Here is a 144,179-nt window from a genome sequence, read left to right as displayed (position 1 = left end):
GTAAACCAGGTTCATCTGTTTTACATGGTTCGTATTTAACTGATTTAATATCACTTGAAGTTTTCTCATCTGTTGCTGGTTTAACGTTCATTGTACTTGGTTCAATGTTTCCGGTTCTGGTTCGATAATACCAGATGATTAAGAAAAGAGCAATTAAACTAACTAAGATTACTGTTAATGAACCAACGATCATGAATGCTAATGATGAGCTAATCTTATTATCTTCGGGTACCTTGAATTCATCATCTTCCTCCGCAGCGATGTACCTGTTTGCACCCCAAGTATTGACTCCAGATGATGAGGATGAGGATGGAGATGAAGATGGAGATGAGGATGAGGATGGAGATGGGGATGAAGACAATGGTGGTGCTAAACCAGCAATTAAGATATTCTCGTCTTTATTAGGCGGCATTGTGGTTGGAGGAATTGAAACGATAAATTTGGAAGGGATTTTAACTGGAGTTTCTTTAGACAAATCGAAGGATAAAATCTCATCCATTATGGAGGCGATGAACTAAATTAAAAGTTAATTTGATTAGAAATTAATTGTTCTTTCCAATTAGATTTTACTTTACATTTACCTTGTATTGTTCATTTTGTGATTTTGGAAAATCGTTTTCGGTTAATTTTGAAATGAACGATTTTTCCAATATCTTTTTGGCGACTTCTCCGAGTGATACCGCTCCCTGATAATGAGAGAGAGAGAGAGAGAGAGAGAGAGAGAGAGAGAGAGAAAACCAGATCAATTAATTTAGCTTAGTAATTAGTGAAATCATTCATATAATAGATGTGAACATAAATCAAACGAGTTATCTGGACATTGGTCATTTTTCATCTTCTCCACCTACATGGTAAATCAGCTTGGAATCAGATTTGGTACATCTACATTTTAATTAGCTAATTGGACAATTAATTTAATTTAATCTTCTCATAAATGATTTAGCTTTGAGATCCAAACTCAAGTAATCCAATTTACTGGAACAATTTAATCAGTTTCAGTTGAGTTTGATTAGCTAATCAATTTACAATGGAATTAATTTTTTCCAAACTACTTTATCTTCAGGTAAATGATAAAATATTTTCTGGAAGAAAATTATTATTTATTAATAATAATTTCTTATTATTATTATATCTTAATTGTTGTTAGATTTTAATTCCAATTGTTATTGGTACAATTTCGGTCTCTTATGTTCATCAAATTAATGAATTTATTGGTTCATATGAACGAGGTAATTTACTTAATTGTGCAAGTGAATGTGCTCAAATACCCGATTGTACTTGTATCAGGTGAGTATAATTAATTTGATTATTTGATCATGATAAGTTTAACAACTAATTGTTCAACAATTAAAAGATTATCATCAAATGGTAGTCAAGTTTGTCAACCTTTATCAACGGAAACGGATGCTAATGGACTTAATCACACTAAATGGGTTTATTTTTCAATGGTAAGTTAAATCATCTTAATTAATTGCTAGACTAATCATTTTAATATTAGATGGTAAGGATTAAAGGGATTTATGATTGATTAATCTTACCGATACAATTTATTGATTCACTGAATTTATAATACACAATTTGTCTAAGGGAAGTAAATTATTGATTAGATTTTAATTACTGGAGATGTAAAGAAGTAATTAAATCATAAATAGATTAGATTTGTTTATTGATTGATTTTCTTGTGATTTATTTTCTCGAGACAGATTTTACCCAATTTAACTCAAGGTAAGATGATTTAATTGTTGGATGATTAGAATGTAATTTCTTTGATTAAATTTTCACTAATTTGCTTAATTGTTTCAACAACAACAATCTAAACGGATAGAAAATGTTGCCCTACGAAAACCGTCAACACAAAGTTCAGTGTTGGAACTGAACGGAGTCTCTTATTCAGCTGATCGAGCGGTCGACGGAAATTACAACATGGACCCAACTAAAGTACCTTATCTGTCACAGACCAAAGAAGAGGCCGAAGCCGATACTTTCCCGTGGTGGCAAGTTGACCTTAAACGTGACCACATTGTATCAATGGTTAAAGTTTTAAATCGCAAAAATCCAGGTAAATGATATCACCTGATTGTAGCTAAACGACTCAACAAACTACTAATTATCTTTCTCATCATCATTCAATCATCAGCTGATCGTCTTCATGATTTTGAAGTTCGAGTTGGACATAAATCAATTACCTCTGATCACAATAATGCTCATTTCAATTTGAATGGACTATGCGGAAGTTATAAAGGATCATCACTCGAACCTGGACAATTTGTGACAATTAACTGTGAGGTAAATCGATTTGATATTATTATCAATATCCTCTTTTAATTGTTCTATCATCAATCTAATCATCTAATTTCAGCCTTGTCCAATTCTTGGTCGTTTTGTAACAATTCAAATTGTTAAATTGTGTGATGATTGTAAGGAGAAGGATAAAAATATATTAAATCTTCCGGAGGTTGAAGTCTATGGTTCAGCAATTAACGATAAAGATGAGAAAAAAATTAAAGGTAAATCACCTAAGAAACAATCATCAGACGAAATTGATTCAATCGATGATAACAATTAAAACTTTAACCAATCAATTAACCAATAGTTAGACAGGTAATTGAGAATCGATATAATTAACTTTTGATTGGAAATATTTTCTTTCAATCTAATATTAATCAATTAGTTTACTTATATATATTTGGAAACTTAAATGTTATATTATCTTAGTGATTATCTTCAAAATAAATGATATATTTCATTGAGAAATTAATTCAAATTGTCTAATCATTTAGTTTACATTAATTGTTATTAAATTGTTACTGAAAATTTTCACAATAACAATGATAATTGTTTATATGGTTCTGGCTAATTGATTAACTAAATTAACTTTTTGTTTTTCTTACCATGAAAACAAAAGTGTTAATATTAATGTACAAGGTGAAAACAACAATTAAAAGTTAAACTTAAAAGTATTAATCAAATTAAAACAGGTAAACATTAATTAACTAAAATAATCAAAGTTTTTTTCCTGAGTTTTTGTTGTTGGAGAAAAAAAATTTCAATCCAATTTGCTAATTAATTGTTAAAAGCAACTAATTCAAAAGGTTTTATGTAAACAATTAAAGATCAGGAACTAAACAAAATTAAAGTTGAAAGTAATTAACAATCAAAGTAACAATTAATTGTGAAAAATTGAAACAACCAAAGTAATAAAAAATTTGAATGTCAAAATCAATGAATGTTAACCATTTACAAAGACAAACAATTAAGGGAGGGAAAAATTTACAAACAGTTATGTTAATTGTTGTTGGACAATTAAACTTTCATCTCAATCAATTGATTGTTGACCATGAAAATGACCAATATACTTACACCCAATGGTGAGATGACCACAACAATATCATTGCCACAACCTCCAGGGTTATACTTTTTCCTGAGGGAATCAGTAAATTGTTGCCATGTTAATTTCCTACCACCTCTGTAACTAGAAGACAATTAAACATTAATCATCACATTTAATGATAACAATCAACAAAGGAAAAAGGTGAAAGGAAAAACTTATCATTGTGAATACAATTAAATCGGTGTTATTATTATTTGTTGATTTGTTGTTTTCGTAATGATCATTATCTTAATCCGGTTTTCATCTTTACAAATTGTTATTAATTTAGTTTCTACATCCCAACAATATAATAATAACTCTTGACCTTCCCATGGATTAGTTTAAATTTCAAAGATAATCTGATGTTTGTTGATGGCCCTCGATGGCCTCAAGTGGCCCTTAGGTCACATACAGAGCATATTGATTTTAATCAACATCAGTCAATTGTTTGATTACTAGTTGATTGTTTCGCATGTATTGTTGTCTAATTGTCAGGATTAAACTTCACAGTTGGTTATTCAAAGTAAATAAAGATTTTTTTTTATCCACAATTCTCACTATTAATAATCTTAATCACTGTAATTTCATTTGATTGTATTTCATTTACATTGATTATCATTGATCAGGTTTCAAATTTCAACTGATCGGAATCAAACTTATCGTTAATCTGTTGATTAACAATATCAGCAATCAAATTTGTTTCAACACAAAATAATAATTTTTGCCTTTTCATTTGAAAACTTATTGTTCAATCAGTTGATTAGCTTTAATTGTTGATTGATTCTATGATTAATTTAGCTAATTGTTGTTAGTAAATTTCCGAGAATTGTTTGTTTATGTTTCCGGACTATGTTGATTGATTGATTTTCATTAACTGTTTCTATCTATCTAATGTTAATTGTAAGAATTAAATTTCTTTGTAGTAAATTGTTTTTGTCAATTTGATCGTTTCTTCAATTCTATCAGATTGATTAACTTCAGTATCTTTAATCATACAAACTATCATTGATATTTTCAATCGAAAGTGTAAACTGATTGTTAATTGATTGTCATCTTAAGTAATCAAACCCAATCAGACAAATATAAGTATAATATAAATCAATCAAAGTGATTAAGTTAAGATCTATCAAAGAGAAACATATTAATAAATTGTTTAGAGTTCTAATCATTGAAAGTAATTCTTTTAATTGTGAACAATCAAAACAAACTATCATCTCGATGAATCTGATAATCGAGTCGTAAGAAAGAGTCACAATCAATAAGATTCCAAGCAATTCCTTCATTAGATTGGTGAACAATTAACTAATTAAGAAGGAACCAGATCGACTTACCCTCTTTCGGACATTTCGTCTTGTCTTAAAACCCCATCGGCGTCTCCCATGAGCGCGAACAACGTTTTGAGGCCACGTCCAGCGATCCCACAGGAATCACAAAGGCAAGTGGCCTCTCGACCGTACTCCCAAAGGACTCTATCGATCTTCGCAACTATTTAATTGTAACAATTTAAAGTACAATTAGATTGAAAAGGTATCCAAACAATTATCGAGTAAAAATGTAAATCTATTGATTTTTTTTTCTTCCAACGCCGATTCGTTTTCATGGTTAATTGTTTACGCTTTATCAGAATTAATTTGATTGTCATGGTTAAATTGAGTCTTTTCCTAATGTTAACTAAAACAATTAAACTAAATTGTCAACTCACTGGTACTAATTATTATTGTATTCATATATTAATTGTATTTGGTTGCTTTTTTTAATGTCTCATCGTAACTGAATCTTTGCTTAATTGATACTCTTAATTGTGTCATCATTTTTTTTTCTACAATTAATCAACTTCCTTGATTACTCTTCATCTCTCTCTCTCTTTATTGATTAATCTCTTTTCTAAATCATCTTAATCTCAATATACATAAATTAATCATCATCAACATCATCATCATCTTATGTCAATAGATAAACATCAACGTTAGATTTTTATTGCTCTTCAAATCAAATCACTGTAATTGAGGTTCCGATTTGAAATGATCCTAATTGTGTACACTATCATTGATTACTATTGTGGTTACAATCTTAATTATCTTCAACAATTACGCTTCATCAAAGTAATTAAGAAAAAGGAATCAACAATAAACTCTCAATCTTCTTTGGAGGATTAGATTTTTTTTTCTCTCTTTTTCCATTGAAACTTTGATTTACCTTCGAGATTTGATCTTTTATCTGTTACTCATTCTTCCGATTTGATGACTAATTTATTAATTTCTCTCTCCCTCTATTTACAATTAATAAGAAACGGTGCCAACAATTAACGTGTAACAATCTAAAAATAACAGTAAATTGTTAATAATCAATTTAATGCCTCAATTGATTGAAACAAATCAAAGGTATTGTATCAAAACAAAACAATGAGTTGTAACCCAATTGTTTAGTGTCAACTTGTTAAATTATGACAATTGAATTAATTACTAATTAATACCATGTCTTAACAATTAGCACTTCCATTGAGTAGATTATTAATCATTGTAGCTTGATGATTTTTCAATTAATTTACAGGTTATCACAACTAATTGATAGAGAAACAAAAAAAACAAGGAACTGATTATTAACAACTAAATTTAATTGGGCCTTAACTAACAATTAACTAATTCCCTTTGTTTTAAAAAGCACAAGAAAATTAATGCGCTCTCATGATCAACTAATTAACTAAGTTGAGGTTTACTAATAACTTTTATTAAGAATGAAAAAAAAAACTTCAAAGAGATCAAAGTAATTCTAGACTTCGGTCACTAATTAATGGTCTAAATTAATTTCTGTAAATTGGACAATTAACTCACCTTGTTCTGTAGTTAATAATTTATCGATATCACAAATGTTTGACGGGAAAGTCCGTCCACATTTCCGTGGTTCTATCCATGGATTAGGATAATTACTAACGGTCCAGGGTATCGAGCGATGGGCCAAATCAGATCGTTGACAATCAGCTAATTGTAAGAAAATAACTGAAAACACAAAAAACCACGAAAAGTAAGTTAATAAAAATTCACAATTAGGTAACATTTGTAAATCCTTTTGGTATTATTATTGATTATTTGTATTCAATTAGATGACGAAAAACAATTAAAACAATTTAAACTTTTGTTTCCTCTTCAATAATCAACAGGTTACACAGATGATTATTAAATTGATGATGTTCAATATTTATCGTTGTTGTTGTTGTGACTTTCTGGTTAACATGTGATTATCAAAGTAATTAAGTTACAAATGATTTTATCGTAATAATAATTAACTAATCATTGTGTGTGTGTATTCATTTAATCAAGAGTAGCATTAAAATGATGATAATAAATAAAAAGCTCGTAGAAAGTTAACCGACTGAGAGAGATGAAGAAACTGAGAGAAAACAATGGAAGAGAGAGAGAGAGAGAATTATCTTTATCTTCATTTGACTCCCTCATCCTCCTTCCTCTCTTACCTGTATCCCCATAAATATCATCATCATCATCATTTCTCATCCACTCGAATACTTAAATCTTGATATGGATCAAGATAAAACTACAGTTGATTGTAATAAATTTCAGCGACATTTCAACAGGTTTACTTAACTTTCATGATTAAAGAGACGAGACATTAAATTAAATCATGATTATCTTGATTAAATTCCTGATTAAATACTTAATTAAGAGTAGATCTTAATCATCTTGTAATCATGATTAAGAAAATGAACAATTTTCTTGTATAAATCTAATAAAAAAAAAACTTTTTCCTCAAAAAAAAAGTTTCGTCTCTATTTAGTCAAGTTTTCTGGTGACACACAAAATTTTAACCAATCAACTATTTGATTGTCCGTAATTACATTTAATTGAATTAAAATAACTTGCTGCTCATAATCAACAGCAACAATTAACTAATTGTATTTGATTAAGTTAATAGAATTGGATAGTGAAAATAATTTAATAATCTATTTATTGTGATTTATCATCAAAGGAAATTATCATTATCAAAATGGGAAAAACAAGTGATTATATTTACATTGGAGGCTTTTTTTATTACCAATGTAAACAATTAAGGATACCTGATGATAGTTACCTGGATTTTTTCATTTCCCTTTCTTTTTCTCTGTCTTTCTTTACCTATTCCACTTAATTGTCACCATCATTACCAACAATTAAGGAGCAATAAAGTGTTATATTGGTTAATCTAATGTGAATGACTTGTTACTCTCAATCTAATGTATTAACTTTCATCATCATGGTCAAATTATATTGTAAACAATTAAGCAAATTATAATAACACCTTTACAATTAACTGACCTCTCTCTCTCTCTTTGAATACAATTTACTAATTATTACAATTAATAACGATAATATTGCTGGTAAATTATGAAGGATAATTAATTATTTAAGGTGTATTATTATCAATACAATTTGACAGATGAAACATATTAATTTAGGACAATTTAGCTATTAATTTGACTAATTTAATGAGACCAGTACACAGATAATGATACAATTAAGTTTCTAATATTATGATTAAACTAATTGTCTGTTTACTTTAATGAGAAAACCTTGTTTATTATCAATTTTAACCATATGGTTAGATTATTGATTTAATGATTGTAATTAGATTTAAATTTATGAGCAGGACAAATGGTGGAAACAAATTACAATTTAGTTAATCAGTAAATTGATTAACTATTGGAAAATTTGAAACAACAAAAATAAATAATTAATAATTTATGGTAATTGAATTAGTTGATTAAATAATTGATTACTAATGAATCTTTTTAATGGCTAATTAATGTTCATTCATTGAAAATTATAGCATAGTAGTAGTTTGATTTATTGTTACACTTAAACAAATTAAATTGTATCAATGATTTAAAATCAATAATCAGGATTAATAATATTTCATATATAAACTGATAAAAATAGTAGTTAATTGAAAATCATTATTATTAATTAATTAACAATGTTTCAAATTGGGGGAAAAAAGTAGTAGTAGCAATATAAGTATTATTGTTGTTGGATAACAATTAGATGCACTTGAGATTTGATTAAATATATTAATTGTAATCAATATTGATAATAATTTTCCAATCAATTGAAATGATTTTCCAAAATCTTCTCGGTAACTTCCCAAGTTTTAACAGCTAAATCAAAATCGGAGGCAAGGCGACTTGTATTCATTGGTTTACAGTCCATGAAATGTTTCCCTGTAACTGAATCAAGAGATTTATCTGTAGCCAAGTAGATTAAAGTTTGAGCTCCTTGATCGGGTGTCCGAGAAATAATTGATTGGAAAGGTTTCATTAAGAAGGATAAAGTTGGTCCAGTTAGATCTCCGGCTAAATGAGTGTTAACTGGCCCAGGGCAGAAAGAGTTAACTGTGATGCCAAAATCTTTCAACATGGAACTTAAGTAATTAGTTGTAAGAATATTGGCCAATTTACTTTTAGCATAAACAGTACGAAAAGAGTAATTTTTTTCAGAATTTAAATTATCCAAATTTAAAGAGTAAATGAATCGATGAGCTGATGAGGCAGTGAAAATTATTCTACCAGGAGAACTTGATTTAACCAAAGGTAATAATAATCGAGTAAAAAGCCATGGACCAAAGTGATTTACTTGCATAACTTGTTCGAAACCATCGATGGTGACCTTTCTTTTAGGGTTACCGGCCATTCCAGCGTTGTTGATTAAAATGTCCAATCTATCAACCGATGAAAGTATTGTGGATGCACATTGACGGACAGATTGAAGTGAAGTTAAATCAAGATGAACGGTTAACACTTTGTTACTTGTAAATGATTCAATTTCTCGGGCTAATTGATTTGCCTGATCAAGATTACGACAGGCGAGTATTAGTTTAGCTCCACGTTTAGCTAATTCGATGGCAGTTGATTTACCAATTCCTTGGGTTGCACCAGTGATTAAAACAGTTTTACCTTCAACTTTATCATCGGTTGGACACTTAATCTTCTTGAAGGGATAAATAAAATAGAAACCATAACCAAGCATATCCCAAAAGTTGACCAGTAATGACCAAAAGCAGCCTTTTCTTTGTCTGGGTTCCATAATTACAGTTAGTTGATTAACAGCTTATACAAATAGACTCAAGTTTGGACGATGAAAAGGCAGAAAAAATTGATTAGTTGATTGTTACCAAGTTAACAGAGGGAAAAACAGAAAATGACTTCTAATACTTTGAATCAACAGTCACACTAACTCACAGGATGAATTATCTATTCTTCCAGATTATTCCAAAATGAATTGATTACAATCGAATAGAATTTTTTTTGCTTAACTGATTAAAGTAAAAAAGAAACAAATATTAACATTGAGAATTAAGGGTAATTTAGAATTGAAGAAGAAGAAAAAAAAAATGATTAGTTACAAACTGTTCTGAAAACATAAACAATTGACGTTGGAAATTCAAGTGACTTGTCAAACGAGTTTGAGATGATTATTAACACGAAAACTTGTTAACCTGTTGATGATTGAGAAAATAGAATTTGAAATTTGATAAAGAAAATATTATCAATATAATTAAGTTTAACCAGAGAAATTATTAAATTACAATTACAATTACTTTTCCAAGTTGAAGAAAATTGGATTCAACATTAACATGTGATTGGAACAAAGAGAAAAAGAAAGAGAATAGAAAGAAAAAAAGAAGAGCGCGTTTTTCAATTTGACCGAATTTCTTTTAATTTAATTCTTACAATTAACTTGATTAATTACAATCTATTCAAATCTCAAATTACTTATACAATTTGATTATCAATTCTCTCAATCAAGTGCAAGGTGAACGGAAAGTACAACAGTAAGAAAAGAACGAGAAAATTAAAGCAAATCATTAATTCTAAAAGTTGATTAACATGTTTAATCATCGATTTTTTTTCTAACAATTAGAACTTTTTTTTTGTACAATTTAAATGTTAATTAAGAATTCAAACATAATCTGGTTAATATTAAATTGATTCTGATGGGAATAGTGATTTAACTTATCTCTTTTTTGTGAATTTTTTTTTTCATGGATAATTGTTACAACTAATTTTTGTTTTCTTTACTTGTATCAATAGCTTTTGAATTAACGTACAATTAGTTAATTGTTGGTTGATTATGATAACAATTATTGAGCGGATTTACTTTAAAATGATGAAGACAATCATTTTTGGGTTAAAACTAAAATTGTAAAATACAAATTGTTAGAAAGTTACAATAACTACATAATAATACGATTTTCTTTGATTACATTTACTAATTCATTGATTAATTGAAGTTAATTTAACTGTTGTGAAGAATTAACATAATTGAAGTGTTTTTTTCTATCGATTTGGTTTGTTTATTGTTAATTATTATTAAACGAAATGATTAATAACATTTCGTAATTTATAACGGGAAGGACTTCATTTATAAATTGAAACGTTCAAGTTCATTTCTTTGCTCGTTTTTTTTTTGGTTTCTTGATGGTCAGTTGTGGTCATTGCTGCTTAAATCTGTCTTCTTATCTCGTATATCTAACTAACTACAATTTGTTACAATCGTTTGTCACTTTATACAGTTATTTGTGTATCTCATTTATACTCTTATCATGTTTCTCCTCTTTCTTAGCTTGGGCTGTTAATTGTAAATGACTTTTAATTAATCGTTCGTCTAAAGGTCCAACAACATAATTCGAGGATCCTCAACGGTGGCCTTAATTTTCCGTAAAAATGTAACAGCTTCCCTTCCGTCAATGATTCGATGATCATAGGTTAAGGCTACATACATCATGGGTCTAATCTCAACCTGAAAAGGAAAGAAAATGGAGAAATAAAAAAAAATTCAAATGAGAAAATTTGATTATCTTTTGATTAGAGGAATTAAATTACCTTTCCTTTGATTGCCATAGGTCTTTCCACGATAGCATGCATTCCTAATATAGCTGATTGGGGAGGGTTAATAATGGGTGTACCATAAAGAGATCCGAAAACTCCGCCATTACTGATTGTAAAAGTGCCACCATCCATGTCTTCAATAGCTAAAGCATTGTTTCGAGCCTGAATTTGATTGAAAATTTTAGATAATTTAAAATATATTTTCATACTGTTATTATTATTGGAAACTAACCTTATCTCCCATATCGGAAATTGCCTTTTCTATTTGGGTATAATTCATATTTTCAACGTTTCGGAGGACAGGTACGACTAAACCTTTTGGTGTTGCAACGGCAACAGAAATATCAATGTAGTCACGGTAAACGATATCTTGATCATCAATTACAGCATTTACAATTGGTTGATCTTGTAAAGCATAAGCTGTTGCTTTCACAAAGGCTGACATAAAACCTAACTTTAGATTGTGTTTCTTTAGGAAAGCATCTTTGTATGAGTTTCGCAGTTCAATAGCATTGCTGTAATAAGAGTTAAAATTGAAACATTAGATTGGGATGGAAAATGATTGTGAGCGAGAGAAAAAAATGAAATTTCGTTTTTCACCTCATGTCAATTTCATTGAAAGTTGTCAACATAGCATAAGTGTTTTGTGCATCTTTAAGACGCTGGGCGATTCTTTGTCGCATTCTATTCATTTTGACTCGATGTTCTGTTCGGTTGGGTCCTAATATTCCAGGCACTTCTGTAGCAGAGGTTGGTGGGGTGTAAGAGAAAACTGGTGTTGAAGTTAAAGGAGTTGACGGCTTTGGTGGAACTGGAGGTGGTGTTGAAGGTGCAGAGAAAGATGGTTGAGATTGTGGTGGTGGTGGTGGCGGTGGTGGAGAAGGTGATGATTCAGCTTGAGCAGCTGATTGGGTTGACTCTTTCTTAGCACCACCAGTTGCTCCAGCTTTGATCTTGAAAATAGGTTGACCAGATTTGATGGCAGTTCCATCCTCGACAAGAAATTCCTCAATAACACCAGCATAAGGTGAATTTATTGGAACTGTTGTCTGAAAAGGTAATAACGATAATAAATACATATGAGATTCATAATATTTACAAAAAAATCAAAGTATATAACCATCAAGTAGCTTATATTTTTGAAGAATATACCTTGTCTGTTTCAACCTCGGCAACAAGTTCATCCTCAGCAACCGTATCACCAACAGCTAAGAAAAGATAAAAGTTAAAAAAAATTATTAAAACGCCAGTTAAATAAAGAAAAAGAAGAAGAGAAAATCAAGATATATATCATATGAAATGATTGAATTAATCTTACCTTTTTCCCAACGAATGTCACCTTCACTAATAGATTCAGCAAATTGAGGAGCTGTGACAGTTTTTACCTCATCATCTGATTATTTTTAAAAAGAAGTTAATAAGAAGAAGGAAATAATCATTAATACAAATTAACAAGCCAATTACTAAATAGTAACAAAATTGCACAACCAAGGGACTGAGAGAAAGAAAAAAAACATACACAATGGCGAACCGGTATGGAAAGGTCTTCTCAATGACAAATTAGAATGTATTTCCTCGCAAGTGAATTTTTGCTGGAAACTGGAGATGAAACGTTGTTTACACTGTAAAGATAAAGATGAAGTTGATAATCGAGCAGAATTAGAATAACCAGAGACAATTTTTCCACTATAATGTCGAGTTCGTTGAAGGTATGTCACCAAACGACCACATTTAGTCAACATTTTGAAAGAGTTTTGTTCAATTTCTTCACCAGGTCAGTAAGAATATAAGAATCAATAGAACACAAAATAGAATTGAAAAAGAACAAAAACAAAAGGAAGAAAATGTTAAATTCTACTCCAACTAAAAACTAACGAACATTCAAAGATACAAAATTACAAATTTTGTAGAGCCGAACAATTAATAAATTCCAACAAATAAGATAATATAAATTAATAACAATTAAAAGAGAGAAAAAGATAAAATTTAAACAGCTGAGAAAAAGAAATGAAATCAATGAGCCGACGTGGAGAAAATGAGCTCCATCTGTTGGAGAAGAGAAAAACTACCAGATGGAAATTCTATTCTCTTTTTTTCTGAGATCAGAATGAGTAATGAGTTTGTTGGTGTTTTTCTTTGGTTCCAATCGCCACGTTTTTTTTATGCTCTGTAATTAATTAATTAATATTACATTTTAATTTTGTGTCTCTACTTAACCATTTGGGTAGAAAATTGTATCTTATTTACTGTTCTGTGTTTTTATTTTGAAACATTGTTGATGAGACTTTTGAATTTGGTTTGAAAGAAGAAAAGTGAGTGAAAGAAATAGAGAGAGAGAAAGAGAGAAAGAAACATTGATTGTGTGATCTTCTCTCTTCTTGTTTGTTTTTTTTTCTTCTTCTTTTGAATAAGTTACATAGGAGATGGATAATAACACCATTGATATGTCTCAAGGAAATAGTAACATTGACTCAAATATGGAGGTACATAATAGACAATCAAGTATTGACAATGAAGCTTGTGGTATTCGTGATGTTTGGGCGAAAAATTTATATGATGAATTTAAAGTGATACGACAATTGATACAAAAGTATCCTTTTGTTGCAATGGATACAGAATTTCCCGGTGTTGTGGCTAGGCCGATTGGTGAATTTCGATCCTCATCTGATTATCAATTTCAATTATTACGATGTAATGTTGACCTATTGAAAATTATTCAATTAGGTTTAACCTTTCTAGATGAAAATGGTAAAACTCCACCTGGTTATAGTACATGGCAGTTTAATTTTAAATTTAGCTTATCGGAGGATATGTTCGCCCAGGATTCCATTGAGCTGTTACAAAATTCAGGAATTCAGTTTAAAAAACATGAAGAAGACGGAATTGACCCGCTTGATTTTGCTGAGCTTCTCATCACCTCGGGAATTATTTTAAGTGATGAAGTTAAATGGCTTTCGTTTCACAGTGGCTACGATTTTGGTTATCTACTCAAAATTTCAACCGATTCCAATTTACCAACTGATGAAACTGAATTTTTTGATCTTCTCCGTGTATACTTTCCAGCCATTTATGATATAAAGTATTTAATGAAAAGTTGTAAAAATCTCAAAGGCGGTCTCCAAGAGGTAATAATCTTATGACCTTAACTATTTGTTAATCTCTCCTCTTTAATCCTTTTCTCTTACTCTTTATCTCTTTCTTTCTCTCTCTCTCTCTCCCTTTTTGTTTAACTGTTTTGTTCCTGATGAATCTACTCTTATCTAATCTTTAATTTTTTCAAATTACTTCTAGATTGCTGACCAATTAGAATTACAAAGAGTCGGCCCTCAACATCAAGCCGGCAGTGATAGCCTATTAACCGGAGCAGCCTTTTTCAAAATGCGAGAAATGTTTTTTGAGGATAATATCGATGATGCTAAATATTGTGGACATCTTTATGGTCTTGGAGCATCTTACGTTATGAACGGTAACTGTTTCCCCGAAAATAGTACGGGTAAAGTGGATCATCATAATTTTAACAATTGCTCAAAAGACGATGATATAACAAATGCATGAGATTAAGCAACAACAATGAATACAAATGTCAACCAGATGATTTTACAAACAAACAAACAAACAACAACAAAAAACCACAAAAAACACAAAACCAAACCAACCCGAAGAAAACAAACCTTACCCTTTACTTATATATTTGCTTTTACATGAATGATGAATTTACATTTAAAACGATTATCAATTAAAAAAAAAAGTTTTTTTCTCTAAAAAAAATAGAAAAATACAATGAAAAATCAAACTTAAATCACAAACTGTCTCTTCTTAATTCTTAAATCCTATGATTAAATTAAGAATAACATAAAAATTAATTGAATTCCCTTCAATTTTTATCGGAAATTTTTCCAATTTTCATTCATCGAATCCACTAGATGGCGACTTGAGTTATTGACGAATTTTCGTGGAAAATGTGCTGCCATCTGTTGGAGAGAAAAGTAAATTTTTCGGATTATCAAACTTTTCACATTTTCGTTAATCTTCAACTTAATCCCAACGTACGAATTTAAGAAGAAAAGATTCACATGAGAAGGGGAAAAGTCAATCTGATTTTCTAATTTTTCCTTACTTCCCTTGGATCGTCTTATAATTGTTTCGAAAAATAAGCTCAACGATCTAAACGATAAAAAGGTTTCCTTCTAATTTGTTTCTTCCTTAATCGTCTTCCTGATTACGATAATTTTAGATGAGAATCTTGTAAGAGAGAAAGAGAGAGAGAGAGGGAATGATTTTCTTCTTGACAAATGACCATTTACCTTTTTCTTTATCTTCTTTGTGATATGAAAGAAAAGAAAGAGAAGATAATTGTGAGAGAACATGAATTTCTTGATAAAGAGATGAAAGAAACAAGATTAAGATTAGAGACTCGATTGTATATCAATTGATGATCATGAGTTTTTGGCTTCAATTGATATTATTTGAATGAGTAGGTTGTCGAAATGACAAAACGTCAAAAATTATTTTCGATAACATGAGAAAGAAAAAAAAAATAAATAGAGAAACAACTTAACCAATAATCATTAGTTTCATTTTTAATCAATAACTTTAATCTTGTTTTTACTCGTTTAAAACATTGATCACAATTTGATTGCACTTTCATATAACTGATGTTGTTGTTTTAACTGTAATAACAATCTGTTTTGATGTATTGACAAGTAGATAGCAAATATTAGATTGATTTAATTAGTGGAAACGATTGTGATCAGATAAATGACAAAGAATACAAAACTTTTCATCTGAAGTTCTGTAAGTTTTTGCTCACAAATAAAAACTCAAGATTCGGATTAAATTATCAACAGGATGAATATAAGCTTGAGGGATAATCTAAAACGCTTCAGTCAAAGTGGAGATTATCACCAAATCCAAATCTCTCTCTCTCTCTCTCTCTCTTCGACGAGGGTTTTGTTTTCATTCATATTATTCGAGTATTGGCAATGGACCAATGATGCCATTTTCGAATAGATCTCATAGCTATAGGTGGATTAAGGTTCTCTGATTTAGCAACAATAATATCTTCTTATGGATGATTGTAAGTTGTATGAAGGCGGAAACTTGAAGGTGATTATTGAATCTGTGGTAATGATTTATGTATCGAACTCAATGAAACATGTATCCTGACAATTAATTGGTTGATAATTAATTAATTCTCTTAATCCACCATCATTCTTAAAAAAGATATTTGAAGACTGAGGAGATTCTCGACTACTCGATTGGTGTCTTATTAGATCATGGAGGAAGTTTATCCTTATGAATTTACCATAAATTCAATCCTCAGAATCTAAATATTTACATGTTACAGTTTTTTAGATTAACAAATTGATGTAACAACTTTTGTTGATTGTTGATTATTTTCATGATCAATTAAGTCTAATGTTTATTATAATAATCAATATAAACATGATTACTTGTTGATAGTAAGAATGTGGATGATGATCAAGATGCTGAAAATGATGATGCTGATGATGATGATGATGATAAACAGTGACCATTGAAATAGTAACTTGAGTTAATCTGTCATCATGTTAATGTTTTTAGTTGCTGCATGTAAATAAAATGAAAACATTTAATTGAATGTTTATTGATGTTGATTATGGTTCTGATTCTAATTGTGATTGTGATTCAGATTGTGATTATTGATTAAAAGTCAAGGATCAATACATTCTGACTTATGTCCATTGTTTATCAAGTTTGTATGAGGATGATACTGATACTGATGTTGATGATTGAATGAGTTGACATTGAACATATAATTAATTATAATTCAATGTTGTCCAACTTTTCATGATAAATATCATAAATATCATCCATTCATTGATTTGATATGAAAAACAATTATCACTGTTTCAACAATAGTAGTAATGAATTAATAAAATTACAGGTTATCAGTGGGAGGATCTGATGACCAGATTACATTTTACTCGAGATGGACAATAAATAGAATCCATTTATTTATAGATCAAATCAAAAAGGTCATAATTACAATTAAGGACTCGATCTTCACTCTTCTACTGTCATAACCTCAACCAACAATCAACAAGGAAAAGTGAAGAAAAAGGAAAAAATCATCAATCAAATGAATCAAGTAAATCACAATTAAAATTAAATCTGTAACTAAATTGTCATTTAGTTAAACAAAAATGAGACAAAATGATTATAATGAGTAGACAGTAATTGTAACGATTATGATGATTAGTTAAATGATGAATTAAATCTCATGAGATTGAGAAAAAGAGAAAAAGAAACAAAAACAAAGGTAAACATTTTTCTCTCTCTCTCTCTTCCTCTTTCTCATCTTCATCTTCATCTTCATCTTCATCTTCATCTTTCTCACCTTTACACTAACTACTTCTTACTACTACAAACTCACTCCTTGTCTTTCATCCTCATCCTCTCTCTCTCTCTCTCTCTCTTAATCCTTTTCATCATCAATCATTCATGAAGAAAAGTGACTATTTCAAGATTAAATTTAATTACCTTGGAATCGAATTCACCAAGGAAGTTTAATCGAACTATAGAACCGAATTTACTTTCATCACAAGTTCGAGACTATTTTTCGAAAAATTTGAACTTGTTTAAGTTTTTTGTTCTTCAGGGTAAATTACTTTTGTACGAATTTATGTGCTCTGATGCAGCTAAGTTTTTTCGTTCGATGTTTAATTTCTTGTAACAATCATAATTATCGTTGTTTGATTGTTGTTATTGGATCAAGATGATGCTCGTTTGTGTCAAAATCAATGGAAACATAAATAACTCAATTTAATTGTTAAATTATCATTAGTTAGTCTTTATGATTTGCACATTCAGTTGATTTCTCATGTTGATCTTTTTGCGGTTTTTTCTCTTCTTCTTGTTGTTATTATTTGGCTTGTATTTTGTTAACTTTAATTTGAAAACATAAACAAAATGCTGATAATAAAAAAAGAGATCAAGTTAAACTTGTCACTTTTAATCTGATTGTATTCAAGTTAAATCCAAAGATTATCAATGAGCATCAATGACAACATGCAGACAAAGACAATGATTTACTCTCTCTCTCTCTCTCTCTCTCTCTCTCTCTCTCTCACTGTGAAACAATAATAATAAAGTTAAACTGAAACTCAGGTAAAGTAACATGTTAATACTCAAGGATTATCCACTTGTAGAGACTCAGTGGGATGTGATCATCACTTTCAATACAATCAAATGGGATAATAAACATCATCTTCATCATCTTCATCTTCATCTTCATTATCTTTCGTATGATTATCAGTGATGACCAATGATAATCTTCATGTGTGTCTTTGTAACAAATTAATTAAGACATTACCTTACATTGATTCATCGTATCTATCGGAATGCGTATAAAATTAAATCACTAATCAAAAAACAACGACCAATGGACAACAACAGACAAACATCATCATCATCATCGTCGTCGTCATTGTAACAACAACGATCAACGATCAACAATCAACATGGAAATATTTAAACATAAAACTGTCCATAATGTTGACCACCATTAGTGTCAAACAAAGATGAAACTTGTAACCTTAAGCAAGAGGCCAGAAAATAAAGTTATTAATATGTGTGAGTGACCGATCAGGTTGAATGTTATTCTTGTTGTTAATAGTTGGACTTATAAAGGTAGAAAGAAAGAGAAAGAGAGAGAGAGACAATTGAATATATTGAGACATAATATCATCACGATAATAATCATAATACAAGCAATTAGATATGGTGTTAGGTTTTCTATAACATTTACTGGTCAACCTTTTGGTCAACAACATTATATAAGAAGCCAACACAACAACTACACCAAGAAACTGACAATTGAAGGGCAAAAATATCAAGGTAACAACTTTTTTCGCTTCTTCTTCTTGACTGACCATAATTGTTTGTACATAACATTTGGTCAAGCTTAATAGGGAAGAAAAAGAAGAAGATAAAAATGAGAGAGAGAGAATAAAAAAAAAGAAAGTTGTAAACATCACTTTCTTTATCTTCCTAATCATCATTAGTAGCATGTTTAAAATGTTTTATCCAAAGAGATTAAGATTTGTCTCTCCGATTACTACATTGAAACTAATCCTCATCAAGTTGAGTTTATTTTTCCCTTCACATTCAATTTGAAGGTTAATTAATTTAAGTCATGCAATTGAATCGGTCATCTCTTGATTAGCCAACACTCAGTATAAAACAAAACTAACCATCGTCCAGTCATTGAAAATTAACGTTCAATTGATTATATTGAACGAAAAAATTTCAATGATTTACTTGTGAGAAACAAAATAACTAAATTAATCCATTGAAACAATAACATGATAATTGCAACGCTAAATTTAAATCTCAGCATTTGATTAAGATTAACATGATAATATTATATAAATTCAACTCTCATGATCAGTATTATAATAATAATACAAATGATAATATACAAAGTTTGATCAGTTATATTAAATTTTTAGCTTACTATTTAGTTAATCCAATTACTCATGGTGGTGGTTGCTAATAAATTATCAGTAAAACTATAATTAATCAATGACATGATAATAATCATGGTAATCATGATAAACATGATAATTACTGTGTTGATAAAGTTTTAAAATGTTAAAACTTTAAATATATCGTCATGATACTTGGGACTGTGAATGTGTATGAGTAACATTTAAATACGTTATTGATGTTGCTACTAATACGTTGAAACGTCACATAACAAATGTCACCATGATATGTAAATATTATAAATGTAATTTCACGCCTTGGGTATGAAAACACCGGGAATGATTCGGATGCTGAATGGGATAACCATGGTAAAGAGTGAAAGGTTCAGGGTGTGTAACAGAATTGAAGTTGAATGGGAATGAATTCTCAATGTATATTTATCATGTAAGGAACAACTTATTATATTGGAAATTGTTCTTCCTCCTCAATGAATTGGCCCAAATGATTACGATGATTATGATGATGATCAAATTGGAGTTGGAGTTTGTAAAGGGAAAAAAATGACTACTCAGTGGGAGACTTGTAATCGGAGCCTCAATTGAAATCGCATAAATTTCATGTCAGCTTGTCAGAGAGATTAGATTAGTGAAAAATGTCAAGATTAGTTTAAATTTTAATTTAATTGACTCTTAACATGCACCTAAACAGATTTTTACCTGAGATTTTGTTTCATTTAATTTGTCACTTTTAACCAACATCCAATTAGTTTTCGACTCTTTTTCTGTTCATTGTTATTCTTGTTCATCATGATACTCATACGGATGCTGAGAGAGAGAGAGAGAGAGATGGAGGATAAGATGACCTCTTTTCTATTAGAAGAGACTTAATGTTTATCTTAATCACGTAAAGAATGTGATACTCATTGAAGTTCTGAATCTTTTTCTTCTTCTTCTTTACAAATTCTGACTTTTTAATGGGTTGAACATAAAATGAATCACAAATTATGTTTATTATCTTGTGTAATAAAGTTAATGAAATAGAGAGAGAGAGAGAGAGAGAGAGAGAGAGAGAGAGAGAGATTCACTTGGTAAGAGATAAAGTGTTTATCTTACCTGGAGATTAGACAAAATCAAGATGATCGGATAACGATTGCCGCAATCAGGGATCAATGACTAATTGAAAAGGTTAATTTTTCAATCTTATCTAAACCGTTAATCGATTATCGATTAAGTTTAACATTGAAATGAATTCGAATGATTTTCGTTCGAAGCATTTGATCGTATTAATTTCGTTTTTCGGAACATCGGTGAAACAGCAACGAACATCAAAGTAGTAATTTGCAAGTTCGAACTTGGTGAAAGCTGTCATGTTGTTGTCATCTCGAATTTGGGCCTAGTCAAACCAATAATTTCGTTAATGACAAGTTACCTGTCCACACGAACTTCGAGTCCACCATCGAAGAGGATTAATATTTATAGACGAATAGTTCGGTTGATCATTTTGGTAGCGATTCTCTCCCTCGATGAAAAATTCTTTCCATGTTGTCATTGATGCTCATTGATAATCTTTGGATTTAACTTGAATACAATCAGATTAAAAGTGACAAGTTTAACTTGATCTCTTTTTTTATTATCAGCATTTTGTTTATGTTTTCAAATTAAAGTTAACAAAATACAAGCCAAATAATAACAACAAGAAGAAGAGAAAAAACCGCAAAAAGATCAACATGAGAAATCAACTGAATGTGCAAATCATAAAGACTAACTAATGATAATTTAACAATTAAATTGAGTTATTTATGTTTCCATTGAAACATAAAAATCAACGATAATTATGTCATCATAATTACTAAATTACTTACATATTATTTACAAGGGCTTCAAGTCTTTTAAAAGCCTAATCTTCAATTGCTATTACGGTTCACCTTCTTGGCAATTTTATTCCAATTTAATTAAGTTTTTTCTTCAGAAAAATACAACAACTCGTTTCTAATTGTAATTATCATCATATTATCATGTTTGTTAATCTGAATGATGGTCACATGTTTATGAATGATTGATGATGAAAAGGATTAAGAGTGAGAGAGAGAGAGAGAGGATGAGGATGAAAGACAAGGAGTGAGTTTGTAGTAGTAAGAAGTAGTTAGTGTAAAGGTGAGAAAGATGAAAATGAAGATGAAGATGAAGATGAAGATGAGAAAGAGGAAGAGAGAGAGAGAGAAAATGTTTACCTTTGTTTTTGTTTCTTTTTCTCTTTTTCTCAATCTCATGAGATTTAATTCATCATTTAACTAATCATCATAATCGTTACAATTACTGTCTACTCATTATAATCATTTTGTCTCATTTTTGTTTAACTAAATTGTCATTTAGTTACAGATTTAATTTTAATTGTGATTTACTTGATTCATTTGATTGATGATTTTTTCCTTTTTCTTCACTTTTCCTTGTTGATTGTTGGTTATGACAAAAGTGATGATTCTGTTTATTAGAGTGAAATTTGTGTTACTCAAATTGTCACGAATCTAAATCAATTCTAATTTATTATGCATTTACTTTTGATCATTTGATTTTAATGATGATATTATAATGATTGTGATAACAATTGAATGCCACAAATTAACACAATTTACACAACATCACGAACTTTAACCAAAATATTAATACGATTGTTCATGTAAATCGCTTCAAGCTATTGATTCATTATTGGGAGTTGGATTATTAATCTGAACAGTTTCATGAAAGAATCAATGTTTTTCATACAAATGAACAATAAATTGCACCTATGGATGGAAATTGTAACGGAAAAAGGTTAATTCGAGTCCAATTTAAGTTGGAAATTTATAGTCGAGTAAAAGATGAACAAACCATAAGGGTATTGATCGGTTATAGAATTAGTATTAGAACAAGTTTATAGACATCAAGCTATTCGACCATAATCTTGACTCAAATCGACGACAATTGTTTTCGTATTAGTCGATTGCTCGAGGCTATCAAAGAGTAACCAAAATAATCTCAAGATAATGAGGGTTAGATGAATATAAGAAAAATAATTGTTCTCCATGAAAGAAAATAATAAATTGAATCAACATTTTCTTCATTTGTATCAATAAAATAATAACGAAAATATTTACACATAAATTGGTTATTAAAATGTCTGATTATGATTATGATTATGGTGAAGATGCTGATGATAAGATGATGAGATGATGAGATGATGAGATGATGAGATAACAATGATCAACAATTATCTTTGATTGTTTTCAATTAAGATTGAGTCAAATATTAATTGTGAAGATTATAAATATTAACATTAAACAGGAAATTATATAAATAAATAAATGGAATCATTTAAATGTAGAGATTTAATTGTGAGATAATTGAGATGTTTGGTGAGTGAATTTGGATTTGGATTCATGACGATGAATAAATTGATTGATTGTAATTAGAAAGAAATTTAAAGTGGTTATTGTATTTTCTCATCTCTTTTCCAATGTAGTAAAAGTGAGTTTCGGTTAACAATAAAAGTCGAATGTGTATCAATAGGGTGACACGTTGTGGACATTTTTGTGTCGACTGTTGATGTTTACACTCGAATAGATAAATGAATATGATTAGAGAGAATCGAATCTTTTATTTTCTCTTGTTTTCTTTTTTCTCTTATTCTCTCTCACTCTCTATTTCTTTTATTCTTTTTCTGTTTATCATCTTCATCTCCATTGGCCTTAGTCCACATTCATGTCTTGTGTCTTATTGAATCATGAAGGAGATTGAGACTGTTTATCCTTATGAATTTACCATAAATTCAATCCTCAGAATCTAAATATTTACATGTTACAGTTTTTTTAGATTAACAAATTGATGTAACAACTTTTGTTGATTGTTGATTATTTTCATGATCAATTAAGTCTAATGTTTATTAATAATCAATATAAACATGATTACTTGTTGATAGTAAGAATGTGGATAAGGATGAAGATGAGGATGAAGGAGAAATCAAGAAGTATGATGATCAAGATGCTGAAAATGATGATGATAAACAGTGACCATAGAAATAGTAACTTGAGTTAATCTGTCATCATGTTAATGTTTTTAGTTGCTCCATGTAAATAAAATGAAAACATTTAATTGAATGTTTATTGATGTTGATTATGGTTCTGATTCTAATTGTGATTGTGATTATTGATTAAAAGTCAAGGATCAATACATTTGACTTGTGCCATTGTTTATCAGGTCTGTATGAGGATGATACTGATGTTGATGATTGAATGAGTTGACATTGAACATATAATTAATTATAATTCAATGTTGTCCAACTTTTCATGATAAATATCATAAATATCATCCATTCATTGATTTGATATGAAAAACAATTATCACTGTTTTAACAATAGTATTAATAGTAATGAATTAATAAAATTACAGGTTATCAGTGGGAGGATCTGATGACCAGATTACATTTTACTCGAGATGGACAGTAAATAGAATCCATTTATTTATAGATCAAATCAAAAAGGTCATAATTAAGGGATATGAGTGAGCTTGTTCAGGGCGAATTACTATTCGATTATAAATGATTGAAGATGAATGACCTTTGACCAAAGCGCAACGATATCAATATTCATCCGAAAGCTGAAAAAGTTAAATTGTTTGACTGAGAAATAATCTCATGCAAAGGTGTTAATTTGATTTTCTCATTTACAATGAACTGTTTTAGTGAAAGAAAACGGAAGTAAATCAATATTTTGCTGGTTTTGTTTCGAAACAACCAATCACTCGAACTTATCACATTCGATTCATTTTGACTCCTCCTTCTCCTTTTGTTCTTTCTTTTGGTATCATTACAATTCTTTTATTTACTTACCTCCTATTTCTTCCTATTCATCATCATCCTCATCTTCCTATCTCTCTCTCTTTCTTTCTCTCTTCTATCTTGTAACTATTCTCTGTCTTATCTCTTCTCATGATAATATTTTCATTCAGATTATTTATCTTCTTTTTATTTCGATCAAGTTTAATTTTTTCCTTATCGATTTCGAAATTATTGCAATCTCATCATTTTTCGAATCATGATAATCACTATTATTACGAGATCGATAATCTACCAACATGATTTTCTCTCATTTTCCTTCCATTTTCTACCATATTTATTTTTTCTGCTGCTCTTCAGTCTTTTGGCTTCATCTTCTTTATCAATCATCACTTACACCCTCATCTTCATCTTGCTCTTCATCCTCATCCCAATCATCTTCATCTTCATCTTTTTTTATCCTCAAAACGGTCAATTTTAAAACGAAACCTGATAACAGTCTATGGTTTGGACTAAATCATCTCTTGATCATCATAAAGGTTGACATTGAATTGAAAGTTTTCTAGTAAAAAATAGGAACCACAATTTTGTTGTGGTTTTAAAATTTTGACCTAAAACTTTTTTTTAAACTTCAATTGAATAGACTCTCAATTTCCTCTATTAGGAGATAATCCAGTCTATTATATCAACCATCATCATCATTATTACCACAGATTAACAAGGAAAGACAAACAATCAACACTCGTGGTGACACAAAAATATGTAGATGGTCATTTGTATCATAAACAAAATTAACGACAAAGATAATTAGAGAGAGTGAGAGATAGAGAGAGGGAGAGGAAGGGAAAGAGAAAAAAGGATTCTATCAATTAACTACTAATAACAAACAATTAATTCTAACCTGTGATTCAATTTAAATCAAATTATAATCTAATGATTATTAATATAATAAAATTCGTGACATTAAATTTGCTCATTATCCTAATAAATCAAACCGATCATTATATTAGTTGTAAGAGTGACGAGAGTTTATGACAATTAGAGTAACAAAATTTACACTTGATTTAATTTCATTCTTAACAAACTAACTAAAGTGTCTCATCAACAATCATCACCATCATCTTACTCATACTTATACTCCAGTAATAGTAATACAATTAAAAGAGTTTCAGTTAACCAGAAAAAAGCAACAAAATGATTCTAATAACAATGATGATCGATTATCCTCTTGGGATTATAGAAAAACAAAAACAAAAAGTAAACATTTTTGTAACTTTTTCACTTTTTCACCTTATCAACTTTAACTTTCTCTTTCTCTCTTTCTCTCTGTCTATGTCTCTGGCTTTCTTAATCTCTTGTAGTTAATCCTTTTCAATCATTCATTAAAAACAATCAATTCCGTGTGTCGGTAAGATGACAATCATAATTGTTGATAAAATAAAACACTCAAGCAAAATATGATTGATATTAAACTCGACTAAAAGTATCTCATTGGAAAATAATCCCAATGAAAAAGGGTAAAGATTATCAATGAAATAGATTAACCAAATAAAATATTGTAATAAAATTAAATATAAAATTATGATGATTATAATTTTGATTTGACTTGTGTCATGATTATGATTATTTTGAACCAACAATCATGTAACTAGAATAACAATCAATCAAAACTTAAGAAGAAGAAAAATAGAAAGAAAGAGAGAGAGAGAGAAAGAGAGAGAGAGAGAGAGAGAGAGAGAGAGAGAGATGATAAAAATGATAGAGTAACATGATAACAGGGAAATGAATTGAGATTATCCCTTACAAATTGAACTGAAATAAAAGAAGCAAAAAAATAAAAGGGTTATGATTATGATCATAATGATAGTTCATGAAGATAATGATAGAGATGTTTATAATCATCACCTATCACGATTAAAGATGATCTCAACTTCCTTATGATTATTGATACAAATCTGATTATCTTTTATAAATAAAACTGAAACAAAGTTTTATCAATTCTCATGAAATCTCAGACAAACATACAAACCATTCATGGGAAAGTCAACAATAAATGCAGGTATTCATTTCCATGTTCATTTTGTATTATATATAATATAAATAAATTCAATGATTGTTCATAATTGATATTTATTTGTAATAATATCGACACACTTTCAACAAGATTATATTACAATTATGAATGAGTATTTTTCCTAATACAATTTAATTGAGATAAAAAAAACTATTCTTACAAATAAAATCAATCAAGAGTAATATTAGTTTACAGAGCTTAATGATAAACAACAATCAACATCAACAATTAACTTTTTCATGGTTAATATTACATTTAAGATACTAAATTGTTAACAATCTAGAGTAAATTGCTAATAGTAATTCAAGAACTATCAACTATCAAAGTTATATCTGAATCAATTTGTTGGCACAATTTAATCTTGAGCCAATTGTTGAATTAAACAAAATGTTGATTGCTAAATTGTCAACAGTAATCATCATTTATGAATTAACTAATTCAATCGCAGATTGTGACAGTTAAACAATGAAATTTAATTCAATTTAATCATTTTCCCGATCTAATTATTACCATGGACAGGAAATTGTTAATTTCATATTCTGTGTCTATTTGGATTTAATTGTTCACTGAATTTTCTTGGAAATTGATATTCTTAATTGTTATTATTATATTTCATAATCTAAATTGTTGATAATATTATTGATATTTCTCAAAATCACAATTTAGATACACAAATAACAAGATACAATTACAATTACAATTGCAATTGAATCTTTTTCCCTCCCAGTAATACAATGTAATTGAGATTCGAGAGAGGATAAAATTAATTAATCACTAAAGTAAAACATACAATTAACAATTGTGAATATCAGTTAATACAATATAGAGAATAACAATTAATAATAACATATAATAAATCATCAATTGTGACAAGTTTAAATAACAATTAACAAGAAAACAGCAATTTACTAATGAAAAAGTTTCTTCAACAACGAAAACAAGTAGGAAAATTAGTTGATTGTTTTAACACAAGTTGAATCAAATTAAATGACAATCAAATCATATAATCATCTAAAGCAATCAACTGTTTGATTAATCAATATGTTTATCGGTAAACAAACATGATAATTTGCTAAATCAAACGGATTAAGACTCGTTACAATTGAACAGAGAGACAACAATTAATCTCAGTGTTAATATTTGCTATTATATTATGATCATTATATTAATTGTTAAAAATAGTTAATCAAATCTTAATTTTTCTCAATCTTACCCAATCATATTATAGAAACTTTTACCTTAAAGTTATATACAAACTTACCTTTGCCTCCATCTCCTCCTACTGATTAACATAAAGGTCCTCATCTTGTAATTACCTTTGATCCATATACAAGAATCAGCCTATTATTTATTTTGTTTTTTTCTCTATCCAGTTGATACATATAAGTAAAAAAAGTATATCATAAATTTAGGGATTAAGATGATAAACTTTTTGAGAGATTAAGAGAGTTACAAGATGAAATAATAACAAGAAAAGAAGAAGAAGAAGAAAAAATCAATAGGTAACATGTACGTGATTCCAGGTAAATTGTGTTAATTTACAGTTGAGTCAATTTTGTGGATAGTTAATGGTTAAGTCATTAAACTAACAACTTTTCATGTTATTGAGACTTAATCATTTTTCAGGATCTTCAATTGTTATGATAATCAAATCGTAAAAGTAAAAACTTTTACATCCTCATCCTTTTTTCAAATGTCATATGTTACAAATAATTGTCACTAAACATCATCATCATCATTTAATGATGTATCATAAAAATATATATAACAATCAACAGTTTCGTGACAATTCACACTTTAACTAACTTGATTAACTTTCGTAATAACTTTTTCTAATTGTTACCGATTTCATATCTTATTTTTATAGCTTTGTTTTCTTGTCACAATTGTTGACCAATAAATGACCAATCGTATTAACTAAATTGTGAATACGAATGAGTTTTTATTGGACCAATGAGAAAGATTAATTAATCTCCTAATAAGGATTAAGGTGCAATTACTATTTAATCCTCAGGTACACACCTTGATTATCTTTGGTCTCTCTCTTTAGATGAATGAATTTAGTTTCTCTCTCTCTCTCTCTCTCTCTCTCTCTCTCTCTCTCTCTCTTTCAATGGTAGAAATGATCGTTAATAAGTTGATTTAGTTCAACAGCCTGGAAAAGGGAGATTACGATGATATTATCAATTAGAACTTATTATCGAAGGTTGAAAGAGAAGAAAAAAAAGTTCGAAATTCGGAAATTTGATATTCTAATCAAATTGGATGAAAATATTTCAATGTTCTGATTAAAGGTTTAGATTACTTTTCAGATTAAAAGTGAAAAACAAACTTTCTGATTAGAGAAGCAGAAAAAAAATAACAACTAATATTATTATTAATGCTCTTAGGGAACAAAAAAGTCAATTGTCCTCATCATCTTTACCACATCATCATCAAGGATTTATCATCATGTTACAACAATACAGGTATGACCAGGATTAAGATGATGATCAATCTTGAAAGTTTAAGTAGCATCATAATTGATAATATAAAAAAAAAACTTGACAAAAGTTTTGTAAGATTATGAAAAAAATGCTGATTGTCCTTTTCTGAAACTGCCTGGTATTAGTTAACTGTATTTACCGCTACCACGATTATGATGATTATCATGACTAGTGAAAAATTATCATCATCATAATGATAATCATCATGATTATGATGATATAAATTTACAATGTACTTACAATAATCAGACCAAATTATATTAATAATTGTGATGATTAAATGACTTTCAAAGGTAATCATCATCATGTTAAAATTGATAATGATCATGATAATATTAGTTGAGTGTAATTTAATGATACACATTAAAGGTTGTGTTTGTTGATGATGATCACCATGATAATAATAATAATATAATAATAATAATATAATGCTAGTATATTTATCTATAGGGTGAGTAGGAGGTAAAATAGGATATTCGAGAGAGAGAGCGGAAAAAGGGGCTGGAATCATTTAGAAAAAAAGTTCTAATCATTAGAATGATAATTTTATGAGATGAAGAGGAAAAGTTAATGTAACTGTTTTATAGACTTTCCCTTGAAATTATTAATATTAATGTAAATATTTGATTGTAGTATTTAAATTTGATTATAATAATTAGACAAATACAATGTTACATGTTTCTTGTTAATGGTCATTATCAATGTCAACTTGTTTACTTTCATCATTTACTAAGATGTTGTCAGTTTATTGGTTAAGTAGGACAAAGGTAAATGATTTTTTTTAAATTGGCGATTCTATTAATCGATATTTATTCATATTATTTGGGATATAAAGAAGTGATTACAACGATTACGATTTAAGAAATTGTGTCGTTATTATTATCGGATTTGTAATATTGCCTTTTTTTCATATGGGTTATTTTTTGTTTCTTCTAATCCTATTATTGATCAAGGGATACGGTTGTCGATTATTTTGAATGATAACCTGGTCAGAATCCGTTCGGTTATTATTTATATGTGGATGTGTAGGCTTGTCGATATATTTTGTCGAGCGAAAAAGTTACAATGTCAATGGGATTAAGTATTGAGAAGAAGCAAAACAAAGCGATTATCGAGAGAGATCTTTTGTGTTTTGAAGGGAAAAAAAGGGGGAGAAATGTTCGAACGAAGAGAAAACAACGGAAGTGACCTGAGCCGCTAATGAGCGGGCGTGAAACTGACATAAAGGGTTTTTGCCGAGTTTTAAACAATAACGATTATCCAAATTAAATAACAATCATCATTGAGTTTCTTTGAAAAGTTCTGATCAATTATCGAAATGTTTATATTACAATTAACTAATTGGTCGAATTGTTTTTTTCTTCTTTTCCTTTGATTGAACTAAAGAATCCAATCTCCATTTACATTGTATGTTCCAACTAAAATACTATTCTTTTTTTCTTCTCTCTCTCTCTCTCTTTATTTGTGGTCATTTCTTTTATTCTATGTGTTGTTTCAGATGTCACTGACCGTGTCCAATGTCTTAATAGAGGTCAGTTTGTCTGAAGGGTGAGTACACAAAGGAAAAGTTTACAAAATAAGATGCTACTGTATTTGATAACAAAGGTTGGATATTGGTCATTTTTAATAAAAATACTGACCATGATAAATATTATCACTAATGATAATAATATTGATGTTTTCAACTGTATTCTAAATGTTAAACCATCAATTTTTGATGATATGTGTGTGCCAATCCATTTGTGTAAAGTATTAATATTATAAAGTAATTTTTTTTATTCTTACTGTAGTTTAGTTTACGTCTTGATCATTTCTTAAGTTTTGAGCATTAGATGGTATTGATTGTTATAGAAAACCTAACACCATATCTAATTGTTTGTATTATGATTATTATCGTGATGATATTATGTCTCAATATATTCAATTGTCTCTCTCTCTCTTTCTCTTTCTTTCTACCTTTATAAGTCCAACTATTAACAACAAGAATAACATTCAACCTGATCGGTCACTCACACATATTAATAACTTTATTTTCTGGCCTCTTGCTTAAGGTTACAAGTTTCATCTTTGTTTGACACTAATGGTGGTCAACATTATGGACAGTTTTATGTTTAAATATTTCCATGTTGATTGTTGATCGTTGATCGTTGTTGTTGTTACAATGACGACGACGATGATGATGATGATGTTTGTCTGTTGTTGTCCATTGGTCGTTGTTTTTTGATTAGTGATTTAATTTTATACGCATTCCGATAGATACGATGAATCAAAGTAAAGTAATGTCTTAATTAATTTGTTACAAAGACACACATGAAGATTATCATTGGTCATCACTGATAATCATACGAAAGATAATGAAGATGAAGATGATGAAGATGATGTTTATTATCCCATTTGATTGTATTGAAAGTGATGATCACATCCCACTGAGTCTCTACAAGTGGATAATCCTTGAGTATTAACATGTTACTTTACCTGAGTTTCAGTTTAACTTTATTATTATTGTTTCACAGTGAGAAAAGAGAGAGAGAGAGAGAGAGAGAGAGTAAATCATTGTCTTTGTCTGCATGTTGTCATTGATGCTCATTGATAATCTTTGGATTTAACTTGAATACAATCAGATTAAAAGTGACAAGTTTAACTTGATCTCTTTTTTTATTATCAGCATTTTGTTTATGTTTTCAAATTAAAGTTAACAAAATACAAGCCAAATAATAACAACAAGAAGAAGAGAAAAAACCGCAAAAAGATCAACATGAGAAATCAACTGAATGTGCAAATCATAAAGACTAACTAATGATAATTTAACAATTAAATTGAGTTATTTATGTTTCCATTGATTTTGACACAAACGAGCATCATCTTGATCCAATAACAACAATCAAACAACGATAATTGTGTCATGATAATAATTATTGTTTCTCAATTAACTTTGGACGCCATTACCTTGAAATAGACTCTAATTGACTGAATCTATTTCACTCTTGTTAGTATATAGTTGATTTAATCTCTAATTAATTTAATTTATCTCGTAATTGATAAAATTTTCAAGTTTCCTTCAATGTTTCAACTCCATCAGTTTCTTACTTTTACAGTTCAACTTAGGCCTTTTCTAGTTCTCTAAGTGGATTGTTAATTGATTTACCTTTTCTCTTCATCGTCATTCTACAGGGCATTTCAATGTCATACGATGATCAGAATCGATTCATTCAGAGATTTTCATTTGTAACGGCTCAACTCAATTGTTCTTCGCTCGTTTTCAGGCTGGATTAATGTTTCGAGTACTCTTTAGATGTTGCACTATTCGGTAATAATCTTGATCCAAATTGATGAAAACAATTGTTTCCATATTAGTCGATTGCTTGAGGCTATCAAAGAGTAATTGTAATCCGAGAGTAACCAAAATAATCTCAAGATAATGAGGGTTAGATGAATATAAGAAAAATGATTGTTCTCAATGAAAGAAAATAATAAATTGAATCAACATTTTCTTCATTTGTATCAATAAAATAATAACGAAAATATTTACACATAAATTGGTTATTAAAATGTCTGATTATGATTATGATTATGGTGAAGATGCTGATGATAAGATGATGAGATGATGAGATGATGAGATAACAATGATCAACAATTATCTTTGATTGTTTTCAATTAAGATTGAGTCAAATATTAATTGTGAAGATTATAAATATTAACATTAAACAGGAAATTATATAAATAAATAAATGGAATCATTTAAATGTAGAGATTTAATTGTGAGATAATTGAGATGTTTGGTGAGTGAATTTGGATTTGGATTCATGACGATGAATAAATTGATTGATTGTAATTAGAAAGAAATTTAAAGTGGTTATTGTATTTTCTCATCTCTTTTCCAATGTAGTAAAAGTGAGTTTCGGTTAACAATAAAAGTCGAATGTGTATCAATAGGGTGACACGTTGTGGACATTTTTGTGTCGACTGTTGATGTTTACACTCGAATAGATAAATGAATATGATTAGAGAGAATCGAATCTTTTATTTTCTTATTCTCTCTCACTCTCTATTTCTTTTATTCTTTTTCTGTTTATCATCTTCATCTCCATTGGCCTTAATCCACATTCATGTCTTGTGTCTTATTGAATCATGAAGGAGATTGAGACTGTTTATCCTTATGAATTTACCATAAATTCAATCCTCAGAATCTAAATATTTACATGTTACAGTTTTTTTAGATTAACAAATTGATGTAACAACTTTTGTTGATTGTTGATTATTTTCATGATCAATTAAGTCTAATGTTTATTAATAATCAATATAAACATGATTACTTGTTGATAGTAAGAATGTGGATAAGGATGAAGATGAGGATGAAGGAGAAATCAAGAAGATGATGATCAAGATGCTGAAAATGATGATGATGATGATAAACAGTGACCATAGAAATAGTAACTTGAGTTAATCTGTCATCATGTTAATGTTTTTAGTTGCTCCATGTAAATAAAATGAAAACATTTAATTGAATGTTTATTGATGTTGATTATGGTTCTGATTCTAATTGTGATTGTGATCTAGATTATTGATTAAAAGTCAAGGATCAATACATTTGACTTGTGTCCATTGTTTATCAAGTTTGTATGAGGATGATACTGATGTTGATGATTGAATGAGTTGACATTGAACATATAATTAATTATAATTCAATGTTGTCCAACTTTTCATGATAAATATCATAAATATCATCCATTCATTGATTTGATATGAAAAACAATTATCACTGTTTCAACAATAGTAATGAATTAATAAAATTACAGGTTATCAGTGGGAGGATCTGATGACCAGATTACATTTTACTCGAGATGGACAGTAAATAGAATCCATTTATTTATAGATCAAATCAAAAAGGTCATAATTACAATTAAGAGATATAAATGACCTTGTAGAGTGCAAATTATGGATTTTGAATTAGTGACTTTATGAATCAGATATTAACCGTATCAATGTTTATTGAGAGCTTACAATGAGACTCAATTGAGTTGCTAAGAATTTATTTCTTGCATGATGATTTAAAGGTGTTGATTTGATTTTCATGTACAATGAACTGTTTTAGTGAAAGAAAACGGAAGTAAATCAATATTTTGCTGGTTTTGTTTCGAAACAACCAATCACTCGAACTTATCACATTCGATTCATTTTGACTCCTCCTTCTCCTTTTGTTCTTTCTTTTGGTATCATTACAATTCTTTTATTTACTTACCTCCTATTTCTTCCTATTCATCATCATCTTCCTATCTCTCTCTCTCTCTCTCTCTCTCTCTCTTTCTCTTCTATCTTGTAACTATTCTCTGTCTTATCTCTTCTCATGATAATATTTTCATTCAGATTATTTATCTTCTTTTTATTTCGATCAAGTTTAATTTTTTCCTTATCGATTTCGAAACTATTGCAATCTCATCATTTTTCGAATCATGATAATCACTATTATTACGAGATCGATAATCTACCAACATGATTTTCTCTCATTTTCCTTCCATTTTCTACCATATTTATTTTTTCTTCTGCTCTTCAGTCTTTTGGCTTCATCTTCTTTATCAATCATCACTTACACCCTCATCTTCATCTTGCTCATCATCCTCATCCCAATCATCTTCATCTTCTTTTATCCTCAAAACGGTCAATTTTAAAACGAAACCTGATAACAGTCTATGGTTTGGACTAAATCATCATCTTCATCATCTTTCGATCATCATAAAGGTTGACATTGAATTGAAAGTTTTCTAGTAAAAAATAGGAACCACAATTTTGTTGTGGTTTTAAAATTTTGACCTAAAACTTTTTTTTAAACTTCAATTGAATAGACTCTCAATTTCCTCTATTAGGAGATAATCCAGTCTATTAATCAACCATCATCATCATTATTACCACAGATTAACAAGGAAAGACAAACAATCAACACTCGTGGTGACAAAAAAATATGTAGATGGTCATTTGTATCATAAACAAAATTAACGACAATGATAATGAGAGCGAGAGAGTGATAGAGAGAGAGAGAGAGAGAGAGAGAGAGAGAGGAAGGAGAGAGAAAAGGATTCTATCAATTAACTACCAATAACAAACAATTAATTCTAACCTGTGATTCAATTTAAATCAAATTATAATCTAATGATTATTAATATAATAAAATTCGTGACATTAAATTTGCTCATTATCCTAATAAATCAAACCGATCATTATATTAGTTGTAAGAGTGACGAGAGTTTATGACAATTAGAGTAACAAAATTTACACTTGATTTAATTTCATTCTTAACAAACTAACTAAAGTGTCTCATCAACAATCATCACCATCATCTTACTCATACTTATACTCCAGTAATAGTAATACAATTAAAAGAGTTTCAGTTAACCAGAAAAAAGCAACAAAATGATTCTAATAACAATGATGATCGATTATCCTCTTGGGATTATAGAAAAACAAAAACAAAAAGTAAACATTTTTGTAACTTTTTCACTTTTTCACCTTATCAACTTTAACTTTCTCTTTCTCTCTTTCTCTCTGTCTCTGGCTTTCTTAATCTCTTGTTCTTAATCCTTTTCAATCATTCATTAAAAACAATCAATTCCGTGTGTCGGTAAGATGACAATCGTAATTGTTGATAAAATAAAACACTCAAGCAAAATATGATTGATATTAAACTCAACTAAAAGTATCTCATTGGAAAATAATCCCAAAGAAAAAGGGTAAAGATTATCAATGAAATAGATTAACCAAATAAAATCTTGTGATAAAATTAAATATGAAATTATGATGATTATAATTTTGATTTGACTTGTGTCATGATTATGATTATTTTGGAACCAACAATCATGTAACTAGAATAACAATCAATCAAAACTTAAGAAGAAGAAAAATAGAAAGAGAGAGAGAGAGAGAGAGAGAGAGAGAGAGAGAGAGACGATAAAAATGATAGAGTAACATGATAACAGGGAAATGAATTGAGATTATCCCTTACAAATTGAACTGAAATAAAAGAAGCAAAAAAAAATAAAAGGGTTATGATTATGATCATTATGATAGTTGGATAATAATGATAAGTTAACAATTGATATGATCGAAAGAGACATGCAAGAAAATAACATCATCAATGGTGACCAATTCCAACAATCAGATTTGTTGTTTGTCTCCACCTCAAATTGGCGTTGTTACCTCTCTCATTCTCTCTCTCTCGCTCTCTCAATAGAAACTTCCTCCTCCTCTTTTTACTGATGAGGATAAACTCCTGTGCGCAAACAAGTTTAAGGATATTCTCCCTCTCTAAGGTGGGATTTGGTTATTTGATAATCGAAGGTGATACAAAATAGTTTCCATCTTGTTCATCATCATGTCAACACAACAAAGTGTCCAAAGTATTTCAAAAGTATCGAAAAGTGCATCATTCTCAATACGAAATTTGCTTAACAATGAAATAGATGATACTGATGATGACAGTGCGATAGAGTCATTGATCAGCACATCAACAACAACTTCAACCACATCAACCATATCCACAGCCTCAACTACCTCAGCAACATCAACCACAACAACCAACAGCAAGTCCACCAAACCAAAATACAGTTACAACGCTCTCATCATCATGGCTATCCAGAGTAGCCCTCAGAAAAGACTGACCTTATCCGGAATTTATGATTACATTATCGAAAATTATCCATTTTATCGTTCCAATAAACAGGGTTGGCAGAACTCAATAAGACACAATTTATCTTTGAATAAGTGTTTCATCAAAGTGCCAAGAAGTTACGATGATCCCGGAAAAGGAAACTATTGGATGTTGGATCCAAGTGCTTCGAATGAAGTTTTCATTGGTGAATCGTCGGGCAAGTTGAGGCGAAAAAATAGTTCATCATCATCTCGAGCTCGATTAGCACATTCGTTTCGACGAGCAGTTATTCATTCCATTCAACCTCACAACAACATTGGACTCAACTATTGTTCGTTAGTTAATCAACCTTTTGTTTTTCCACCCAATTCATCAAATCAATTAATCAATTCCGTGTACAATGTTCATTCAAGATTATTTAATTCTTATTGGAATCTAAGAAAATAAAACAAAAATAGAAAACATAATTTTGTTGATTAGATTGTTTTTTCTGTGTTAAATAAGTTTAATTGTTTTGTTGATGTTTTTAGTGTGATGGTGATGATGATATTGTTGATGCTGCTTGTTTGTCAATTCTTAGAGTCAAAGACTTTGTCAATATGTTGACAGAGAGAAAGAATCAAATTTTTGTTGCTTTTTTTTGCTCCTGGTCAATAGTTGGTAGATGTGTTACTTTTCATACTGACCATCATCATCATCATCAACATCATCATGGCTTCCCTTTCACTTGAATCTTGTCAGTGTCTATTTACCAGAGGATGGTCAACTCATGTCATTAGATTGTTGTTGTTGTTGGTCAATAATGATGATGATAATAATTTACAACAAAATGATTACAGAACAAAAGTGAAATGTTGTAAAACATGAGACAAACAATGTAATAACAATGTTTACAACAAGAAAAAGGCCCAATGGTCAATAGGTTTGATATATTGTTATCATTATTATTATTCAGAGTCAAGATCAATGAAAGGTTTATTTTAATATGATTATCATCACCATGATTACAACCCATTATTAAGGCAGAGAAAGATCAAAAGAGAGAGAGAGAGAAAGAGAGATGATGATGATGATGACGGTGATCGCTCGGTTTCCCTACCTCTATTTGTGCCGCTCATTTCTCTCTGTTGAAAGCGACAAATATCAAAGCCAGATCACTGGACAAACATATTAAATGGACACAATACAACAAAAAGGATGAAAGAGAGAAGCGGAAAAAAAGTTTCTAAAAATGTAACAATAAACCACAATATGATTTGATAATAAAGATATCAACAAGTCAACCAAAGGGAGGGAGGAGAGTGGGAAGATGAAGAGAGAGAGGAATCAATGATCAGAGTGGGGTGGAAGGAGGGTTAACAAAGGGATAACCTGTAAATGGGCGGATAATACATGATAATTTGGGTTTGAAATAACAATAAAAGCCTATGAGAGATGCTGAGGATGATTTGAAAAACGATAAACGAAACGGAAACAAGTCAGTGTAATACAACAAAAAGTAACAAGCCACAAAAGTAACAAGTAATTTATCATTATCAACAATAACTAATCATCATTATCATCATAATCACCCTACTACTATACACATACACACAATAATATAATCTATATGTAGGATTTAACACTGTTATCACAGTGCTAACGTGCCAGCATTTATCATCACCAATATAACACCAACTAAGTAGCAAAGGCAAAAAAAAAACTTATCTATCATCATCAACATCAAAAGCAACATCATCTTCATTAGCATCAGTTACAAACTACATAACAATAACCACTTCATGTTTTTTTTTATTATTATAAATATAATTTATTATCGAATCGTAACCTTTCACCCTTCAATCGATTTCCTTTCCTTGGAGCATAATTTTTTTTCCATACATAGGAACATGAATTGACGCAAGGAAATCACATTGATCTTTAGAGTATAATAATAATAATAATATCAATGATCACAAACCACAATGACAATTGTTACCGTTGACATTGTAACTAATATTTTCCAGTCTTCAATGACTTTATTTAAACTATTAAATCTTAATAATGATGAAGATGATTTTTTTTTTGCTTCTGAAAGCGAGAAAAAAAAAGTGAGCAAATGGTAAAGCATTTTGTTCAATTGTAGGACATTTATATTAGCATTTACTTTGGAAACTATTAGGTATTAAATACACAGAGATGATGGACCAACCTCAAATTGTTATTGATATCTAAATACGGGGAAGGTTAAATAATACGCTTTAATATGGTTTTATAGCTCGGCGATAATGATGATGTTGATGATGAGGGTTAATGAATACAATGAATGTCAAATTATTTGCAAAAGAAACACTTTCAGGGGTATGACTTTATTAGATTAGTTTCTCTCTCTCTCTCTCTTTGATATTCTCGATCTATTTGATTACATTGGAAACTCATTTTTACCCCTCATGTTAACACTGAGATTTTGATATTATTATAATAATCATCATCATAGTCTTAATATCAAATATCATAATAGATTTTGATGTTTGATATTAAGGCCACTATTCATATTTCCCATAGATGATTATCTCTCTCTCTCTCTCTCTCTCGTGTGATCGTGCTCATTGTGTACGATTATCAATAACATACAATAGATTAACATTATTTGCAAACTGTTTATCTAAATTGTTGATTCTCATCATCATCTTTTCCTTTTATTATATCAACATTTAACGGAAATGTTAACCGTTATAATTAATGATTAGCTCCCTTTTGTATGAATATTTTTCCGATTAATCTCAACAATCAATTGTCTTCAAATTGATTGAGACAAAAAGTGATAACTAATTTTACTCATTAGCAGATTTATCAATTGACATAATTGATATTAATTCATCTAATTGTCGTATTATCAATGAGATTACTAATCAATTGTAACAATTAACTTGATTGGACTGAAAAGCAATTTAATCATTACTATGTTAACTTTACTGATTGACCTTTTTTTTGTCATTGAATTGATTATGCTGATTATGTTGATTGTGTTGATTGTTATTTTGTAAATTTCATTTCTACTGGTATATTGATACAAATATGACAATAAATTATTAATTATTTCAACTATTAAGTGAATCAATTTGATTATTATTATCTTTATGTTTTGGTTTATTTCCTTTTCCCTTTTGTTAATCTGTCATTAAAATATCCTTGATAACCATAACTAATCAAGCTCTCAATTGAAGCCAACAACAATTGACAATTAAAATTATGTACATATGAAATCTCTGTTCATATAATAGAATAGTTAAATTTAATTGTGTTCAATTTAAATGATTAAACTTTACTTCCGTTTTCACTTTAAATGTCAATCATCAACTGGAACTAATATTATCAGTAGCTTTCAATTTGAAGCGAAACTTTTTCTTCAAAATCTTTCATAATATTTATAACCCAGAGAACGAGAAAAAACATCAACCATAATGTCCGAACATCAAACTGACCATTGACCTAAAGGTGATGACCCGAATCATGAAGTTTCTTTTTGTTAGAAAAGTTTTTTTTTCTCATTTCATTTTCCAATTTAAATTCTCATTGAAATTATCTCTTTTATTTGAATGTTATCATGTAAACATGATGATGATCATCTCTCATCATGGTGAAATATCTGGATAATTTATTAATTGATTAGATGATTAAGCTTGAAATTGGAAATAATTTGATTGCAATTATTAGAAAACTAATCAATTTATGTAACTAATATAATCATCTTATTGCTTTTCTTTTCCTTATATAATAATAATAATATACTTTAATTCAGTTAATCAGTGTGTCTCTTGATCATCTTCATCTTCAAGTTGACACTTTAAATCCTTTAAATTATTAGTTAATATTAATCTTCACATTGATAATTTATTTGATATAATAATTTAAAGCTTAAGCCCAAAGGTAATTACACTTTCTCATTAACCCAACAACGACAACGACAACGACAACAACAACAACAAAAACAACACACACTCATTACAACCTTGATGATTAACTGATAATAATGATTAACAAATTAACAGAGAGATAGATAATCAATAAACTAATAATATTACATACAATTTACTAATCCACCGCCAGTTGATTAAGTATTATGATTGTTCAGTATGATGATGATGAAAATGTAAGATTATTGTGATATTTGTATGATATTAACATTAACCACATGAGTGACCAGTCAATTGACCAATAACAGTTTCCAATCTTTCAACCTATAAGATGGTCAAGAAACATGATAACATTTTCTCAGCATTAAACTATCAATTGAAATCTCTTTCATCAATTGGTCAGTTGTTGTTGTTGAAGTTTTTATATTTATCAAGAAATCAGATTGAGAAAAGAAAAGAGATTAACTTTAATCTCTTGACAATTGAGAGACTAATCATTTGTCAGATTAATTAGAATCAATTTTTTGTTCCATCTCCCTGGTGTGATAATCAGTTAATTTTTTACTCTCATTCGATATCAATACTTGATTAATTAACCATTAAATTCACCTAACAAAAGGTAAACTTTAAACAAGCTAATCCATTGAGTTGATAATCTGATGATAAATGTTAATAAAGATTTTTTTTTCTTAATTATTATCATTAGTATTATATGAGAATCATATTGTTAAAGTTAATTGTATTGTGATGATCACGAATTAAGGTAAATTAAGATTGCTTTTCCAGTGTAACAATTGTGACCAGATTGTTATTAGATTATAATATTAGTTAATTTAATTTGTGAAAAAAAGTTTTTTTCATTCATTCAAATTATTATTATTAATCCAATTGTTGTTTACACTTTGATTTAATCTAATTCTGTTGGGATTAAGCTTTTGATATATGAAAATATCTTCATTTGTAAAGGTAAGTTAAAGTTAATTAGGTTGTTTGTATACAAAAGTGATTAAATTGTTTTTCTCTCCTGTTAATTACTCAACATGATTAGAGCACGTATTAAGATGATTAGGTAAATTGTCCTGTTAGATTATGTTGGGTAAATAATAATATTAATCAAATAAATAATAATAAACAAACATAAAGATTAAGGGAAACTTTTTATTAGAGAATTAAACTTTTTCACCTTTTGTGATTATCTAATTGTTAATAATTAGGTAGGCAAAATGTTTAACTGCCATTGATTAAATTAGCAATTTAACATTAATCACTTTTCAGTTTATTATTATCTTACCAATATAATTTACACCATCTTCAAGGTGGGTATTAGTTTTTATCATCTTCTAATCCTTGGTGTGGATCATTGGGAAAAATCATCATCATGATTAACTTAATTACGTTTACAGGTATCAGGGGATATTCACAATGTCCAGTGATCTTAATTATTTTGATTTAAATGATGAAAAATTATTTCTTTTTCTCAATCAAAATGGTGAACTTTTTTTTTCCTCCTCTTCTCTAACTTACCTTTCGGAATCTCTCAGGTTGTTTTTCCTGTTTCAATTATTTCAACAGAAACAACAAAGATAAACTAAAAGGTATTATGACCAAAGGTGACGTTAATCCCTAATTTAATTAATCTCCTTTTCTCATTATCCAGATTTGTCTTGTTAACTTTTCAAAAGTGAAAGTTAAGTAATTGACTTAAGTCATGCAAACTTTTTGTCTCTCGTAACTTTTATTCAGCTTCCGTTGAGGTGTTTAAACCAAAGTTGTGTCCAGTGGTCAGAAAAGTGATTAAGATTAAAGAATTAAAAAAATTTCTCTTCAATCAAATTTAAATGTTCGAGAGTAAAAAAAAATTTTCCAATTCAAATTGTAAATAAATTTCTCTTTACGATTAAAAGTTTTTACTTTTTCTTTAAATTCGTTTAGTCACTTTTTCGCTCACTAGGTGTCACCGTCTCGCTCGAAACAAACTTTTCAAACTTTTCCTTTGTATCGACTGACCATTGGTCACTCTTTTATATTTTGAGTATTTAAATGTGTCCAAAGACTTTAATCTAAAGCGTATTATAATAGATTCAATGTTTTATTCGTTAATTAATTGGTAAATTTGTTTTTTTTCCTGCAGAAAATCAATAATTGTGGATTACATATTTAAATTGTCGTGATAAGATTAATATATGATTTAGACAGAAATTAGTATAAATGATAGAGAGAGAGAGAGAGAGAGAGAAAGTAAACAAAATAATAATATTGTTGTATGATAAAGGTAAGGGTCATTTCTTTACAATAGATGGAATGAGAGAGAGAGAGGAGAAAAAGTTCTGGTCAGCTTTTGACGGAACATCAAAAATGGACACTGATAGTGACCTGGAAGCGTTAGAGCTGCGCCAAGAAGGAAATAATTATTACATTGGAATTAGATAATCATAGATTATGGCATTAATTGTTATGTGTGTGTGTAGGGACCAGATACAAGTATTTAAAATGAATCGAAAGTCAATTTTAGGAAAAACATTACAAAAAATTTAGATAATAGTTGAATTGTAAATATAACTTTTAACAATAAGGCTGATCAATTGGTTATTGATCGTTATTAATGATGACTAAATCAATTGGTAACAATAACTATAATTAAGGTCGTTTTTCATTCAAATTATTAAACAATTGAAGCTCCAAAGTTATTGTTTCATATGTAATAATAAAATTTGCTGCTCATTATGAGCTAAATGGTATAATTATTGTCTCTGAACGTAAATAATTTGGTAATTGTCTTTTAGCATCCGAATATTGATTAGAATGTTTTTCTTTTTGTTACAATCGAAATTGTTTCATGATTAAATTATGTGATTTTGAAGGCACTTTCGTTGACATTTTTGGAATTAGACTTATATGTATAAGGCACTCAAGTTATATTATTATGGTTAATTGTTGGTTGATTGTTTACTTTGGTTGATCAGGTTGAATTTTCTCAAGGCACTTTTTATTGACACATCGTTGCTTTCTTACAAATGGTCCACCAAATTTGGGACGATCTAAACAGTTGATACACTTTCCACAATCATCGGCAAGACAATTGGCACATTTTAGACAGCACCAGTTTTTAACTCGCACTTTACTCCGTCGATCGGGTTTAGTTTTAATTACACTGATTGGAGTTCCAGTGATTATTGGAATGGTACTTTTCTCATTGGTGGGATCATCTTTGACAGTTGAAAAAGGTCCTGTCGTTGTCGAGGTGATTGCAGTCTGAGCTTGTGGCTGTAATTGTGATGGAAATTGTCCATCAAATTGATCAGTGAAACAATTTGATATGAGATTATTATTATTATTATCTGGTGCATCTCCGAGTTTTATCATCTTTTGTGGTGGGAAATGATTTAATTGTGAGTCGATGCTGCTATAATCTTCAGCAATATCCTCCAGCAGCTCATCACAGTCTGGAACCGCTTCCTCGCAGCTTAATATATTCATCATATTCAAAGCAGATAAACCAGCTAATTCTGAATTATTATTAGGATAATTATCACCACGAGAGCAGTTGAAGACATAGATAGGTGAAGTTTTAGAGACACCGGTGGGATTTAAATCACTTGGAGACCCGGAGGTTGTTGACTGATTGTTGGAGATGTTATTTCCAAAGCTGTTAGAATCCTTTGGATTAGATGTGATAGATGTACTCTGTTCATCAATAGACTTGGAATATCTTATTGTATTTACTGTATTGTGACTCGACTTGGTTGATTTATTATTTTCGTTATGATAATTTGTGATTACTGATGGACAAGGTGATGAAGAAACAGTTTCATTTTCATGGGATTTCAAAGGAGCATTTTCCTCGAGGATTGTTTTCCGTCGACCATCAACCGAGTAAATCTGATAATAAGAATATTGAGAAAAAAAAATATTAGATATATTGCTAAATGTGTCAATCAGTTTAATACAAACATATTGATTAATATTCATTTTATGACAGCTCTGTAATTGATTAAATGAGAGAGAGAGAGAGAGAGAAAATGTCAAATCAACAGACTCATTAGAAAACCTTAATTCATGTCAACAAGTTGTAAGTTAATTGGCAGAAATTGAAATTAGTTGTCCATTCATATTTTTCGTGAACAATTGATTAAACAAATCCAATTCTCCATCAAGTTATTAATAGATTTTCAAATGGACTGTAACTAATTAAGTCAAAAACGATGGAAAAGTTAATTGACAACCATTTAATTTCATATCAACAAGTCTCAAATCGGGTTGAATTAAGTAAATTGCTAAAAACCATCAATTGATTTGAGTGTATTTTTGATAAGATCAATTTTTCCGTATAATGGTTAACATTTGATGGTTAATTGTATGAAAGGTTGGGTCATTTTCAGGTAGAAATAATTTCCTGATAGATAATCAATGAATCTAAATTAAGGTGAAATATAAAATCGATCTGTAAACCATTCTAATAATAATAATAAGACCAAAAGGAAGATAAATATCATGTGATGAGAGAAATATGATAGATCTAATAAAGAGAGAGAGAGAGAAAAAATAATCGAATTTAAATGGAAATGATTAGATAGAAAACTGAAACCACCGATAGAACTTGATGAGATTAAGTAAGCGGAATCAAGAAACTTTTTTCCGATATTGATAATTACAAATATACAAGATAAATCGTTGGAAATGAAGATTATCAATATTGATTGTTGACACATATTAATAGAGAATGAGAGAGTGAGAGGGAGAGTGAGAGTGAGAGGGAGACACTTTTCACATGCTTACCTTGGTACAAGCGTAAATCCAACATGCTTTACATTTGGATTTAACGTCAAGTGGACATTGACCAAGAGAGGGACAATAGAATCGAGTAGGTTTAAGGAAAAATTCTTTAAAAAATCGATAGCAAGCAACACAGGTGAATTGACCATATCGACGTTGAAGGGTAGTGTAACATCGGACATTTGAACAAACCGGACAACGGATTGAGCCACTTCGAGTACAAGATTCTGATGCATTTGGGCTATTCGAGTGACTTTCATTAGCGTTGGATTGAGTGCAATTTAATTTAACGTGAGGTTCTAATTGTGATAAGAGAGAGAGGGAGAAAATAAAAGGAGAAAAAAATAAAGCAAAATTGTTGAAAATTCAGAATTAGTGAGAATTGAAAGATTCAGTGAAAGAAAAAGAGTGAGAGAGAGAGAGAAAGAGAGCTTAAAGTTACGTAGTAAAAAGTAATTACATTAAATCACATGAGCAACTAGGGACAGAGAGAAATGATACAAGTAATAGAAAGAGAAAGAGAGAGTAATTAAAATTAACCATTAAGAAGAAATCACCATATTAGAATGAGAAAGAAAGAGGAAGAGAGAGAGAGAGAGTAGGAAATGAAAAGAGCTTAGTGTATTTAGTATGTGAGAATTTGTTGATTCTCAGATTACCAGAGATCCAGACACAACTCTAATCAATTAAATTGTAGAGAAATTAAACTTATAAAACACTGAGGTACAAAAAGATTAATAATGTTAGTTGGTAAAGTATTTATTTCTTTTGCTATTAATTTGTTAAAAGGTTAATTGTTTTAAATACTTGAACATTGGTGTTAATATTTTAGTATTGTTCTTTATATATTAAGGGTGGGGTCAGCATGTTAGAACGTAATGTTTTATAAGATATTTGTTATGACAATTATTTTAGAGGTTGAGGTTAATTGATTTTATGGATTAATTAGATTTTATGAAGACTGTCGATGAGATTAGAAAAGATGAAAGAGAAAGAGAGAGAGAGAGAGAGATAGATAGAGGAAGATGAAGATAATAGAAAGGTGAGAGGTAAGAGATTGATTAAGATGATTGAAGCTGATTCCTTAATTATTTCTCCTATGCAAAGATAACGGTATTTTTTGCACTTATCGATTGAGTGGTAGAAAAGTTAACTCAGGTTAACTATGTAAGTTGACTTACGCGAATTGGACTTAAACTTTTCGTCGATTTCCCAAGATTCGTCACAATTATTGCTATGATCTGATAGATAGTTATTATTATTATTATTATTATCGATGTTGTTGCTGTTACTATTATTGTTGTTTTGATTGTGAACATGGTTACTGTTTCTCTTATTGTTATTATTATTGTTGTTGTTGTTGCTGTTACGATTTGATTGATCTTTATCCTCCTCATTGGTCATATCGCCTGTTTCCTCATCTCCATCATTCATATGAACAGTGTGATAATGTTTACTCACATCACCAATAAAATCATGGATTGAATAACAAACCATACATCTATAAACCATCTCAGCAATTATAATCCCACTGGCATCACAAAGTAAAGATCTACAGCCTTTCCTTTCATCTACAGAATGAACCATTGTATTCTCCATCAAGGCGACCTTAGGAGGCTACAATTAAACAAAAAGAGAAAAGAACAATTTTCAATTAGTCAACTTTTCTTTTCCTAATAAAATTACATTCTAAAGAGAAAACACAAATACACATAATCTTTCTTTCTTTCAACAATCAACCAATAAATTAACCATTGTTATTCACTCATTTCCTAGTAGTGGTTTTACTTACCGTAGCCATTTAAATGATGACAATCGTAACAACACAGAAACAGAAGAAGAAAAAAATCAAAAATCACCACTAAACCTTAGATCATAAAGTTTAACAAGTACGACCCTTTTTCCATGTGAGGGTAACAGATTAACTTTAACTTGGAATGTAAAAAATAATTGACAATTAAATCAATTGAATTGATAAAAAAAAATTAACAAATTCTTATGTACAAATAACTGTAATCATCTCAATCTCATGTTTACAGTTTCAATTTAAATTGCGAAAAAAAATTCCATCTGAGACCAAGAGATGGCGCTAGTAGATTCTTTTCGCGGCAAATTCTGTACATTTTAAAAGTTTGCTAATTATAATTTCAACTTTTTAATTGTTCAGTTTTTATGTTATTATTTTATTCAATTTAATTTATTGGATTGTGTTTTGTGTGTGTGTTTATGTGTGAGGTGAAATTGTTTGTTGTTTTTTTTGTTTGGGAAAAGTGGATAGGGAGCATTTTTTATATTGATTGGAATTGATAATTATACAAAGTGTTTGTTGTTAATGATTAGATGTTATTTACAATTTAAATGGGATTGGTGATTAAGAATTGCTTTTGCCTTGATTTTTGTTGGATCGAGGGTTGAGTGAATTGTTTGAAAAGTATATTGAATGATTTTTAGGGGGTGAAGAGGGTTGAAAATATGATTTACAGAATTGGGAAGGATAGAAAATGAAAGTTATTAATTTGATTGGTGAAATTGTTTTTTCAATCTCTGAATTTTGATTTAACCGAACCAGGGATTGGAATTATGTAGACAATTGTATTTAGAGCATAAGATGAAAGGATGAAGACGAAATTGAGAGCGAAATTTTTGTAATGTGTTAGTGACCATTCGGGTAGAAGATTTTTACTTGCATCGATTCCCTCTTTGTACCTTTGGGAGAGGAAATGAGTTCCATTGATGAATAAACATTTACCAGGGATAACATTCATTGGACATTCTTCAAGTAAATTGGTTGTTGGTGATAAAGCGGGTGCTTGGGTTAGATTATTGTTATCATGGAATTCAAGGAATGAGAATGACCAGTAAGCGTAATAGTAAATGTTTCCAAATTCAAGGTAACTCATCCACTCGGGAGCGGATAGAGTTGATCGGAGGAAAGCACAGCCAAAGATCATGTACAAATTCAAGAAGGTTGAACTTGTAACTGAGGCCGTAAACGGTGATTTGATGAAGCAAAGAAAAGCCACAGTGTGTTGTTCTGTTAATAGAAGAAGAATTAATTAATCACTTTGCTAGAAAGAAGATTTTTTCATGATTTAGATGAATCAATTTACCTGCAAATGTATGAACGGCCCAGAGAATCGCTGTAAATAGTCCCCATCTTTCGAGATAATAAGAATCGTATCGAAGTCCGGCTGCCCAGTAAATTAGACTTCCACACATGCCGATGGTAATCATATTGAAAGGAATACTGGTCAGTATTTGGGTGAGTATGAAAAGCGGACCACGGTAAAGTGAAAGTCGAGATGATTCTTCATAGAAACGATTTCGATGTGGTGCAAATGAATAAGCTGTTAGAGCTGGAGTGATAAAGTTAATTACGGTTATACAATTAAGAAAAAGACCTGATCGAGTTTGAAATGATTGTTGTTGTGAGGGTAATTTGGGAAGAAGAAAAATGTACAATAGGAGGAAGAAAAGAGGTAAGACAAATATTCGACGGCCAATATTGGACCAAGTGAATAGAGACGAAAATTGTCGACCCATTAGAGCCATGGTTACATTCCAGGTTGAAGCTCGTCCATAAGCGGTTAACGGAATACTTGGTGCTAACGGAGCCATTCCAGTTCCATTTACCGATGTTCCATTAACTGGTCCACTATATTTACGGTATTCGTGTCCTTCAACTTTAAATTTGTCAACAAGAGCAGCGATTTGGCTTGAAGACTCGATGAATCGATCACGACTTCGTCTGTCAACTGTTGATAAACATACTGAAGAAAGAGAGAGAAAAAAAAATCAAGACGACAATTAATTACAATAGAAAGTGAAGAAACTCAATTTTTCTCATGGTATCAATAAGAAGCAATTTGTAATAAAAACCATGTTATCAACAATTAAACCTTTTGTATTTGATAAGAAAACAATAGTTGTATGATCAAAATTTAGGTCAATAAACAACAAAACAAACTAATTGTTTTGAAACATAGTTTTTAATCATTCAATCAACTTGACAGTTTCAATTTCAACTGAATTAGACAAGATGATTGTACATCCAATTTTTTATATAATAACCATCATCATTCAAGGTTTTCCAGAATAATTAATATAATCAGTAATTTAACTTGACCATTATAATCAATTTTGGCAAGTTAATTATTATGAGGATAATGTTGAGCGAAAAAGAAATTAAAATCTCACAATCAAACAGTAATTCCAACAAACTGAAAGTTATTCACGGAAGGATTAAAGTTGGTGGATTAAAAGAGTTCAAGCCTAGGATTAGGATTAATTAGCTATCGAATTGGTACTTACAGTAATACATGAGAGGATTTTCTAATTCGGGACATGGGAAACCAATACTACGAAAATAGTCCATCATCATTCGAGTCGAACCCGTGTAAACAATATCACCTAAACAAAGGTAAGTGACCCGATCGAGAAAAGGGAAAATATCTGATCTTGGTTTGTCCATAGTGAGAATTACGATTCGTCCATATTTTTTAACGTGATTTGATAATATGGAGATGACGAAATAAGTATTAAGTGGATCAAGTGAGGCAGTTGGATCATCGAGTACAAGTAGCAATGGATCACGAACAATTTGAAGACCAATCGCCAATCGTTTAGCCTCAGAGGGATTAAGAGTTTCAACTTTGCGATTAGCTAAACCAGTTAGAGCTAAATCAGCAATCACTTGTTTGATTCGAGTCTTTTTCATGGTGGAACTTGTTTTCATCGTCATGTTGGCCATATATTGGAGACTTTGACGAACCGTTAGACCTGGAATAAGTTGTGTCCGTTTAGAGACGAAGCCACATTGTTCCTGGAACAGTCTCAGGGTAAGAGGAACATCATTCAATAAGATTTGACCTTTGGTCGATCCTTGACCAGAAACACGATGACCGATAACATCAATCAATGCACGTTTACCGGAACCTTTGCTTCCCAAAATGGCCATCACTTCACCCGAATACACCTCGAAAGAAACATCCTTCAAAATTAGGCCTTTCGTCAGTGAACCGGTCAGTCTTGACCAAAAGGTCGCCCTATTGGCCGGTACAACGGGACCCGTGTGAGAAACACCAATTAGTTCAATCATATGATAAGATTGAGGATGAGATCCACCAGATCCTGGGTTCATATAGTTCATCTGTTGATCAAGAATAGAAAAGGTTAACAATTAATTTAACAATTAAAACAAAACTGATTAACTAAATTAACCTTTGGCAATGTAGCCCAAAATTTGGCAACTTTTTTGGAGGAAAAAAATATTGGAAACAAATTAGGAATCTCAGTTTCTAATGAAGTTGAATAACTTGATGGCATATTGATGATTAACAATTAAACACACAAAATTGATTCAAAATAGTTAACAATTGCTGAGTAATTAATTATCACTTTGATTGAGATGAAATCCTGAAAAAATCTGGTTTAACAATTGAAAGTTAATTTTGTCAATAATCATCAATGATTGTTGATTATTTTGGTAAACAACAAGATCAAATTAAATGTAATCATGTTTATTACTCTGATTGAAATGAAAATTACTGAAGGAAAATGAAGAGAAACTAAATCAACATGATGATGATGAGAAGTAATCAAATTAATTGTTGGCGGTAGAATAATAATAAAATAAGATTGAAGAGAAACTTTTTCTCAATGGAAACCCACACTTTCTTGATTACGTTGGTTAATTGTCTCGACAATTGATCATCTTATTAAAAGTTTATTATTCTCCTCTGTTGATGTTAATATAGTTAAATGATGAAGATCATCAACTAATGATGTTAATTAATGTGAATGAAATTACTTTCTCCTTGAAACTGTGAAAAGAAATCAACTCCAATCAAAACCATAACACTTCCTCTTGATTTGTTTACTTCAGTCAATTGATCATCATTTTTGGTGGAGTCTCCAATTCATTTGTGTCCATGAGATGATGATCATGATGATGATGTGATTCTTAATTATGTATAACTGTAAACGCCTAATTGTCGTGGCGAAAATGATGTTAAATCAATTAGTATTTACAGAAACTCAGAATCGTCCATAAGATTTACTGTTGATCAATTCTGTTGACATCAGTTTAACGCAAATTGGTGATCATTAATCGTCACAATTAGTAACAAATTAATTATGATTGTTCCAATGTTCTTATCATCATCATCATATTAATGACTTTCTCCTTTCTCATGTTTAGTTGATTGTTTTTTCCCCAATGCGTTGGTGCAAAAATATGTGATAAGTTTTAGTGATGTGATATAATGACTTATATAAATCATGTAACCAAAAAATCAGTGACAATAAGTGGATGAAGATGATGAACAATTAAATTAAATTAGTGTTGAAATTTAGGTAAATCTAAGCCAAGGTTTTTACAATCAAAGTGTTGAGATTGAAAAGTCAATCCAAATCCATCTATGGTATTAAGGTTTACCAAAGTGTTTACATCGTGTAGTATTTAAGTGTTTACCAAATTGTTAACAACAATCAACGAGCAGAAAAAAATTAATAACAATTAGCATAAACGTCACCACCATCAGGTAATCATCATCATCATCATCATAATCAAAAAGTCACCATAAGAAAAGTAAACAAAAAATAAGCCAAATCATTGATCCACCTCCACCATTGAACAACCGCCACCGCTACCATAACAATAACTGGAACCCGAACAGTAAAAAGGTAAGCAAAAATCCTACACAATTAATTGAGATCCAGTTTCAATAATTTGATTACAACAATAATCAACAATTAGCTTACACCTTATTAAACAATATACCACTTGGATAATCATCAAAATTAAATCACAATTTAAAACGGAAGGTTAGACAAGTGAGTGAGTGTTTAAAGCTTAACATGTAAAGGTAAATAAGAAGAGGATTTTTCATTCAATCAAGATAACTACTAATTATTACAATTAGAGATTCAAGGTAACAATTTTAACATAATTTACTTATCATCATCATGACCACCGAAAGAAACACCAATCAGTTGGTCAATGATAGTTAAAAGAACAATAAAAAAACACATCAAAGTGAAAGAGAGAAGAGAAAAATAAAATCAAAACAAAGGAACAAAAAATTAGTTAATCTTACCTTTTCTTATGTTGAAGTTTTTGTCCAACGTTTTATTGTGATTTCCGTTTCCTTTGCAAGTATGAAAATGGTTCGCAATTTAAGTGAGAAAGTCAATCAATCTACGTTGTTAATTAGTGATTCTCATTAAATGTTCAGCAGTGGAAAAGCAGAAAGTTGAAAACGATTTAGAATTTGGTTAAAACCAAGTTACCATCTCAAAGATAAACAGCAACTTGATGGTAAACCTAAAGTTCCCAAAGTGTACCAGCAGCAGACGAAAAGGTAGATTGGGCTACAGGTAAGAAAGAAAAGAGAGAGAGAGAGAAATTAATGAGAGGGAAGATGAAAAAGTACAAAAGATCATGAAGAAAGAGAGAGAGAGGAGGTTACCGGGAGAGAGAGAAAAACAGGTTTACTCTCTTTTTTCTCTCTCTTTCAGATGAAAAAATATTCTCTTCATTTTATCCTTACCTTTACTTTTTTAAATGAGAAAATGTTGTTACTTCATTTCCACAGGTTGTTTTTATTTCTATTGTGAAGATTATTTGTTTTCTTTTCTATTCTACTCATAGAAATTTATCTTTGGAGTGTCCAGTGTGTCCAGTGGTTTGTTTTGTCTTCTCTCGAGTCATCAGTTCACTTTAATTAAACGAAAAAAGGATTTGATTAATTCTTCCAATGGTAAGTTCATTTTTTCTTTTCTATTCTTTTTTTGTTATTCTTTTTCTTTCTCTTTCTCTTGCCTCTTTCTCTCGTTGTGTGTCTCTCGTTGCGGCTCTGCGGTAAAAGAGAACAAAAATATTCTTTTCTACCATGTTGGTGTTTTTCTCTTTTTCTCCTTCCAATTCTGTCATTTAATCCTCGTAATTTACTAATTGTGTTCGTATTTTGTTCTCACGTTGACCAACAATCAACAGAAATTCTACAAATTCTACTACGGTTTAGTGAATATTCAGTAACGTGTTTCATTTGTTTTCTATCACAATCTTTGTGCTTTTCTGAGTCAAACTAAATTCTCTTTAATTTATTTGCCTCCATGTTTCTTTTTTCTTTTCTCCGGTCATTTCTTTTCTCTTCGGTTATTCCTCCCTCTCTTTTTCACTCTCTCTCTCTCTCCTTCTCTCCATGTTCGTTGCCTGTTAATCCAAATTGAAGATCAACAACCAAATCTTCATGATGATGATTATTGTAAATTGTGATTTAGCTTCTAATTTATTCTTGACCATTCTTCATGTTAAGATTTTCCCTTAACTGTTGTTGTTAAAAATGCTCTAAATTCTTTAACAGTCCAGTTGATGATGTTTTTCATCTTCTTCCAAACTTCTTATATCAAGTAAATCCCTTCTCTTTTTTGTTTTCTACCTGTGAAAATGATATTTTTAAATCTCAATTTTGAAAGACAATCTGAAAGGTTTGACAATTGTTTTCCATTCACTTGTATTCTCATCATTACCTATCAATCTAATCTAATCATCATGATGATATTTAACTTATTAACAGTTATAATCCTTTTCCTCCTTAATCATTTTGATAGTTTTTTTTTTCACATTCAAAATATTTTTACATTCACCATGTATACAAACACCGGTGACATTTTGACAGTATTCCGAATGATGTAAGGATTAACCGGAAAAGAAACAATCGAAACCAAAATGATAATCCAAAATCATTGAGAATGAGATTTGTTTCATTTTTACTTGATAATCTTTGATTAGGAGAGAGAGAGAAAGAAATTAATTAAATGGTATCAACTCTTTTTCTTACCTGCTAATCTGTTAAAACCAACATCATGTCAAAAATGAAAGGATCATAATTATCATCATCTTATTGTGATCATTTTGATTGGGAACCCGTCTAATTATTACATTTATTTTAATTTGAAAGAGAATTGAATTAGTTTAATCAATAATAATATTCATAATGAAAGATTATTGATTTAGAAAATGTAAGTAAATCAAATGATATTTTTACGGAAGTAACAACATGATTTAATAATAATCAATTTCTATCTTATTACTCAGCCTTTAAATCAATTGTTGATTCTAATCAAGACAATATTTCAAATAGTAATTAAAGGTTTAACTTGAATTGTTTGATGTGTTAAGTATCACCAATGATAATTAACAATCAATAATTGCGATCAATCATTGATTAGATTTGAAGTAAAAGGTCAATTTGTAAAAATGTTCAATCAATCGATTGATTGTTGAATTTCAATTCTAAAATTCAACCATCAACCGAATCAACTATTCAAATGAATACACATCATCCATCATCTTTCATCATCACTTTCTCTTCATCTTTAAGTCCAATGTCCTGTTTATCCTCTTAATTTACATCATCATCATCAATAACACAACCACAATTAAGATTCACAATTAACCAAACAATTTATTACCCAAAATGTAAATTCTCAATGATCAACAATCCTTAACATTAACTAATGTGTCCATCAAAAAGTTGAATAATCTTAAAACATATATAATATATTCACAATCAAAAGATTGTAACAATTAAGACATAATCATTACCATATATTAACATATACATATTGTCACAACCATTAACAATTAGCTAATCTTTTAATATGACAATAGATTTAAAAATAGCAATTAATCAATTAGTACTATTGGTTGATTGCTAATGAAAATATGTCAACAGTCAATTAACAATGAAAAAGAAAACGATGATGTTAATGATTAAATTCATTAAAAGAGTTAATCATTAAGAAATTTATCAATTAGTAAAGGTGATTAAATATACCTTTTCTGGCAATTAACTCTAAATGACAACAATTAGTAAACATTGAAAGTACAATGAAATTGTTTTCCCAAAGTGAAATTGTTTCATCTCTTTTTTTTTCATGATTCTTTCAATTTCAACGGATTCTCATCTTAACCAGGCTACTGAAAAGACATCGTAACCATGATAAAAGATGATAATTGATGATAATGATGGTTCATCTTAATATTCATAAGTTAATGAGCATCAAACTGAAAAGATTTCATATTTATTCATGATAATAATGAAGATAATTCTGAACTTGAACTTATGCTAATAATGAAAAACTATAATGAACAATTCTGAGAAATCAGTAAGCCCTGAAAATTGAGATAAATACGAGGTCAATCAAAGAGAGAGAGAGAGATAATCATTTATGTCTAATCTTCAATAACAACAATAATCTATTATTAATCCAAACAATTTAATCCCAACATTTATTGAAATGTTAATAATAATGTTTCCAATTAGAAAAGTTTTTCTATTCATTTGAAAATCTTTTCACCATAAACATTTACCCTGAATATGGATCCACTGTCAACACAATTAACAATTTATCATCTTAATTATTCACCATCATTAGTCCTTTTTTACTCAATTATATTTAGTATCCTTATCGTTTTCACCACGTACCATGGTAATGAAATTATATTTCTCAGATTCTATCATGTTGACACGTTCATTACCTGTAATCAGAGTTACATGAATATTCAGTTACCTGTATATACATTTTTTTCCAGTAAAAAAAAGTATTCAAATTCATGTAACTTTAATTTCACCTGATCACGATTGTTAATTATTACTTTTCCAGCTCAACCATTTTCAACCATCATTAAACTTAATCATTCAAATGTTTAAATCATCATGATAATTAATTAAAATCAATTCAACTGATTAAATTTATTGTTTTCCTCTAATTGTGATCTAAACTGGTTTAAATCATTGGTCCAATACCTAATTGATTGATTATGTAGACTCATAAATCAATCAATTGGTGTTGACAGTTAATTGTCTCATTGATTATCACCTTAACTTTAATTTGGTTAACTCATTAATTTACAATTTACAATTTGTTTCAAATAAATCAACTGATTCTAATTTGGGTTGACTTAATTTTTTTTCACTTCTCTTGATGTTATTTTATTATTAATACAACAATTAAAAAATGTATTCTAATGATTAACTATTGTAATCATATTAATTTTTCATTTATATTTTAGTGATTGGCCTCAATTGATTGTGATTAATTCACATTTTTCCTTAATTGTCAATTAAATCAATCGATGTATTTATTAATATAAATGTTTGCACGCATTTTGATTTGCTTATTTAATTTTAATTCCAATGCTTGTTGATTGATAGTGATGACAATCAACTTTACTATTACAATAAATATTAACAATTAGTCTTCGACTAATTAGAGTAGTCTAAATATCTTATACTTAAATGAATAATAATGGATTCTATTAATCGACCAATAAATGAGCTACAATATAATCTTTCAAATATATTGATTATCTTAATCCTTAATCCCTAATCTAAAGTATCAATTATATCAACCATTGATTAGATTAGACAAAAATGGATTGTACTTGTATCTTAATTGCTTGATTAACGAGATAATCAGATGAATTTCCATGGATCAACTTGATTAGCAATAGATTAAGATTATATATAATTATCAGCCTTAAATTCAATCAGATTACTTGATTGTTATTAGAACAGTTTTCCTTTTAATTAAATGAAAGTTAATCTCAAGATCATCATATTAAAATGATGAGGTTGAGTTGTAATAGTGATTTATGATTAAGACCAAGATTGTAGATTAACTTTAATCTTATTGATAACAGTGCAATTTCTTGTTGATAAAAATTCAGTGATCATCAAAGCTTGACGATAATTCAAATGATGATTATCATTTTGATGATATTTACCTGTTGATCTTAATCACGCAGCTCACGAATAAAAAATTAACGATGATTCCCAAATACTGATGCGTGTTAATCCAGCGTGATATTGATTGAGAAGTGAAAATTAGTTTTTTTTTATTCGATTTCTCATCTCTAATAATAATAATCACCATCAACAACTATGAGCAACTTAATTACAATAATCAAATTGCTATTCTGTCATTAACCAGTCAATGGATCGTCGGTTCATAATGTTAACACTAAACTAGAGCTTAAGCTTTAAACTTTGGTCAAAATTTACTGACAATTAACTCAACAATCGGCTTGTAATTAAATTGACACTCGATTAAATTTAATTTGCCACTGAGATGAAAAAGTCATTAACAATTAAGCATTTCAAACTCATTGTTTAGTCAGCAATTTATTGATGGTCATCAATAATCAATATCTGAGATGAGGTTGAGCAATTAGTTTGTGTGAATTGAATTAGTAAATTGTTATTACCCATTAAACACTAACAATTAGTGATTATGTTGGTTGAGATCATAAAAATTGTTTCATCAACAATCAGCAAATTGTTGCATCCAAATGGTTTGCAGGATAATAATCAGGAAGCTTTAATGATGAGTTTCATATGAGCAATTTACTGATGAAACTAAATGAAAAAAAAAGTGATTAACTTGATTTGATTAAACAGAAATTAAAAACAAAGCTACTTTAATCTTGGACATGATTAAGGTGAAGACTGTATTAAATTGTTACCTTTTTATATCTTACATTTAAAGCATCAAATTATTACTATCTTCATCTGTCTTAATCATAATGATAACAGTTAATTACTGCAATTTGATTTAAATTGCAAACAGAATTAAGTTTCTGTTGTTGTTGGTTTCATACAATCAACAGATGCTTATAGTTGATGACTTTTCATCCTCATCATTACCATGATAATAACAACTACTAAAGAGTATAAACAACTGAAGAGGAAACAAAATTAACTTTTTCGTTTTCTTTTTGTTTATTTAAATTAATTTGTTGATCATTTAAATTGTCATCAACTCAATTTTTCATCATCACATAAACTTCCGGTTGTTATTACTTGAAACCATTGATATTATAATAAAAATCAAATCAACTCGCTGATGATAATCAAACTTATCTACATGATAATAATAATAACAATCTAATTTGAATGTTAATCATTTTCAAAGGTCATTTTGATTAACATGATTAATATCTCAACAATTGTTAACAATCAAGATCTGATTTCGTTGTAACGAAATTGTTTCGTTGATTATAATTCAAGGTAAACTAATTACAGTTATTTTCTCATTTTTGTATGGAAACATTTCTTAATTTTTTACTGAAATGATTAAGCTACAATTTAATTCAATTAAATCACATTGATCAAGGTTATATTCTTACAAAATGTCCGTTGATAGATTTAATAATAATTGTTTAATTTAATAATCGTCACAATGGTCAAGCTTTGTTATTGATTATTATAGTTAATCGTTGATGGAAAACAATTTAATCTGTTAATTGTTGATTGGAATAATTTGTTTTCGCTTTCCCCTCTAATCAAAATTAATCCTAATTTTGATACAATTTGATAAGAAATGAAAATCATCATGAAATCTAATGATGATTGAATTGATTGTTAGCTAATCTTGTGGTTATAATTACAATTACCGGTGCAGAAATGATGATTAACGATTATTGTCCAATTTAATTGTAACAGTTCAAGGTTAATTAGATTTGCTATTGTGTAGCAATTGGAATTTAGTTAATTTTGAAAGGGAAAACTGAATTTCTTTTTTTTTCTACAAAATTTTTGTTCTGATTCATGATGATCATGGTGATATTGATGATCTTCACGATGATGAAGACAGAAAATCATTCATCATAATCTTAATCATGATCCAAAACCTTGGCACAGTTTTTGATTGTTATTCTTTGCTATTGAATTTATTCAGTCCTTATTTAGTTAGTTTGGTGTAAAAAATTTTCTTCTTATTAATAATCAACAATTAATAAGAGCTGAGTGATTAAAATACACTCACGCAATTAAATCAAATCGAGATGATCAATCTAAACATTTTGGTTAATTGTGTAAACAACTTTTATTGTCATTTATGTGACATAATGATTAACATGTTTCATGTATTAATATTTAATTATTTTACCTTTTAATTGATTGATCAGTTTTATTGATTGAAATAATCAATTTTCAAACTGTTTTCTAATCCACCAACTACTCGAGTTAATTACTTACTACTACTACTGTTGATCAAATAACTGGATTAAGGAAAAAGTTAACTTTTCTATGATAAATTGTTGCAATTTAATCAAGTCAACAACTTCACGATCTCAACGCCTGAAGGCATTTTACTCATTTTCAATGTGATCTATTTGCTTATGATGATTCGGGAAACATGATAAATTGCTTTATGTAACTTGAGGTGGATTAATTAACCGTTAATTGTGAGAATTGGCGCCAAAGAAAGTGATTTAATCATAATTAAGAAAAAAAAAGATGATGATTGTATAATAGATTGAGAAAAGTATTAAATAAACATCGTAGTCAAGTTGATAATTTACTCTTGATTGTTGTGATCAATATCGTTGTGTGTGATAGTTAAAAAGATGTTACAATCACGATTAAAGTTAGTTAATTGTGATCAAAACATAATCAACTAATCGTGAGGTTAAATTTTTTTTTCTTCTTCTTAATTTGATAAAAAAAAACCAGGAAGAGTAATCAATAAATATGATCAGTGTAACATATATTTAGTGTTAATACAATTTAATGATTATCTCAATGTTTGACCAACAATTTAGCTAATTGTTACCTGATCATTGTGTTAAAGGTTACACTTTGATTGGGTTGATTGATAATCAATATCAATCAATTGATGTTGACCATTTTGATCAACAAAATGAAATATTAAATTTAAATCCAGTGATGAAGTGAGAGAAAGTTTAATCATCTTGATTAGTGATGATTCTGTGAATAAGGTCAATCGTAAGTAGCCATTGATATATTACAATTGTTGTAGTTTTTAGTTTGATAATTGTAATAATTTAGTATAATTAAACTTCCGCAAGATTAGATGATAATCAAATTGTTTAATGAATTAAGTGTTAAAGGTAAACATCGTGAGAAATTGTATTATAATCAATGGTTTCTGATTGAGATAATCATTTTTCATTATTATGGTTCATCATCATCAACAATTGTAGATGAATTTTGATTGTTTAATAACAATAATCAACTTAATCAGAACAAATAATAATAATTACATAATCAAATTAACTACACATATTTATATGTTTATTTATTTGTGTATTGTTTGAGATTAATTTAATTGTAATAACTTTCACCTTTCTTCATTGATTATAATAAAAACTAATTGTTACCTCAATTGAATCTCTAATTGTGACCAGTTTGATTAATGAAGAAAATTTTCCTTCTGATGATCAACTAATGATGACAATTAATCATCTGGATGATTTAATATCTTTGAGATGGATTATCGTTAATTGTTATTGAGATGATTACTATTATTATCATCAAATAGATCGTATCATTTTCGTGATTTAATTGTTTATTTAGACTAATTTTTTTTTTAATTTTCATTATGAAACAATCGCGAAAATATCAAAACAAAACCTCAAACTAATCAACCCAATTAATTTTAATTGTGAACGGTACATAACAGAAATCAAGGTTTGGTCAATCAAATTGAATTTTGATTGATTCAGGTTGACTTTAACCGTCAACAATTAACAATTGATTTAATCATATGAGGATTAATACTTTTTTTTTAAATCATAAATTAACTACTGGTTAACTTTTATGTATCGATAGGTTTGTCTTGCATTTTGATTATAATCAAAAACTTATAATGGTTAATTGTAGTTAACTAGGAAATGAATTGAAACATAGTCTTGAAAGATTATAATCTCAATTTTAATTGTTGGTAATTTACAATTGATTGACAGTAATTTTAAATACCATTACCGTGTAATTAACTTGTTGATAATCAACATGATCTTTATCTGTGTTTTTATGTAACAATGACAATCAAAATAAATCACTAACAATCACAGGTAAATAATATGATGACAATCAGCTGATTCCGTCACAATTAACTATCATTAAGCTATTTTTCGTTAATCATAACAACAATCAATGAATTGAGTGTACAATTAAAGTTAATCATGAATAAAACTTGACTTTCTCTCTCTCTCTCCATTAATAGTAATCATTAAATGACGATGACAAGTTGATTAAGTTAATTATGATTATAAATGTAATTGATTGACCAAACCTTAAATTCAATTGTGTCAATTTAATGATGATTGGGTGCTAAACCTAAATCATCAGATTAATGGCTCTTATTTAATTCATAAATATAATTGTGAATTAATTTTTCTTATTATATTAAATTGATTCATCAAAACAATTTGATAATCACAATCAAAAAATAGCTAAAGGTGTGTAAATATTAATAGATTTCAGATTATCCGTTAATTTTTTTTCCTCATTGATTATAATCAAATCAATTGTGATTATAATAATGATGATGGTCCATTTTGATGATTTCAACATAATCATCATCAACTTATCATCTTAATCATTATCTCAAGATGATGATAGGCTTAAGGTGATGATCAAGTCTATTTTTTTCATGATTAAATTGTTGATAACCTTTCACAATTTAATCACTTTTTGACCTTATTTTATTTTCAATCAAAAAGAAAAAGTTAAATTGAAATCATGATTATATTGATAATCAATGAGATTAAAACTCTTCATGATTAGATATTAGTGTTAATCCAGTGAATTCATCGTAGCCTTACAATCACAATTAACTTTTCCAATGTTGACCCTTTTCAAGATTTTACCTTTTAATTGTCACCAATTAGCTAAATTGTGATCAACACAATCGACACTTTTATTCAACTGATTGGGTTTATATTTGATTTCCGGTAATTTAATAATAATTATCAACAATAATCAGCAATTTGATTAACTTTGCAAAACAATTTAATTTCGTTGATGACAAAACAATTTTCAAACTTTTTTCTTTCACTCTTACTGTTCATAGGCACAACATTTAATAACTTTCACTTTACTGATCAACTTGTTAATTGTTGATTGTTAGAATTGATTGTTGTTATCATGTATCTTCACACGCAACTTAGCGTCAAATTTGTATTAGAAGTGCTAAAATTGACACTCACGCAATTTTCATCAAACTTAGTTGACACTTTTTCATCATTTGTTTACTATTAATCAACAACGATTGTGATAAGTTGAAACAACGAAATGAGAGTTTGGATGAAAGAAAAGTGGAAGAAAAGTTAATTGTTACAATTGCAAGTTTAATTTACTCATTTTATTCACTTTCTTTACAGATAAATTGACAACATTGAATAAAAACAATTGGATTAATCACAATGAGATGATTAACATATTTGGTGACAACAACAATTAATCCAATATATCACATCCAATATACGAAGCCAACACCAATAGTGATCTCCTTTTATAGTTGTTTTATTTTGAATCTAATTGTTTTTTTGGATAAGTGATCACACAATAAATTGTTAAATTGTGAATTAAATTGTAATCAATGTGGGACGACCGTGATTCACGTAAATACGTTGCACCGCACGGGAATAGCAATAACAACAATAGTGTTAACAACAACAATAATAATATCAACAAAGACAATGGATCGGGTATTGGTCCATCAACGATAATAGGTCAATGGCCTAACGGTGGGATCGGAGGAGGTTATGGTAACCGTGGTTATGATAACACGGAGGATCTTCATGCCTGGTCCATTTATCGGCAAAATTTGAATGCTGATCTATCAGAATCGGCAATTGGAATAAATAAAAGCTCGAATACCGAACGACCCTTCGGCAATTTCCAGTTAAAAGAGACAACGGTCAAGAATATACTTAATCATCCTAAATATGGTCCACGACTTCGTGATCATGATCCGGCCACTTACCTTCGGTATGGTTTACCAAGGGCTAAAGTTGCCCAATCGGAATTGGGAGGTGTTGGTAGGGATGATGATAGACGATCTCGACTTGGTGGGGCAAGTGTCATCGGTGGTCCAATAAGTGATCGGCCATCAGGTCATCATCATCTTAAACAGCGACATCACTCACATACACAACAACAACAACAACAACAGCAAATTAATCCAAGAAATAAACACGCTTATGGGCACCCGTTAACATCTGATTCTGCTTCAATATCAGATGATGATGATGTTGATGTTGTTGGTGGGGAGGAAGATGAAGATGAGGTTGACATTGGCCGTCCAGGGACAGGTCAACCTTCATCTAATGGTAACAAGCGTAAAAATGTCCGTCGACCCTGGAAAAGTGATCCAGATCTTCTTAGAGGTGACAATGAGTCAGGAATTGAGAGTTCACATCATCATAATCAAAGTCATCATCCTAATCATCACCATCATCATAATCCTCCATCCTCCAACATCAATACAGATTAAATAAACAACGAAGTGGTCAACCATCAGTAATATCATCAAATAAATATTCATCTCACCTTGGATCATCCCCACCCTATTTAACCGCTAACGGAAAAGCGGTCAGTGAAACTGACCTTCGTTATTCAAACCATCAGAACCATATCAATAACAATAATCATAGTCCACTTACCAATGGAAATGGTTATGGTCTTAACGGTAAAATCGCCAATGGTTTCAAGGGAAACAGTTATGGTTATGATAATAATTTCATCACCATGGAATCTGAATCACCTTTGACCAATGGAAATGGACTATCATCACCTTCATCTTCACCCAAATATCCTCACCTAATTGTCCGTGGACTTTATTATGAATTAGATAAAACATCAACACTTCGTCGTATCTGTGGTGCACAACGAACTAAATCCCGAATATTAGATAACATCGCTTTTGAAGTTAAAGCGGGTGAAGTGCTCGCCATCATGGCAACTAACGGTAAGAATTAACAATTAACTAAATGATAGTCACAATTTAACAGTTTAATGCTCTAAATTTTATTCAACTTTCTAATTATGTTATCAAAGTGTTAGAAATTAACTTTCATGCCTTTTTCATTCATCATCATGATGAATCTAAAAGAAACTTCATCATCATCATCATCATCATCTTCAGGAACCATCATCAAAATGATAATCATTATAATCATTTACAATTGAGCTTATTCTTGATCCTAAAGTATTAATCATCTTGATTTTACAACCATTTAAATTGTTTCATATAAATACAATTGTATTAATATGAAACAATTTAACTCTTTGCAATGGATCTTATAGTAATGAATGAATAACAGTTAATCATTTGTCTTAATTACTCTGTACTTATCTGCCCTTAAGGTGAAAGTGAATCTAATTCTTGCTTTTTTTTCATTCTATTCACTCAATTAACTCTGATTTTCATGATAATCATTTCATCATCATGGTCAAAATAATGATGAATTCTTGTTTTAAAATCAGTATAATCAATTATTTCATTTTGACCATTACAATTAACATTTCAATTCTTGTTTAATTGAGTGTGTTCCGCATTAATTAACTTGCAACAATTAATGTAATTAGTTAATTGATCATTAATATTAGCTTATTTTAAATATTCATTTGTCTATCAAAATCGTGAAATTTTTTGTCTTAAAACTTTTATTTTTAAATTTCCTTTAAATATACAAACGGTTATCAATCAATTTTTACTAATTAACCAACAATCAAATGGTTATCAATAGCCTAACCATTATCAATTATTTATCTGATTATTAGAAAGTACTTATATTTTGATCACCTGAAGTATAGTAACAATTAACTGGTTGATTTTCAGCTGATTAGTTGACTATCTATTACTTTGTTGTGGTTAATTAACTTTTCAGGTAGAAATGATTAATAAGAATTAACCATTTGCGTGAGAAGATTAAGATTTTGATTGTGATTGTGAGTAGAGTTTAATTGTTTGGTAGTTGATTAAAAGATTAGCTCTTTAAATGGAGTTTGATCATGATTGAACTTGAAGATGATCAAAAGTTGTGGGTGAATATAAAAGTATCATCATCATTAATTCAATTACCAGTTAATCTCTGAGAGGTTAATCATTATTCTGGGTGTAAGTTAATCTAATAATTAATCTAATTGAAACACTTTCCTGTAATTATGATTAACTAAGTGAATTAATTATTTTTGTCAATATTCTCAGATCATGATCATGAACCTGAATCTCGCCCATGTCACAATTAACTAACTGTTTCTCATCAAGGTGATTTCATGGTAATGATGTTGTTTCAAAAGTCACTCTTAATAAGATGAATACACTTTTAAACATCAACAATTGTCAATTCAAATTCATTCATAACTGATTGTTAATCACTTTTCCCATGAGAACACCAAGAGATTCAAAGATCAGATAATTGATGATGGATAGAAAATATAATTCACAGAAAATTAAAATTCTGTTTCTTTAGATAGATTATATTATTTACTCTTATGGTGAGACCTTCAAATTATCACCTTGAACTTTTTATTACCATGAATACGTACCTGAAGTGATGATGATGATGATTTCATGATTGTTGTTGGTGACAAGACTTTGGAAACAATTAATCTGTTCCATCTAATTAAATGGTTGATTAATTACAATTTGCTTTTTCTTTGGCGAAATAAAAAAATAAACAGAATATGAAGGAACCTCAATTTTGGAAATTTTATCCGATCGATATAATAAAAGTCGAGGTAGCGTTAAATCGGAGATCACCTTGAACGGAATTCCTATGACCCCTGCCAAATTGTCCCAAGTCACTTCATATGTAGGCCAAGATACTGACCTTTGTCCAGATATGTCGGCAAGACAAACTCTCCTCTTTTCATCTCTGGTCCAAGGTCCTGCCAAAAAGAATACCTTTGACACGAAAAAGCGTACAAATGCCGTTCTCGAAGAACTTGGACTGAATGAGGTTCGCCATACATCGGTAGCTGACCTAACGGAAGCGGAAAGAAGACGTCTCCTTATTGGTCAAGCTCTTCTCTTGGATACTGATATACTTATTCTTGATCAACCAACTAAAGGAATGGACATTTTTGATTCCTTTTTCCTCATTGAATATCTTCGCCAATGGGCACTGATCTCGGGTCGATGTGTCATCCTAACCATTCAACCTCCAACCTACGAAATTTTCACCATGTTATCCCAAGTAGCCCTTCTTTCAACTGGACGAATACTTTACTTTGGAAAACGCAAAGAACTTTTAAATTATTTCTCTTATATTGATTTTCCTTGTCCAACCTACAAAAATCCATCAGATTATTATCTTGACCTTGTAACTCTTGATAATCTCTCTTCAGAAGCCATGCTAGAATCAAGCCAACGAATAGAAAACCTGGTTGACCTCTACTCTAATCGATGTTCCAATGCAGTGACCCTTCCAGGTCCACCCTCAGTTGCACCACCTCCGGTGAGAAGAGCCCATGTAACCATAATGTTTCTCGCTCTATGGATGTAAGTACAATACTTTTCTTTTTCCACATACAAAGTGACCACTCCTTTGTCCACCCTCAAGTCCAAGCCCAAACTGATCCCATACCTGAATTATATCCTCAGGTAGACTAAGTATTCAACCTTGGTTACTAAACGGATGTTTATCATCCAAAGGATGAGTAGCAGGGTAATCAGCTTAATTAGTATTCTTATTGATGTGAAAAAAAAGATTCGTTTCCTGAAATTTTCAATGAAAATCCTTGAAAATGTTTTCAATTGGTAACAATTTAAATGACAACAATAAAACTCACATTGGTTACAATACAATTGGGTGTTTATTGTTAATTTTATCAAAAGTTAGACAATGTTACTTGAAAGAGACAAAAAATTTAACTTAATTGTGATTAAAATTATCAAGCAAATAGACAACAATTGATATAATAACAACAATTAATTGTTGATGACAATTTACTTGGTGTGGTCTTGGTAAATATTATCATAAGAATTAAATTTTAATGTTTACAAGCTGAATAACAATTGAAATAATTTCAATTTCATCCTAATTAAAACAAGGAATCGTTTTTGTTAGAATAATGAAAAGTTCTGATGATTTATCATGAAAAAGATGAACAAAAAAAATTGAGGTGAAATTTAAACTTTCAGGTTAACTCATATTAACATTGTATTTTTTTTAATCAACAGTCAACAAAGATCGTGATTGTTTCGCTTTTCATTGAGTTTACTTGTTAATCATCATTATAATGATTAAGTTAATCATTAGACTTCAATTGATGAGAAATAAATTAATCACTTTGAAAATTCTGAACAGTTTTCATCCTGTTTTCAGGTCAACTTTTAATGTTAAAAATTCGCAGTTGATAAAATTCAACAATCGGAAAAGTTTTCAATTTCACTTTTAATTCAGTTTCGATTATTTCATCATAATAATAATCGTTGTGTTAATTGTTCATCAAATTAGCTTACAAATTTTAATATTAACACTTTCTCGCCTTGAGATCAGCTGAAATTTTTGTTTCCCAAGTTTCATATTCATGAATTTTAATTGTTCAGATTGAGTAACAACAATTAACCATCGCTATTAATTTGTAGATTTATTTCATTAACTGATATTTAAATGGATTCTATCAAACAATTAATATCCTCATTGGGTTTATGAGTCTTTCAACTGATTTAAATATCCACTTGAGCCTTCGGGATTAGTGATCAAATTAGGATAATCCCAATTGTTAGAAATTAAGAAAATGTCAATATCAAAGTATCAAAGTCTCATTGATAATTGTAGGTAAGAAAAACAAAAGCAAATTAACTATCATTTGATTGTAATCGTAATCTCGTAGCTTCGATAACAATTAAAGTGATGTACATACAATCAAAGTCTTTTGTCAAGATTTTCAAGTGTATTGATACAATTGATTATTGTATTGTTATTGATTCCGATCTGTCAATTGAAAGGATAAATTTACCCTCTTCCAATTACAATTTAAAAGATTCAAATCTCTTCATTTTTCTTTACTTTCTTTTTTCTATTACGATCTCAATGAGATAATGATCCCTCAAGTTGTCTCTCTTTCTTTTCTTTCTATTCATTTTTCTCTTTCTTTTTTTTTGTTATTGTCTAACTTGACCATTTCCGACTTAATGTCTTTTCCTTTAAAATTAGTTTCCTTCCGTTTCTTAAGGTATAAATAGAGTAACAATTTACCTTTAATTATCATTAGTTTTGATTAATATCATCGTCATCATCAATTGATTAACCAAATTGAGTTAAATGTTTAACAAGAAGTGATTGTGAATTAATCTAAGTGATCAAGTAAAAATGTGTTTTCTATTTTTCTAATGTTTAAGATTAATAAAGTGATTAAATTCAAGTTTAAGTTAATGATATTTAAGGTACAACGACAAAAGTACAACGTTTAAAGTGAAAATTACCAAAATTCTAGATTCATTGAGTTGTAATATCAAAATGTTAATAAGTGTTGATCCACAAAAAGAACCCAAATCTTGGGATTTGAAAGGCCTAAGGTGTGCGTCTAACTATCAATCTGATGTAAATCAGTTCTCGGTAACAAAACGACTCATTCAAACCTTTCAAATGGCGCAGTCGACAGGATCTGCATCTATGGACAATTGTTATTACAATTTCATGGTGATAGAAAACGACGGTGGTAAAGGTAACGGTGGGAAGATTTTGGATCTAACCACACAAGAGATGAAAAGATATTTAAGTGAGTGGAAAATTAAGATTCCTGTTTCTGATGATTGTGTGATGATAAAATTTAAAGAAGCTGCTCAAACGCAATTAAGTTTAATAAACGTGGATTTGGATCTGGATGATTTAAATCAATTAAGTGCTGATTCAATTGATGGTATTGATATTCCTGATTGGGTTAATCAAATGAGAGAAAATTTTATTCCTGAAGCTGATATACGAGAGATTATATTTAGAGTTGGTATTAAACCTACGGTAATGTCGATGGTCAAATTAAGTTATATAACCAAAATGTCTATTGGTTCACCAGCTAAGCGAATACTCGAGTCATTTTTAAGACGATGGAATGAACCTGAAGTGGAACCAATTCCGACTACTTCAAGACAACAATCAAACCAAATGCTACTATTCGTGAGTTGTTAGCTGATTCTGAAGAAGAGTTGAAAGTGAAAGAAGACGATCAAGTCGAAGAAGTCAAATCAGTTTGGGTGCTAACAGAGCAAAGTATATTGAAACTGAAGGTGACAATGAAGATGATCCTGTTTTCGAAGAAAATAATTTCTCAACAAATAGACGAAAGTCTCAACTACAACCAATGGTGGTATTAAGGGAAAGTAAATGTCCAAATTTACCTGCTTTTGTACAAGGAAGTGACCAATGGGGTTGGTTACAATCGGTTAAAAGACAATTAAGTTTTGAAGATTGTACTAATGATACACGATTACGAGTTCTCAAAAAAGCAATGAGTTATGAGTTTCTTGAAGCTGCTGATACATTGGATAGACAATCTCATACTTATGAATCTTATGTCGAAGCTTTGGAAAAGTATCTAAAAAATCCTGCAGCAATGGCTACTGCTCAAGCAGAATTGACAGCAATGAGATACGATTTTAAGGAACATCCAAGTAACTTTATAAGGAGATTAAGAGAGTTGGTTCATAAGGTTAAAGGTGATAAGATGAGCCCTGAAGGTTTTATTCATGAAGTACTTGAAAGATTACCTAAATTTGTTCGTGATCATATGTACGATGTAAGAGCTAATTCAAGTTTAGATGATATTACATCGGTACTTATTCATCAGCATTACAACAAAGCCGATAAAGAAAAGAGAGAAAAAAGTTTCAACAAGAATCGATCGGATTTAAATCCTCATCAAATTAATCAACAAAACAATCAGATTACTAATCAACAGAATGAGATGAAATCAAATGAAAGTAAGACAATTAAGTGTTACAATTGTAATGGTTTTGGTCATTTGGCAAGAAATTGTCGATTTCCACCTCGTCAACGTTTTCAACCAGCAAATCTGAGAAACAATCAAATGGTTAATATTGGTGATGTTAATGCTACTCAACAAAGACCAATTTCAAATATGGTGATTGAAACTAATTCAATTGATGCAACAACCGCAAGTAAAGCTCCTGATTTAAATCAAGATAATTACATGTTTGTAACTACCGAAAATCAAATGATAACTCGAATTGATACAACAGTTAAAAACTTTCCAACGGTAACCTTATCTTTATGTTATCCTGATCGTCAATTATATAAAAGAGGTGAAGTGTTAATCGACACTGGAGCTAACACTGCATGTATTGATTACTATTTAGCTCTTCAATTGAAAGCTTATATAATGGCCTCAGATGTAACGATAAAGGGAATTTGTAGTAATCGACTTCAAGTCGAAGGTGCTGCTTTTTCATGAAACATCCAACGATGAAACTTTGTAAAGCTTTGAAATTTCAGGTGATAAGAGATTTGGAACCAGTGATGGTCGTTGGTAATCGTTTTTGTGACATTTTTCATGCAAATTTGAAAAATTCTGGTGGTTCATATGAAGTAACTTTACAAGAGTTTAACTTTAGTCAACCTTTGAGTCCTGAATTAATGTTTCGTTTTTGTTCAGCTGATGAATCAATTCATCTCCTTTCTCGCCCTGAAACTCCTACTAATGTGACTCTACCTGAAGTTAAAACTAAATCAATTCAAGTTGATGGTTTAGCTCATTTACCATATACACCTTATAAAGATGAAGAGTTGGTCAGAAAGTACGAAGTTAATGCTTTCATGGAAATGATGGTGAATTCAAATGAATTTGAAAATATAATTCCTGTTTATCTCACTCAAAATGATCAACCAATTCTATCTCTTGAAGAGAGATTAAAAAAGAGATTTGATTCTAAACTTAACAATGAACAAGTTTATGAATTATTAAATATTCTTCTCGAATTTCCTGAAGTTTTTAGTCAACATCGTGGAGATATTGGGTTTGTCCCGTGGGAAAAGTGGCCGATTCAAATCGATATTGGAGACAATTCAATTCCCTACCAAAAGCCTTACCCATGTACAATTAACATTCGAAAAGAATATCAGAAAGTTATTCAAGATCTTATTGATAATGATATTGTTGAAATATCAACAGCCGAAGGAGGTTCTCCAGCTCTATTAATAAGTAAACCTGATGGATCTTATAGACTATTAAATGATTTACGTGCCGTTAATCGAATGACTAAAGTCATTTTTCATCCAATGCCAAGGATCGATGATTGCCTTGAGGCGGTAAGAGGTGCAATTTACTTTAATATGTTTGATTTGTACCAAGGATACTTTCAGATTGAAATCCCTCCAAGTGAACGAACTAAAACTGTATTCGTTACCCCTGATGGTAAATTTCAGTACAAGCGCTTACCAATGGGTTTAGCTTGTGCACCTTTTGAGTTTCAACGATTGATGAATAAGGTATTAGAAGGATTATCATATACAGAGTGTCTTGGTTACTTCGACGACGTTCCGGTTATTGGTAAAAGTTGGAATGAGTTATTGGAAAATACTCGATTGGTTCTTTCAAGATTAAAAGATTGGAACCTGAAAATCAAAACTGATAAGTGTAAATTTGGAGCAACAGAACTAATTCTGTTAGGTCATTTGGTGGATGGAAATGGAATAAGACCTGATCCAAATAAGGTAACAGCATTAAAAAGATTACCCTACCCAAAATCAGTTCGACAATTACAATCACAATTAGGTTGTTACAATTATTTTAGTCGTTATATTAAGAACTATTCTCAACTCGCTGCTCCTTTATATCGACTAATCAACAAAGAAAGAAAATTCAAAATGTTGAAACAAGATTATCAAACTTTGGATATTCTTCGTAATTCTTTGATCGAAACAACTTTACTTGTACATTTCAATCCCGAATTAAGACGAAAGTTATCAGTAGATGCAAGTGACATCGCTGTTGGAGGCATTTTGCTTCAAGAAGATCAAGATCAACCAATCATAAAGGGTTACAATTCATTAAAAGAAACGCCAATAGAAAAAGTTATTCAATGGAAACCAATTTCCTTTTTCTCTCAAAAAATCGCTAAACATCAATTAAGTTATTCTGTTAGTGAAAAAGAATTACTTGCAATTCTTATTGGTATCGGTAAATTTAAACATTACCTTGAAGGTGATCTTTTTCTTATCGAAACTGACCACCATGCACTTTGTCAATTATCAAAAGTGAAATTCAAGAATCAACGATTGGAAAGATGGAGTATAATGTTATCATCATTCAACTTTAAAGTGATCTATCGTGAAGGTAAAGCTCATCCTCCTGATTGCTTTTCTCGATTTCAATCGGAATGGGATCACCATAAACAAATTGATCCGGAAAGAGATTATATTGATAATTTATTCTTGTACTCCGAATCAACTTTAATCAATGAAGATGAAAGTGTAAACGAAATGAAACAACTTGGAAAAGTGGTTAAAAGTAATGTTATTTATCATTATAAAGTAAATGATAATTGGTTATCTGATTTATTATCAATTCAACAAAATGATAAAACGATAAATCAAGTGCTAAGTGAACTTCAATCTAACCCAAATTCAACTTTACATCGACAATATCTAATCAAGAATGATATTCTACATCGTAAGCCAATGTATAAACATGAAAACGATCGAATTGTTATCAATCAAGAATTTCTCTGCAAATTGTTTGATGAAGAACATGATTCTGATATAAGTGGTCATTATGGTTTTGAGAAAACTCATCATCAAATAAGTCGACGTTTTTGGATGCCTTTCTTGGCTGAAGAGATTAAGAAATTGTGTCGAGATTGTCAAATCTGTCAACTATCAAAAGCCGCTATTTGTACATATGCTGAACCTCATCTTAAACCGATTCCGAATAAAGTCTTGGAACGACTTGAAATGGATGCTAAAGGACCGATAACGTTTCAAAACGGAAAGAAAAGAGTAATATTAGTTTTAGTTGATTCATTGACTAGATTTGTTTATGCGAAAGTTTTTCCGAATCAAAATTCGTTAACAGTTAAAAAATTTCTGAATGAATATTTTTCGATATTTGGTTTTCCTTCTGTTATTCAAACAGATAGAGGTCGAAATTTTCTATCAGAAGAAACTGAATTATTCTTAAAAGAGTTAGGAATCAAACATGAAGTTTCCAATCCTTATCATCCTCAAAGTCAGGGAATAGTTGAACGAATGAACAGAACAATAGGTGACAGATTAAGAAGTTCGATACTAGAAGATGAGAATGAGTCAATTGAAACGAAATTAGAAAAGTCATTAATCGCTATTAATTCATCAATACACAAGATTCACCGATTCTCACCTTATTTTCTGATTTTTGGTAAAATTTTAACGAAACCAATTGATAATCAATTAGCAATTGACAATGAAGTTAAACTTACAATCGATTCAGCAAGACAATTAACATTAGCAAGACTAAAGTCTCAACAAATTTATTATCAGAATAAACTCAGATTAGTGACTAAACCTAATCCTTACGAAATTGGAGATTTTTGTTATGTTAAGAATAGTGGACCTTCAATTGGAACCTCGAAAACTTTAGTTGCGAAATGGTTTGGACCTTATTTAGTTCTCGGAATTAAAAGAGGATCAGTTTTATTGTTAGATTCTGGTAATTACGAGCAATTTACTTCGAACTTAGAAAATACTAAACCTTATTTTGGTTCGATTCCTGAACAATTATTAATAATTAAGAATAGATATTTCGATATTAATAATGATTGGTTAGTTAATTATGATTCAATCGAGTCTGATGCAAATCAGAATGATAATAATTTTTCCTCGAATTTACCTGAATTACAATTCGATAAACTTTCTGTCAATGATGAAACTGAAGCTTTGAAGACTCTAATTGATTCCGATGCTGAAACTTTACCTGATCTAAGTCAATCTAATCATGAACAAAAAACGAGTAAAAAACGAAAAAGATACAAAACTTCTAATCGAATGATTGCTGAAAATCCAATAATTAATTGTTCTGATGAAAATTCTGGCCCAACAACAAGATCACAAAATCAATCAAATCAAATTAACATTTACTTGATTATTGAAATTGGCGCTTACAACTTACCAATTGCCCGTTACCAAGGAAGTAAAGTGTTGGTAAGGAAGTCGATTGACTTTCCGCCATTGTCTTTGTGTGTTAGAAGAAAACGTTTTAAAACGCTTACTAATTGCTCTTCAAGATATTCAATTAATTGTGTTAATCAATTACCAATAATCAATCAATTTTGTCTAATTAAGTTTATCTCCAAAGTCTTACAATCAATTGAGTTTACCTTTGATTCTAAAAGTGCTTATAAATTAAGTGTTAACATTTTACCTTCTTGTTCAATTTTCACCTTGATCTCAATCAACATGACAAGTAACGATAAAATTGACGCTTCAAAGTTAACTACAATTATTGAGAGAATTCCGGATGAACCAATTTCAATCGAACCTAAAAAAGTGACCTTTGAAAATACAAGTGAAGCAAGTTGGCCGAATGACAATTCGCCTTCTTATGCAAATGTATTTGGTGAATCATCATCTCAAGCTCTTTGGGCTAAACTGAAGTTAAAAGATCCATTACCAGTTCAAACTGCTGAAGCTCGTCGCTCAATTGAGTTGGAATCAATAAGAGGCCTTAAGGATAATTCAATTTATCCTCCACCTTCAAGTGACCAAGAAAAGTACAACGATTATTTTCCAGCTCGAAAGCCACCAAATGATTCCGATTATCCTGAATATCTACAAATAGAATTTTTCAATCAAGCGAAAATCGAGATAAAAGTGGAAATTGAAGAAGCGAAAAAACTTTACGATATTTATGTTGAATTCGTGAAAGAAAAGTTAAGGCTCAATGCTTTGGATATTGAATTAGATCAAATCAATTTCGATTCCGTTCCAAAAGGTCTCATAAAAGCTCGTGTTATTTACCCCAATCTACGAGAAATCTCATCAATTGTGACATGTAACTTTTGTGAACAAATTTCAATCTCACCTCGATCATGTTCTAAATGTACAAAAATCTATTGTGCTAAGTGTACACTCTGGTTACGAGAAATTACTTCTCAAATTGGTTTGGAAAAACCGACAACATTGGACTCGTTTCTCTGTATTAATTCAAACTGTTTGATATCAACTTGTTCTGATGGTTATTGCAAATCAATTATACCAGAAAGAAACGAAATTTTGAATTTCTACAGACAATCTGAATTTTTATGTAATCGAAAATTCTGTAAAGAGAAATGGAAAGTTAACAATTACAGTTTCCACATCGATCGCTGTCGAAAAGGTCCAATCGATTTTACCTTTGACAAAGATTTAACTTTACCATTTCGAGTTGGTCCTGTTAGAAAACAGATATCAGATAAACCAAGAGATCTCGCATCAATGTTACCCTCTCATCTAAAAGTTCAAAAACCAACATTAACTCATCAAGAAGTTTGGAAAGAAAAAGCTTTAACTTATGCTTTTCTAATTAATGCTCGTGAAAATAATCCCGATGATCCTCATTTAGATCCAGTTTCTATTCGTATTCAAACGAATACAAGATTTAATCATTGGAATAATCGAGCAATGGCTAAAGATCCTACGGAACCAACAGATGAATCTGAACAATTTCTACTCAATATTGGTTTCCCTTCATGCGCTTTAAAGCCCAGAGACCCAGCACCTCAACGGTGGCCTACAACTCGCTGTTCATCTGTACCAAGTTATCTACTGAAAGAATCAATTGATTGGTTAAAATGGTCCAAAGGAATCATAGACGATAATGAATCAGTTATATCTGATAGTTCAAGTTATGTGTTGTTTTCTAATGAAATCGATGATCCGCATTCACCATTCATACGAATTAATCCATTTGACAGATTATCACCAAGTGAAACTGAAGAAGTTCAAGAATGGTTGAAATCGCATTTCCCATCATGTGTTAACCTTATGCTATTTACAAAGTTCCAACACCATCATCAAACCCAAAAACAATTTCTTCTGTTGCTATTAGAAGACAAAAATTAAATAATTCATTCGCTAATCGACCTACTGGAATTATACCACCGATGCTACAAGAACAATTGGATTTTATCCAAAACATTTCAAAAGATCTGACAGATAAAAATCTGATATTTGGAATCGCAAGTTTCAATGTTCGTATCAAGGAAGGTCCAAAGATAAGACCAAGGCCTTGTTGGATCGTATTAGTCGATGGTAACATGGAAATTATTTACGAGACATTCGTAAAATATCATGAAGTTGATTCTCTTGATCATCGTTTCCATGGTCTCACAATGAATGACCTAAAATACGCTCGTAATCTTGGAACAGTAAGAGATCAAGTACTCAAGTATCTTGTCTGTGCAACTAAAATCATTGGTCATGGATTGATTAATCAATTTCTCAGTCTCGGATTAACAACTTATGAAGTTAATCAACTTTTGTTCAAGTTTCGAGAAGTAACTAATTACTATTCACCTTATAATGAACATCCAATGTCAATGCATTTCATTGCATTCCTATGGTTTACTGGTTACACTTTACCTGCAGATCCTCACTCACCTGTAGTCGAAGCAATTACTGCTATTCGATTGTATATGTTACAATGGAGAGAAATTGAATATATGGCTACTGATGTTCTGGACGGAATGCATCATAAAAATGTCGTATTGACTTGTGGAAATTCAATTACAAGTGCTTTGTTATTTGACTTCGATAAAGGAGTAAAAGAAGGACGATTATCTTGGCCGACCGAATGGATGAGGAAATTGAAATTTCCAGAATTCAACGATAATTGTGTTAAACCTTCGGAAGAAATACTCAAGATGAAAGAAACTAACATTGCTGAAGAATCAAATGATTTAAATCAACCCTCAACTAGTAACGGAACTAAAGTTTCAAGAATGAAACGATTACTTCCTTATCTTCAAGCCAAAGCTATTCAGAGATCTGAATCTCATGAAATTGACAATTGAAAAACGGTGTCTTCATCATGGTCTGGGGGTTTGAAAGGATAAATTTACCCTCTTCCAATTACAATTTAAAAGATTCAAATCTCTTCATTTTTCTTTACTTTCTTTTTTCTATTACGATCTCAATGAGATAATGATCCCTCAAGTTGTCTCTCTTTCTTTTCTTTCTATTCATTTTTCTCTTTCTTTTTTGTTATTGTCTAACTTGACCATTTCCGACTTAATGTCTTTTCCTTTAAAATTAGTTTCCTTCCGTTTCTTAAGGTATAAATAGAGTAACAATTTACCTTTAATTATCATTAGTTTTGATTAATATCATCGTCATCATCAATTGATTAACCAAATTGAGTTAAATGTTTAACAAGAAGTGATTGTGAATTAATCTAAGTGATCAAGTAAAAATGTGTTTTCTATTTTTCTAATGTTTAAGATTAATAAAGTGATTAAATTCAAGTTTAAGTTAATGATATTTAAGGTACAACGACAAAAGTACAACGTTTAAAGTGAAAATTACCAAAATTCTAGATTCATTGAGTTGTAATATCAAAATGTTAATAAGTGTTGATCCACAAAAAGAACCCAAATCTTGGGATTTGAAAGGCCTAAGGTGTGCGTCTAACTATCAATCTGATGTAAATCAGTTCTCGGTAACAAAACGACTCATTCAAACCTTTCACAATCAATTGTCTCTGGGTTAATTGGATTGTACAATGTCCCAATTCAAAGTAATTATCCTTGACAATCCTCAAGTTAAATTGCTGCCAAAAAATTAGCAAAAAAAAACTATTGAATGAAAATCCTATGGATATATTTCAGAACCTTTACCATTGTTACCTGAGTTTTTACCTGAGTCTTTTTCAAAGTTAGCCAACCATTTTAATGATCTTTAAGTAACTTAATTCACCTTGTTGAGCTTGTCAACTTTATACCTGAATTATTAACTTGATAAATGGTTTGAGTCCACAGCCTAAAACCCATAATAATACATAACATCATTATCGTCGATGATTATATTTAGAGAGTCTACAATTTATAAATTGTTGTAATTTATGTGGTTACAAGTGAATACCTTTTACAATGATAACTACGGATGATGATGAAGGATGAGGATGATTCTTATTAGTGCAGTACAATTTTTACTATATGAAGATTGGGAAAATGATAATGTTGAGATTCAGGGTGGGGTATGAGGAGGAAGAGAATGAATAAGTTAATCATGATGATGATTTACCTTAATTGTTACAATAATAATAACACCAATCTTCAAATTACCTTTAATTTTTTTACCAATTTCTTCAAGGTAACAAGTTCATCTTTTAATATCATAGGCAAGGTTTACTTTTTCTTGCTTAATGATTATAAGGTTTGTTACAGTAGGTTGATTGTAAGAGCAACAATTTAAATCAGATTAACTAAATAAGGTAAATTGTGGTCATAATTGTGATGATATAATTTACAGAAATTGGTTTCTCTTTAAATCATTATTTATATCAATTTAAATCACTTAACCTTGTCTGATCACCTACTTAATAGTTTCAATGTAAAATTTAAATAGTTTTGAATGAGAAATTTTTTCTGCTTCTTAGCAATCAAATTTAATCATGTTGATTAATCTGAATGTTATTTTTTTTCATTCAACTGATTGTTGGTGTTGAGTTAAATTGTTGCTATTTCCTAAATTAGTTGCCTCAGCAAGGACGTAATCTAATTAATTAATTGTTGTTGTTGTTGTTGTTGTTGTTTAATCACAATCAACAAGAAACAAAAAGTTTTAACTTGAATTTTTTTTTACTTTTTCCTTTTTAATAACAATTAAATTTAATTGTTTCCATGTCTTCTTATGGTTACAATTATGATTAGGTCTTTAATTTTTTTGTATTATTATTAGTTAACTTTAATTAGGATTCTTATCATGTATTCAAAAATGATGTAACAATTAAGGTTTTGATTGTAGTTCATTGTGAATTTTTTTACATTAAATTAGCTAAAACATGATTACAATCAATGATTTAATGATAACAATTAAAGTTATCATTATGAAATTAAATGTATCTTATTGTTTATCTGTTAAATTAAATCACGAAGCTACAAAAAAATTTAACTTTTCATGTTGATTGTAATTAACCAATTGTTGTATTTGATTTGATTGTTTTACCGTTAATGAAACAATATGAAACTTGATTGTGATTTTCAAAAAAAGTTAACAATTAACTAGACCTTAGTTAACAATATCACGGGTTAACCAACTTAATTGAACATTAAGTTTTTGAAATTGTCAAAATTTCACCAAATGATTAAGATGATTTAATCGGTTGATTAACTGGCAGCTATTATTATTGAATTTAAACAAAACAATCAGGAACAATTAAAATTGATTGTTTAAGTTTGTTTATTATTAAATATTAAATATTTTGTTTTATTACATTAATTGACTAATTGTTTTCATAATAAATAGATTGATTGATTTGTGTTATTATTAGTTAGTTAATTGTTGATTTCTGATTAACCATGAATTTGTCTATGATTATTTTTAACCACAAAAAGAGTCTCATTTAAATCAGTTGGTTTAAATATCGGACTAATTGTGGTTGTTGTGGTTCTGTGTGAAGGAGGGGAACCGGAAACAGGATGTACCATGTTGGGTTTACCATGAGGATGAGGTGATCGACCCAATTCAAATTCCTCATCTGAATTTGAGGTGTGAGATGAAGGTGAACCCCAACTAGCAGCATCATCATCATTGACACTCATTGATTCACCATTAACAGCACCAGAGTCGTGATCTGTTAGCGATGAAGATTCTGATGGTTCTTGATCAACTTGTGGTTGTTGTGGTTGTACCTGTTGTTGTTGTTGTTGTTGTTGGGTTATTGATGACCAGGAAGGGGTTTTTGTTGGTTGAAATGTTGGATATGGTTTATAAGATGGTTTTGTTTTTAAAGGTTGATTAAATTTCACATCGTTATTAACTTTACTTGGTGTTGTTTCTTGGTGTTGTTGTGGTTGTGGTTGTTGGGATTGTGGCCTCTTTTTGATACTTGAATAGGGTTTTTTGAATGAACTTGAATCAGCTGATGATGTTTTGATTTCATCAAAACTTGATTGTTGTGTTTGACTAGGTGATGATGATGAACACAAAGATGATGCTGTAGATCCTGACTTACCTGGATAACATGTTGGCTTAGATTGAGGTTGATGATGATTTTTTGTTGATTGACTTGATAATAAAGGTCTTAATGATGTGATTGGTAACATTGTTGTTGTTGTTGTGGTTGTGGTGGTGGTGGAGGTTGTTGAATGTGGTGGAGTTGATGGTGAATCAGCTGGTTTTGTGCGATTATTTTTCAAATGAATCAAATAGTTTTTCTTAATTGCTGTCTCGTATTCCCTTGGATCATCAAAACCAGGAATATAACCCGAACCAGTACCAGTACAAGAACGAACTGGTTGACCATTTTTACTTAGATCACAAGTTCGACCAAGATCTTGACAATCAGATTCATGATCACATCGAGCTAGAGAAAAATAAGATTAAACAATTAAATCGATTGATCAACTATTAAAATAATTAATCACTTACGTCGACAATAGAAACAGCCCAAGTAATTGGTTCCTTTGAAAGCGGGAATGAAATTACAATCCCGAGATTCTCGAGATCGACAATGTCCTTCGTCCACATGAAGAGACTCACAGACTCTTAAAACGTTACCGAAAAAGTGTCCAACCTCATTATCTTCATTAACACCTTAGAATTTTGAAAATAATTAACAATCAAATAAACTGTCACAGTGAATGATGATTAATCTTACCTGCGGCTTGAAGAGCATCTTTCTCATCAAAACAACAGAGACACGTTTGAACACCTTGAGCGGTGAACGATGCCCACGAATGGCCTCGTCGAGAACACTCATTGAGAGAGGTTTCCTGGCATCCACGTTGATGACAACTTCGATCTGGATCGAAAGCACGACTTTCAATTGTAACAATACAATTAAATATGACAACAATGATAATCAATGGATAACAATTAACTGGGAACATGATGACATATAATATTTGTTTGTTTCTTTCTCAACTTCGATGTTTGTTTGTTGGTGACTGTTTCAATGTTTCGAGTCTCATTGATGTGACAATTAATTGTTACAACATTTATAATGAAATAATTTACGAGGGACACGGAAATGATCATTGATTTGATTGTGTTGACTGTTTAATTGTGATGATACCCGACGACGAGAAATTTGCTGAGCCACCGTTCTAGTTGTATGAGAAATGAAGTAAAAAAACCTTTCCAATTGATTCACTTTGATTGTTGAGACCAATTAATAATTAAAATGAGAATCGGGAAAGCCCAATGTTGAACCAAATTAACTTAATTTGATTAACTTAAACTATTATTTTGAATATAAGTTATTATTACATTGATTTGACTCTATTTCTGTTATCGGAAGTACATTTTAATTCATTATCCAGGTTAGTTAATCAATTGTCATTTTCTTCAACTTAATTGTCGCCATTAAATTGAACAATTTAAATTTAAGTTTACTTTCAATTTGAATTTAATAAAAAAAACAATCTAATGAGACAGCTGATTAACTAACTCGATTACTTTGATTAATTAGTTAATTAATTGGTTGATGAAATGTTTAATAACTTTCTCAATTTGTTTACATATCCTTAATTGTTGCAGTTAATTAGGATTAATTTATTATTTCAATGTTTTCATTAGTTAACAAAAAACAATCTCAAAAATAAGATTTAAAATTAATCCTCTTTTTAAATTGTTTGCACTTTTTTAATTTCCAATCAACTTGAATTTAAATTAAACTTCCGGGAACATTTGTTATTTACACTAAATTGAATAACAATTAATTAATCATTACAATTTATATAAACCAATAGATTTCATTTTGTATAATAATAATGTAATTGAATTGCAATTTGATTAGATTTTAATACTTTACACAATCTTGTTAAATCCTTGATTCAGTTGTAAATCTAATCAGTTGATTTGTTTGTTTCCATTTTATTTACTATAAATTATTTTCCATCAAATCAACAATTTAACAACAATTTACATGTTCAACTACAATCACGTAAGGTATTAACTAAGTTAATCATCTTGTTAAACAACAACAAGATAATCGGCCAAGTAAACAATTAAATCAATATTTGCTATTCAGTTTTTAAGGATTGGTCACTTATCGGTCAATTGTCACCATGAAGTTCAATCATTACGATTTTGGGTTAACTTTGATCAGTTAACTTTTTCAACAATCAACTAATTGTTTCTTAATTGTTTTTCTAATTACAGACGAGCCTTGATATTCACATTTCCATACAATGTTATCCATCTATTTCGTAATTTATTGTTGGCAATTAGTTTATCGATCTGCACGGGAATCATTTATTGGCACGTTCGCATTGGACGTGAACAAGAACATCTCTGGGACCGTATTGGACTTTATCACGTTATTTTGGCGATAATGCCGATTCCCTTGTTCCTTGTTGAGATTAACGATGGTAAGTTAATCAATTTGCTAAATCAAGACGCGAATCAGAGTTAATCCTCAACGAAAGTGGATTAATTTTGATTCACTTGTGTTGACAATCATCTCAAATTGAATCATCATTTTCTGTATTCCTATTGTATTATCTAAGATTCATCAGTGATAGCAAGTTAATTGTTGACAGTTAATCAATGATATACTTTCAAATTAATCATGTAAAGCTGAAAATTTTGCTCATTGCTGTTTATCCTTTTCTTGATTGTATTAAGATCAACTGATTTGATTGATTGATTGACAATCGGTTTTAAATTGTTCATCTAATATATAATTTTGCAACCGGTTTGATTGTAAGACCAGTGATGAGATTTACTGGTTGATTAAGTGGTTAATCATTTTGAGATACACCTTGATACTTATTACCTTTTTGATATTGAACATTTTAATTTAAGACTGAAAAAGTAATAGGAATCAAATTTTTGAGAAAAAAATTCTTTTTCTTCCTCTCTCTCTCATCATTTGCTTCCGCTTCCTGTTTCCAATCAATATTATCATGATTATCTGTTTAATTTTTCAGCTCACAAGGAAAAAAAGTTTGCCCTTAACGAGATTAAGATGCAATTGTACTCGAAACCCTTGTACGTGTTTTCCAAGATACTTTACACGTTACCGAAATCGACATTGATTTTCATGGGCTATGCTATTCCGGTTTCTTCCATGGCTGGACTTCAGAATAATCTACTTATCTATTTGGTTCTGATTCTTGGTTATCTTCACATGATCCGTATGATTGCTCTTTCAATGGCCTGGACATTTGACCGCCGTTCAACGGCTTCATTAGCTTTCGGAATTATATTTTCAATTTTTACTCTCGCCGCGGGAACAACTTTCCACTATAAGGATTTATCGATAATTACAAAATGGTTACACTCAATTTCACCGATTAGATATACTCATGAGGTGCTAATTGGTTGGGAATTTAACAATAACTATACAACAACAGGTAAATCAAATACTCACACTGATTCATTATCATTTAGCTTTAAGATGATTAATGTAACTATTTTTGCTCTTGTTTAAACTCAAATATTGTTTTCTGTTATTATACTGAATTAATGTATCATCAGGTTGGTGAAAAAGGTAAATGTCATCTCTTGAATCGTGAGAATTAACCTTTGGAACTTTAAATGCTATTCTGATGGGATAACATTTCAATTCTTCATGATAAATATAATCTTAATTTCTTTTCTCCATCATTTATTGATGAAACTTGAATTTAGTTTGTTTGTTGTTGGAAAAACAGTATTGTAGTTGAATCTCTTTATCAAGTTGACCATTATTCTGAACTTTATGAATTCAATTTCATTTCCTCGTTCATCATGATGATTGAGAAGATGAACAAGAGAAAAGTTCATCTCTTTCCAATTTCTTTCTCTCTCTTCTTATATTCTTGTAATCATTTCCTTTTAGTTTATCCTGAAATCTTTTTTTTTTTCATACAGAATTGGATTGAATAATGGTGAGATTAGTGAGAAATTAGTTAATTTAAACTATTACATAGTGATAATCATGAGTAAAATGATAATAATGGCGATGATGATGATGATGATGATGTGTTAACATTGTTATTTGATGAGGGAAACTTCAGGTAACTTGTTTACAAGAAAAACGAAAGAAAATAGTTAACAATTGAAATGGAAGAGTGAAAATTGTAACAATCTGATAATAGTGATTAACTTGACGTAATTATATCAATATCTTCATTGATTGTTACATCTTCTCATAATCATCTAAAACCTAAATAATAATAATCTGTTGATTGATTTAAACCATTTGCCTGGTTTATAATTAGTTATCATAATGATGATGATGCTTATTGATTGTAACTAAATTGTTTCCTTTGTTTTGATTCCCATTCAGGTCCATCTTCAATTTCATCATTTGCTTATCAGTGTACACATAATCCAATCATTCAACAAGAAAACGCCATTCTAATTAAAGCTGATTGCGGTTTCCAACAACGAGAACATATATTACGTTGGTTTAATTATAAATCACCAGGATCCGATTTAATTAAATTAATTTCTCAGCCATTTATCGCTTATTCAATTGTCTTTGCCATTTTCCTGATCATTGGATCTTTGTCATTCTGTTTGATTGCCAATAAGAAAAAGAAAACTAATATTAGCTCATTAACAAACAATTAAGAGAATTAATTTTTATAATAATTCTCATTACAATTTAATTTTCTTACCTTTTTCTCTTAATTTCTTGTTCCTTTTGTTTTAATCAGTCATTTTCACCTAATTTCACCCAATAGATTCCAATGAATGTACAATAATCCCTTTCGATTTCTGATCTAATCCAAATTTAGATTTAATTTTCCTCTTTAATCCTTTAATCCAAAGTGATCAATTTCTTTAAGGTCCTTTGGCTTTTTCTTTCACTTTGTACAATTTTCATTTTCTCTTAATTAACTGCACCACTAATTCACAATTAATTCAAAGTTTTCTTCTCCTTTTCTCCAAAATTGTATTGAACCAAATTCAACACAATAATAATTATTAATAAATTCAACGTTTTAATTATGACGAAATTGATTGTTAAATTTATTACACATACATACAAATATAAACACTTTTATAATCTGTAATCAAGATCAAGAGATTTGATTCATCATTAATACCAACCTATTGTGATTACCTACGAATATAAGATTAAACCAACTACCTGGATGTTCAATAGGTGTTTTAAATTGTCTGTGGTGTTAATTTTTCCTCGTTTGATTTAATTGTTGTTCACATTATGGAGCCTTTTCAGTACCAAGAGGAATTGGATGAACCAAACAAAAGGATTGCCATTCGTCGTGCAGTGACTGTATTGGTGTTTACGTTGATAATAATCTTGGTGTTTCTATTGATTCTGTTAATCCTTTGAGCATTGAACGTTCAATGTTGGTCATTAATATTAACAGTAATGTGAGAGATGTTGAATCACCACGATACGAGAAGATTTGACCAAAGAAAAATCGAGTTGAGGAAGATGATTAAAAGAGTTGAATTCGGTCAAATGATTGATGGAACGAGTCCAGAATTCAATCGAGGAAATGTTTTGATCGATTACGAGGCCAATTTAGATACGTGTAAAACGATTTTAAGAAGATGTGATTTGATTTGTAATCGTGTTGATAATTGTATAAAAGTAAAGAGATGAAACAATTAAACAGCAGTTCCACGTTCCAAATTTTGTTTGATTTCGGTTGTATATTGACCATAAAATCTTTCCAATTTCTTGTTAAATCTCATGTTTCTTTCATTGATGAAATCGATATCAGCATCATCATCGTACCTTCGGCGACGACTAAACTTGCCTCTCTTTTCTAATTGTTTGTCCAAATCTTCAACCATTCTATCAATTCCTTCTTTAGTGTCTTTAAAGGTTGGATCAAACATATCTTCCAGTTTAGGATAAAAGGCTTTATCACCCATGGTCTTTTTAACATCTTCGTAATCCTCAAGATCAGGTTTGATATTTTTCACCAATCGTTGATATTGACGAGCAGTTGCAGCTTCAAATCCAGAGAAACCTGGGTCAACATTTCGTTTGGCTTGTTTCCTTTTTTCAGACTTTTCCGCTTCATCAGCTTGAATATTCAACATTTTAACTCTATCATAATCTAATCCTTTCTTTTTAGCTTCTTCTCGTTCAGCCTCTTCATTAATCTTGTAATCGACAAACTCTTGTTTCCTAGCCCAGTTTTTAGGTAACTGAGACTTTTTATATTCCTCGACGACTTCCTGGTGATTCTCTCGAATAGCCTCAGCCTTGAAAAAACAAAAAAAGAGAAAACAAAAACCAAAAATTAACAAAAATCAACAGAGATAATCAAGATAACAAAGTCAAAAAGAGAAAAAAAAATTTTCTATTCCATTCAAAACTTACCCTTTTCTTACCAAGTTCCTTCAATTTCTCAAGCCTGGCGCGTTTTTTATCACCCGCACAAGACGATGAAGACGATGGTCCAGCAACAAGACTCATAGTATAAACACAATTAATTAAATTAATTAATTCAGAAGATAAAGCAAATGAAAAACAAAAGATAAAATCTTTTGACTTGAACAAACATAAACAACTATGAGTCATTCGAGTCATGGTAACCATGGAAACGGCGATCAACCAATAGGAGCGCTTACATTTGTTAACCGTTTAAAATATTCAAAAAGAGTAAATTTTTTGAGTGAAAAAATTTCTTCATCTTGATGATCTTAATTAGATTTTGTTCTTTTTTGTTTAATTAGATTTTTTTTCTTCATCGCAATTTGTTACAGGTTAATTATCTAGAATCTTAAGTTGATGATGATTAAATCGCGAAAACAAGTTAAACTCAAACAAACGTCTAATGCTGACACTTTGTTCAAATTACCAGTTCCTATTCCAGAGCCACCAAGGGTAAGTAGGCAACACAGATTCTCACTTATCCTTTCCTGGGTTTAATTTTTGTCTCTTTTTGAATTTAATTAATTCATTGTTTCAATTCATTTTCAGGTAAATAATTTATCTTATTTTAAATTGATTGTTCTGTTAATTTGTTCAAGATATTGTCAAGTTTATTTGTTTCTTTTGTTGAACAGTTTTACCTGACAGATGAACACATGACTTTTTCCATTGCTATGGAGATGATTTCTTTGTTTTCACTAATTGTTTTCATCCTTTATAATTTAGTTTTTCTGCTAATTTACTCTAATTTGGGAATTAGATTTTAGAGATTTATGAGAATGTAATGGTAGTTTTGTACATCTCTTTTGATAATCTGGTTTCTTTTTAATTTGATTAGTACTTTTTGGGAAAAAAAAGTGTTGATTTTTCTTTTCTCTTTCTCTACTTTTTTTCTCCATCTCTATTATCCCGCCAAAGATGGTGAATGTTAAACCCTCAGTACCTGATCTCAGCATTAACTTTGAAGACGAGAAAGAAGAAGCTGCTCATTTAGGACTAAATTTCGATTATCGTCAACACCGACCAGAGGTGGAAATGATTGGTAACAAATCACCTGATTATAAAGAAATTGAAATTCTTAATGAAATAGCCCGGATAAACCAGAGATTACAACTCAATGGATTGAAAGATAATCATGTAACAAAGGAAACCTCACCAAGAATACCTACCAGCAGGAATGGAAAGGAAACAAGCCCGAAAGAAAAAAGTGCCAGTCGATTTAGTGTTAGTCCAAGTTCATCTGGAAAATCTTCCAGAGACTTGGTGTATGATTTTGCATCTTTGAATGCAGCCATGAAAAAGCAAGATGAAAAAATAGATAAACTTGCTGATAAAGTTCAACTACTTTTAAGTTTAACTTTTAAAAAAAGAGAACCAGAGAAAAGATCTATTGGTACAATGACCAATTTTCCCGTTAAATCTCGACCAGATAAAAGTGTAACCCCAAGAAGAGTTTCAGAAAGATCGAAGAAGAAAATCTCTGACAGTGGACTAATAACATCTGAGAGTGAAAGTCGATCAGATGGAAGTGAATTGCGATCTCGATCAAAAGTGAGGGAAGAATTTTATGAGAAAATTTTACGAAATGTTGACCAAAGGCTATCAAATAGTCGAAGTGAACAAAGTGATTCTCTCAGTAGTAATTCACCTCCCCGAGTGAACCGAAGTCTTCCAACATCATCAAAAACAGCCGATGAATTTGATCTAATCAATAAATTAGCTGAAAAATATCTTAAAGATGTGAAAGGAGAAAATAACAACAACAATAATAATATGAAAACATCTCGTCGAGGTTTAATCAAGAAAACTAGTCTTTCCGAAGGAGAGGAACAAAAATTAAGGAGAAGCAAAAGATCATCTCGCCATCATCATCAACCTGTAACCGTCTCTGATTTTACGGAAGAACCTTCGATAGGTGCTGTTAATTACTTCGAAAAATATGGTTTATACGACAATTAAATGCAAAAAGAAAAATTTCCAATATTAATCAACAAATTCTCTTCATGATGTTCATTCATAATCATCGAATCATCTGTTACTTTCATCACTAATTTAACCGCATCATCATATTTTCCTCATATTAATCAGATATTTTCTAATTTGTTTGCCAACCTTTTCATCTTCATTCTGTAAATTATCAATATCTAAATCTAATTGTTGAATTAAAACAATGATGACACTAAATTAATTAAATTTAGTTCCAATCAACTCGAACCAGAATTTTTACAAAACAATAATAATCTAATTAAAATTTTTTTTCCAATCATTTAAAACACGACAAAAAAATTCATTCATCTATCGGCCATTGTTTTCATCTCATTAATTGTTCATCAAACTAACAATTAAAAATGAAATCGAAATTGAGAAAATTAAAAAGGAACAAAAAAGAATTTGAGTTTCCCGCCTTTTCCAATGTTCTCTTTCTTTTCCCCGTCTTTCTCCCTTCTTTCATTTTCTCTTTCTATTTTGTGAGTTCTCTTTCTTTCTACAAAATAAAATTGTCTTTCTTTTTTCTGTCATTTCTTTACTCGCAATTGTTTTCAATTTAAATAATTATCGTTTACTAATTAACCTTAAATTTTTAACCTTTAATCGTAATTACCTTTACAACAACTTCTATTTAAAGTGAAACCTTTGGTCTAAATCTTTTTTGCTTTTAACTGATTTTCTTTTTTCTTTTCTCTTCTCACTTTACTCTTTTTCTCTTTTTCTCTTTTCTATTTCTCTCTCCCTCTTTCTCTCTCTCTCTCACTAGTGTGTGTGTGTATGTGTAGTAGTTGCTGCGCTTCACGGTTTCTGTTTTTAGTGTATCAATTTTGATTTTTCTCTGGTTAACAATTTAACCTCAACTCAATTTTGTTTTGTGTACCTTCACCTTTACTAAATTAATACAGTCCAATGGCTTTTCGACGACCTTTCTTCAGTGAAACTCCTTATTATCGATCTGATATACAGAATTCACCAAATTTTAGAAATGATGCTTTTAACATGAGACCCGGGCCACCTCCACCTTCAACCTTAGACTTAAATAGGGGTAACCCTCTTTATCTTAGTCCATTTAATGATCATAAAATGTCACAAGACGTCAAGTTTAATCCTAATTTCAATTCTTACGGAGCAATCAGGAAAGATCCACCAATGTTTAGCGGGTTTGAAGGTATGTATTTTTATTAATACAATTGATGATAGAAATCTTGATAAATATGTATTAGTCTTTTTATCTCTTCTTCTAGTGATTGTCTTTTTTTATGACAAACAAAATCAAAGATTAAATTACATAGTTTGACAGTTTGTGAAGCAAGTTAATTTACCTTCACAATTTGAGAAACAAGATTATCTTTTTCTCAAAATGATCACGCTACTGTCATGATAATCTTGCGGTTCTCGGAACACATTGGATAACATTTTATTGCCATGACTCATTATTCTAATTCCTATGATCATTGATACTTATATTTTTTTTGTATCTACTTTTTATTTCTCTTTAGGTAATAATCGCCCTTTATTTTCGGGTGGACCATCAGGCTATCCAGAACCACCATTCCTTGAAGAACCCTCTGTTAAGCGTTTTAAGCAAACCTTTCCCCAAAGTACACCTCGTCAATTTGTTAATAAAGGACCTGCTGCAACAATTCAACAACGTAATCAGGGTGGAATTAAACCTCCTCTAGACAAGCCGAAACCTCCACCACCTTCACTGGAAAAGTTACAATCTTTGGAGAAAAGTGGAGTTCTTCCAACCCCTGATAGTGCTGGTTCCTCATTCCACTGTTTCTATTGTGATGCTTTCTGTAATTCCTTAATTACTGCTGAGTGTCACATCGATAGTCCTAAACACAAGAAGGTGATTCACTTAAATGCTTCAAATTTTTTTCCATCAAATCTTTAACCTTCTGTTTTTTTTATCTTTTTAGCATATGACTGAACCCAATGAGAAATTACAAGGCGTTGATTTAAAATTCGTTATGAAAACTGACAAAATCAGTAAGTTCTCTATTAATTTATCTTTTCGACGTCGCTTTGTCTTATACTAATATCTTTTTCCTTTCCAATTTCAACAGCTGATGTTAATATATTAAAATCTCGGAAAGAAGAATTGAAAAAATTGACAGATGACCAGAAGACCAGATATGCCGAGCAAATGATTCGACTTAAAAATGGTGTTGGTGGTGAAGCATTTTATTGTCTGGTACGCTAATTGGCATCTCTTTTCTTGGCAACAATTAATATCATTCAAATTGATCTAATTTATTGTTTATTTATTTCCATAGCTTTGTAATAGTCCTTTAAACTCACCAAAGGTCATCGATCCTCATATCACGAGTTTACGACATATAGCAGTAAGTTATTTGACCAGTACAATTTATGTAACCAAAATCAACTAATTTTTCCATCTTCATTTCTATTTAAACCTTACAGTTCTACGAAACTCATAAAACTGAAATTGAAAGTAAGTTGAAATTTCACCAATCGATTTCGATAATTGTAATCTCACTTTCTCTTGTCATCTTTGTAGAAGCAGAAAAGGAAAGGGAGGAAGAAGCCAAAAAAGAAAAATCTGATGGACCAACTCAGGACAAAGTTACATTAGATGAGCAGCTCAAATTGGTTAAAGTACCAGTAATAGGTACGTGATTGTGCAACAATTTATGCCGCTATCAATTCACAATGACAATTTAGGCACAAACAGATATGATCCTTTATATGGGTTAATATTTTTCTTTTTAATTGATATTAGGATTGGAAGAGATTGTTGAATACATCGATCCAGAAAATGAAGAGATGAGAATCTACGAGTGTTCATTGTGTAAAGTCTTTAATAATGCTGCAACCGTCGTAAATCATGTTATTGGATTTAAACATCGAGTTAATTACATTGTGAGTAAAAGTTAAAATAATAAGTTGAAATAATCTTGAGTTATAACTAATATCTTGATAAATATTTTTACCTTCTATAGAAAAAGGCTCGTCCATTAGAAGCTTGGAGTTTCAGTGAAAGAACTCGAGAGACAATGTCTCTTGCTCAAGGAAAAGCAAAAGAGATTGAAGAAGCTGATGGTAGAAAAAAATGGACCGTTAAAAATGAGAAGCCCAAAATTCCTCCAAATGTATCGGTTAGTCCTACAAAGAAGGTAAATCTCAAAGAAATCAACGAACAATCGGTTCCTTTTGAAATGAATGGTCCAAGTGTTCTCGATGTCTTTACTAATTACAAAATTGAAAGTGACTCGGATGCTCAGAAAGCAGTTGAAATAGTCAATTCATTGATTGACTCTCTTCTCAAGTACAAGTTGAGCAAGTTTCCCGCCGAAATGCGAACTGTATTAGCATCTAAACTGATCAGCGAGGGAATCAAGACAAGTCTAGATAAACATTTGGTAAACGGTGTTACAGAACCAGAAGAATCAAATTTAAAGAGTGATAAATCAACCGTATTGGCTTAATTAACCACAAACATCATATTTAATCACCTTTTTCTTTTTTGGTTCTGGTAACAAAATTAATCCATCTAAACTCTTACTATTACTTCATTCACCACTTTGCTCTCTCTCATCTATACACTCGACAAAACTACTATCGACGACCAACTTTATACTAACCTCAATCTCACTCTTCTTCTATCCCTTTGTCTTTTTCTCTCTCTCTCTCTCTTTTCTCTAACTCCCTTCTCATATTTGTCAATGACAAACTTTATGCAACCCTTTCCAAATTAGTGTATTATCTTTTGTTCAAAAATCATTTTCTTAATTCTCAATCAAACACTTAATGTAATGGTTGTTTAATAATCACTGAATAACTTTCTTTTTCTTTCTCCAACAACAACAAAAATTCACCAATTTATCATCACCTTAATCATCTTCTCTCGATCATCACTCTTGACATAATCATTTTCATCATCTATCTACTCACCAATGGATACCCAATCTGAGAGAGAAACAACAATGGATTCTACTCCATCACTTGACAAAAGAAAAATATAACTGTAAACAACCATAAAAAATACCTATGTCAAATTGGAAGACAAAGATTATCAACAATTAACTTACAAAATCATCTTTTCATCATCAACCATCAGCATCTTATAGATTATCACGGGTTCTCTTTTTTTCTTCGTCCTCTCTCTCTCTCTCTCAAGATAAACTTACACAAGTTGTATTACCTCATGGAAGGATATCTATCTCTCATCAATAATCAACCATCAGTAATAATTCAGGAAAAAATCAGTATCTAATATCCAGGAAGCCAAATAAATTAATTAACCGTCGCAACAGTAAAAATCATCATCATTCCTTGAGAAAACAAAAAATCACTTAATCCAAACATGAAAATTTCAGTTCATTTTACCATCAAACTCACTTGACAACAAAAGGAAAACAAACAAACAAAAACAATTTAATATCTTGTCAATTTCAACAAGTCATCTTTTGGATTTCATTAAAAACAATTAATTAAATTAAACATTTTCACGATTCACTTTTTATTGATTTAACTCAAAGAAAACAAATGGGCGCAACTGCGCATGCGTCGAATTTTCTATTCCATTGACAAGATTGACTTGAGTTCCATTTTTGAATGGATGTTGTTTCTATTTTGATTCCTGCCATTTAACTCAGTGTTTAAATTGTTCTAATGTCCAAACACTCAAGTTCAGCCATCCATCTTACAAGTGACAAGAAACCCAAAAAATATTTTCTCAATTTGAAAGATGACAAACGTTTACCTTATCCGATTCCATTGAAAAACTGTTGTAATCAAATCCAATATCCTTTGGATGCTAAGAGTGATTCGGTTGTTTATTTTAATTGTTACATTAATTACGAGGAGAAATGCTGTGAAATTCGTGACGAGTGTTCAATCCAAGCTCTATACTACCATGGCTCTTTCGGTAAAGGTTCACTTTCAAGTAATGCTCCAATTTACGAGGTTGTTGATGAGATTAAAAATCGCCAACGATCAAGCAACAAGTTTATTTGCGAACAGCAACAATCCCTGAACAGAGCTTTTCCTAAACGACCGGACATTGGATCAATTATCGACGATTTATATCGGAAGACACCGTCACCTTCACCTTCGCGTTCATCTTCACCCGTAGCATCATCGTCATCATCAAATTATATCAGACAAATTCCAATACAAAGAGTTGATTTGGAGAAATCAAGAGAGACTCGAGAAACTCTGAGACTCTCATTGGAGGAAACATTTTTTCTCGCTTATTGTTTGGGCTGTTTAACTGTTACCGATCCAAGAACGAAAAGTAAATTAAATTTAACTCAAATTTGGAAAACATTCTCATCGATCCATAGTAATAACGGTGATATGGTTGAATTTGCCGGCTACTATGCGGCCTATCATTACTTTCGGAGTAAAGGTTGGGTCGTTAAGAGTGGAACCAAATTCGGTTGTGATTTTAATCTGTACAAAGATGGACCCGCTTATTATCACGCTCTATTTTCCGTTATTGTGTTTACCCTGAGAACAGATCAATCGATTGGTGACAAATATCCTTCCCGTGATTGGCAATTCCATGTTGGCCTCAATCGTCTAAGTGAAGCTGTTCGTAAACAGGTTGTCCAGTGTTTCGTTATTGTACCTCAACAATTGACCGATGTCCAACTCTCCGATCCAAGGGTAATAACAACATTTGAAATTCGAGTAAGTTGTACAATCGAAACTTGTAAATATTAACAAAAATTTTATTCATTTTTTTGGTTGTTTATTATTCATTTAAATTGATTTTTTTTTGTTTGGGTTTTTTTTTCTACAGACAACCTTGTTGAGGAGATTTAAAGCATCACAGGAAATAACCATCTCTCAAGATTGTGATATTTGATGGTCAGTTTGAGTCTTTTTCTTTGTTGTATAAGCATTTTCACCAAAAGGATCAACTCTTTGTTTTGTCGAGTGTCTTGTTGTATTTAAATAAAAATAATTTATACCAGGGTAATGGATTAATATTGGACTGGGTTAATAATGTAAGTTGTGTTTTTTTTGTGTTGATTTTTTGTTGTTTGTTTGGGGATTTTTGGGCATTTTGTGATCGTAGATGAAAAGGTTCAAATGTATCAACCAAATTGAACAGTTGATCAAAACTCGAAGGTATTTGGCCAATACAATTGTTTTAGCTGCACATTGAGAAGGCTTGTTTTGTTGTTGATTTGATTAATTTCATCTACTATCAGTGATGTTGTTGATTGAAATCATTTTCTCACGATTTTGATGATCATGCAAACAAATTTGTTGATAAAAATTTTTCCCACCAAATGAACGAGAGTTTTGGTCAGTTGAGGTGTAAATGTTTCTTTTGTAAGATGAATCCTTTTAAAATTATAAACAGGTTGGTGATGGTCAATTAAATCAATGATTAGTGAGAAAATCATCCAATCCAATGAATCAATTAGACAACAGGTAAATCAAAACAATCTCGTGTGTCCAATGAATCCACCATAATGATAGAAGAGAGTTGATTTTTTTTGATTTGTCGTTTTTTTTGGCATTGTTATTAATGTTAATTGTTTCTCATTTTGATGAAGTACCAGTCTTGTTGATGATGGAAACAAAAATTGGAGATTCTTGTGTTTTTGGTTGATGAACTTTTCAGTTGATTTGGGTGAGAGAAAAGATTCAATCGGAAAGGTTAAAAATTGAACTAGATTAGTGTATAAGTAATCGGATTAGAAGATAATCAAATTGATCATTTCTCATTTAAGATTATCTCTTTTTTTTTCGTCGTGAGGGATTAATGAAAATTGTCATTGATGAAGATGAAGAGATGAGGAAATAGAGAGAAAGAGAGAGATGAGGAGGAGGGAAAAAATTCAAAGATAAAACAGAAATTGATGATTTTGAGGAAAAAAAAATGATGTGATGAGTTGGTGATGATGATGAACAGATTAATGTTTGATTTGATTTTCTTTAAGGTTATAATAACAGGTTCTGAAGTATTCGATGAATTATATTATGTCATCCGCTATATCCTTTCAAATGAGTTCGTGCAAGACTGAATTTGGACCTGGTACATTTATTCAATTCCAATAGGTTGTTGAATTTTGACCAAATTTTAATGATTGAATTGACCGTCTCATCGTTGTATAACTGTGTCGTTAAACCATCAAGATATTGCAGATTTGGATTATAGAGAGCACAAGTTTTAACAAAATCTAAAAAATCATTATTATGAACAGGAATAGTTAGATGAGTAAGGCTTGGATTATTGATCAATATTTGCATGTAAGCTTCACGGGAGAAACGATGATCAACTTTGGTTGCATCAATTACCAATTGTTTCAGGTTTTTCACTTCAAGTAAACAGCCTAAATTACCAAGCATGTTGTATTTGATTAAGAATATACTTTCAAGATTAGGGCAGTATTCAAGAAGTTTAACAAGATTAGTTTCGTTAATCTTGTCAACACGAGATTGGTAATTAGAGTTGTACTTAGCGTTTTCGATTCTCAATTGTTTCAGTTGAGATCCTTTTTTCTGGAGTAAACTGAGAACAGCATCGTCACAACAATGATTTTTGAATTCAACGCAGGTTAAATTAACACTAAGGCAGGTAAAATCCATGTTAAATCGAGCAAAATCCCAGATGATTAGCTTCTCTAATTTAGTACATCTTTTCAACAGGTCTGACAATTTGGAGTTACTCAGGGTAGGGTGAGAGGCTCGAACTTCCAGACTGACTAAATAGGGTAAATTTCCTGGTAATTTACGAAGATCCCACCAAACAAAATTAGTAAATACCAAAGCATTCAAATGAGTAAGACGTTTACAATTATGTAATAGATGAGCAAAGTTAATCTCTATCTTATGGATTCGAGGTTCAAACATTTTACGAAATTCTGAGGTGTAATAGAGGTGACGAGGATTACATATCTGAATCGGGCAGAATTTAACATATTTAGAGACCACAATCTCGAACCTTTTGCAAACTGTTGATTAAAAATATTTTCCATTCAGAATAGAAAGGAAAGAGAAGAGAGTAGAGGTCATTAGTATTGTTGTTTCAATTGGGGACAGAAAGAGAGAGAGAGAGAGAGAGAGAAGAAAGAAAGAAAGAAAGAGAAATAAATAAGAAACATTTGAATAATGAGAGAATAAAACGAAATTGAATAGAATAGAACAAAAAATTGTTCTCATTTACCTGACTTGAGGCGAAGTAATTCTCTAACATTGGTTAAATTCTTTAGAATTTCAAACATAACGTCATCGTTGAGATCAAGAATCGTTTTACCTCCTTCATAATTATAATTCCAAGTATCATTCATCTCGATAATTGGATCACCAGTAGTTGTAGTTGAAATGATTGGTTTTTTATTCTTAGGGTCACTATTTGATAAATCGTTGTAAATATTATCGTAATTTGGATAGGGAATAATATCGTCCATACCTGAGGGGAAAAGATTAAAAATACCTTGGGTCAAGCAAAATAGAGAAAGAGATAAAGAGAGAGAGAGAAAGAGAAAGAAGATGAGAGGATGAGAAAAAGAAGAAGAGAGAAAGAGTCAAAAAGATGAAGGAAAAAAAATCAAAACAAATAAAAATTAAAAGAGAAAAATTTTTGTAAACATTCAGATAATCGGATGGAAACCGATAAATATCACATAATCGTATTAAAATTATTCCCGAATAACGAGAAAGTGAAAATTAGACAGAGAAGAAAATTAATTCGAAAGAGAAAAACTCGGTAAATGGAAAATATCGCAATTCCTAAATACAAGTCTCACAGATTCGATATTCAATTGGATCTTCTCTCTTACCTTGAGTCTGTTTTTCCAAACAACAGGTGTCGCCCCAGTAGAAAAGAACATTTTCTCTTTCGAACACCAGATGTCCCCATGTAGAATAATCAAACGGCGGTTTAATTGATTGGAATTTGTTTGTGTTTTCATTTGAGTCTCAAATCTTTTTGTAGTTAACAAAAGTGTCTTGTTTTCATTAAATCAAATCAAATCTAATTTGCTTTTTAATTATTATTACCACAAATGGAGTATATTATTTACGTTTACCAATTAATCATTTAGATTAATTTGTTCGCTATTAACTAAACAGATTCACCAATTAAAAGTGTTTCTCTATGTGTGTGTTTTTCTCAAATCAAAATCAGTGATTAATTTTTTTTTCTATTTTTCTTCAATTCTAATATTCTTTTTTATTCTCATTTTCTATTCTATTCTGTGTGTTTATCCCATTAATCTTTTTGTATGTAATTATTTTTTCTTATTTTTACTTTTCTTCTCCTTCCATTATTATGGTTATTTGTGTCTTTAAGAATTATCATTATTTCTCAAAATTCTCTGTGATGAAAAATGATCTCTCTCTCTCTCTTTGAATTTTGAGTAATATTTTGTTATTCAATTTTTTTTTAAAGAATCGATCAAATAACAACACATAACCAAATAAGATTAATTTACTTTACAGTCAAACAATTTACAGGTTGAATTGAGTTTCTATTTGAAATATTTTCATTGTAAAATTTAATCTCGTTCAAAACAATTGAAATGATGACAAAAGAGAAAAGAGCCAATCCAATACAACTGATGATTATGTTTTTCCAAACAATCAAATGGACCAACTGAATAGAAAAAAACTTTCATTGGATTTAGAAAAACGAAAATTTTAAACATTTTTAGAGTAAAAATGGATTAAGTCAGTGGATTAGCCGATAGCCAATACAAAGTAAATAGAAAATATTTCGTTCCTAAATAGAAATTCAATTCAACTCAAATTCTTTCACTGAATATACTTTTTGCTCTTCTTCATTTGTTATAATATTTTACAATTTTCTCTCTTGTTTGTTTTTTTTTTCTTCTAATTCCTCATCAGGTGATTTTGCATATATTCTTTGTTTTGTTTTATACCATCTTCCTGGTTAAATTACCACCATCATCATCATCATGCCTGCTCTACCCAATGTTTATAGTTATTACCCTAAACATATCTTTGAATCTTCCATTCCAATAAACTCTCTCACCTACAAATGCCTTGCTAAATTGGCTACAATCGAGAGCTTGTCAACTGGCTTTCCATTGAAAAGTGAAGTTAAATTAGCTTCTCCACCTTCAGTTACCGTTTCATCTTCTGAAACGCTTCACACAACAACATCAGCAGCAACAACAACAACAACAATAACAACAACAATTAATGACACTACCACTACTCCAACTGGTGCCTCTCTAGCATCACCTTTACCATCAACATCAAATTTTCCATCATCATCATCATCATCGTCATCATCATCATCATCATTACCACATTCACCCTTTTCATCATGTTTACCTACACCATTATCATCATCAACTGTAACTCAATCATCTTCTTCCAACCATGATTATAATGACGATGAAAATAATACTGATGATGATGATGAGGATGATGATAATGATGATAATGATGACTCTCTATCTCCATCACAAGCTATCCCAGCAAACCCATTGGGTGATTTTCAAAATACACCAATCATAATTAGACAATATATTGTTGATTATGTTACCAGGGAAAGATTACAGATCAGTTGTCAATATCTTTGTGATTTACTTTCTGATGGAGGATGTTATTCAATTGATCTGTGGGAGTTGAGCTCCTTTAATCAATTTGGTGAAGCTGAAATGATGAAAATTTTTTCCACAATGAATCAAAATTGTTACAATTTACGTCAATTGACTTTGGGTGGACCAACATGGATCTACAAGTCTCGAGTAGTTAATGGTCCAATGAGAAACCTGTTTAAAGAAAACACTCTAGTTAAATTACGATGCCTTAAATTGCAACAAACCTCTTCACCCGAGGAGCTGATCACAATCTTCTCATCTTGTCCAAATCTTGTCAGATTAGAGATAATTCAACCATCATTGACGGATAAGCAAGTTACTACTGTTTATAGAGAATTACAGCAGACAGAATATAATAAGGTTCGAAATTCTCTTCGTGACCTTCGATTACCTTCTTCGGTTCATGTAGCCGGTTTAATCAAGATGATCAACTTATTTCCAAATTTAGTCTTTCTTAATTGCTGCCATTATGAAGGTGTTTTGGAAGCAATTAAAAGTGAAATGATGACCAAACAAATTTATGGAGATTATGATATTTTACAATTACAACAAGCAGCAAATATATTGGAAAATTTGAGAGGCCTTACAGTTACCAGGCCAATGGGTCGTGATGCGGTCAATTCATTGGTCACCTTATCACCTAATCTACAAGAATTGGTTCTTGAAATAAGCGCTCACATGTTACTATTTCCAATAGCGGAGTTAAAATATTTGGCACGTTTGGCTTTATACAATTCACAAAGTTCTCCGGCTTCATTTCTCCAACAAGTACTACCTCTTTTGCAGCAAACTGGTGATAATCTGCAAGCCCTGGACTTGGAAGGATTTGATGTTGTTGACCTTGCAACTTGTGCCCGATATTGTCCCAATTTGAAACACTTTTCCGGCGGATGGTTCACAATTTTATCCTTTACCCAAGCAACCACAGGTTTAACCATTTCCAAGCAAGAACGAGCCAACCTGCGTAGACCATTTTCACACCTTCAAACTTTACGACTTCGACCTCGAACCCGACACAATGTGGGTGTTAAAGCGATCGTCTATATCTTAACCAATGCTATCAACATTGAATCTATTGAACTTTACTCATGTCCTGATCTCACCGATGAACAACTAATTGGATTGATAAAAAATAATTCTCTTCGTAACCTTCGATCCTTAATCTTACGACATGGACATTTCTTATCTAAATCTTGCCTTAACCAATTAGTACATTCTCTGGATAATCTTAGTTTCCTTGATTGTGGAGCACCATTGCTCTCCAAAGCTGAGCTTAATTGAAAACAAGGAGAGAGAGAGAGAGAGAAAGAAATGATAATTGATGATTGAGTGTTAAGTGATTAAAGTTCTGATTGTAAATATTTTTCTTCATTTTCTCTATTTATTTGATTAATAAATAAAGACGATAATAATCAAGTTGATTGTAAACATAGTATTAGATAGGGAAGAGGAAAATGAAAGTTAATCAGTGTTTGTTTTTATGGTGAAAATTAAATAAAAACTCAAGGATAGAAATACCCAATTAATTATGGTTGATGAGATTGTGAAATGATTTACTGATTAACTTACATGGTTAATCAACAATAATAAACGTTGATTGTTGATAAATTGCAACAAAAACACTTCAATCAATCACCAACCGGTTGATTCCAATCATTTTCACTTTTACTTGTTTTCCATCTTCCTCGTCTCATCATCGTCATCATAACAACAATTAAAGTTAATCGAGTTCTAAATCGTTCTAATCTTCAGTATCGTTACAATTTCGAGAGATAAAATAATAACTTCATCAATCATCCATTAAAATGTTAGTTAATGTTAATCACCACAAGTAATTGATCTTTGGAATCACCTACCATGATGATGATACAAAAAAAATGGAATCATATTGATGCAGATTAATGATTAGTTTATTATAATCTAAATCGATAATACCTGGAAAAAGTTATAACGAAATTAATGTTTTACTAAATTGTAACCTTGAATTTGTAGCTTGAAGCATAGCTAAAAGTGATTAATTCATATTATTTTTAGTTGGATACAAGTTTTTAAAGTTTTTCTTACTGACAAATGAAACAAACTATTGAAAACATGGAAAACAAATCAACAATATTGATAATAATCAACAAATTATAAAATACTCACCCAACATACACAAACACACAGGATGCATTTAATAACAATTGTTGATCTGTAACAATTAACTGATTACAAATAGAGCTAATAATGGAAAACCCCTGACAATTAAAACCTTGGTAACCGGGAAGTGTTTCAAATAATCAAGAGAGAGAGAGAGAGAGAGAGAGAGAGAGAGAGAGAGAGAGAGAGAGAGAGAGATTGAATGAAAAAATTGAGATTCTGGTTAATAAACAAACCAGAAAAGTCCTTGATCAGATTTGATAATCTCAATCGTCATTTTTACGTTTGAGCTGATCACGCTCTCGGTGTGATTCATGGTGATCCCTCCCCTGATTCCAATTGAAATCACATGTTGAACCTTAATTGTAACTCAATCCAATGGTAAATACATCATTCAGTTCATTATAATCTATTAATATAACACTCAACCAGATAATCGTTGATGAGAAAATACTTACAATCAGAACTTTGATCACTTTATCATTCATTATCATCTCTCTCCCTCTCTCACTTTATATTGTACAATTAACTAATGATAGTGATCATATTACGATTATTACGATTCATGATTTTCAAGTAAACATGGGAGAAGAACCTGAAGACTTACAGCAAAAAGAATAGCATTAAAAAGCTTCATCAATCCGGACCATTGCAAAATAGAGTTCATGTCCCATGGGTCAAGGGTCAAACGTTATAAATGATCAATTAAATTGCAAATTAATCGTACGAGTTGTGATTAGATTTTAATCAAATTTTCGCAGCGAAAATTTTTGATATGAATTCGTATGTGTATTCAATTCCCATTGTTATAATGTAACTACAATGATTTGAGAAGCCACAACACCAGAAACACTATGAAGATTAGTGAGAGAGATTAATTAATCTTAATTACCTATTAATCTAATATTTTCCTCAATTAGTTGATTTCAATCGCGATCAATATCAATTGACTAAATCAAGAAGGAAAATTTGAAGCTCAGTTTTCACATGAAGAAACCTCAATGAACTTATTGGCTTTGATCTAGAAATTAAGTCTAATATTGATAGTCCACATTTCTAATTATGAATTGACTGACCTAGAATTAACTAATTGTTGTCACAATTAAATGTCAATTCGATTTGGTTTCTCCGAGTGACTTGATTAACATTTAATTGAACATTTAATCAAATATTACGGAAACTAAATCAACATTAATTGTTTTTGTTTGTTAATTGAAATTAAATCTGGATCATAATCATAATCATCATCTAGGAATTGATTATCTGTCACTAATTAATTCAATCAAAAGAGGAAAAAAAGTAAACAAATTTAAATCTGTCACAATTTAACTAATCATAATGAATGAAATGATATCAGATTAATTAGCTTAATTAGAAACAAATAAATAACAAAATTAGGTTACAATTAAAACTTGGAAAATTTAATGATAATAAAAATTAAAGTTTCAATTAAAAGTTTTTCTTATCATTATTTGTAAATAAATTAATTAGTAGATCAATTTTTGTTGTTTATAATGATAAAGTTTAATTATTATCATTTGATTTGATTGAGAAGAAAAAAAAAACAATCAACAACAATTAAGGAAATTGTAATTATTAGTTATCTAATCAAAGGGTTGGTGTATCTAAATGAACTCAATTTGAAACAATTAGCAAATTGTTTTGAATACGATTCGGATGATTTAAGAAACTATTAATATTAATTGATCAATAGTGACAATTTAATTTGATTGAAAAGTGATTTGTTTAAAATTGAAATGATCATGAATCAGACTCTCAGATGAGTCACAATTTACAGGGTAATTACGTAATTGTTACCTTGATTACATTATAATTAATGGTTATTAACACGGGGATCTGATTGGGTAGCAACCATGTTATTGAAAAACTGGTTAACAAGGTGACTCACAATCAACATGGTCATTTAATTGCTAATCAAGGTTGTGAGAAAGTTTCTCCAATCAGATTGATTGTTATTACCTAGGCCTTAGAGGTCAATCAAATTCATGATGAGAATCTGAATGAAATCACCCAAGAGGAAAACGAATGGGAAAAGAGCTCAGAATCAGAATCAGAATCGGAATCGGAATCATTGATGAAAAAAGACAAACAAAGTTGATCAGAACTTTTTTTGTTCTCTCTCTCTCTTTCTCCATTCAATCAATTAAATCTTAATTGTGAATTTATTATCCTTCCCAACAATTCAATTAGAACCAAACTTTTGATTTCCTCCATCAATTTAAGGAACTGGATTAAAGTTTTTGTCCATTTTTAACAATAAAAAAAGAGCTAAATTAACGACAAGTTAATTTGATTTCTTCAAATTTTTTTCCCTTTCCAACAATCAAAAGTATAATTAGAAATTAACTATCAATCAAATGGTAAAAATCGTTCCTTATACTTTTTTTTCTGCATAGTAACATCACAATTAACTAATTGTAGCAATTCAACTCAAAATGATTAAGCCAAAAATCAATTGAACCACATGGATAATCAATGTTTTGTTGTTACTTGACTTTCTGTATCTACAGAAAAGCCTTTTATTTAATCCTTGTATTAAAAGATTAAGCTGATTACCATTTTTTTTTTGCTTAATTGTTGTGAGTTAATTGTTGGATAATAATAGCTGGTGAAAAAGAGACGATTTAATTGTGATGAAAATGAGAAAGTGATCTGATTAGAATGACAGAAAAAAGGTCTCACTATTAAAACGCTTTAAAATGTTAAGTGTAAATGATTCAACTAATCAGTTAATCCTCTTAATCATTACAATCAGTTAATCGATTAATTTATATGCAAACATTTACTATCAAGTTATTAATCAATTTTAATCAACTGTGTGTATCGGAATAACGGAAGCAATTTGTGTTGATTGTTTTAACAAACTCGAAGAGTAAGAAACAAAAATGGATTTTAATTGCTACAAATTAAGAGATAATCAACTAATTAACCTTAATCAACAATCAACTCTAATTACTTGGCTTATAATCGCGATGATATCTTGGTTTACTTTATCCAATGGTGATCCTCATGTTCTGGATGATGATTGTCTCAAATGTATTTGCATGGTAAGTCAATTTTTGCCCAATTTAATCAACAATTAAATCAAATTAATTGCGACCAAAGCAAAAAAACAAGACAATCAATCATCTTGATCAACATTCAGAAAACAATATGCTAATCCAGTTTGAATAATCAGATGAAGATTAAATCTGTCAACCTTGTAATTGATTGTTATTAATCCCGTTTCTCTTAATCGTTCAGGCCAGTTCTGAGTGCGATGATCAGGTCCGTTGTCACACCGAGGGTCAAGATGATTATTTTTGTGGTCCATTTCAAGTGTCACGTAATTACTGGTTTGAAGCTGGTTCACCTGGTTACGATGCCTCTAATCCAATGGGTAAGATGGATTAAGGATTAAGATTAAAGTTGGAGTAGAAACAAAATCAACTAATCTGACCCTTATCATTCAATAGTAAATCAGATGTTATATTTAAAGTGATTGTAAACTAATTGGAAATGTTAATTATCTCATTTTTATTTAGATTTTGAAAATTGTGTCAACAATATTTATTGCGCCATTCAAACTGTCAATCAATATTTAAAGATTAAGCAAAAGGATTGTGACACCGATGGGATAATCACTTGTCAGGATTACGCTTTGTTACATAGATTTGGTCCAAACAATTGTACCGATGAAAAGTTGTATTCAAATTCATCGTTCTGGAGTAAATTTGATTCATGTTTCTCATTTACCAATGGAACTAAACAGTTTTAAATTGTCCACTAATCTACAATTAACTTGATCACCAAGAAAATCATTGATCTCAATCATTAATTATTAGCACATTAAATTGCTGATAAACTTACAATCATTTGATTTTGTGTTCATATGATCAAAAGTAGTAATCAGTTGATTACAATCACTGTCATTAAATCATTGATTACGATAATTATTCAGCCCTAATAATATCAATATATAAAAATTGTAATGATTATCAAGGATCTTGATCAATCAATTGATATAATTATTGATTGTTAACTTTTAATTATAATCCAATATCCTGGTTGTTTAAAATCAATTTAAATCCAACATGATAATTGTTTTTTTATATGAAGAAACTTTTTAAAATCAAATTTGATTAATTAAAAACTTTGACTTTCTCATGTTTTCATTGAATCAAATTAACTGACTGAAAATTACAATTTAAGTTAATTGTTTCATCGCAATTGGAGATGATGTTAAAATGTTAATTGTTCAACTAATTGTTAGCAATTTAATTTTTAGTTTGATCTTGAAGATGAGATGATAAGAAGAGAAAAAGGAAAAAAAATTAAATTGAAAAAAAAAGAAATTATCATTTACAAAATGTTAAGGTAATTAACTTTTTGATTGTTGATTACACTCAATGAAAAGTGATCAAATGTAAATCAGCTGATTGTAAACATGATCGTTAGCATGATTATCACATGGTAGATGACGAATGAAGAAGATGATGATCAGCTGGACTTAATTATCTTGGAGCCATTAGCTTGATGAATTGAGTTCCTATTCTTATTAATTTTCTGAGATTCTGATAATCGTCCAGTAAATTTGGCCATCAACTCAAGGAAACCCGCTGCTTTGTACATATAATAGCCGCTCATCGAGGGTATAAATGACCTTACTACCATGAGGTAATAGACGATTCGAGGTAGTACCAGAATAAATTGATCGGTTCGAATGGCATGAACTATTTTCTCAGCGATATATTCAGGATCCAGGGTAGAGATGAGGCTGGATGAGGCTCCATCAAACATGCCAGTGTTCACGAGGAAGGGACAAATTGCCGTACATTTAACACCCGTGTGTCCACTTTTCATCAGTTCACAGGCCAACGTTTCGTGTAACATGTAAACAGCGGCCTTGGTCGCTGAATAATCCGTCAACTTTGGTACACCAAAGAACGATGCAACCGTTGCCATGGTCACAATGTGTCCATGATTAGTGGACATCATATCGGGTAGAAAAGCTCGATTAATCCAAAAATTGGACAAAATGTTCACATCAAATGAACGGATAATCTCTTGATCGGACAATTGGAGAAACTCTTTACCAGAAACGACACCAGCATTATTGATAATCATGGTAACATGAGTACCAATTTCCGATTTAATTTTCTCGGGCATCGATTGGACCCATTCACGATTAGAAATGTCACCAACATACTCGTAGCACTTGCACCCTAACGACCTGATGGTTGACGCTGTTGCCTTCAATGGTGGGCCATTAATATCCCATAGAACTAAACATTTGACCTTTGGTGCCAATTTAAGTGCCAAAACACGGCCAATGCCACTCGCAGCACCAGTAATTAGAACAGTCTCATTTTCGAGTGACTTGTATCTCCATTGACCAGGAATGAAAAAGTAAACAATTGCCTCCAACCAATGATAAAAGACCAATGATATTAATCGAATTAAATTTTTCAATGATTCATTCATGGTTTTCTTTGTTATTGTCCCAATCACAATCAACTAATTGTCAGCCCAATTGTTGAGAAAACAAGAGACTGTAAGGAAACACAGAATTGTAATAATATTGAGATAACTGGATTGACCGTTTCAATGATGTGGCCTCTTTGAAAATCAAACGGACAATAAGAATGAGAATAAGATTTTCCATTTTTAGGACCATGATGATGATGAAGATGAAGATGATGATAAAAATGATGATAAGAAAGAGAAAAAGAAAGAAAAAAGTCAGATCGAGTGAGAAGGAAGAAAAAAGTAAAAGTAAATAATGAGAATGATTAAAATCTATTGTGAACCGGTTGATGATTGATTAAAGTCTATTTTTAAATGTTCATATTTTTGTAACAATTAAAGTCGATTGTTGATCAATCCTGTTAGTTAAAGTACAATCAAACCTGAAACTCAGACAATTAACTCCCACATCAACAATTAACTTTGTTAACGAGTTACCGTTAGTATTGACTGACCAGCGTAAACATTTATCATCATGTTATTTGATTTTTGCTTTTCAATTTTCGCTTCCGTTGATTTAAACCAATTTAATTGTAATTCATTTGAACAATTTAACAATTTAACAATCAACTTAATCATCGACATCAGTTGCATGTGAAAATTAACAAACAAAAACAGCAAATTCAAGATGATGTTCAATTGATTGATTGTTGTCTACCTTTCTGATGATCATCAGAATCACTTCAACTACAAGTTAATTGTCATTGATTATCAATCAATGATTACAATTAGAATTAACAGAATTAACTATCCCATAGGTATTTCCAATTGTTGAGAGAATCAATTTAATTATGATTAACCTTGATGAAAAGGTGAATGAAAAAAAGTACCAAAAATAATCAAACTTGGACAATTAAGATTTACTTTTTTTCTCATCTATCATTAATGTTAATTGTTACCACCAATTGATGTTGATTATTTTTCATTGTTAATCTAATGATGTTTGAGTGACATGAAGGATAAATTGATCATAATAATAAACTCATAAACTTTTCCAACAATCAAATTAAATTCATATTATTAATATAAACCAATAAACCACTGTAACTATTAATACACTTGTAATAGTTTAATTGTCAACGGTTGACCTTTTTTTTTCCTGTTGTCCTGCTAATTGTCAACAGAAACAACAACAATTAACTTTTATTTCAAGACAATCAAATCAATCTTAATTTGATTAAATGATTAGATGAATTAGTTTTTTTTTTCATTTGTTCGATTGTTTTAATTTTGATACAATAAAATTGAATTAATTTTCTCATATTTAGTTTTCATAATTAATTTAAATTGATTTGTTTCATTTAATTGTGCAAATATGATCAATATTTTGCATATAATTTAACTTAAATTGCATTGTATCCATTTTCTTGATTTGAGTTGATTAATTATCATCAATTCTGGTGAACATGGTGAGTAGATTGTGGTTTCAATAGGAGTTGTTGGTGTTCATGGTGTTCATGGTGATTATTCAGATCTTATTCAGTTGATTGGTGTGAGTTTTTCTGGTGGATTGTATTGATTTAGGTTTCATTTCCTTGTTTCATAATTTATATATAATAATTAATTGTATTAATAGTAAATTAATTTATGTGATAACCCATTGATTGATTCATTTTGATTATCTTTCCAATCATGTTTTTGTTTACTAAATCATTGGATTATCATATTATATCAAATCAAACATTAGGTTTGATTGTTTGAAAAACAAAACTCAATTTTGTAACTTGATTTAATGGAAACAATTAAATTGATTGCCAGAGTGTTTGGTAACTTTCCTTATATTATTGTTTTTCTTTTAATTGTTCAACACAATTTAAAGTTAATTGTTTTCAATAGCAGAGAAGATTATTTAAATAATAGAATTGATTTTCGATTGCAAGTTCAGTTTGTGACATGATTCAGAGTAATTGAGTTGTATCATTGTAATAGAAAAAAAAAGTTCCAATTGATTTAATTGTTGCTATTTAATTGCTGAGAGTTTTGTTTTGTTTGAGGAGGAGATTTGGTCATCTTTTTTGTTGTTGATGCTTTTCTGGTTTCTTTTTTGGTGATTAAGCTGTGGTGGTCATCGTAGTGGTCATTTTGTGTTGATTGGGTTAATTTTAGACTGTGACAAGGTGTAAAAATTTTCCATGTTGAAGTTAAATCATTTTGTAGATTTCCTTTAATTATAAGCTCCCCAATGGAGATGATGGTTGTTACCTGTAACTACCTGTCCTGGTGTTACCGTTGCCGTTTGGGAGACTCCGGGTCCACCATGATTACCACCAGTCTTGTAGATGTGATATGCTGCTGTATAAGGGTCAACCAGATGATGATAATGAGGATGAGTTGAATGTGAAGGTGGATGAGGAGGTGGAGGTGGTTGTTGTTGTTGTTGGGAGGATATTGGTGGTGGAGGTGATTGATGATATGCATGTGAATGTGGGTGAACATGGGGATGGGTATGTTGATGGTGTTGATGAGTATGGTGGGGATTAGGGTGAGTGTGATGGGGAATATGATGAGCGTGATAGGCTGCAGTAGGAGCGACAACTTGAGGCTTAAGAATAGCTGGAGTTTCCCTGATCACACTTATATGGCGAAGTAAATTGGAAGCTGGACTTCCACAGGCTCCTGGACTACTTGGACTGGACATTAAATTATGTCCACCGACAATATTGGCTAAACCATTTGATCCAACCGTTACTCCTACTCCAGGTGATTCACTTGAGGGAGGTGATGGGGATTTCCAGGGTCGAACAGGACTAGAAGTGTAACGACGACGTTTAGAACAATCAATTGATGAATTACCCATAATATTTAAATTTGAAGATGAAGATGAATTGTTATTATTCGCGACGATTCCATGGTGACCTGGCGAGTTCCCATTCGATAGTCCATGTTGTTGTTGTTGCTGCTGCTGTTGGTGTTGCTGTTGAGAGGAACAAGAATCACTGGTTAATGGACGACGAATTCCGGTCCCGATTAGGCCATTTGAACCGTTCGACGATGACAATTGATTGGATTGATTTATGGTTGCTGATGGTGATGAGGATGAAACAGAAGATGGGGTTGAAGAGGGTTGAGGTTGTGATCCAACCGCCGTTGTTAAAGGTGAAGGCGGTGATGGGGTTATCCGTTTAGAAGATGGACTTGTTTTAATTGTTATCGGTGAAGATGAGACAGAATTAACTAAACCAATTCCACCACCAAGTTGACTTGAATCCATTATCACATTATCATATTCTACACCACTGGTTAAGGTAAAGAGCAAAAAGACAATCGAAATGAGAAAATTATCGATAAACAGTTAGTTCAATCATTTTAATTTCGTTGCCGATGATATCAGATCATCAGATCAACGACCATTTCTTGTAATGGAATCGATTTCAATTAAACTCACCTAATAACATAATTTACACTAATAATGCTTTGTTCTTGATCCTCTGTACCACCTCCGTTAGTTGGCCCATTATTAGTCGGACCTTTACCGTTAGTTGTACCACTATTATTACAAATTAACGTTGCACAGGTTTGAATCCAGGTGAATCCTCCATTTTTGTTCATTATCTTATAATATTTGGACATAACTTGCCCTTTGTGTATTACTAATGGGAAACAATAGATGGCGTTAGTAACACAAACTTTCAATTTCTCGAAAAAGTTGATCAAACAATTTAATTCAAATTTAATGAGTTAAATTCAGCTCATAAATTAGTGTAAACTTTGCTTTTCTCAGACATTTCACTAATCTCTTAATCCCTTTTTTAATTATCATCTCCCTGTTCCTCTTAATCCAGTGAGTATTTAATAAAAAAAAAACGATAAAAAAAATGAAATTTGAAAAAAATCATAATAAAAAAGTACGAAAATCTCAATGAATGAAAGAAAATGTTTACAAATGATTGTTTAATATCCTAACAATTAAACAAGAATAACAATTAAGAATTAAGATAAAGTAGAATAAGAAATGTAACTAAAATAAAGTTTTTCGGCCTCTCCTCTTCCTCTTCATCTTAACTTGATGATTTAATTTAATTGTCTCTTTAAGAGATGGAATGAATTTCCATTGTTGGCTATCAAAGGAAAATTAAGCAAACCAGGTTAATTGTTTGAACAAGTTGATTAATTAAACGAGGAGAGAGAGAGAGAGACAAACATAACTGAATTAAACTTACAATCAAGGTGACATTTTCTAAGTTGAATAACATCCTCTCCATGAACCAATGAATACATATTACGTCCCGTTAATTGATCAGCATTATAATCAAGAAGATCTGATATTCTGTAAAAGGTAAACAATAAAAACAAGAAAATTAACAGAGAGAATAAAACAAAGTGAGAGAGTGAGAGAGAACATATGAAGAAAAGATAATCACAAAGTTGACACACCAAAACCAATGGTGATAATTAAATGATTTACATACAAATACACATGACGATGAACACACAATTGATTCATTAAAGATAATAAAGGGTGGAGATAGAGTCCAGTTAATCGGTTGAGTTGACCATTCAGAATTCAACTGATTCTTGAAAGTCATGGTAATTAAGTTAATCTTCATCTTTGTTTCTATTTACCTTTACAATCAATTTGTTATTTCAATCCAAAAGTTAAATAATAAGCTAATCATTTAGAGGTATCATCTTTTTCATTGTCACCCCATCATCATCATCATCAAGCCATTATTATTATTGTGACAGGACCTTAATTGCTGAACCGAGTAATTAAAGTCCATTGAACAACAATAACAGAAACAATTATAATAAATAATATACAGAGACCAAAAATCCTAATTTTTTCATTATCAGTCTAATTTTAAGCATTTATACAATTACAATGATAATTAAACTACTATGATGATCATCCTCCTCTCTCATCATCATCATCATCCTGATGTAATTCCTATGGGTAGCGTTAAAAACTGATGATATTCATCTCTGTTTAATCTTCATTATGATAATTATTATAATCTAATGGTTCGATTAATTGTCCATCAAAGTAAATTAATTATTTTCCATTTTTCGTTTTTTTTCGCTTTTACCGTTATGATAATAAATGTATTCTTTTTATATAATATTCCAGTAAGTTCATTAGATACACTCATTTACCACGATTACCTTCATCATCTTTTTTTTTATCATCATTTCCTAAATTATTCTGGTTATTCCCATGGTAACCAATTGATATCATTATGAATACAAGGATAAAAACAATAACAATATTCACTTTGTTACCTGGTTCATTTTATGTTCATTAACAGATTAGATTTAACTTGGATTAGAACTTTTTATTTTTCTCAATCATTTAAACATTAATATTTAATGATGAAACTATTTTTTAATCAACTCGATAATTACCTAGGTTCACAATGAAGTATTTTAAAATCGAGTCCTAATCTCATGACAAACATATCAGGTTCTAAACGTAATTCGTTTACAGAAGGCGGTGGAAGTGCGATCGCCACTGCGACAAGGCCAACAAGCTTAACGGGACCATTTTGACTGTCCCCTGAAAGTAAATGAGTTTACAATTATTTTGCCAGTAATTTAATGGATATATATGATATATATCGTTAATTGTACTTACTTCTTGCATTGAAATCGGGTCTTAAATGTGAGATAACATGAACTACCCTGTAACCAGAGGATTTAAAATGTTGACATCCTCTTTTGGTTAGAGTTGATTTCATCCTGATACAAAACTGCCTCTCTAAATGGTCATAATTTGCTGTGGTCATCACATTGTTTACTGAATTTGAATATGAGGTGGGACTATCGGATTCATTGGATGAGGCATTTGAAGCAACTGAAGCTGGTGGTAAAGGAGATGAACTTAAATGAGATGAAGATGAAGAGGATGAAGATGAGGTGTGAGTTAAACCCAATTGTTCAGCTAATTCAGTGTGATCCTGTTGGTGAGTATAATCAAATATACTTGATCCTGTCATTTCAACCTGATCGAGAAAAACAACAACAACAACAACAACAACAAATTATCATTAATAAGAACATGAGAAAAGTAAATCCAAATGATGAGATTAACCGATTAACACCAGAGATTATCATCATTTTAACTCACCTGACTAAGACCAAGGTAGATTGATACAGTTTCTGAAATGTACAAAAATCTCCCATCTGAACCTAATGCGAATGCGAAACCATCTAATGACTGAAGTATATGAGTTCCTTGATGAACATCAAACATATTATCTATTGAGAAGTTAATTAGCAAGGAAGAAGAAAAAGTTAATCACAATCAATTAAAGAAAATTGGTCAACAACAACAATCGAAAAGACTTACAATTAAATACTCATTGACACTCATCAATTTTATGTACAAGAAAAAAAAAATATCCATAACTAGTTGTTACTAATTAAATTATGATATAATTAAAAGGCAACAACTAATTGTTTACTGTTTTTGTTTTGGCTCGAATTTAAAAATTATCATTATCAATATAAGGATTCCCACGATAACCTCGAGTGTGTCACTATCATTAGTACAAACTATTTATGATAATAGTAACTCGATTGTTGATTGTTGACAGTAAGTTGATGTCTCAATTAGATTGTATTTTCCTATGTAAAGATAAATGATCAACATAATTGTGAACGTGTTTTCCGTTACTTATTAAATTACTATTCTCTACCTGGAGAGAGAGAGAGAGTAAAAAAAAGTTTCATTCACAATGAAATCTTGTTCCAATTGAAACTAAATCGACTTGTATTCAAATCGTTAACAATTAGTAACAATTTACATTGTAATCAAGTATTGAGAGGAAACTTTCTTTGCTAAATTATAAGATGAAGATGAAGATGAAGATGAAGATGATAATTATGATGATAGGCAATAGTATGAAACTATTACATGGTGGGTGTTGAAATGAGGATTAAGATGAATTGTCTACACCAATCAGTTGATTACCTTGTTTAACAGAAAAAAATATCTCATTAAAATCTCATTAATTTGAATAACTTATTATGTTTGACAGTTAATGATGATGATGATGATGACGATGGTAATTTACAGGTAGAAAAAAAAAGTTTCAACAAAACAAATGGTTTAGTAATTGAAACAATTCAATTGGTGATGTTGTTGTTGTAATGATTAAGGGATATGGATTAGGTGAGATTTGTTAAAAGCGGATAAGTTTTGTTTTTCTCACCTTGTGGTTAACTTAATCACGTAATTTATGAATTAACAATATAGTTTTATTTAAATGTAATTAACAAGGTGATTATCTAATTGTCACTTTGTTTTTTTTGTGTTACAATGAAACTTTACTTTTTTACATTGTTACCTATTGATTTGTATTGGAATCGTTTTCAAATTTGGACTTTTTTTATTCTAATAACAAAAAGTTGAGAGATTAATATTGTAATCTTGATGATGGATCAACGAAATGTTGTTACCTTTACTTGTCAAAATCGTTGAAATTCACTCTATATAATATTTATTCTGATAATTTATCTTTTTTCTTGCTTGTTCAGTATCACCCTGAATTCTCTCAATGTTTATCTATCTCTTTTAGTTCAGTTGAGATGAAAAATTTCCATCTACACTTGAAGAGAAAAGCACAATTACAGAAAAAAAGGAGAGAGAAAGAGAGACGAAGAAGATGAAAATGAAGATGAGGATGAATAAAGTGAGGAAAGAAAAATAGAGGAAAAGGAAAATGAAACAGAAGATGAGGAGAAGCTCAGAAAACATGATAAGAATATTCAATTGGATTGAATCAATCATCAACTGAAAAAAGTTCTTCTCTCCATCTTCCTCTCTCTCTTTCTCCTTACAGAATAAATTGGAACTTAAAAGAAAGAAGATGAGAAAGATGGATGATAAAACTATGGAAAAAAGAAAGAGATAAAGTCGGAAAATTTCCAATGCAAAATTAAACTTCCAAGCAATAGAATTTTCATTCCATTATAGGTAATCAAGATGATAATTCATGAGAGAGAGAGAGAAAATTTCATGATGATAACTAATTTAAAAGGAAAAGCGATAAAAAATTGATTCTAAATCAATTAGTAAATTGAATTGATATTATCATTACCTGCGCGTTAAATACTAATAATATATTTTATATGAAAACTTTATCATTGAATGAAAGCATATCCATTCAATATTAATCATATTTCATTTTAGATATAAATTATCACACTTATTACAATATGAAACAAAAATAATAATGGATATTAATCATGATTGTAATATATTGATAATTCAATAGTAAACTCAATCTCCGAAAACTAATAATAATGTTAATCATCTTGGGTCTATGGTGTTAATATAAAAGGTTCATGATAAAAATTAAGCTTTACCACTGAGCAGGTTGATAAAAGTATAAGATCAAATAGAGAGTTGATCATCTTTACCACCTCATCCTCCATCATCATCATCATCATCATCATCCTCATCTATGGTAACAATATTTAGGTCATCATCCGTTAATAACTTGATTATTTGTGAATTGTCAACATAAATATCCTAACCTCGTATATCAATCTTAATCAGTTTATTTAGAGACAGAAATAAAGCTTTTTAAATCCCTGCAGCTTTATCATCATCATCATCACCACAGCATCCTCATCCCTTTTCATCATCTTTATCATCATCAACCTTCACTAACTTCATGGTGATGATGAAGACAAAAAAAAAGATATAACCACAAAGACAAGAAAAATATTTACTCATATCTTGATATCATCATCATGATTATATTATAAATCTCATTGAAATGACAATAAACTGATTATTAACTTTGAAATTAGATTTAACCATAGGTTTTGCAATTGTGATTCTCCATCATCATCTTTTTCCTATTAATATCATCCCCAATATTTTCCGCATCATCTTCATCATCATCATCATCTCCACCCTGTGAATATTTGAGTAAATTGGGAATTTTTGTTTTCGATATCAAAGTGATGAAAATTATTACCATCACAATTTAGCATCTTCATCAATTAATTGGAAGTGAATGAGTATTCAATTATTGTTTTTTCTTGCTATTGAAAGCAATTAGTTGATTGTAAAAGTGATAATTAAGATATTTAAATATTTACTTACACATTTTACTAGATTTAAGTGGATTGTTGTTTTGATTAATTGGAATCGCTGCCCAATTAGGTTCACCATTATTAGCGAAATCACGTAATTTAAGGTAACTAATTGTTAACCTTATTATTGATGCTTTATCTGTTTAATTGTTGTTAATTTTGGGTATTAAATAGATGAGGAACAAAGGAAAAAAAGTTAAATAATAACGTGTTAATTATAATTAGAATTAATTGTTGTCAAATCCAGAGATTAAGGGAAGATGCCAAACACACACAAACACCCAATGATGAGCCATTTAAAATAAGTATAATAATAATTAGCTCATTAAAAATTGAGCGTAAAATTTGAAAGTTTGTCAATTAGATTAAATTGTTGAATGAATTGATTGAGTAATTATTAGAAAATATTGATAATATAAAAATCTCAAGTCTTTTAAAAGATCACAAGTTGACCTAATTTTTTTCCATAAACTATTGTGAAAGGTCAGAGAGAGAGAGAGAGAGAGAGAGAGAGAGAGAGAGGTGTGGTAAGCATTGTAATTCATTCATAAAGTTATCATGTTTGATGAGTGAATGAATAAGGTCATTGAATGTGATATCATGTCTAGAAATTATCACTTGAGGTGATTTTTGTGACCTTGAAATGTGGGCTGCAATTTAAGCACAATTCAGGGTTAGTGGAACACGAATAACGCATTTTTTTTTATACTAGACTCACACACATACACACTCACATGTAAGAGAGTGAATGAGTGAGCAAGTGAGAGAAAGAAGATGATAATGATGATGAAAAGAAACCGATAATAAGAAAGAAAAGAAAGTAAAAAATAGAAACATAGACACAAGGTACGTGATGGCTCACGGAAGCGGCCCTATCACGTATCTCAGCCATTGAGAAACTGGAAGCAAAGAGGAAGAGATTCATATGGAGGAGGAGGTTCAGACGTGATATCAGGGTAAAGTATTTTCCTAGGTGGGAGAAACGTTTGTCATAGCAATAAGGGAGAGAGAGAGAGAGGAGAAGACTCAGAAAAGTTGAATGAAAAGTTGAAATGAAAAGGAGAGAGATACTACTGAAAAAGTACATGATTTAGTAATGAAAATTTTGGTGAGCATGATGATGATCATCATCATCACCATGATACAGTCTCAGGTCTGAAAAGTTATTCAGGTAACATGATTGTATTGACAGGACAATCAGAGTAAAAAAGTTACGTGTTATCGATCTGAACGTGATCATTAGTTTCTATCACCTTCGACTATTTTTTTTTTACTCACTCATTATCATCCTAGACTTTAAGCTCATCATCATGTTAACCATAACCAACAGACAGACACTCAAACAAAACACTCATTGAATATCGATGAACAACTGAAACATGAAAAAGTTCCAATCATGTTCATGGAAACTCAAAGATATTCTCATGAATTCTTGAGGGTAGAAACAAAAAATTTTCTCTCCACAGAAAAATCAACTCGACCATTGATCTTAATCTCTCTCTTTTGGTTACAATTAATTGGTTAATCCGGAACAAAGTAAAAAGAGATTAACAAAATGTATCAACGAAACGATAATCTTAATGTTTTTCTCGTTCCATTGTTTTTGCTTTTCAATGATTCTAATTAAATGTAAATCCTGTTGAAGTTTGTTAATTGTTAACAAATAAAAAACTTTGCTACGATAATAATAATGATAATCATTCATGTCCAGAAAACAAAGTTATCTAATTGCTGGATAAGATTAATCTTTTCCTATTATCATGATAATATCCATGATAATCATCCTCATCTTTTGTCATCCTTTTTTATTATCATCATAACAATTATTGTAACTCTTTCAGTTTCAACTCTCCAATTATAAATGATAATTTAAAAAGATACTCAATCTTTATCATTATGATGTAGCCTTAAGCAATTTTATGATGATCGTTAATTGTGTTAATAAAATGACTTTGTTAACCTCATTTAACCATTGATTAACCTTTTTTGTTTTGTTCATTCTTTTCATAAAAACATCTCTTCCGTTTCCGTTTTCATTGGACGAAAGGGAAAGAGACAAATTCAAAGTCTATTTAAGTTACATTTCCGTTTCCTGATTAACTGATTTACACATCAACAGCATAACAATTTTCATGTAAATTTACATAACAAACACAGGGAAATACAGACACAATCAACTGCAATTAAATTAAAAATCAACTTGTCACCCTAATTGTAACTTAACTGATGATATAAAACCATGTCCAATATTGACAAGTAATTAAATGTTAACAATATCAATTAGTTAATTGTATTGATTGTTATTAGAATACCTGATTAATAGAAATGATAACTTTTCCTCACATCGACAAATCTAATGTAAAATCTATGTGACACCAAAATTGTTTCAGTTGAAGTTTCTTTCCAATGTCAAACCCAATTGAAATTGTGATTGATTGTTGCATAAATTGTAACAATTAACTCAACAACCGAAAGAAACAAAACCCAATTTATGCAAAGGAAAGAGACTCAGATAACATTGAAAAGCTAATTCCAAATTGTAAGCAATTGGAAAGGTAAAAAAAAATAGACAAGAACATTTATTTTACTCGATATAGAAAAAAAAACAGAATCGAGAAGAGAACATACAAAAGTAATATCTTGATATAGAAGCAAAGAAAAGCAAAACAATAACCTAACATCATCTTCATCCTCATCACCAACAAGATGATGATGATGATGATATTGTCTAAAAAAAGGAGATGCTATTATCTTATAGGCTTGGCAATTGCAATTGTTGCAGTTTGTTGATTTACCTTTGCAACGGTTATGATGTTGCTTTTAGTTGGAATTAAATTTTAACAATTTATGAGAATCACCCTGAAAGAGACCAAGAAAAAACCGCAACATTTGAGTCAAAATGCTGACCATTTATGTTTATCATTATCATTTTGGTGTAATTTCAGTTTTCACATTTTTCTCAGCTCATGTTTGCATTTACTTGTAGCATTTACATTCATCATACAACACAACAAGAATCCAGAAAACAACAACAATAATAACAACAACCACTTTCACTTATTATCATCAAGATAATATCAAGTTGATCAAAATTTCATGATACAAACAAAACATTTATGATTATGCAGATATATAAAATAATATTGGATAACAATAGTACTAAAAAACTGTAAGTGTTTTTTTTTATGAATTAAAAACACTAATTCACACAATAGAGACACACGACTGTACACATTAATGGTGTGTAGAGGTGGAAGTTGTTGTGGAGTCATGATTAAAGGGGAAAGTCCAGTAAATCAAAGTAAATCAAATAAAAATGGTTACAAATAATTTGGAGCAATTTTTGGGTAAAAATGTGATCACTTTGTGATTTTTTCCTCTCTCATAACATTGTATTCATATATTATTCAATAGAAATGATTATTATCATAACCGATATCATCAAATATACATGATAATGGTTTATGCATATTACAGGGTTCGTATTGAATTTCATTCTAACTCTCTTAATATTATATATTATATACTTTCTGTGATTCTGATAATTCAAAGAACCATGATTATCATTCAATTGGGATGAAGATGGAAAACTCAATGATAATGAATATTATTTTGTTTCATCTCTTTCAATCCAAATTTCTGGTTACATTTTCCTATGGAAATGTTTTCCTTTCCTATTATATTATCAATGATTCAATCAATTGAAAGCTAATCATATATAATCAAAGGCAGGAAAAGGATAAATATCCTTTTTGCCTTCAGGCTAGATAATCATTATCATCATCTATTTTTCAATTGCATTGCCTATGGTTATTATGAGTTAATATAATTTCAATTGGCCTTTCAATGAAAATACAATGAAAATACATTATATCAAATGAAAAGTCAAAGGTTTTCAGGTCACTTGAAATAATAATAATAATGTTGATAATCATTTGATTGCTCAGCTATTTCTTAATCACCATTTATAATCACGACAATTGTGACATAATTATATATCCTACTTGTTATCAATAGGAATACATATGAAGTTAATGCATATAAATTGTTTGAGAATAAAAAAAAATCAAATGGATTAAGTATAAAAGATTAATCCAAACGTTAATCTCAATGAGCTAAAGTTAATATTGAAACGGAAACAGATTCACTTATCATTGATACACTGATGGTGATGATGATAATGATAATATTGATGGTTGCAGATTAGATTAACCATCTGATAATGTTAATCATGTTATTAATTCTGGCAATTATAACGCCAAGTAAAAAGTTTAATCATCATTGATAATCAATAATACTAAAAAAGATGGATTAATTAACCAATGGAAAGAAAAATATTGATAGAAACAACTTCGAAACTATTAACAAAGTTATTCGTACATTAGTTGAAATAATTAACTTAATGAAATTGATGATCGATTGATAAAAAAAATGGAACGTTAATTTTTCTGTTAAATTAATTGCTGGTTATCAATGATCAGCTGGACACAATTAGCTGGACAATGATGGTGATCATTGTCCATCAAGGGAAAACCAGAAGCAACAATTAAAAGGCATCTGTTTTTCTGGTTAAATTGCAACAATTTGATTATAACAATTGCATATCATGTTAGTTAATCAGTTAATCATTTCATTTAATTAACTATTAAATTAAGCTTCAATTGATGATGATGGACAAAAAAAAGACTTTCATTTGCAACCGTTGATTAATTGTTATGATAATAAACAATTAGACAATCTAATTGTCATCTTAATGTCTAATCTACCTTTACAATTAAAAAAAAGGAGCCAGCAGTTAAACAACCTAATCAGTTTAATTGTTAAGATACATTGAAGTGATTAAAAAATCGCTAAAAGAAAACAATTAACTTTCAATGAATATTAATTGTTGTTGTTTCTGTTAAATTGTCATCAGGTTGCATGTTCAATGATGATGTTAATTGTGATAATCTGTAAAGATTAACAGTCTCTCTCTCTCTCTCTCTCTGATTGTTGTATGTTACTGTTTAAATTGTTGTAAATAATATTGAGACAATAATGTAATTAATTTAATTAACTAAGCTAAACTTTATGAGATTAAAATTAATGATAAATTGTCTGACCTGGAAACTTATACACTTGATTTACTTTTCAAACTAAATCAAGATTATAAGTAAATTTAAAAGTTAATTAAATGATCTCGATGATTACAATCATCTGATTCTAAATGGTGATTAATTTAAATTGTAATTGAGAAAAAAAATTAACAAAACAAACAGTTATATCAATCAAAGGGATATGAAAGTTAAATCTTTCATCAACTTAATCCTGATTCTAGTTAATGATGGTTTTGTTTTGTTTAATTATAATCTGATAACATTTGATAACCATTTTTAATCAGTTAATCAGCTGAGAGATGATTCTGATTATCAAGTTAAAAGCAATTGAAAAAAACAAAAACAAAAACAACGACAACAAACAAAACTAATAAATCGCTTAATAGCCTAAAGGGTTAATATTCAAGGTAAAATTGATCATCACAACATTGAGAGATTAAATTAATCAATCAAATTGTGATTTATAATTGAATTGGGATGAAATTGTTTAATTAATCAAATGGTTATTACCTTGAACAAGCAAATAATTTCATAATCATGTAATAATAAGTATTATTATCAATCCTTTAATCCGATCAATTGATTGGTCAGCATTTAATTTTTAAATGAAAAAAAAATTAAATCTCGTTCTGAGACACACATGAGAGATTTGGATTAGCAAAATCTTCAAGGATTAAGAAGTGAACAAAAAAAAACTTTCAAGACTCAAATTGTTTCAATAGTTTTAAATGATAATACATGTAATAATAATGATGATATTGTTCACATTGGGTCAATATCAATCAATTGTAAATGTAAATCAAAAAGTGTTACAATACTTAATCTCATGTAATAAATTATCATTTACCACTTTTACCACTTAATAACATGATCATCATCAGGAGTAACTGAAAATGTGATTACATCAATGATGGATAAACATAAAGGATTAGGATTTAATGTTGTTCATCATATCAAGCAAAAGGATCACACAAATCATGATAATCATAATCATAATCATAATAATATTGTTAATATCATCATCATCAGCATAATATATAAATAAATGTCTAGGGAAGGGCTTAGAATTGGGTGGGTTGATCACCCATTATAATAGCAATTCAAAAATATGTAATAATATGATAAACATTGAGCATTATTTATGATATTACTATCATATTAATGTTAAGTATAAAATAATAGTATATGCAAATGTCAATGTCAACACTTTCGCTAAATCATTTGGCAATTAGATGAGTGCCAATGACCAGAGAGTATGAATTGACCATAGGTGAGATATTGGCTGATTGTTTTTCTGATTTCTTTTGCTCTATTGGAAATGAAATGTCGATAAACTTTTGGCTTCTAATGGAAACGATAATATTATTATCACCTATTGATATGCTGCAGTGAATTTCAAAGTGTATCAACCTTGAGATAAACTTGATAGTATAAAGATTAGAATCCAAATATTAATAATACTTTGGAAACTTTGAATCTCTTTGCAATTGAGATTATCAAGTTTCTTATTGATATTATTATAATATTTGGAAAAGGGTTGAAACATTTTTTTCTGCTTTGCTTTGTAATTGTTATTAGTGTAAGAATATTGAATCATTGATTACTCATTTTCTTTTTGTGTCTTCTCATTAATTATATATTGAATTGAATGAGAATTGCATCTTCCCTTTGTATCTCCATAACCATTGGGTACTAACTCATGATACCTAATTGAGAGGTGATGGCAGCCGGAAGTGGAAGTAACTTTGCCAATTCGTAAAATTCGTGGTTCTCTTTACCTCTTCTCGAACGAGCGGCATCTCGACTTTTTTCCTTACGCATTTCCAATATTCTGTTATATAAAATGAAATTAGAAAATTAGACAAAGTAAATTAGATAAAAGCAAAAAGCAATCAAAACAATCATTCATTGCATTGGTAATTGGTTGATTTTTATTGAACAACAATTTAATTGTTTGTAATTTGAATTGAACTTTTTTCATAAACAAATTACAGGTTAAGAGTTTTCTTTGCATATTATTGTTGATTGTTTCTTGTTAATTGTATGAGGAAAAACAGTTAAAGTCAAAGGTTTTAAATGAAATATGATTTTAATGAAAGGTTTTAATATGAAATTAAGGTAATAACCAATTACTGAGATGATTCTGGGATCATTGAAGAGAGAGAGATAATTATGAGTTTATCATGAATCCTTATGATTTTTTTACGATTTTTTCTGGAAAAGTTTGTTTTTTTGCTCTCAAGAGAAACTGGAAAATTATGTTAATTGTAATCGTATATGAAAGTATAATGATAATAGTTCTGGTGATGAGGATGAGGATGATAAGTGGTGATAAGGTTGAGAATCAGGAAGATGATGTTGATTATGATAAAAGATTGGATATGAAAATATAAAGAAAACTATATGAAAATGATATTAAAGATTCAAATGAAAATATTTGTTTATGTTTGTTGTTGTTGTTGTTGCTTCTTATTATTATCCATCTTCAGGATGATGACTTTGGTTAGGGTGATGAAGAAGATGATGATAAATATTACAATGTACAAGGAAAGATGGAGAGGAAAAGAAAGTAGAATTAGTTTCCATGGAGATGGAAAAGTTCATTTCCATTCTACTCAGTGTTCTGATAAAAACCTACGCTTCAAATCTTCAGCTTCCAACAACTTTCACTTCGTGACTTGAATTTCATGGGGATGATAATGAGTGATCATCAAGAGATAGAAAGAAGAATAGAAAGAGACTGAGATGATCTCTTTTCTGGTCTTCTCCCTTTTCCCAGAATTCTCAGTAATCATCTTCGTTTTCTTTTTTCACCTTGTCTTATTTTCTTTCATTTTCTATCTCCATCAACTAATATTATTTCATCTTGGAAAGAATAATATTATTGGTATAATTCTGCTAAAAAAAGTAAGAAAAAGAACAAGAAAAAAATCTAATAGAATGAGAAAATGTGAACACCAAAATCTCGAGCTTTAGAGTTAGAACTTTTTTTTTTCTCTCTTATTCTTCAAGTCAAGAACGATATCATTTGTATATATGTGAACACTTTCGTCTCTCTCTCACTTTCTTGTTGATCATCAATTCTAATTCATTAGGGATTGATTAGAATTGATTTTGATTCACTAACCTTACACTTCATATTTAAGTGTTAATGGTTTTTCATCTGTTGGTCAGTAATCAGTTAATTGAAGTGAGTTTGAGAGTGAAATGAGGTCAATCGTAAAATTAACAATCAAATTGTTTACTCTTAAATGGTCAGTAACAATAATAGAGAGAAAGAGAGAGAGAGAGAGAGATTGATAAATAATTCTAATATATTGCAATAAAATGCATGGAAAACAATAATGATAGGAATAGGTAATAATTTTTTCTTCAGGGATTTAGCTTTATAATGAACTGGACACTGGTCAATAGCAGTTGGATTGGTAGAGAGAAAGTCCAACCTTTTATTCACACATAATGAAAGAGACACGCAGAGAGAGAGAGAGAGAGAGAGAGAGAGAGAGAGAGAGATGATAATGACCAGTGTCCAGTGAGTTTAAAAGATAATAATAATATAATTTTATTATTTAGATGGTCACGTGAGGTCAATAGTTCCGGTTATATATTTAAAGGCAAATGTCCAGTCAACCAGTCAATTTAGTTAAAGGGTAATAGTTAGCAATGTTTATCATCACCATTGATTAACTGTTAATAATCATGATAATTTACTGAGATTTAATTCTCAATTGATGATGGTGATAATAGAAATCAAAAGTATTGTCCTTTAACTGTCCATTAAACTGGACAATAATGTTATTATGATAATGATCAATATATTAACATATGAAGATTATTATTATTTTATCTTAAACAGCAAAACAAAAACAATCAAATCAACTCTTTTTTTTTGTCCAAGTAAATGTTAAGAAAAAATCAAGTTGATGACCCTCTCAGAATCTTATCAGACTAATATACATTTATATGTATAACCTATAAGCTCAAACTGACCATTAAATGATAGTGGACATTTGTATCTGACCAGAGGTCAGATAAGGTAGACAATTTATTGACACTTTATGTTTATTTGCACGCATCTACGAGTATCATCATCATCATTTAAAGGACCATTATCATTATCATAGTTTATCAAATAAAACAATTGCCTCTTAAATCAATGATGAGGATGATTAGGATGATTAGGATGAGGATGATAATGGGGATAGAGATGAAAATCTGTTAATCTATGTAATCATAACAATAATCATTGACTAAACAATTTTGATTATCTGTAACTTTTATTGATAAAATACAATCAAAGTGAGTCGCTTATTATGTTATCATGATCAATATTAACTCCATATAAATGGTGACACAACTTTAGCATCCTCATCATTATCCAGATAAAACTACATCATCATCATCAATTGATCAACAATTGAGTCTACAAGTTAATCAACATTTACATGTACTAATATCAACTTGAAATAATCAAACTTTTCTTTCATTATTATCATTGAACTTTAATCAAATGGTTTAATTGAGCTTTGATATTTGACAATTAAAACATTTTTTCCTTCACTTATTGTCAAAAATTAAGATTAACCTCTCTCTCTCTCTCTATCTACATCATATGATTTTAATGGTAAACAATTAAACCTTATTGTCTAAATTAACCAGGTAAATGGAAGGTGAAGTGCAAAGTTTCAAAAGATAAGTGATCCATGATCCTTATTATCAGTACTTATATACAGAGGATGAGGAAGACAAGGATGACGATTATGATGATGATGATGATGATGATGATAAAGTAAAATAGTCAATTTAAATTGCTGTAGAAACAATTTGACACTTGAAAACTTGCAACTCATTACTTGTATACATAGTAAAAGACAATTAGATAGCGTGAGAGTTAATAATAATGTTTGAATAATAATAATAATCAACATGAAACTAATCAGTGTGTGTTAGTTAATAAACCAAAAGGAGATCAAGTCAAGTATTAAAATGATTAGATTGGGTAAAAAAACACATCAATTGATGATAGTAATTAGTTTAAGTTTAGTTAACCTGTGGCGAGGAGGCTTTGCAGTAATTATTATTGATACAAATATACAACAGTAAGAATACAAAAAAATCAACAAAGTTTATCCGAAACATTTATTAGTAAGTAGATGTAATTAAATGATGCAAATCTAATGAGTGAACATGAGAGATGATGAGGGAAAAGAGCAGAGAGAGAGAGAGAGAGAGAGAGTATCAAACATTAACAATCAGTAAATTGGGATAGTTAAAAAAACGAAATTGAAACTCTACAATTTAAATGCTCATTTAGATTGTCATTTAAGGGATAAGATAATTTGTTGACTCTTCTTATTGATACGAAAAGTTTTTCTTCAGTTTTCGAGAAACTTTGGTGAAACTTTGTTTCTTTTTTCTCTCTTTGGGAATTCATGATGAAAATGGTGATTGTGATTATCTTTATCAACCGAAATAAATCAGGCCAGATTATGGATTTAAAATTAAATCTTGAAAATCCTGTTATCTTTTTATTATTCTTGTATAATAATCATGATATCAGAATGTTGGAAACTTGGAGTGAAAGGAAAAGATTGAATTATCAGTATATTTGGTTGAGTGTATTGAAATAGTAATAATAATAATGATGACCATCATCATCATCATCATCATCACCATGGTCATCATTCAGAATCTTATTGATCAGAAATAAGTAAACATAGGGAGAGAGATTCAAGAAGTGTAAATGAATATTATGATTGTGAGGGTGATGATGATAAAGTTGATGTTGTTATTATTGTTACTGTGACACTATTGGAAATGGTGATGATGAGGAAGAGGATAATGATCAAGACCCAATACAGAGTGTAAGAGGATAAAGAAGCTAAATATGACACAAATCCTCTGGGCTTTTCTGACCAGTCCAAGGTGATTAAAGTAAAGAAAATAAAGTAAAAAATATTAACCGTAACTAGAATTGGAGTTGATGATGAGATCATATAAAAAAAGAGAAAGAGGGAAACGGACTTTTCGAGTTAGGACCTTTATTGTTCCAAGTCCCTAGTGGACAAAGGCTATTTCAATTGGAGAGAGAGAGAGAAAGGAATGAAATGAAGACGAAAAGCAAAGAAATGGAAATGGTAAAAAAAGTAGTATTCTTACAGAACAGTAATGATATTAGTTGATAGAGAGAGAATGTGAAAAAAAGGTGATAGAATAGGAATGAAAAGAGATTTGATTCAGTAAAAGGAAAGGAAAAAAAAGATGAGGATGAAGAAAATAGAAAGAGAAAGAGAGAGAGAGAGAGAGAGAGAGAGAGAGATGATTGTCAAAATTGAGGTATAGTGTTGATGAGTTGAGAGGAGGAGTATTGATGAGGATACAACGATGGGGATGCGCTGTAACATGATAAAAATAATAAAGTTATGAAATATTATCATTTATGATTATACGGAAATAAGATATTACTTATATTCAAAGGAATTGCGATCAAAAAAATCTACATCAATTTGTTGTTTTTGTTTCTGTTACAGTGTTTTTCTTGTTATTGGGATGGTTGTTGGTGATAATGATGCTGATGACCATAACCAAAAGGAGCAAAATCTTGGTTGGAAATGCCCTCAGGGAATATTAAGGTCGACACTGTTTCTCTCTCTCTCTCTTAGTAAATTATTATTATCACCAATGGTCGACCATTTATCTTACGTATATTTGGCCCTAGCCTCAAGCTCATCTTTAATTTTTTCTGCTTCTTTATCGTTTTGGTGATTCCATCCCAAACCTTATATGAAATAATGATAGTTGATTTTTTTTGCTCTTGTCTATGGCTACTACTGTACTTTGGTGGTTTGTGATGAAAATTAAACTTGGACAAGCAACAGAACTTGCTAATTTACACCAATTGTGATTCTCAAAGGACCCTGATTGTTGATAGAATCAAGAGGAGCTAAAAAAGAACAGAAAATAGCCCTAATTTTAGCTTCGCTTTCGTTTTTTTATCACATTATGATGGTAATAATGTGATATATTATTCAATCATAACCTTGGAAATAAGGTTGACCGAGTAAGGGTCAGAAAAAAAGAGAGATGAGCTAAAATAGACAGAAAGATGATGAGAAAAGGAAAATGATGATTATGATGATTGTTATGATATTTTCTTGCTTATTAGGATTATTGACTAAGAGAAAGAAAAAAGTAAATGAAATAAGGCGAGAAAAAATATTCCAATGCTAAGAATATTTCTATTCAATTCTATTGGGAGTTTCAGAGAGAGAGAATTATTTTCATGAGGCTTATGTATAATTTTCTACTCACTTTACAAATTCTCACATTGGTCATCATCTTTGACCGATGAAAACATTATTCAAATAGAGTAGAAATTTTCAATATTTCGATAAATTTTGGTCAATTCATTTTCTAACTTTGAGATTTTGAAACTTAAACATTTAACGAATGAAACGGGGAAAATAAATGAGCTTAATTGTTATGATCTCATCTAATTAAGGTTGAATGTTAAATTTTCTTTTTTTTCCTCTGTAAACAATAAACTGAATCATTTGCATTAGTAATTTACTTTTTCCTTAAGTTTGATTGTAAATCAATGGTACATAACGAGACAAATCAGATTAATTGTAAACAATTTGCAATTGTAAAAGAATCAAAGATTCAGCATCCCAAGCTAACTCTCAGAGGGAATTGGATACAATTAAAGAGAAAGAGAAGGAGGACAATAATGATGATAGAGATGAAGATGATTTGGAAGACAATTGTCATCATTTACCAAGAGACACATAGTTTTGTCACCTCATTTCCTCTTATTTTTTTCTACAAATTTCGAAAAAAGAACAAGAAATCGAAGCAAAAGAATCCACCTTATCAACAATCGAATGGTAATTGTATTATATTTACCATTGCAATCGACTGGCATTGTAATGAAGATAAGAGAGAGAGAGAGAGAGAGAATAATCTATTCATCATTACTTTTATTTCCTTTATCGTCCCAATCATCATACAGAGAGAATTCAATTGCACGAATGGACTGATTAATAGAATCGCTAATTTATTAAATGATAAAGATTCGTCAGATTATCATGAATGTTACTAAAAGATAGTAAAAATCACATCAATTCTTGAAACAACAGAAAAAAAGTTCTACATGCAATCAATCAATCATCCTACACAAAAAGAGTAAAACCAATTACTACTGATGCAATATAATCAGAAATCTGTGGTCAGTTGAAGATGAAAAGATGACCATAAGAAAATGATTCCATTTTTTCACAATTTTCAACAATCAACTCTAGAATAATATAGCAATCAAAGCTCTCTGTTGGTCAAGTTTCGAGGATAAAATATCAAAAACATTTGCAGAAATTGCTTATTATCTAATTTCCACCCTGAATCTTAGCATCTTTTTGTTATTCTCTTGTAAAAAATGTTCCAATTTGTTGACAAATTCACTTTGATCTTTCTCTCTCTCTCTCGATTGTTATTGTTTCCTCCCTTTACAAAACCTTCGATTAACCTTTAACCTTGATTTTTTTATTCTTCTTCTTTAGCAACTTTTTTATTCTCGGGGTTGTTGATGTTGTTGCTTCTGCATGTGTCATCATTGTAATAATAATAATCATCATCATCCTCATCAATATCATCCTCCTTCAAGCAAGAGGCAAAAAGAAAGAGGGTTTTAAAAAAAAAGCAAAGCCAAGCATCCTCATCACCCAGCACAATGTATCATCATCATCATCATCAACATCCTCATCCTCATCATGGGCGTGACAAACACAGACACAAGGTCCTTTTGAATACATTTTTTAAAAAGTCTTCAACTCTTGATGTTGTTCACTGATTACAATTTAACAGCTACCTTACAATTGATATCGTCATCAGATGATGATGATGATAATTCAAATCAATTGAATTCATGAAGTTCATGCTTATTATGGTTGATGCTGTTTTTTTTTTCATCGCCATCATCATCTTGAGTGTCAAAAATTGTGTTAAAAAATCAAATCCAAACATCATCATCATCTCATCATTAACCTTTACCAGTCAACAGAATCAAAGATTAAAATTAAATTTACAATATGAAACAACTAAAGTAAAAAAAAAACTAAAGCTCAATTTAATAGCAATCAATCAACAATCAACTAACAACATTAACAGTTAATCAAATTGTAAATATGGAGACTTTCAAATGGAAATACAGTTTACAAATATAATTTAAACCCTTTCCATGTAATTGTTGTTTTCAATTACCTTGATGATAATATAATCTTTTGAAATAAAGGTGATCTCTTGTAAAAACTTTGAAAACCATAAATCACAATCATTAAGAATTGAATAATACAATCAACCTAATCATTAACTCATCATCGATATCATTCAACTATTATTACCCTAATGTTTTTTACTATTTGAATAATGATAATGATTATCTTTTATTGTTGATTTGTTTCCCTACCTGGAGAGAGAGAGAGAGATACATAGGTTAACAAGGTAGAAAAACTAATAAAAATGTTGATGATTTTCAATCCATCATCATGATAATTGATACCTGATGATCGAAAATAATTAAAGTACATTAATAAGCAAGAAAAAAAAAGGTAAAGAGATCAATAAAAAAAGGGTCAATCAAAAGGTAAACTATTCTGGTTCATTATCTGATTCTGATGGTTTGAACTTTTTAACTTTTTTGGTGGTACAATGAGAGTGTGCGTATACCATGAACCAATAAGATTCAACTCAACCCATCCCATGGTAAGATGAGATTACATTGGTTGAAATTCATGGTGATTTAATAATAATAGAAATGGAAATAAATATTCAAAATGATGAAATTCATGAAAGTTTATCTGTTTTATTTTAAAGTTATGAGGAATATTTTTCTTTCAAAAACGAAAACTGAATAAAATCTGAATGGATCTAAGATTCATGGGGGAACAAGGAATTCAAATTGAATTGTGAATCAATTTTCAGAATCTCTTTCAGAGGAAAGACCATCAAGAAAAACTCAAGAATAACCTCAAATGTTGAAAGCGAATTTATCATCAACCACCATCATTATTCAAAGAAAAAAAGTTGACATTGAGAGAGAGAGAGAGAGAGAGAGAGAGAGAGAGAGAGAGAGAGAGAAAGAATAAAAAACTTCGAATATTAATGTATTTCGAATTGTCATGATAACTATTATTACAATAGGGTGAAAATGGGCGATACAAAATTAGGGAGGTGAAGATGAGGAAGCTGAATGAATCATATGTTCAAGAGGCTATTTTATCAATCTGAATGAATGATGATGAAAAAAGTGTTGAAATGATGTAATAGCCACTTGATGTTCATGGAAACACCTTATTGTATTAATGGGGGAAAACGGAAGCAATGAAAAGCATATTTGTAATCCTAATCTTTAGGAGAAATTTAAAATTAAATTGTAATAATATTGGATATTATTAATATATATAAAGTGGCAGAGATGAAAATAACTTTTCCAAATATTATCCATTATTATCGTGATTGTTATTATCTGTTTATTTATGTGGATAACCCGAGCAATTTAAACTCAATTTAACTGTTAAAAGGGAAAATAATTTGTGGCTACTCTTGGGCAAAACCGACAAGGGTTCGTGATTTTCAATTGATATCATGTAATAAGAATATTTTATTGTAAATTTTTAACCGATTTTTATGCTAATCCATTCAAAAAGATTCTTTCTATAGTTTGTATCAATGGAAGAACCCTATCTATGGATCTCCATTGAGTATTATTCATTCAATAAACTTGATTCATAGTAAAGAGAGAGAGAGAGAAAGAGAGAGAGAGAGAGTGGGTTTAGTGAGGGTGGAAAATAATCTGATGGTGGTGGAGAAAGTGGTGAAAATATCAAGCCTAGAATATCAAGTTAACCATAAAAAACAAGTAAATCTCTTGATAGTTGATCAATTGAGAAATTTTTTTTCTATTCTATTTAAAATCGAAACATCAACATTTACTTTAAAATTAAATGTAAACTAATATGAACATTTTAAACTGAATTTAGAGAGAGAGAGAGAGATATTGAGTTCAATTGATGATGAATAATTTTCATAGGAATCAGTCAATTTGATCAATAGCAGATCAATAACTAACTGGTAAAATAGCCTTAGGGTCAATTCAATTTTAGTTTTCAATTCGTGTTGTTCATATTTACTTTAACTTATATTTCAATTGATATTGTGTTGGTATTGGAAAGAAATAAAATTTTCATTGATAAATCAATGGTTTTTTCATCGTTATTGTTAAGATAAACTTTGTTTAAATAATATCATCACTTGATTGCTGGGCAAATGGATTATGGTTAATGATGATCAATGGATTAAGGATCATAATTTAAAAGTCACGTGACTTGATGGTTATCAAAATGATGTAAAAGATTGATCATATTGGCTTATTATAAATATAATAGTGATGAAATTGTTAAGAAATTACAATTGCTGCTAATTATCATGATAATAATATGATTGATTATCCACTGATAGAGAAAGAGAGACACAAAGGGAGTGAGTTAGAGGGATGATGATGATGATAATAATGATGATTGGTGGTTAATCATGATAACAGATAGGGATTGATAATGTTACTGGGATATGTTGACATATTATTAATATTGAGATTATGGTATCAGATTGGTGATACATGGTCATGATAATAATTTATTTATTGTCAGTTTGTTGTATTCTAATCATTTAATCATCAATTTTTGAATCAGAATGAAAAATTTAACGCTGAAAGAATTGATTTAATCCTGATAATCGTAATAGTAATTTATATATAGTATAAGATTTACTTCATTAAACTCAATAGTCTATTGGTCATTTATTGATCAATAAAAAAAGTCAATTTGTCAATGTTTTTTATGTATTATTAAGATGATCCAGTTGATCTTGAGAATTAAACTTAACAATTAACTCGATTATCAATCAATCGTAAAGGGATATATTGTGTTTAAATGTTTTCTCCATTGATAACAATTTATGTCGAGAAAAAATTTCATTCAAGTTAATTACAACTCGTTATCAAGTCTATGATCAATTTAAGGTATTAAAAGATGATGATGATGATGAAAAAGATGATTAAAAGTAAAAGATGAAAAGTAAATTAAAAAGAAAACGGGAAACCGTAATTAAGAAACTGAAATGATTACTAAATGTGATTAACTATTTTAAAAGGGATATAACATTAAATTGAAGATGTAATCATCAAGATATTATGATTAAAATGCCCTCAACATTGGAGCCTAATCAGGTTGATATGATTAACAATTATCACCCAAATTAGTTAGGAAAATATTAAGATTAAGATGATGAGGTTGATATTATCTTGATGACGATGATTAGATTAACTTGCAATTGGAGCTTAATCTCTTTTCTTTAAGTTTTTTTTTCTCTTCTCCTTTGGCTCAATAATAATATTACATAGAATCAATTTGGAAATTTATTCAATCAATGATAACATGATGATGATGATTGTAAATTTCAATGAATAATCATTAAGATGATCAGTAAAAGAATCAAGTAAAGTAAGAAGAAAAAAATACTTCTTTCAAGTATTAATACACAAGGATGAGGATTAAAAGATTAAGATTTTTGAAACATTGTAACTTGCAAATGTGTTAAGTAAAATTGGAAAATCAAAATAAAAGATTAACTCATCTTCATGATATTCAGGATCAAGGATTAGACAAGTGACATGAGTTGAGAGAGAGAGAGAGAGAGAGAGAGAGAGAGAGAGAGAGAGAACTTTATTTTTGTAAATGTGACCTTTTTCATATCAATTCGAGTGTCAAATCGTAACGGAAATGGATTAAGATTATCTATTCTCTAAATAAACAATATCATGGATAAACAATAGATAAATGGTTGATCTAATGATAACTGTAATAAATAACATCTAAATCCTTTTATATTCTGGAATAAGATTATCTTTCATTTCATTTTTTAATAAGAATCTAGTTTATCGTCATCATCATCATCAGTCATATTGAATTCAAGATAATAATCATACTACTTCATTATCATTTCAAAGTCGATTTAATTTATTAGCTTGTGGTAGTTAATTCGTGTAAATCAACAACAATCAAACACGATGAGTATTATTATTGATCAATATGATGTTTGAACAATATGATAGACGATAATCATTGTGACCCCCCAAAGTAAAGATTAACCAACAATTTGGCTTGATGATTTATCTGAATATACATTCATCATGAGGTGAGAGAGATGAAGATTAAGAGGGTATAAGAAGAGAGATTAATCTGATTGTGAATCATTTAGAATGAAAAATTTCCATGAAAACATGAGAAAAAAGTTTTCAATCTTTAAAGATTCATTCAGAATCAAGAGTCTCTCATCTCTGAGAATCGGCAAAGGAATTGATCTTTAACGAAAACGCTCAATTGTTTCATTTCACCTTCGGTACTTTTTTACCATCAATTTTCAATCTCTTTACTTTTATTGAAAGTTTCATGAAAATTCAATCTCCATATGATAATAAATCGCTTTTACCTCAATCCTAAAGTTTTAATACCTGAAGATTGAATTTTTTGGTTACTCAATTCAAGTGATAAAACTTTACTATTCAGGTCAACTATCTGAATCTGGAGTTAACCATGATTAAGGTGATTAGTTAGTTAGTAACAATTTATTATCAATGTATTATCAGTTTGATTAATCAATCAGACAGACGTAACTTTTGCTCTCTCTCTATCTTAATTCAGTTATTCAATATATGTCATGATAATAATCATAATAATTGCATGGGGACAATATAGCATTTGAATTTCAACATAATCAATATGAGAAAAAGATTATATTTAATTTCTCCCTCTCTCTCTCTCTCATAATATTAGATTATTGTTTTTAATTTTTCTTCATCATTAACTAATCAACTAACCTTTTTTTACTCAGATTAGATAGAGATCATGATTTATTTTGTAACTTAGGTGTAACTCAGTTTGATAAAATGAATTATTATCATCATGATAATGTGAATCAAGAGACACAATCAAGTAATGTTCAGTTTATTTTTTTTTTATTGACTGGATAATCATGAAAACCATTCAGATTCGGGATAAATTCAGACATGATGAAACCTATGATAAAATTTTCTGACCTGAAAATATGAACTTATCATGTTATAAATATAAACTCAATAGTTTTTACAACAACAACAACAAAAAATAAGACTCAAAATCCTGATACATACAAATATAACCTGAGAAATAATCATGATAATGAACTTGAGATGGACACTGATTAAATTAGTAAAAGAAAAAGTTTAATCAACTGAATTAAACTGATTATCTAAATTAATTTTTCTCTCCAAAGGTGATAAAAAGAAACTCCTAATAAATATATCCACGGATTAATCCGATGTTAATGTTAATCCATCTAATGATGATGATGAAAAATTTAATAGCTCAAGTATTGATAGAAAGAGAGAGAGAGGAAAAATAAACTAATAGGATAAATTGTTGTTCAATTGATCCTCATTGTATTTATCATGTTGAATTGGTGAAAATTTAAATTGCTGATAATGATCAAGTATTAAATTAATGTTAACCATTGAAAGATACTAAAATATATGTACGAAATCAAGTGAATATAACATTTTGAGAGGGACAACAACAATGAGATGTAATAATTTGATGGTTAAACATTAATACAAGAAATATATGATTAGCAGGATAAAGAGATGAGTCCATTGGATAAGCTTTGGATAACTTTAAATCTACAGGGAGTTTGAAAAAAAAATTGCACGCGGACAAAACATTGAGATAACATTGATAGATAGTCAATTTAACATTGGGTTTTTTTAGATCTCAATTTATTATATAATTTACATTGAGTAAATTTCATCAGTTGATGGTTATAATTTTTCAATGTCGTTTCATTTAAAGCTACTGGTTGAGGTCATTTAATGGTCAAAGTTGACTTGCTATCAACTTATTGGATTAATTTGGTTTTTCTTTTTTAAGATTATCAAAAATTTAGTATATATTACATTCACTTGGTGCTAGGAAATAACGGAAATTAAGATGATTCCGGAAGTAGATTGTTAGATAACATCTTATGTACAGTTTTTTGCTTCTTCTCATTCTATTGCATTAGTTTCTAGCATTTCTCTAGACTTTCAGTAAGATGGGTGATGTATTGTTAACTAATGGTCATCAATTGGTAGTTATTGCAGAAGTAAAAAAAAGTGATGAGGATGCTATTGTAACCCAAGTGATGACATTATAAAAAAAAGGAACAACAAAACATCAAGTGTGTCACAGAGGTAACGGAAATGATGACAAGGGTTTAGAGGGAGGGGGAAATGATACAAAGAAACTATCAACAATATTATCATGTATCATGTGTATTTGTAATTCATATATCATGATATTGATCATTAACGGTGATACTAATGATTTGATGGATTGATTATTAATCATTATTGATTGGAATATTATTTTTTCTCTTCTTATTCTTGTACTGATAAAAAAAGAGCATGATAATATTAAATGTATGTTAATATGATCATCTAATGAGAAATGATTATAATCTCAACTTACCTTGATTGAACTATGGCTGCTTGAGCTGCTGTTTCAACGCTTTGATGATGATGGTGATGAGGATGATCTTTGACGCCAGTTCCAACTCTAAATGATTAAGATGATGAATGATGAGGATGGAGAATGATGTATTTAAGATGGTTTTAGTTAGATAAAGATGATAATGATTCCATGATGATTTTGTGTTCCAATGGTGGTAAAGACACAATGACAAATAAACACAAAGAAAATAGAAAGAGAGAGAGAGAGAGAGAGAGAGAGAGAAAATTAGATCAGTAATTATCGAGGAATATGAGAGAGATGATTTTTTGCTTCTTTTGCCAATGATGAAAACGATGAAAGGTTCAGGTAAACGCTTTTTATTTACCTTAAATTGTGAATTAACTTACTAACTAACTAGTTTCAATTAACTTGTTTTAACCTTCAAGTATTACGAGAACAGATGAGTGAGAAAGAAAGAGAGGAAGATAAAGTGGAAGATTGAGATTGAGAGAGAGAGAGAGAGTGAGAGATACGAGGGGGGAGGGTAGATGATAAAGGTATAAGATGATGGTGATGGTGAGAGAGAGATGAGTAGGATGAATGATTATGGAGGTGAGAGCAAAGAGGAAGTTGAAATGATGATGATAAGCAAATGATGTAATTGTGATGATAAATTCACAGGTAAAAGTCACTAGACATTAATAGTAAGGGAATGGGACAATTACTAATAAATGTTAATACAACTTTAATTCCCATTGAATTATCATCTTAACACAAGAAAGAGAGAGAGAGATGATCATCTTGGACTTTAGTTTTCTCCTCCTCCCTCAATCTTATCATCTTCATCATTATCATTAGGAAACCTGTGTTACATAATTGGGTTAATCTTACCCACGGAAATTTTTGATTAAGTTTAATGAAAAAGTTTAAATTGTTTATCAATTTGTTTTCCACTTAAAAGTATCAAGATTAATGAAAAACTAATCTCAAGATTAAAAGATTAACCTGAAAACTTTTGTTTTGACAATTAACCTTCAATTTTACTCTCAAAACATTTCATTTAATGGATTTAGGAAATGTCATCGATAAGAGGTGATTTTATAATAGATGAATTAATGGTTTGTATAAATTGTAACACAGTTTAATTGCAATTTAAATTGTTATAATTACGAGATTTGATCTTCTTTTTTGATATGTTTAAGAAAATTTTTCATTTGAATGAAATCGAGACAAACTGTGATACTAATAGTACATATATTAATATCATCAAGTGAATGATTATCTCAATGAAAATGATGATACGATGGAAAAGGACAATAATTGATCAGAGATTGAAGCGTAAAGAGAGCGGGAGGAGAAAGTGAAAAAGGAAACTCAATATTAGGTGAATGATCCTCCACAACTCACACTGAATTAGACGAACAGAAGGAGAAAGATGAAGATGATGATGATGAAGAAGATGCAAAAACAAAAAGACTTCTTGCTCTCTCTCTCTCTCTCTCTCTCTCTCTCTCTCTCTCTCTCTCTCTCTCTCTCTCTCTCATCATCTTTACTTATCATCCTTTTTTTACTTTTACAATGTTAGTGAAAATTAAAGTGATATAACTTACACACTAGTCTTTGCCTCGAGGCAAAAGTATCTTTTCCATCTCACTTTCTTTCAACTCCCACTTCCTCTCTCTCCCTTTTTCATCCTTGCTCTCTCTCATATTATCCTTCTGCCACTCAATTGCAAATGAATACACAAAACAAAATGATTTAACCAAAACCAGTTGCTTTGAAGCTCAATCAAGGTAAGAAACTCCTATGGGCATTAACTTGTGACATTAATGTTTGGCTTGAGTTTCCTATTATTTTTACTCTAAATTATGCTAATTGTTAGTTTTTTTTTACTTTTTCTTTTCACTTATTTTATATGATATTAATATCTCTTTAACAACAAAGTAGTAATAATAAAAAGAAATGGATTCTAATCATTATAATCTCTGTGTCTACAGCATCTTGATGGTTAATATAAGAATCAAGATCCATTTGTAATACAATCAAATTGGAAGATTATTATTAAATTTAATAATGTCTTCCAATGGTTGATCAAATGATCATTTTTTTCTGCTTCTAATACAATCATAATTGTTACACAACAAGAGAAAACTAATTGATGACATTGATCAGCAAATGAAATTACACTAATTAGATGTAGCCAGTAACCGTTATCATAATGATTACCCTTAAATCACAAGATGATCAAGTTAAATTAATGAGATTAAATGTCGTAGTCAAAGTGTTGGATTAGTATCACAATCGTAATCAGTTATCCTCACAGTGGATCCAATCAAAAAGATTATTATTACAATAAGATAGATAATCCAATTGATAGAGTTTAAAGTTGATTAATTAATCAACTAATCATTTGTCACCAATATAATCCAATAGAGTTTGCAATTAGAAAGCAAAAATCTCACAAAATATTTAAATAATTAATTATTTAATCTCTCACAGTGATTGCTTGCCTTTTTTTTTGAATATTCATATTAAATCATTAATAAATAATCAATAGCAATTGAATTTATTGCTCACAAATTGATTACAATTTACTTAATTGCAATTATGTGTCGACCAAAAATAATTTAAATATCCAAATTGATTTAATCACTGCAATCAACAAAAAACAACAACAAAACACAAGGTAAAAAACTGTTAAAGCAATTAAATGATTTACATAAAATTTTAATATCAAATTAAAACTGAATCAATTGATATTTTCCAATAATTCATTACGACTGAATCACCATCATTATCATCATCATCATCATGATAATCAGTCAGAATGTGATGAGAAAAATAAAAACAAAAACTCTGATCAATATGAGAGAAAGATATTAAAATATAATAACCTTTTTCTTCATGAATATCTAACAGTTATTTTCAAATGGATTTCAATAAATCAGGATTAGTGGACTTTATCATTAAACTAATATAATAACTTTTAAAATTAATCAGATTCAAATTCAGATTCTGAATGTTTTCTTTGGTGTAGTAAATGAGTTTTATATATTTTCTTTCATGGAAAAGTAAAAAACAACAAAAAAAAATAATTTCCTTTTTTACTTTATTTTATATTCATTTTTTACTAATGATATTTTCTTTGCTTGTATTCATAAGTATTATATTATATTGAGGAACTCATGGTGAATTATTGTCAGAGTTTTTTGAAAAAGCATCTTCATCATCATGTTTATCAGGATAATAGGAATTGATATTCAATTGAAATAAATATTAAAACTAAAACGTTGTGATTTATGATTAATTGATTGTTTCATGTAAGCAATATCGTTATTGAAATGATCAACATTAAACGTTGGTGATAATCAGGATGAAAGATTAACTGAATCAATAATTTATCCACAATGAGACGTGATTAATAATTGGAAATACGAGTTTCTAATTAATATAATCTAAATCTATCAATTGATTATTGATTTAAGATAATCTTGTAATGAATATTTAATTAATTGTTGAGTTAATTTAACTTTTTTACTTCTTCTTCTTGTAATCCAATTAACTAATTATTTCTCAATTTAAATTGATTCATTTAAACGATCACTTTGATAACTTTTAGTATCGTTATTATTAATATCAAATTAGTTGATTGTCCTTTGCCACATGAACTCGTGAGATTAACTTGAGATTGTATTGATTAAGATTAGATTAACAATTAAAAGCTATTGGAATTTTTTTTCTCTTCTTTAGATTATTAGATGAAGATGATACGATAATGATGGTGATGGATTATTGGATTGAATTAATACTCAGAATTGTTCATTTCTTTTTGCATAGAAAATTGAAACAAATTTTGTTGATTAATCAGAACGTGGATTGAAACTGTTGATTTGGATAATTAGTTAAGATGAAAGATCATTTTCTAATCAATGGAAATGGATTAGAATGACAATGTTGGTGTGATAGGAAATACGACAAAAATTATGATGAATTATGATGATGGTGATGATGATTAAGATGAAATTGAGATAATCCGAGAGAAAATTTTTCACTTTGATCATTACACTTTTTCATTGATGAGACATTCAAGGAAAACGGAAAATAATTTATCAATTAAACTTATCGTAAATATGACTAACCTGTAGTAAGGATGATGATATGGATTAAAATGATGAGAATCCATTATCTATTAAAGTGTTGATTGATTATGAACATACACCGATTAAATCACTTTAATTGTTGATTCCAATGAAGAAGGTAATTGAACAATCGTATACATGGACATAACGATGATGGGATGAGAGAGAGAGAGAGAGTGATTGTGGTGAGGTGGAGTAGGAGTGTGTGATGATGATGATGAAGGTAATGTTAACGATGAGGAAGATGATGATGATGATGATGAGGATGAGGATGAGGATGATTATGTTTAACTGAAAGAAAGGTTAATGCGCAGTTGAATTTGTTGTTGTTGTTTCTGTTGTTTTTTTGTTTTGTTTTTAGTGATAATGATAATGATGATGATGATGATGATGCAGATGATGATAATAATAGTAAATATGGAGGAGGTGGAGGCGGAGTTGGAGGCGGGGGAGGAGAGCTCACTCAATACCAATCGTAATTGATTCAGTTCTACAGCGCAACCTAAGCCCAACCCTTCAGATCGAGAATTCATTTTGTGAGCATCGGTTTTGAGATGATGAAAATTCTGAGTAACATGATGATAAGAATTCATTTATTCATCCTGTTCTATGAGAGAGAGAGAGAGAGAGAGAGAGAGAGAGAGAGAGAGAGAGAGAGACTATTGGTAATAATTAAATAATAGTATTCAAATTGTTCAGGAATTAGTGATTAATCTGATTAGTGTAATGAAAAAAGAGATGGTTATAGTTTAATTGCAATTAACATATAAATAAATTTAAATCAATTACTCAATCTTTAATGACGATGATAATAATTTAGAGAAATCATTTAATCATTAATAAATTGTCAATATAATGATGATAATTTTGGCTTAATCAGGTTAATGACAATTATCATTTGCAAGATATGATTTGAATCACTTTGTGATTTTGCTACTGGATTAAAACAATAAATCAAAGTTAATTTTTAACTTTTTTTCTGTAGTTAGTTAATTCAGTGAACCTTTTTTTTTACTGTATTAATAATCAGCTTTGATGATTTCTTATTGTTTAAACAGTTGATGATTATAATTGATTATGATTTCATGCACCATTACAAAATACACCTTCAACAATTAACAATATTGACACTATCAGTAGTTACAATCAGTTTAACAACAACAATTAACAAATTTTTGTATATGTTATATCAAAATCACAATTGAAAACATGATAAATGATGTTTACCTTTTTAATTAGCATCTCAACTGATGATGATGATGATACTATCTAATTATATGGTAAGAGACAATGATGATGACCATTGTTGAAGATAATTCAATTTTAATTACTTTATTAACTGTATTGATTGATTTAGAGTGAGAAAGGGACAAAAAATAAATGATCTAAATCAATATAAACTACTTCCTATTAGATATTATCATTAGCATCATCATTATCATCAAGGTAAACCTTGTTAATAACAATTTAATGTATGTGGATTTACATTATTGATTGTTTTGGTTGGAAAAATATGAAAAAAAAGGTCTGATAATTTATTGATTATTAGATGTCAAACTGTCAATAATGAGATAATAAAGTTGTCAAAAAAAAGATACAAGGAAAAGTTCATTACCATGATAATATTTGTATTACAGGGAAATGAATGAGAGAGTAAGTGAGATATTATGAGTGAGTGAGTACGAGAAAATCATCAAAGTAGATCAAATGATTTCTCTCTCTCTCTCTCTCTCTCAACTTCATCATTTACCTTTACATTGGTCAGTTTATCATGATCATTATAAATTTTATCAGTTGGAAGCACAAACAACATAATTTACAACATGGTCAACATCATCATCGTCCTCATCATGTGCAATTACTTTGCATATGATTGCAGTTTAATCGAGATGATCTTGATTACTATGATGAAGATATTAACAAATCCATGGAAACAAAAGTTAATCACATAAATGATTCCATTATCACCTATACAGAATTGAATATTTTTACCAAACAATTAATGACACTCTGATTGTTGATCCTCTTATATAAACTAGAATGTAATTTAAACGATAGTTAATACATGATACCATTAAAGGTACTTGATTAATTACCATCTAATCAATCAACAACAACAAAAAAACACATCAACATTGCTGCTGATTGTTTGATTTGAGTAACAATAAGCTTAATGAGTATGTTAAGTTTACCTTTCTTGTTGTTCTTTAGGTGTTAAATGAGCATTAAATTCAATTAATTACCTCAACATGAACTTTGAAAAAGTTTCAATTCATGAGAAATGGGAGTTAAATCATTTGTCAATATTTTATTTTTATCCAAATTTAATTTTAATTTTATTCAAGTTAATCACTTTTCGAGTAGTTTAATTTTTTTCTTCATCTCTCCAAAACCCATTTCATCAGCATCTTCATCATTATAATTAACATGATATTCACTTTAATAGTAAATTCTGTTAATTATGGTGAATCAAGTTGATTAAGTGTTTGAAAGGAGGAGTTGATAAGTAATCACAATTTAATCTTGTATCATCTTTTGTTATTTATTACTTCATTATCCTTATCCTAATTATCAGATTATAATAATATAATGCTAGTCAACAGATTAATCATTGGAATCAAAATATTGTTAATTGTTTGACAGAGAAAGAAAATTAAACAAATTTAACCAGAAATAAACATGATGATGATCAAATAATAATAGACAAATGTCACAAGGTTGTCACATATTGATGAGAGATAACAAATAAAGAATCACCATGAAAAACTGAATCAGACTCATGAAACACTCAAGACATGACACTATGTAATTAATGGTATTTTATCGGATTGATTTAAGGTAACTAATAAGGGATCATCTTGATTGATGAGGATGATCATGATACTACTAAATGAAAAGGTTAGTGGAAATGTTAATTGAAACTTTGTGTGCGTGTAGTTTGCATAAAGTGAAACAATATTTGCTTATCCACTTTACCTTTACATGTATTTGTGTATATTGTTACAAGTAAATCCATTTGCATGGATCAGTATATGTATTTTTTGTTACATGTGGTTAAGCCATTTACCTAATCATTGAACCATAATTCAACTCAGCTTCAGGTTCAGTTGTATGTACATTCAGATTGTACAACTTTTTGCTAGGTGTTAGCTTAACCTTACTACTTTTTCAATGATATTCAATGTTGATTAATGTTAATCCAATTGAGACTCTCTTTTTTTTCATATATAATCATTAAGTACATTAAACCAATTACCATAACTTGCTTTCACCATAGAGATTAATTAATTAACATACTACATTTTGTATGTATGTACATTTATTGGTATCACTTTCCTTTTTTTTTGCATGATAAATACTGGTGAATCTATTAATTCAATGGGTCAATAGATTATCATTAGTGTTACACTAAT

At 29.9% G+C, this 144,179-nt stretch overlaps 19 protein-coding genes across 26 annotated transcripts in view; 9 read left to right on the top strand and 10 right to left on the bottom strand.

Moving 5' to 3' along the window:
• Positions 1-6,755, bottom strand: part of LOC128388413 (uncharacterized) — a 6,824-nt gene extending 69 nt beyond the window's left edge. The window contains exons 1-5 of one of the 2 annotated variants that reach the window (XM_053347802.1): positions 6,202-6,755; positions 4,702-4,855; positions 3,361-3,466; positions 582-686; positions 1-514 (exon numbers count right to left, since the gene is read on the bottom strand). The exon at positions 1-514 is cut by the window's left edge and continues 69 nt beyond it. In XM_053347802.1, the coding sequence (XP_053203777.1) occupies positions 1-514; positions 582-686; positions 3,361-3,466; positions 4,702-4,855; positions 6,202-6,424 (1,102 nt within the window). In that variant the 5' untranslated portion in view covers positions 6,425-6,755. Of the gene's footprint in view, positions 515-581; positions 687-3,360; positions 3,473-4,701; positions 4,856-6,201 lie in introns of both variants that reach the window. The other variant, XM_053347801.1, reaches the window with a different exon arrangement.
• LOC128388415 (uncharacterized) lies at positions 891-2,611 on the top strand. Its single transcript, XM_053347803.1, has 7 exons — positions 891-1,063; positions 1,148-1,287; positions 1,355-1,448; positions 1,704-1,725; positions 1,826-2,059; positions 2,138-2,286; positions 2,360-2,611. The coding sequence occupies exons 1-7, from the start codon at positions 1,028-1,030 to the stop codon at positions 2,564-2,566; spliced, it is 882 nt and encodes a 293-aa protein (XP_053203778.1). The 5' UTR covers positions 891-1,027; the 3' UTR covers positions 2,567-2,611.
• Positions 6,756-8,127: 1,372 nt separating the features above from the next.
• Positions 8,128-9,734, bottom strand: LOC128388417 (retinol dehydrogenase 14-like). The gene has a single exon (XM_053347806.1). The coding sequence runs from the start codon at positions 9,439-9,441 to the stop codon at positions 8,464-8,466; it is 978 nt and encodes a 325-aa protein (XP_053203781.1). The 5' UTR covers positions 9,442-9,734; the 3' UTR covers positions 8,128-8,463.
• A 953-nt stretch (positions 9,735-10,687) lies between these two features.
• LOC128388416 (dihydrolipoyllysine-residue succinyltransferase component of 2-oxoglutarate dehydrogenase complex, mitochondrial-like) lies at positions 10,688-13,216 on the bottom strand. The gene is made up of 7 exons (XM_053347804.1): positions 12,766-13,216; positions 12,565-12,639; positions 12,399-12,454; positions 11,847-12,295; positions 11,479-11,761; positions 11,241-11,408; positions 10,688-11,157 (listed from the first exon to the last, which is right to left on the bottom strand). Exons 1-7 carry the CDS (start codon positions 12,986-12,988, stop codon positions 11,023-11,025), a joined length of 1,389 nt encoding a protein of 462 aa, XP_053203779.1. The 5' UTR covers positions 12,989-13,216; the 3' UTR covers positions 10,688-11,022.
• Positions 13,217-13,345: 129 nt separating this feature from the next.
• Positions 13,346-15,045, top strand: LOC128388418 (CCR4-NOT transcription complex subunit 7-like). The gene is made up of 2 exons (XM_053347807.1): positions 13,346-14,371; positions 14,538-15,045. The coding sequence occupies exons 1-2, from the start codon at positions 13,670-13,672 to the stop codon at positions 14,799-14,801; spliced, it is 966 nt and encodes a 321-aa protein (XP_053203782.1). The 5' UTR covers positions 13,346-13,669; the 3' UTR covers positions 14,802-15,045.
• A 20,715-nt stretch (positions 15,046-35,760) lies between these two features.
• LOC128388485 (forkhead box protein fkh-2-like) lies at positions 35,761-37,190 on the top strand. Its single transcript, XM_053347894.1, has one exon. It carries the CDS (start codon positions 36,448-36,450, stop codon positions 37,168-37,170), a length of 723 nt encoding a protein of 240 aa, XP_053203869.1. The 5' UTR covers positions 35,761-36,447; the 3' UTR covers positions 37,171-37,190.
• A 5,490-nt stretch (positions 37,191-42,680) lies between these two features.
• LOC128388443 (myb-like protein A) lies at positions 42,681-47,419 on the bottom strand. The gene is made up of 4 exons (XM_053347835.1): positions 47,185-47,419; positions 46,574-47,009; positions 45,396-45,691; positions 42,681-44,498 (listed from the first exon to the last, which is right to left on the bottom strand). Exons 1-4 carry the CDS (start codon positions 47,191-47,193, stop codon positions 43,566-43,568), a joined length of 1,674 nt encoding a protein of 557 aa, XP_053203810.1. The 5' UTR covers positions 47,194-47,419; the 3' UTR covers positions 42,681-43,565.
• Positions 47,420-47,597: 178 nt separating this feature from the next.
• LOC128388440 (ATP-binding cassette sub-family G member 5-like) lies at positions 47,598-53,132 on the bottom strand. Of its 2 annotated transcripts, XM_053347832.1 has the most exons (5): positions 52,943-53,132; positions 52,490-52,763; positions 49,704-50,541; positions 48,503-49,162; positions 47,598-48,426 (listed from the first exon to the last, which is right to left on the bottom strand). In XM_053347832.1, exons 3-5 carry the CDS (start codon positions 50,539-50,541, stop codon positions 47,930-47,932), a joined length of 1,995 nt encoding a protein of 664 aa, XP_053203807.1. In that variant the 5' UTR covers positions 52,490-52,763; positions 52,943-53,132; the 3' UTR covers positions 47,598-47,929. The 2 variants fall into 2 exon arrangements, with proteins under 2 accessions (XP_053203807.1, XP_053203806.1); XM_053347831.1 differs by lacking the exons at positions 52,490-52,763; positions 52,943-53,132 and adding an exon at positions 50,613-51,363.
• Positions 53,044-85,945, top strand: LOC128388438 (ABC transporter G family member 5-like). Its single transcript, XM_053347827.1, is given in 7 exon segments — positions 53,044-53,152; positions 62,587-63,690; positions 63,693-64,175; positions 65,894-66,713; positions 82,510-82,718; positions 83,280-83,705; positions 84,623-85,945. Coding segments are annotated over 6 exon segments (3,111 nt in total). The 5' UTR covers positions 53,044-53,152; positions 62,587-62,804; the 3' UTR covers positions 84,910-85,945.
• On the bottom strand, positions 79,567-81,386 carry LOC128388445 (probable serine/threonine-protein kinase samkC). The gene is made up of 3 exons (XM_053347837.1): positions 81,005-81,386; positions 80,776-80,940; positions 79,567-80,710 (listed from the first exon to the last, which is right to left on the bottom strand). The coding sequence occupies exons 1-3, from the start codon at positions 81,234-81,236 to the stop codon at positions 79,698-79,700; spliced, it is 1,410 nt and encodes a 469-aa protein (XP_053203812.1). The 5' UTR covers positions 81,237-81,386; the 3' UTR covers positions 79,567-79,697.
• LOC128388450 (pre-mRNA-splicing factor syf2-like) lies at positions 85,264-86,846 on the bottom strand. Its single transcript, XM_053347845.1, has 2 exons — positions 86,645-86,846; positions 85,264-86,526 (listed from the first exon to the last, which is right to left on the bottom strand). Exons 1-2 carry the CDS (start codon positions 86,843-86,845, stop codon positions 85,921-85,923), a joined length of 807 nt encoding a protein of 268 aa, XP_053203820.1. The 5' UTR covers position 86,846; the 3' UTR covers positions 85,264-85,920.
• A 27-nt stretch (positions 86,847-86,873) lies between these two features.
• On the top strand, positions 86,874-88,882 carry LOC128388447 (uncharacterized). 3 transcript variants are annotated; one of them, XM_053347841.1, is made up of 3 exons: positions 86,874-87,151; positions 87,425-87,479; positions 87,617-88,882. In XM_053347841.1, the coding sequence occupies exon 3, from the start codon at positions 87,617-87,619 to the stop codon at positions 88,655-88,657; it is 1,041 nt and encodes a 346-aa protein (XP_053203816.1). In that variant the 5' UTR covers positions 86,874-87,151; positions 87,425-87,479; the 3' UTR covers positions 88,658-88,882. The 3 variants fall into 3 exon arrangements, with proteins under 3 accessions (XP_053203816.1, XP_053203815.1, XP_053203817.1); XM_053347840.1 differs by lacking the exon at positions 87,425-87,479; XM_053347842.1 differs by lacking the exon at positions 87,425-87,479 and having other exon boundaries at positions 87,111-87,247.
• Positions 88,883-89,206: 324 nt separating this feature from the next.
• On the top strand, positions 89,207-93,170 carry LOC128388444 (uncharacterized). Its single transcript, XM_053347836.1, has 9 exons — positions 89,207-89,855; positions 90,187-90,542; positions 90,613-90,682; positions 90,760-90,887; positions 90,970-91,038; positions 91,118-91,148; positions 91,215-91,325; positions 91,437-91,576; positions 91,657-93,170. Exons 1-9 carry the CDS (start codon positions 89,597-89,599, stop codon positions 92,140-92,142), a joined length of 1,650 nt encoding a protein of 549 aa, XP_053203811.1. The 5' UTR covers positions 89,207-89,596; the 3' UTR covers positions 92,143-93,170.
• Positions 93,171-93,188: 18 nt separating this feature from the next.
• Positions 93,189-94,643, top strand: LOC128388448 (tRNA-splicing endonuclease subunit Sen2-like). Its single transcript, XM_053347843.1, has 2 exons — positions 93,189-94,351; positions 94,464-94,643. The coding sequence occupies exons 1-2, from the start codon at positions 93,329-93,331 to the stop codon at positions 94,527-94,529; spliced, it is 1,089 nt and encodes a 362-aa protein (XP_053203818.1). The 5' UTR covers positions 93,189-93,328; the 3' UTR covers positions 94,530-94,643.
• On the bottom strand, positions 94,372-97,246 carry LOC128388446 (uncharacterized). Its single transcript, XM_053347839.1, has 2 exons — positions 96,843-97,246; positions 94,372-96,630 (listed from the first exon to the last, which is right to left on the bottom strand). The coding sequence occupies exons 1-2, from the start codon at positions 97,084-97,086 to the stop codon at positions 95,660-95,662; spliced, it is 1,215 nt and encodes a 404-aa protein (XP_053203814.1). The 5' UTR covers positions 97,087-97,246; the 3' UTR covers positions 94,372-95,659.
• Positions 97,247-97,628: 382 nt separating this feature from the next.
• Positions 97,629-100,613, top strand: LOC128388441 (uncharacterized). 2 transcript variants are annotated; one of them, XM_053347833.1, is made up of 2 exons: positions 97,629-97,900; positions 98,525-100,613. In XM_053347833.1, exon 2 carries the CDS (start codon positions 98,596-98,598, stop codon positions 100,528-100,530), a length of 1,935 nt encoding a protein of 644 aa, XP_053203808.1. In that variant the 5' UTR covers positions 97,629-97,900; positions 98,525-98,595; the 3' UTR covers positions 100,531-100,613. The 2 variants fall into 2 exon arrangements, with proteins under 2 accessions (XP_053203808.1, XP_053203809.1); XM_053347834.1 differs by lacking the exon at positions 97,629-97,900 and adding an exon at positions 98,020-98,377.
• A 193-nt stretch (positions 100,614-100,806) lies between these two features.
• LOC128388451 (lysozyme 2-like) lies at positions 100,807-105,214 on the top strand. The gene is made up of 3 exons (XM_053347846.1): positions 100,807-104,456; positions 104,653-104,788; positions 104,934-105,214. Exons 1-3 carry the CDS (start codon positions 104,295-104,297, stop codon positions 105,164-105,166), a joined length of 531 nt encoding a protein of 176 aa, XP_053203821.1. The 5' UTR covers positions 100,807-104,294; the 3' UTR covers positions 105,167-105,214.
• A 546-nt stretch (positions 105,215-105,760) lies between these two features.
• LOC128388449 (estradiol 17-beta-dehydrogenase 11-like) lies at positions 105,761-107,249 on the bottom strand. Its single transcript, XM_053347844.1, has one exon. The coding sequence runs from the start codon at positions 106,870-106,872 to the stop codon at positions 105,889-105,891; it is 984 nt and encodes a 327-aa protein (XP_053203819.1). The 5' UTR covers positions 106,873-107,249; the 3' UTR covers positions 105,761-105,888.
• A 1,659-nt stretch (positions 107,250-108,908) lies between these two features.
• LOC128388439 (protein trachealess-like) lies at positions 108,909-141,086 on the bottom strand. Of its 3 annotated transcripts, none has more exons than XM_053347828.1 (10): positions 140,767-141,086; positions 136,646-136,732; positions 122,753-122,886; positions 115,970-116,098; positions 112,979-113,109; positions 112,487-112,853; positions 112,258-112,408; positions 111,075-111,181; positions 110,300-110,504; positions 108,909-110,150 (listed from the first exon to the last, which is right to left on the bottom strand). In XM_053347828.1, the coding sequence occupies exons 1-10, from the start codon at positions 140,808-140,810 to the stop codon at positions 109,079-109,081; spliced, it is 2,427 nt and encodes an 808-aa protein (XP_053203803.1). In that variant the 5' UTR covers positions 140,811-141,086; the 3' UTR covers positions 108,909-109,078. The 3 variants fall into 3 exon arrangements, with proteins under 3 accessions (XP_053203803.1, XP_053203805.1, XP_053203804.1); XM_053347830.1 differs by having other exon boundaries at positions 122,762-122,886; XM_053347829.1 differs by lacking the exon at positions 140,767-141,086 and adding an exon at positions 137,013-137,149.
• Positions 141,087-144,179: the final 3,093 nt, after the last annotated feature.

This window comes from Panonychus citri, unplaced genomic scaffold, assembly GCF_014898815.1.
Source record: "Panonychus citri isolate SS breed McGregor unplaced genomic scaffold, ASM1489881v1 Contig00099, whole genome shotgun sequence".
Lineage (NCBI taxonomy): Eukaryota > Metazoa > Arthropoda > Arachnida > Trombidiformes > Tetranychidae > Panonychus > Panonychus citri.
Note: the sequence above shows the minus strand (reverse complement) of the source record. Positions and strands in the feature narration are given on the sequence as shown.

Excerpts from the sequence above, each read along its gene's own strand:
- LOC128388415 (XM_053347803.1), top strand. The coding sequence starts at position 1,028 with ATGGAATTAATTTTTTCCAAACTACTTTATCTTCAG. Across the intron at positions 1,064-1,147 it reads CCAAACTACTTTATCTTCAG|ATTTTAATTCCAATTGTTAT; the intron begins GTAAATGATAAA and ends AATTGTTGTTAG. Across the intron at positions 2,287-2,359 it reads TTGTGACAATTAACTGTGAG|CCTTGTCCAATTCTTGGTCG; the intron begins GTAAATCGATTT and ends ATCTAATTTCAG.
- LOC128388417 (XM_053347806.1), bottom strand. The coding sequence starts at position 9,441 with ATGGAACCCAGACAAAGAAAAGGCTGCTTTTGGTCATTACTGGTCAAC.
- LOC128388416 (XM_053347804.1), bottom strand. The coding sequence starts at position 12,988 with ATGTTGACTAAATGTGGTCGTTTGGTGACATACCTTCAACGAACTCGA. Across the intron at positions 12,640-12,765 it reads CCATACCGGTTCGCCATTGT|ATGATGAGGTAAAAACTGTC; the intron begins GTATGTTTTTTT and ends AAAAATAATCAG. Across the intron at positions 11,158-11,240 it reads CTATGGCAATCAAAGGAAAG|GTTGAGATTAGACCCATGAT; the intron begins GTAATTTAATTC and ends TTTCCTTTTCAG.
- LOC128388418 (XM_053347807.1), top strand. The coding sequence starts at position 13,670 with ATGGATAATAACACCATTGATATGTCTCAAGGAAATAGTAACATTGAC. Across the intron at positions 14,372-14,537 it reads TCAAAGGCGGTCTCCAAGAG|ATTGCTGACCAATTAGAATT; the intron begins GTAATAATCTTA and ends AATTACTTCTAG.
- LOC128388485 (XM_053347894.1), top strand. The coding sequence starts at position 36,448 with ATGTCAACACAACAAAGTGTCCAAAGTATTTCAAAAGTATCGAAAAGT.
- LOC128388443 (XM_053347835.1), bottom strand. Across the intron at positions 45,692-46,573 it reads AAAGTTTAAGTCCAATTCGC|AACCTCACGTTAAATTAAAT; the intron begins GTAAGTCAACTT and ends TATCACAATTAG. Across the intron at positions 44,499-45,395 it reads GGATTTACGCTTGTACCAAG|ATTTACTCGGTTGATGGTCG; the intron begins GTAAGCATGTGA and ends TCTTATTATCAG.
- LOC128388440 (XM_053347831.1), bottom strand. The coding sequence starts at position 50,717 with ATGCCATCAAGTTATTCAACTTCATTAGAAACTGAGATTCCTAATTTG. Across the intron at positions 49,163-49,703 it reads AAATCCTCTCATGTATTACT|TATGTTTATCAACAGTTGAC; the intron begins GTAAGTACCAAT and ends CTCTTTCTTCAG. Across the intron at positions 48,427-48,502 it reads GGCCGTTCATACATTTGCAG|AACAACACACTGTGGCTTTT; the intron begins GTAAATTGATTC and ends TTCTATTAACAG.
- LOC128388445 (XM_053347837.1), bottom strand. The coding sequence starts at position 81,236 with ATGTTCCCAGTTAATTGTTATCCATTGATTATCATTGTTGTCATATTT. Across the intron at positions 80,941-81,004 it reads AGATGCTCTTCAAGCCGCAG|GTGTTAATGAAGATAATGAG; the intron begins GTAAGATTAATC and ends CAAAATTCTAAG. Across the intron at positions 80,711-80,775 it reads GGGCTGTTTCTATTGTCGAC|CTCGATGTGATCATGAATCT; the intron begins GTAAGTGATTAA and ends ATTTTTCTCTAG.
- LOC128388450 (XM_053347845.1), bottom strand. The coding sequence starts at position 86,845 with ATGACTCATAGTTGTTTATGTTTGTTCAAGTCAAAAGATTTTATCTTT. Across the intron at positions 86,527-86,644 it reads AGGAACTTGGTAAGAAAAGG|GCTGAGGCTATTCGAGAGAA; the intron begins GTAAGTTTTGAA and ends TGTTTTTTCAAG.
- LOC128388447 (XM_053347840.1), top strand. The coding sequence starts at position 87,056 with ATGATGATTAAATCGCGAAAACAAGTTAAACTCAAACAAACGTCTAAT. Across the intron at positions 87,152-87,616 it reads CTATTCCAGAGCCACCAAGG|ATGGTGAATGTTAAACCCTC; the intron begins GTAAGTAGGCAA and ends ATCCCGCCAAAG.
- LOC128388444 (XM_053347836.1), top strand. The coding sequence starts at position 89,597 with ATGGCTTTTCGACGACCTTTCTTCAGTGAAACTCCTTATTATCGATCT. Across the intron at positions 91,149-91,214 it reads TCATAAAACTGAAATTGAAA|AAGCAGAAAAGGAAAGGGAG; the intron begins GTAAGTTGAAAT and ends TCATCTTTGTAG. Across the intron at positions 91,326-91,436 it reads GGTTAAAGTACCAGTAATAG|GATTGGAAGAGATTGTTGAA; the intron begins GTACGTGATTGT and ends AATTGATATTAG.
- LOC128388448 (XM_053347843.1), top strand. The coding sequence starts at position 93,329 with ATGTCCAAACACTCAAGTTCAGCCATCCATCTTACAAGTGACAAGAAA. Across the intron at positions 94,352-94,463 it reads TAACAACATTTGAAATTCGA|ACAACCTTGTTGAGGAGATT; the intron begins GTAAGTTGTACA and ends TTTTTTCTACAG.
- LOC128388446 (XM_053347839.1), bottom strand. The coding sequence starts at position 97,086 with ATGGACGATATTATTCCCTATCCAAATTACGATAATATTTACAACGAT. Across the intron at positions 96,631-96,842 it reads ATTACTTCGCCTCAAGTCAG|TTTGCAAAAGGTTCGAGATT; the intron begins GTAAATGAGAAC and ends TTTAATCAACAG.
- LOC128388441 (XM_053347833.1), top strand. The coding sequence starts at position 98,596 with ATGCCTGCTCTACCCAATGTTTATAGTTATTACCCTAAACATATCTTT.
- LOC128388451 (XM_053347846.1), top strand. The coding sequence starts at position 104,295 with ATGGATTTTAATTGCTACAAATTAAGAGATAATCAACTAATTAACCTT. Across the intron at positions 104,457-104,652 it reads GTCTCAAATGTATTTGCATG|GCCAGTTCTGAGTGCGATGA; the intron begins GTAAGTCAATTT and ends TTAATCGTTCAG. Across the intron at positions 104,789-104,933 it reads CGATGCCTCTAATCCAATGG|ATTTTGAAAATTGTGTCAAC; the intron begins GTAAGATGGATT and ends ATTTTTATTTAG.
- LOC128388449 (XM_053347844.1), bottom strand. The coding sequence starts at position 106,872 with ATGAATGAATCATTGAAAAATTTAATTCGATTAATATCATTGGTCTTT.
- LOC128388439 (XM_053347828.1), bottom strand. The coding sequence starts at position 140,810 with ATGGATTCTCATCATTTTAATCCATATCATCATCCTTACTACAG. Across the intron at positions 110,505-111,074 it reads TAGAAAATGTCACCTTGATT|TAATACACAAAGGGCAAGTT; the intron begins GTAAGTTTAATT and ends GTTTCCCATTAG. Across the intron at positions 110,151-110,299 it reads AGTGTAAATTATGTTATTAG|TGGTGTAGAATATGATAATG; the intron begins GTGAGTTTAATT and ends TACCTTAACCAG.